The 133756-nt window shown below is 48.9% G+C and overlaps 5 protein-coding genes and 1 pseudogene across 6 annotated transcripts; all 6 read left to right on the top strand.

Moving 5' to 3' along the window:
- The first annotated feature begins 17312 nt into the window (after positions 1 to 17312).
- On the top strand, positions 17313 to 27933 carry LOC148659619 (E3 ubiquitin-protein ligase TRIM39-like). The gene is made up of 6 exons (XM_088633858.1): positions 17313 to 18160; positions 20871 to 20966; positions 21112 to 21345; positions 21470 to 21629; positions 21951 to 22010; positions 27107 to 27933. Exons 1-6 carry the CDS (start codon positions 17570 to 17572, stop codon positions 27646 to 27648), a joined length of 1683 nt encoding a protein of 560 aa, XP_088489984.1. The 5' UTR covers positions 17313 to 17569; the 3' UTR covers positions 27649 to 27933.
- A 656-nt stretch (positions 27934 to 28589) lies between these two features.
- LOC148659618 (uncharacterized) lies at positions 28590 to 33631 on the top strand (annotated as a pseudogene). The gene is made up of 2 exons (XR_015939304.1): positions 28590 to 30782; positions 32202 to 33631. The product of XR_015939304.1 is annotated as an uncharacterized LOC148659618 (transcript).
- Positions 33632 to 43927: 10296 nt separating this feature from the next.
- On the top strand, positions 43928 to 60670 carry LOC148659617 (E3 ubiquitin-protein ligase TRIM39-like). The gene is made up of 8 exons (XM_088633849.1): positions 43928 to 44602; positions 47186 to 47281; positions 47426 to 47659; positions 47781 to 47940; positions 48262 to 48321; positions 54373 to 54405; positions 56184 to 56210; positions 59827 to 60670. Exons 1-8 carry the CDS (start codon positions 44012 to 44014, stop codon positions 60372 to 60374), a joined length of 1749 nt encoding a protein of 582 aa, XP_088489975.1. The 5' UTR covers positions 43928 to 44011; the 3' UTR covers positions 60375 to 60670.
- Positions 60671 to 61209: 539 nt separating this feature from the next.
- Positions 61210 to 102472, top strand: LOC148659615 (uncharacterized). The gene is made up of 3 exons (XM_088633846.1): positions 61210 to 61313; positions 99242 to 99330; positions 99957 to 102472. The coding sequence occupies exon 3, from the start codon at positions 101257 to 101259 to the stop codon at positions 102448 to 102450; it is 1194 nt and encodes a 397-aa protein (XP_088489972.1). The 5' UTR covers positions 61210 to 61313; positions 99242 to 99330; positions 99957 to 101256; the 3' UTR covers positions 102451 to 102472.
- On the top strand, positions 81417 to 96406 carry LOC148659616 (E3 ubiquitin-protein ligase TRIM39-like). The gene is made up of 8 exons (XM_088633852.1): positions 81417 to 82119; positions 85095 to 85190; positions 85336 to 85569; positions 85696 to 85855; positions 86176 to 86235; positions 90746 to 90778; positions 91473 to 91499; positions 95567 to 96406. Exons 1-8 carry the CDS (start codon positions 81529 to 81531, stop codon positions 96109 to 96111), a joined length of 1746 nt encoding a protein of 581 aa, XP_088489978.1. The 5' UTR covers positions 81417 to 81528; the 3' UTR covers positions 96112 to 96406.
- A 7471-nt stretch (positions 102473 to 109943) lies between the features above and the next one.
- Positions 109944 to 120234, top strand: LOC148659614 (E3 ubiquitin-protein ligase TRIM39-like). Its single transcript, XM_088633865.1, has 9 exons — positions 109944 to 110693; positions 113698 to 113793; positions 113939 to 114172; positions 114299 to 114458; positions 114780 to 114839; positions 115060 to 115070; positions 116220 to 116242; positions 116617 to 116639; positions 119388 to 120234. Exons 1-9 carry the CDS (start codon positions 110103 to 110105, stop codon positions 119936 to 119938), a joined length of 1749 nt encoding a protein of 582 aa, XP_088489991.1. The 5' UTR covers positions 109944 to 110102; the 3' UTR covers positions 119939 to 120234.
- The last annotated feature ends 13522 nt before the right edge of the window (positions 120235 to 133756 follow it).

The following is a 133756-nucleotide window of genomic DNA, read 5'->3' as shown; positions in this document are numbered from 1 at the left end:
TGTTCACTCACAACTGCACAGCAAGACACAGCAACAACCACATCATTAAGTTTGCTGATGACACCACTATAATAGGACTGATCAGTGATGATGACGAGTCCACTTACAGGGATGAAGTCGTACAGCTGCTTAGGTGGTGTCATAGCAATAACCTGGACTTGAACGTAAAGAAAACAAAAGAGCTAATAGTGGACTTTCGGAGACACAGGCCACACACTCACAGCCCACTCAGTATTGATGGAACGGAAGTGGAAACAGTCACCAGCTTTAGGTTTTTGGGAATTCACATCTCTAAAGATCTAACCTGGACTGTGCACACTGACTCTATCATGAAGAAGGCTCAGCAGCGCCTTTATTTCTTGAGGTGCCTCAAGCGCTGGGGGATGCCAGTACATGTGTTGGTGAATTTCTACCGCTGCACTATCGAGAGCGTCCTCACCAAGAAGATCACCGTGTGGTATGGCAACACCTCTTCTCCAGAGAGAAAGGCACTGCAGAGAATGGTCAATATGGCCCAGAAGATCATCGGCTGCGGTCTCACCGAGATTAAACAGCTCTATGAGGACCGCTGCCGTGGCAGAATTCTGGCCATCACAGAGGACAGTCACCACCCCGGGCATGAGCTCTTCACCCCACTGCCCTCAGGCAAGAGATATAAGAGCATACGGACACTGACCACCAGATTCTTCAATAGCTTCTATCCACAAGCAGTGAGACTGGCGAAAACATTGAGCCATCCCCCTCGGACCACACCTACACCATCACCATCTACCTCTTTATGATTCCTTATCTGTCGCACATCTCCAGTCACTGTTTACACGTCTGTATTGTTTACATTCAAACTGTCTACATGTTTACTTGCACATTGTCTATTGTTTGTTTGTATATTGTCTTGATGCACTGTTTGCACTTTGTCTTGTTTTTTACACCTGTTTTGCAATCGAGAGACTTCCTGTCAGTAAGAATTCCATTGGACCAGTACCGGTTACACATGGCAGTAAAGTTCAAGTTCAAGTTCAAGGTTCTGCTGCAGCACCCCTGACCATCACATCACCTCCTTCCTGCCCCCACATTCTCTGATTCTGCCCCTCAGCAAAAAATGCTTTCGCAAGTTCAAGTCTTGTACTGACGTGCGGACGCTTGGCGTTAGTCGGGGGTCGGTCTTTTCACCACTTCTGAGACCGCGTGTTCAGTCACTTACAGCCACAAAACACCACTGCCGGGTCGCGGAGTCCTGACTTTAGAGCTGTCTCCTCTGTAGAAGTTATGTCCAAAGGGGTGGGTTTGGGTGGAAGGGGATGTACCTCTGCAAAAACAGCTTTTAGGCGCTCCGAATCTCTTCATTGCTCAGCGTAGCTACTGAGCTATGTAGCTCTCAAGATGTGCTGTATTACCTCAATCGACAAGTCTCCAATTGCATTATTAGTTCTTTCCAAAGGTTTGGCACGTTTTGATCTGGACAGCAGCCAGGTCACTCTGCAGCTCACAACTGGCAGCCCACTGGAGCCCAGCAGGGGGCGCTCTCACCCAGCTCCCAGCCCACTGGAGCCCAGCAGGGGGAGCCTGGCCAGTACCTGGAGGGGAGACTCCTGGGAGAGGTGTGAGTGGGGCCAGCAGGGGGCGCTCTCACCCAGCTCCCAGCCCACTGGAGCCCAGCAGGGGGAGCCTGGCCAGTACCTGGAGGGGAGACTCCTGGGAGAGGGGTGAGTGGGGCCAGCAGGGGGCGCTCTCACCCAGCTCCCAGCCCACTGGAGCCCAGCAGGGGGAGCCTGGCCAGTACCTGGAGGGGAGACTCCTGGGAGAGGGGTGAGTGGGGCCAGCAGGGGGCGCTCTCTCCCAGCTCCCAGCCCACTGGAGCCCAGCAGGGGGAGCCTGGCCAGTACCTGGAGGGGAGACTCCTGGGAGAGCTGTGAGTGGGGCCAGCAGGGGGCCCTCTCTCCCTGCGCTCTGTGTGGGTCCTGATGCCCCAGTATAGTGATGGGGACACTATAGTGTAAAACAGGCACCGTCCTTCGGATGAGATGTAAAAACGAGGTCCTGACTCTCTGTGGTCATTAAAAATCCCAGGGTGCTTCTCGAAAAGAGTAGGGGTGTCCTGGCCAAATTTTCCATTGGCCCTTACCAATCATGGCCTCCTAATAACCCCCCTCTCTGAACTGGCTTCCCTCTGCTCTCCTCCCCACTGAGAGCTGGTGTGTGGTGAGTGTACTGGTGCATCATCCAGGTGGGGCTGCACACTGGTGGGTGTTGAGGGGATCCCCATGACCTGTAAAGAGCTTTGAGTGGAGTGTCCAGAAAAGCGCTATATAACTGTCAGCAATTATTATTATTATTATTATTATTATTATTATTATTATTATTATTTTATCTTTGTTCTTCCAAATATAATATGCATGTGGTGCAAAGCTGTGCCAACATCATAAGATCTGATTGGGATGTGTTCTCTGAGCACTTTGACGTTGTGGAGTTTGTCTTCTGCACCACTTTGGAGGGCTTTGTAAAAGAGTCCTTCACACCAAATCGAGTCAAATGAATTTTCGAAATCGACAAAGCAGCCAAAAATGTTTCCTTTGTGTTTCTGGTGGACGTGTTTGTCTATCAGTGTGTGTAGGGTGTAAATGTGATCAGATGTGCGGTGATCTGGCAAGAAGCCAATCTGACTCTTGCTCAGGACACTGTGTTCAGTAAGGAAGGCCAGTATTCATGTGTTCAGGATACTGCAGAATACCTTCCCCAGGTTACTGTTCACACAGATGCCCCGGTAGTTGTTGGGATGGAGTCTGTCTTCACTCTTACAGAGGGGCGTGATCAGTCCTTGGTTCCAGGCCTCGGGGAAACAGCCGGCTGTCATGATGAGATTGAGGAGTTTGAGCAGGGCTGGTTTCGTTGTTTTTTTTTAAATGATTCAGTGTTTAAAGAATTTACAGATTCAACTACAACTAGAGGAGCAGAGACCAGTACAAGAGGAAAAAGACACAATCAGAAAAAAAACAATTAACCGCCAGAGATGATGAAGGAAATTATATAAGAAGATTATTTTTGACATAGAACAAATGTTCACTTTCTTTTGCACTTTTCAGATTCCTAGAGAATGAAAATAAATGTTTCAAACTTACTGAAACAGGAGCCGGGGGTCCATCCGAGACAGACGGGTTCCGATCCGGAAGGGGATCCGGGGCAGGGACAGGGACTCGAACCAGGCGCTGCGAGCCCCGGGTCAGGGGTCAGGGTGAAGTCGGGGTGAAGCCGTGCCGTCGGGGCTCTCCTGGAGCTGCTGGCAGGCGGGTCTTCCCAGTGCTGAGCCCGGAACAGCGGGAGGGGCAGGACTGGGGGCAGGGGCCCGTCACCAGGGGACATCGGAGAGGACCGGAGCGCCCCCTAGAGGAGGGATGGGGATGGTTACACGTCCCAGACTCCTCGACTTCCTCTCGGCTCGTTTCGTCACGCGTGGCCTCTTACTGTCAGACTCACCTCCAGCCTCACTATGAAGCTGCTCCATTGAAGAAACACAAGCTGGTTGAGGCCACAGGACAACTGCCTCGTCCTGTTTCACTGTGGCGGAGCTGAGCTGCACGTCTGCGGTTCTTCTGTGCTCTCGGTGCGCTGCTGCCCAGACAGGGGGCTGCCATCAGGTGTGCCACCGCAGTGAGACACGCCTCTCTCTCCTGTTAATCATTACCACCCGCCACCCACACCAGAAACACGCGCAGGATCATAACCAGAGAAATAAAGGTTCTCTCTCACTCCATCTATATTAACCCCTCTCTCTCTCTCAGTGCAGTGTTAATGTACTGGAGTGTCCAGTCAGTGTGTCTGTATTAACCCCTCTCTCTCTCTCAGGTCAGTGTTAATGTACTGGAGTGTCCAGTCACTGTGTCTGTCTTAACCCCTCTCTCTCTCAGTGCAGTGTTAATGTACTGGAGGGTCCAGTCAGTGTGTCTGTATTAACCCCTCTCTCTCTCTCAGTGCAGTGTTAATGTACTGGAGTGTCCAGTCAGTGTGTCTGTATGAACCCCTCTCTCTCTCAGTGCAGTGTTCATGTACTGGAGTGTCCAGTCAGTGTGTCTGTATTAACCCCTCTCTCTCTCAGTGCAGTGTTAATGTACTGCAGTGTCCAGTCAGTGTGTGTGTACTAACCCCTCTCTCTCTCAGTGCAGTGTTAATGTACTGGAGTGTCCAGTCAGTGTGTCTGTATGAACCCCTCTCTCTCTCAGTGCAGTGTTAATGTACTGGAGTGTCCAGTCAGTGTGTGTGTATTAACCCCCCTCTCTCTCAGTGCAGTGTTAATGTACTGGAGTGTCCAGTCAGTGTGTGTGTATGAACCCCTCTCTCTCTCTCTGTGTGTTTCTCGCGAGACTGAGGGAGTGAGTGGGCGGAGTTTCGGTGGGTTTGATCATGTGGCGGTGTTTCTTCACTGGTTTTGTGTTTTTCTGTCTTTTTTTTGGGAAAAGCGAGGTTTATTTTCTCATCATGGCTGGTTCTGGAGGCTCTGATCCTCCAGACCTCTCCTTTGAGAAACTAACTCGACGCCATGGTGTGAAAATCTCCCCTGCGGAGTTCTGTCCGCTGGAGAGGTGTGTTCTTGCGGTCGGGGAGGTCGTGGGCTGCAGGAACATCAGGTCCGCTTCCCGCATGAGTGGAGGGATAGTCATTTTCCTGCAGTCTACCGATTTGGCAAACACCCTGGTGGAGAAGGGAGTCGTCCTGGACGGCACCTTCACCCCGGTACTGCCTCTCGCGGCCCGGCTCGAAAGATTACCCTCTCCAACGTGCCTCCGTTCTTGAGGAACGAGCTGCTGGAGAGGGAGCTGTCCCGGTACGGACAGGTGGTCTCTCCGATCAGGAGGGCCCCTCTGGGCTGCAGGGCACCGCAGCTGAAGCACGTCGTCTCTTTCCGGAGACAAGTCTACGTCATCCTAAAAAACCCCACGGAAGAGATCAATGTGGCCCTTAAATTTCGGATTGACAGCTGTGACTACGTTGTATTCGTGACTTCGGAATCTATGAAGTGCTTCAGGTGTGGGAGCGAAGGGCATGTGGTGAAGAACTGCCCGGAGGTGGAGGACGAGACGGGCAGAGAGCCTCAGCCCCAGGGCGCACAGGAGCCCAGCCGACAGCGTCAGGCAGCGGGGAGCGGAGCAGCGCAGGGAGGCAGCGGGGAGACAGAGCCCACGGCCAGGGTGCAGGAGAGGAGATCACTGGAGGGAGCAGGTGAGCCCGAGCCGGTGGCGTCCCAAGCAGGAGAGCAGACAGTAAAGAGTGGACCTCCGCAGCCCTCAGAAGAGCAGGGAGCCCCCCACACCGGAGAACAAGAGACGAGCGCTGGCGGAGAGATGAGCGCTGCTCAGGAGAGTCAGGGAGAGAGAGAGCAGGTAGTGACACCGACAGAAAACGCTTCTCAAGCGCCACCAAAAACTGTTGACACGGTGTGGGGAGGAAATGAATTATCATCTGGAAAAATAGACGATGGTTTTAAGACACCACGGAGAAAGTGCACGAAAAAATCTGTGCAGAGTGCAGTGCAGAAGAAGCGCAGCACAGAGACCTCGGTGGAGCCCGGGGGCCGCGAGTGACTCCGACACCGGAAGAGTGAGGACGTGCTGGAGTGTCCACTCGTAGTCCGGGAGCGACGACGAGGGCGGCTTCACCGACTCCTCTCTCGCCTCGGGCTCCTCGGCCCGGCAGAGCTGCAGAGGAGGCTGCAGTTTCCAGAGCAGCAGGGAGTTCTTGGAGAAGACGAAAGGTAAGAGGGGAACTGTGGTCGAGGACTTTTTTCCCGACACCGAGCTCTTTGTCCTCTCCGCGACGCGCCATCTGAAGAGGGGCTCGGGTGCGAATGACTTCAGCGATCAGGAGAGATGGCGTCTGAAGAGCCTATTAGGTAAGATCAGGGCAGGACCGCGGAACGCACCTCAGCACGAATGAGTCCTGTCCCTCACGTCACATCACTATCCGTCTGCGTGCTTCATGTCTGTTCGTGTTTTATGTTTTTTCTTTTTTTCTTTTCCGCAAATATGGGCGACATTAGAATAGGGAGTTTGAACACCGATGGGTGCCGGAGGGCTTTGAAGCGAGCTGCGGTGTTGGAGATTATCAAAGAAAGGAGCCTGCAGGTGACTTTCCTGCAGGAGACCCACACCGACAGCTCCAACATCGTCGCCTGGCAGCGGAGTGGCAGGGGGACATCGTGTACAGTCACGGGTCCCCTGTGAGCGCGGGGGTCGCGGTGCTGTTCTCTGTGGGGTTCAAGCCCCTCTCTATCGCCGTCCAGGAGGTGGTGAAGGGTCGCCTGCTACTCGTGCGAGTAGTTATCGGAAAGAAAACCTTTGTTTTTATTAACGTTTACGCACCCACCGACGGCGGGGAGAGGGTCACCCTCTTCAGGGAGCTTGAGACTGCACTGGCGACCTGCCAGCCTGAAGAGCTGGTCTTCCTGGGGAGGGATTTCAACTGCACAGAGAGCAGCACACTGGACAGGAATCACGCAGAGCCACATGGCCCGTCGGCCAGGGAGCTGCGCAGGATCCTCATCAAGTCTGATCTCACTGACATCAGGAGGAGATGTCATGGGGACACGAGGCAGTACACCTGGGCCCAGGTCAGGGGGAATACCCTCTCTCTGGCCAGGCTAGACCGATTCTACTGCCGTAAACATCATTACAGCATCGTCAAGCAGTGCTCCATCTGTCCAGTGGGCCTGTCGGACCACTGTCTCACTGTCTGCACAGTCATTGTGCCATCAGTGAGGTCCCGGAGTGCCTACTGGCACTTTAATACCCAGCTGCTTGACGATACTCACTTCTGTGACTGCCTCGTGTTCTTCTGGCAGCAGTGGAGGAGTCAGAAAGCCCACTTTGTCTCCCTGAGGCAGTGGTGGGATATTGGCAAGGTGCAGATTCGCCAGTTCTGCCAGCAGTTCAGGAAGTGTCAAGAGAGGGAACCGTGAGTCCATGAAGGCTCTGGAGAGAGACATTCTGGAGCTCCACCAGGCTCTGGAGTGTCGTGCAGACAGGAGGCTAATTGATGACCTCCACACCCAAAAAGAATCACTCATTGGCCTTCTGGACACAAAAGTACAAGGAGCTCTAATAAATTCTAGGGTTCAGAGTGCATCACAGGTAGACGCCCCAACTCGCTACTTCTTCGGCCTAGAGAAGAAACCGGGCCAGAGCCGGCAAATCCACTGCCTGTGCTCGGAGACAGGGCAGGAGCTGCACGAGGCCGGGCAGATCCAGGAGAGGACCGTGCAGTTCTACAAAGCGCTCTTCTCCAGCGAGGCTAGTGAGGACTCGGTCCGCACACGCAGGTTCCTTGAAGACCTTCCACAGGTCCCCGAAGAGGGGAGGGCAGGGCTGGAGAGGCCTCTCTCCCTGGAGGAGCTCTCCACTGCACTCAGTGGCTTGAGCAATGGCAAGACCCCTGGCCTCGATGGCCTGCCGGCCGAATTCTGTCGTGCCTTCTGGGCTGTGCTGGGACCTGACCTGCTGGATGTATATTTGGAAAGTCTGGAGCAGGGGGACCTGCCACTGAGCTGCAGGAGAGCTGTTGTCACCCTGCTGCCTAAGAAAGGGGACCTGTGTGACATTAAGAACTGGAGACCTGTTGCCCTGCTGTGTGTGGATTATAAAATCCTGTCCAAGGCTCTGGCCAACAGGCTGAGGGTGGTGCTGGGGTCCGTGGTGTACTCCGACCAATCGTACTGCATGCCCGGAAGGTCAATCTTTGATAACATATTTCTGATTCGAGATGTTTTGGTCACCTCCAGACTATTGGGTTTAGATACTGGTCTCATTTCGTCAGACCAGGAAAAGGCCTTTGGTAGGGTTGAACATCAGTATTTGTGGAGGACCATGAGGTCCTTCGGGTTCAGCCCCGTCTTTGTCGCCATGATTCAGGTGCTGTACAGTGACATCTTCAGTGTGCTAAAGGTCAAGGGAGGGCTGAGTGCTCCGTTTCCAGTGCGGAGGGGAGTCGACAGGGCTGTGCACTCTCAGGAATGCTCTACTCCCTTGCCATTGAGCCTCTGCTACATCAGCTGCGCCGGGTCATCAGGGGCCTGTTCATATCGGGCTGCCCCGATTCCACTGTCAAGATCTCGGCGTACGCTGATGACATCATGGTCGTGGTCGGAGGAGAACAGGATGTCAGGGTGCTACAGACAACTTTGAGTGATTTCCAGTGGCTATCATCAGCCAAAGTAAACTGGGCCAAGAGTAGCGCCCTACTCCTGGGGGAGTGGAGCGAGATGGGTCCCCCAGTCTTGCCAGAGAGGCTCAGCTGGACCAGAGGGGGACTCAAATACCTGTGGGTGCACCTTTGGGACGAGGCCAGCTTGAAAAAGAACTGGGAGGGGCTCCTCGAAAAAGTGAAAGGTCGTCTGGACCGCTGGCGTGGCTGCTCCCCCAGATCTCCTACAGAGGCCGGGTTCTGATTGTCAACACCCTGGTGGCTTCGATGTTGTGGCATCGCCTGGTGTGCCTGGAGCCACCAGTCCGACTGGTCGAGGAGCTGCAGGCCACGCTCCTCGACTTCTTCTGGGACGGACTGCACTGGCTGCGGAGGGGCGTCCTCTATCTGCCCAGAGAGGACGGAGGGCAAGGAGTCATCGACATCCGGAGCCGGGTGGACGTCTTTCGCTTGCAGGCAGTGCAGAAGCTGCTGATCAGCCCGGCCTCGCTGTCCTGGAGGGAGCTGACCTTCACCCTGCTGCGTCGAGCAGGACACCTCGGGCTCGACTGTGTGCTCTTCCTGATGGATCCAAATTTCCACCTCTGCTGCCCCCTCGTGTCTGAAATATGTGCACACAAGTGCGTATTTGCGTCAGAGGGTAGGCGATCGTGTCCGCCGTGGGTTTTAGCGCGCTGTATTATACCCCTAGGGGGTCTGGTGATCCCGGGGTGTGAGCCTGGGTCAGACTGGCTGTCCCATCGGCCGGCTTAGCCGAGCTCCGCAGAGAGCCAGGACGCCGGTGCCCGATATGGACGGGCAGGGGCAGGCCGACGTGGTGGACAGGGGAGAGAGACTACTCCGAGTTCAACGGCGGTCTCCAGGACATCTCCACATGGATAGTCACGTCGTCTAAATCCGCCGGGGCTGAGCCTCTGGAGGGGCTGAGCCTCTGGAAGGCTTCTCCCCCCGAAGTGTACTCCCCAAGAGGGGTGCTCCTCCTACACAACGCCACAAGCGGCCGAGTGGAGAGGATTTTCTTAAGCTTGACCTCCCAAGGTGCTCTCACACGCGAGAAGACCGAACATGTCACTAACGCAGACACGCACGCACGCACGCACACACGCACGGGGACGGGTTAGAGTGCTACACACACACACAGGGTTAGAGAGAGAGGGTGGTACGGAGAGAGAGAGACCGTCATGCTTTCAGATGAAATGACACCTGCTCGTTTCGATCCGTCTTTATTTCGAGAGCGAGAGCGATGGTGTTTTAAACTGATCGATGCTGACCAGCACGCAGTGGGGCTTGTCATGCAAGACCGTGACGAATTCGCCATCCACGCCTTTGAAAGGCACGCAACGCAGAAGCGGCACATAGACGTCGCCTATGAACTGGTGTTCTAGGATTTCTGTGTATAGACACGCCTGGTGATAAACCCGCCCGTCATATTGACAGGATGGGGCGATTTTACACTTCCGCCACCTGATCTGAGACCCATGACCCTCGCCAGAAAAAAGTGAAATATCGAGGGAACGATTTACACTGCGTGCGCACGAAAAGGCTAAATCGTTCCCTCGTTTTCTCTCAAAATAACGTTTTCTAACTCTGCCCTTCGCAAGGACAGGTGCGGCACTAGCAGTGAAAGAGAGCTGCAGTCCTCACTAGGAAGTTCAAGAGTACAGGAGCTACAGTGCCCTAATAACTCCTCCCCAAACCAGAATAAAACTTCATCAGTTCATCTCTCTCCATTCTCCCAATCTACAGCAGTGTCAGACAGTCGGCTTTATTGCACTGATACAAAGACACAGTAACGCGTTTGATAGTTTTTGATAGCGTTGTTGTTAGGAGCCGGGGATCATGCTGGCCTGTTAGACACTTTCTGTGTGCGTGCGACTTCAGTCACACAAAGAAAACAAAGGAGAAGAGGAAACATTATTTTGTGCGGCCGAATTGTAAATCGTTCCCTCGATATCACACACCCCCCCGATGGCCCCTCCCCGGGCTCCGTCATGTCTAAAACCTACGCCAGTGAGCTTGGTTTTCTCCACAGCGCGCTTCGTTTCAAGCGCGAGCTGCTCGATGCCGCCGGCGTACCCTTGGGGGGGGGGGGGGCGGTGCCGGTCCCTGCAGCCTCCGGCCTCTTCGCCGACGCGCAGAAGACTCTTCGTCTCGGTCTACCATGTGTAGGGTGTGCGGGTAGTGTAGTTTTCCCAGGCCCACTGCCCAATAAAAGGGGGTCACGGGGCCAGACGTCCCCTCATCCCGGACCCAGAAGATCAGGACACCGTGATGAAGCCTGTGCCGCTGAGTCGCTCCTGGACTCGCGAGTAGACGGGCTTCCGGGTGTCCATCTTCCACAGCTGAGCCTAGAAGGTAATTGTCTTTTTGTCTTTCTCACACCTGAAGATGCTCCACAGCTGAAACGTTCTGTTTTCTCTCTTCTCCTTTCAGCCTGGAACAAGTCTCTTACTTGTTCCTCTGCAGCCCACGCCTGCTGACGCATCTCCCCACCTGAGCTACTAGTCTTTTCTGCGAGCTCACCAGGGAGGGTGAACATCACACAATTAAAGTGACATCATAACAGATAACAGCGCGACAGAGATTGAACAGAATAAACCCAGACAGAGCTCAGTGTGAACAGAGTCCGTTACAGTACATTAACAGTACATTCACAGAGCTGCGATGTGTCCAGGGTGTCCCAGGAGTGCGGTGTGCCGAATACAGTGACAGCTGTGTGTCTGGGGAGCAGGTACAGGTGATCAGCCGAAGAAAACATTTACACGCAAAATCCACAAAACACGCTTCGCCACAACACTCCCAGCCTCGTTTGTCGTGAGCGTGAGGGGTGAGTAAGAGTGTGAACATCCACCTCTTTTCAGCCTGTACTACAGTGACTGTTCACTCATCTGCCTGCCCTGCTCAGCAGCAGTGTCAACGGACAATTCAATCGCGTTACTGGACTTTGACATTAGTGCCACAATCGCAGAGAATCTACCTCATTTCACACTTCCTGTTTACTCCCTTATCTCTGTCAACAAGGTAAAATCGCTTCTGAAGAAGAACGTGGCCAGTTACAGCGAAGTGTTGTGTAGAGAGAGAGAAACACAACTCCGAATGTGGAGATCTGTGTGAAACCCAGCGCCTTTCCCATCACGGGGGAGAGGTTACCCACAGATCCTCGCCCTCGCCCTCGTTTCAGAGCCCGGCTGCTCCTCTCGTTCTTGGCCCCACACTGTTCTGGGACCCAGTCGATCTCCCGCCCAGACTCCACCGGGGTGAGCCCCGCACCGGGTCCCGCCTCCTGACCCCACCTCCCCCGATCGAGAGACGAGTTTTCTTCGACGCGGGCGGGAGCGTCGTCCGGGGTGCGCGTCCCCGTTTCCTGCGCGTCCGTGTGTGAGATTGTGGGGGTCTCCACAGGCGGCCTGTCGCACAGGTGCGTGTCAGGGGTGTCGATGAGGGCGTTACACCGCCGGCACAGCTTCTCTTCACGACGTGTGATGATTTGCGAGGTTATAAACCCCCCATTTCTCACAGCGACCGACACCCGCGGCCGCCTTCTGAACGCGTCTCGACCCGAGACCTCGCGCACAGGGCGGTTCTGAACGTCTGCCTCCGTGCCGCAACACGCGGGACCGACACACGTTTGACGGGCGGCGCTGCCGTGGCGATCCGCGGCGTGACCGTGACTGCGAAAATCCGCGGATCGATGACAACAGCTCGACTGTTTAAAAAGATGAGCCATGACCTTCCCGCAGTAGAACAAACAGCGGTTTAGATTCTGACGGCGGGGGACCCGGCGTGAAATATTTCCACTCGCCCCGCTTCACGGCACAGAATTTGAACGAGCGCCTCTGGGGGCTTTTTGTTAAAGAAAAAAGCTTCAGCGTCTGACAAGCTCGTCTCCCGATCCTCTGAGCGACCCGAGTCGCTGCGTGTCGGCTCAGCCCCCTGTCGCCACAGCCAGTGTCCACCAGGCCGCGCACACGACCTGGCGAAACACAGAGGACCGTCGACAAGGTGCGCTTTTCCCCCGCTCAGTGACCCTCCTGTACAACAGGGATCGAGACCTCCTGCCGTCACCGTTCCGGACCGCCCGTCAGAGATCCGGCCAACGAACCCACTCGCGGGAGCCGGAGGAGTGACCCTGCAGGAGATCTGCACCGCCAAACAAGCCCACGTCCACAGGGGAAGCCAGTGACCCCCCAAACCAGGGAGAGAGGAACCGAAGCCAAGCCGTGATCCTGAAGCCGTGGTCGAAGGAGAGAACCAAGTCCGTAACCACAAAGCAGCAGAGAGGAATAAGGCATTTTTTTATTAATATACAAAAATAACAAGTCACAACAAAAAAATCAATCACGTTGCAGAGCGCAGTCCATCCTTATCCTCAACCAAAAAGGGTTTTCCCCCGCTCCTCGGCAGCACGGTAGCCCTGCTGGCTGTACTCGTATGTACTCATGGAGCTGGTGGCTGAGAGGAGAATGCTGACCAAGCTCACAGCCATCATGAACGACGCCTCTCCTCCGCTTCATGGGACTGTTACTGGGCAGCGGAGCACCTTTAGCACCAGACTGCTCCAGCTGCGGTGTTCAAGGGAACGTTTCCGCAGGTCTCTCCTCCCGGCGGCTGTCAGGGTGTATAACGCTGCCCTGGGCGAGGACTGTCAGCCCTTCATCTGCTCGTCTATGGACAGCATAGTGCTCCATTGGACTTTTTGGACAATCAGTCTGTATAAACCTATGCACATTTTGCACATATGTTATTGTTTTTACAGTGACTATGATCAGCACATTTTGCACACACCTATGTATTTATTCATTTTTATTTAATTTGTTGTCTTGTTTTATAACTATTCCGATGTCTGTTTTTGCTTGTCTTGGGCTGGCCTGCTGTAACACATCAATGTCCCTACGGGATCAATAAAGTCTCCTCTATCTATCTATCTATCTATCCATCTATCTCGGCCGCCTGCGCGATTCACCCCTCCCACGGCCGCTGGGACGAGGAACTAGGCGTAGCGCGACAGAGCGGCTCACATCGAGGAGCGGCACTGAGCGGGGAGGGAGGGGGAACCGTGCTGGAGGACCAGGCGGGCCAGGGGTGTGTATGGGAGACGCGCTCTGAGACGCGGTCTCTCTGGACTCGGGCTTCTGCCTCTTCCGCTGCCGTGCCTGCCCGTCGGGGGGTGATCTCGGCGGATGATCTCCGGGCGGCCACATGCGCAGCGTCCATCGCCTGTACCTGCGGGTCAATCTGTCCTCAGATCCAGACTGAAGACCCATGACTGCAGCCTAGTCTACACACAGCTGACATCATAGCCTGTACCTGCGGGTCAATCTGTCCTCAGATCCAGACTGAAGACCTACTACTGCAGCCTAGTCTACTCACAGCTGACATCATAGCCTGTACCCGCGAGTCAATCTGTCCTCAGATCCAGGCTGAAAACCTACTACTGCAGCCTAGTCTACTCACAGCTGACATCATAGCCTGTACCTGCGAGTCAATCTGTCCTCAGATCCAGACTGAAGACCCATGACTGCAGCCTAGTCTACTCACAGCTGACATCATAGCCTGTACCTACGAGTCAATCTCAGTCCTCAGAACCAGACTGAAGACCTACTACTGCAGCCTAGTCTACTCACAGCTGACATCATAGCCTGTACCTGCGAGTCAATCTGTCCTCAGATCCAGACTGAAGACCCATGACTGCAGCCTAGTCTACTCACAGCTGACATCATAGCCTGTACCTACGAGTCAATCTCAGTCCTCAGATCCAGACTGAAGACCTACTACTGCAGCCTAGTCTACTCACAGCTGACATCATAGCCTGTACCTGCGGGTCAATCTGTCCACAGATCCAGACTGAAGACCTACTACTGCAGCCTAGTCTACTCACAGCTTACATCATAGCCTGTACCTGCGGGTCAATCTGTCCTCAGATCCAGACTGAAGACTCATGACTGCAGCCTAGTCTACTCACAGCTTACATCATAGCCTGTACCTGAGAGTCAATCTGTCCTCAGATCCAGACTGAAGACCCATGACTGCAGCCTAGTCTACTCACAGCTGACATCATAGCCTGTACCTACGAGTCAATCTCAGTCCTCAGATCCAGACTGAAGACCTACTACTGCAGCCTAGTCTACTCACAGCTGACATCATAGCCTGTACCTGCGAGTCAATCTGTCCTCAGATCCAGACTGAAGACCCATGACTGCAGCCTAGTCTACTCACAGCTGACATCATAGCCTGTACCTACGAGTCAATCTCAGTCCTCAGATCCAGACTGAAGACCTACTACTGCAGCCTAGTCTACTCACAGCTGACATCATAGCCTGTACCTGCGGGTCAATCTGTCCACAGATCCAGACTGAAGACCTACTACTGCAGCCTAGTCTACTCACAGCTTACATCATAGCCTGTACCTGCGGGTCAATCTGTCCTCAGATCCAGACTGAAGACCCATGACTGCAGCCTAGTCTACTCACAGCTGACATCATCGCCTGTACCTGCGGGTCAATCTGTCCTCAGATCCAGACTGAAGACTCATGACTGCAGCCTAGTCTACTCACAGCTTACATCATAGCCTGTACCTGAGAGTCAATCTGTCCTCAGATCCAGACTGAAGACCCATGACTGCAGCCTAGTCTACTCACAGCTGACATCATAGCCTGTACCTACGAGTCAATCTCAGTCCTCAGATCCAGACTGAAGACCTACTACTGCAGCCTAGTCTACTCACAGCTGACATCATAGCCTGTACCTGCGGGTCAATCTGTCCACAGATCCAGACTGAAGACCTACTACTGCAGCCTAGTCTACTCACAGCTGACATCATAGCCTGTACCTGCGGGTCAATCTGTCCACAGATCCAGACTGAAGACCTACTACTGCAGCCTAGTCTACTCACAGCTGACATCATAGCCTGTACCTGCGAGTCAATCTGTCCTCAGATCCAGACTGAAGACCCATGACTGCAGCCTAGTCTACTCACAGCTGACATCATAGCCTGTACCTACGAGTCAATCTGTCCTCAGATCCAGACTGAAGATCCATGACTGCAGCCTAGTCTACTCACAGCTGACATCATAGCCTGCTGCAGCCATGGCTGCTGGTGCTGCTGTACAGGCCATTGTGTGTCTCTGTGTTGGCCCACCAGGCAGATACATCTTTTCTGACCAGACTATCCTATTCTCCTCCCCACGTCTGGATGGCACCCAGGCTGGGCACCATCTGAGCTGGATGCTGCATCACTGCCATGGATCCAAGAGGGACATCGTGGATATAGCTGTCGTTTAGGAGGATTTAGTGGTCCACAGAGATCTGCATGGAGTACTGACACACAGAAGACATGATGGCTGGATTAATACCCTCATTCATTTCTTTCTTTTTTAATTCTATAATGTTAGCATGCCCAGAGGGGTTGGGCAGCCAGTTGACCTTGGACCCCCAGAGGATTTTTTCTCTCCTTACTGAGGGGTTTGTGGTTCCTCTCCTCCATTGTCTCCTGGTCTTTTCTGTCCTGTGTTCACAACTTGAGGGTCACTTGCTATGTTAAGCACCTGGGGGCAACCTTGTTGTGAAAGGCACTGTATAAAAATACCTTGAAATGAATGGAATATTCTGTCAAGATGAACAACACGAGTGCTTGTGCCTAGTGCTCTGCTGCTCTAAAATGATAGATTATACGGTCGCATCGCCTCCGCCGCCGCCGCCAACCTGATTCTCTCAAAGTTATCGCTCTCAGGCTCTACTGCAGCACCCCTGAGCATTACATGATTAAGCGGTGCGGACGTCATCTCTATTTAATTTCGTTTAAACCTGCGCCTCCTTCAGGTGTGAAGTTCACAGCTGATAAAAGAAAGAGGAGCTGTTACCTGTAGAAATTCCTTAACTTCCTTCATGTTGTCCTCAAAGACAAACTCCAGGCAGCAAAGATAAAAAAACCATTACCTTTGCTGACTGCCCTGTCTTTCTCACACCTGAAGATGCTCCACAGCCGGGGCTGGAGGGAAACAGGGGTGTTCGGAGGCAGGTGCAGGAGATCAACACTAAACTAGGAAGGGCTGGAGCCTCCTTAAGAGGAGGGGCTTACGAGCGTGACAGGTGTTTGTATTAAGGATTCCATTTGCTTGTGGTTCTCTTCCTAAAAGAGGGAACTTGCTTGTGTTTTAGGATGCCTTTGTTGTAAAAGACTTGAGGACAAAATCCTGGCTTTTCTCAGGAGTACAGCCCTGAGATTCCAGTTGGTTGTGACCAGACGACCTCTGAAAACGTCACACTGAACACCAGTGAATCTCAGCTGCAGGAGATACAGGAGGGACTTACTGTATCCAGACTGATTAACGTCTCAGAGGTGTTGACAAGAAAGTGTGTTTCCATCACAGCACAGGAGTACTGCTTTACACAAACAGTGGTGGGGGTGTGAAACAGGTTCCACAACCCCTTAGAGTAACATGAGATGAGATGGTCAGACTAATGAGTTTCTAGTAATTATCAGACACGCGGGGTGTTGTCAGTCCCTGTGGATGGAAGGAGAGCTGCTGCACACAGAGATCAGGCGCTCGCTGTTGCGCTGGGTGGATGGAGATCACAATCACACCCACATGACACTGCCCTGTCCATCTGCTCCTCTAGCGTCTCTCGGGGGAGAGATGGGCTCGTGACTCTCTGCAGCGCTCCGCAGGTCTGTGTGGCTCACAGGGGGGTCACTGCGCAGGTGAAGCACGAAGCCCTGGACGTACCCTGCTGGCCCACACGCTGCAGGGCAGAGCCAGACAGCAGGCTGGGCTCACTGGCCTGGAGAGAGAGACACAGCAGGCTGGACTGCTCGCAGTAAGAGCTCACACCCGGACAGTGAAATCCTCTGCACCATGTGGAGCTGTGACACCCCTCTGTCACAACACAGCTGGAGGAGATCCTGGAGCCAAATAACTCCCAACGATTAAACAGCTGGATGGGCCAGCTGGCCTCCTCTTGTCTGTCACCATCATGCTCTGATCTTCTCATGCTGTGTGAGCGAGTTAGTATTTTATTGTTTTGATTATTGGGAACACAAACAACTGGATTGACTTCACCTGAGCAGCTACTGACATCGACGTTTATTAAAAAAACTTCTTTCTGTCAGTCCGAAATGACACAGTAAGTCACATCTCTTACAACACCACACCTTCCCCAAACAACAACCACCAAAGCCGTTTCATAACTGCAGTTCTAAACCACACCCCCTGACAACCCTAATCACACCCCTAACAACCACACCCCCTAATAATCACACCCCTGCAGCTCTGTGCAGATCCAGGAAGTGAAACTCAGAGATCAGTTTCGTTTCACTAGAAACAGCCTCACTGCAGCTCCGTCTCTACTGCTCCTCTCTGTGCAGTTTTTACTTCTCAGAAAAATGGCAGAAGGCACTTTTCCATTTTCTCAGGACCAGTTCAGCTGCTCAGTGTGTCTGGATTTGCTGAAGGATCCAGTGACTCTGCTCTGTGGACACAGTTACTGTAAGGGCTGTATTAAGAACTGCTGGGATCAGGAAGATCAGACTGGGATCTACAGCTGCCCCCAGTGCAGACAGACCTTCACCCCAAGACCTGATCTTCACAGAAACACCATCCTGACTGAAGTGGTGGAGAAACTGAAGGAGACAGGGCTCAGTGGTCCTCCTCCTGCTCACAGTCCTGCTGGCCCTGGAGATGTGCTGTGTGATGTCTGCACTGGGAGACAGAGGGGAGCTGTGAAATCCTGTCTGGTGTGTCTGGCCTCTTACTGTCAGACTCACCTCAATCTACACAATGAGCTCCACCCTGGACACAGACAGGAGCTGGCTGATGCCACAGGACAACTGCAGGAGAAGGTCTGCTCCACTCATGACAAACTGCTGGAGGTCTATTGCCGTACTGACCAGAAGTGTGTTTGTTATCTCTGTCTACTGGATGAACACAGAGGCCATGATACTGTCTCAGCTGCAGCAGGAAGGACAGAGAAACAGGTACAAAATGTTTAGTGTCTAGTACAAAATGTAAAAAGGATATTTAGGATATTTGGGGGCTTTAAGTGATCTCTGGACTGTATTTACTGTATCTGTAATGCTGGATCTCCACTGTTGAGTCCTGCTCATGTACTCAGCTGTGATCCACACTGTTGTGTCTCTGAAGTGTCTCCTGTTCTTCTGTCTGTTGTTCATTATCTCCTCCTCCTCTCCTTCACTGTTTCCCTCTTTACTGTCCTCATGTAGCACCGTACAACTTCACAGCACACTCAACACCTCTAGAACAGACTGCACCCTCATTAATGATGTCCTGCTTTTTTTTTTCAGCACAATAGTATTATTATTTATAATAATAAACTCTATTTTTATATGATAGATTTAAAATGGCTTCTCAAAGCACTTTACAGAACACAAAAGGTAGAAGGTAGAAGGGGGTTTTGGAAAACAGTATAAAAGCAAAGAAGCAGAAACAGACCCAGTTAAATTAAAACCCTTCTGAAACAGAAGATTGTGAGTCTGGATTTGAAAGAGCTCAGGGAAGGTGACTCTATGATATCCATAGGGATACAATTCCAGAGCTCTGGGCTGCAGCAGGAGAAGCCCTGTCACCCAGAGTGCTGGCTTGGGGGACAGACAGGAGACCAGAATTAGAAGAGTGAAGGTTGTGAGGTGGGGAGTAGGATGATAGTAACTCTGACAGGTACTGAGGTGTCGAGCCATGCAGAGACTTTTAGGGGATCATGAGGACTTTGAAGTCAACTTGAAACCTGAAAGGAAGCCAGTGCAGGGACTCCAGGACAGGAGTAATGTGATCACTTGCACTAGACCTGGTCAGAATTCTGGCTGTCATATTCTGGACATACTGAAGTTTGTTCAGTGTGGGTTTAGATACCCCAGCGAGTGGAGCGTTACTGTAGTCAATATGAGTAAAGATGAAAGAGTTGACCAGCTTTTCAGCAACAATTAGATATAACATAGGACGCAGCTTGGCAGTATTTCTGAGGTGGAAGAATGATGTTTTGATAATTTGTTGAATATGTCATCCTGGATCAGATATCGCCCCCAAGTTGTTCAATTTTGACTGTGACTCCAGTACAGTGTCATCCACAGATAAGGATACTGCATTGGTGTGCCAAGAAACATGACTTCTGTCTTGTCGCAGTTTAAATGAAGGAAATTGTGAGTCATCCATGTGTTTATGTCAGAGAAGCAATTAGAGCAGAGACATGTCAGTGTCGGTTTAGTATGGACAGACTGTACTGCAGATTTGAGTATCATCAGAACTCATACATGCTGAAGGGTAGGGGCCCAGTGTCAACCCCTGAGGAAGACCAGACTTAATGAGTCCAATTTCAGAGCTACAATCACCAAGATAGACAAAGTGAAAGTGATCAGTGAAGTAAGACTGGAACCATTGAAGAGCAGTGTCAGAAACTCCAAACACAGTCTCAAGACAAGAAAGTGAGAGGTCATGGCTGACAGTGTCGAAAGCAGCACTGAGCTCAGTAAGAATGAGGACAGAAAGAGAACGAGAATCAGAAGCCGTTAGAAGATCGTTAGTGACTTTGACCAGGGCACTTTCTGTGCTGTGAGGTTGTCTGAAACCATATTGGAGTTCAAAGAGGATTTTATACCTGAAATCTAACAGCACACTGTAAACTTTCTGCATGAAAAGGTAATGAAAGGGTATGAAAGTTGGAGAGAGGGTGAAAGTTGTTCAGGCTGTCCAGAGCCATGATTCTCTTTCTCACACAGGGGTAACAGCAGCAGTTGTGAAGCCACTGGTACCACATCAGTGCTCAAGGATTCATTTATTATACTGAGGACTATGCGGCAGAAAGCAGAGAAACAGGATTGAAATAAAGTGCTGGGAAGGGGATCTAATAGGCAGGTGGTGGATCTCAGACATATAAACCAGTGAACTGTGGTATAATACCTTCACCTGCTTTATTAAATATAAGGCTCACGCTGGGCTCTGCTGGAGTCAATCTGACACAGAACATGTTTCCTTTTGTCCTCTGAAATGATCTGAATTTTCCCAGAAGCAGACAGGATGTGAGATGTGGTCGGACACAGGGTCTGCCTGGTCCAGAACCTCATCCAGCGGTCAAGCATGTCAGCCACAGGGTCTCCTCTGACCACTCAGAGAAACTAGTGGCAACAAGGCTCATCAGCACTGCTGTAGTCCTCTGTTTTGAGATGCCGAGAGCAGTCAGGACACTAGTGTATATTGAGATGAATGAAATCTGAAATCTCTAGATCATGAAGGAACAAGTAATAGGTTTATTCTTCTTCAGGTGTGAGAAGGCTCCACGGCCGAAACGTTGTGTTCTCTTTCTTCTTTTTTTCAGTATGGAATAAACCTATTGCTTGTTCCTTTGCAGCCTACGCATGCTGACGCAGCTCCCCACCTGAACTATCTCTAGATGATGTTTTATATATCATTTGAAACACAATTATCTTCTTTTTACATTTCACCTCACATACAGATGTGCAGACCCAGGTGTCAGGTGTCTGCTGCGCTGCACACGCTGCCGGTGTAGATTAGACATGAAACAGGAGCATGTCAGACAGGACCAGGAAACACATCTCGTGTGGATAAGACATCAGGGATACAGAGTGTGGATTTCCCAGGGTGACTCTAAGGGGTGTCTCTGTGATGTGATTCTCTTACAGCAGAAATGTCCTGAGTGTCTCTGTTTCTCCACAGAAGCAGCTGGGGGAGACACAGACACAAACCCAGCAGAGACTCCAGGAGAGAGAGAAGAAGCTGCAGGAGCTGAGACAGGCTGTGGAGTCACTCAGAGTGGGTATTCATCAGAGGAGTGGACACACAGACACACATTTCCACAGCTGGACACTGGACAGTACCCTTTGGAAACAGAGCATACAGCATAATGTAGTTTGAGTGTTTTCCTGTGTAATAATCCAGTGTGTGTCTCCTCCCTCAGAGCTCTGCACGCACAGCAGTACAGGACACTGACAGGATCTTTACTGAGCTGATCCGCTCCATTGAGAGAACACGCTCTGAGGTCACAGAGCTGATCAGAGCTCAAGAGAGGGCTACAGTGAGTCAGGCTGAAGGACTTCTAGAGCAACTGGAGAAGGAAATCGCTGAGCTGAAAAGGAGAGACTCTGAGCTGAACCAGCTCTCACACACAGAGGATCACATCCATTTCCTCCAGGTAACATCACTGCTCTGTGACTCTGCAGTACAGAAGGGTGTCTCTCACACAGAGCTGCTCCTGGCTTCTCCCCAGGAATGTGTGCTGTGTTTGATTGGAAACTCCTCTTTCTTCCCTGCTGCAGAATTTCCAGTCTGTATGTGTCCCCCCTGGAGCTGGAGACTCACCCAGTGTCCCTGTCCGTTCACACTTCTCTCCTGAGGCAGTGAGGAGAGCTGTCTCTGGCCTGAAAGAGCGACTGGAGGATCTCTGCAAGAAGGAATCAAGAAAGATTTCCACAACAGGTTAGTAGGGAAACACACTGATGTCTTTCTGGACAGCTTATATATTTCCTGTTTCTCTCTTATATTGTCAATGGATTTTTTGTGCAGTGACTGTATTTATCAGAGCAGCTTATCAGTCAATGATTCAAATTCTAGGTGAAATATCTTAAAATCTCCAGTCTCACAAATCTTTATGACAGTAAGTGTGTTGTTATATTGTGCTGTATATAGTTTAACAGGAATGTTTTAATAGGGGCTACAGTCCCAGTCCAGTAGAACATGTTATTCCTGATACTCTGTTACTGAAGCCCTGATGAGACATTTCTCTGTGTGTCTCCCCAGTGATTGAAGTCTACAGTCTGCTGACTCCAGAGCCCGGGTCCATAGCACAGCTTTTCCACTGTGAGTCTGTTTTCACAACAGATCCCCTCTGAAATATACCTGGAGCTCAAACACACAGCAGGAACAGTGATACAGAAACTGATACACACTCTGACACACACACTGATTCACACTCTGATACATGCTGATACACGTCTGAATTCAGAAAGTCAAGCTTGCAGACAGTCACTCTGTGTGGATCAGAGACACACTGTGTCAAACACACAGATGGACACAGAAGTTCCAGTGGGTGTAGTTTATTTAAGAAAATGCACTTTATTACATCAATGTGCAGTGCACAGTGCTTACAGAGAATACTATTCTGACAACAACTCTTCTACAGAATTTAAATCGTCTCAAAAAGAGTGATTGTCCATTATCAATCATTCTATTTTGCAAGTGGTCAGTGAGGCTGGTTCACACAATAAGAGCCCCTCCAAGCCTCCTGGGTGTAACCACTGGCTGCTGTCCTGGCTTTGAAACTGTGATTGTCCATTTCTCAAAAGGAGCACTAAAGAACAGGTTTTTCTGGGTTTTCTTCAGCTCTCAGTCCTGTCCAGTGCTCTGATGAAACAGTTCAGCAGTTCAGGAGACATATAGAAACCAAAGCTCTCAGGCAGCGGACGTGGGGCGACCTGGTGCTAGGCGGGTCTCAGGACATCCGAACGTCAATGGTGAGCGAAGGGGAATGAGAGACCCGGAAATATATATTCCCAGAGAGAGAGACACTAGAATGATAGCAAAGCACAGGAAACTAGGGACAGGACAGAGTAGGAGCTCCCTCTGGCTGCAGAGGCCATGACAGTACCCCCTCCCCTTCATGGGCGGCTCCTGACGCCCATACAAATAAGCGAGCTGCACAGCACTGGGGGGAGGGAAAACCTCATTTAACTGAAAGGAAACCTCTGGGAGTCCACGGCTGAGAGCTACCCCCTCCTCCAGGGTAGAAACCTTTATTGGGTAGCGGAAGGGGGGGCCGGGGTAGTGCTCCGGAGACATAAAACAAACAAAGACAAGTAAACAAGCACAAACAACGACAGAAATAAACCTGGGAGACCAGGGTAACAAACCACAATAAACAGATAGGAACCAAGAGTTCTACAACACAGGGGACAGGGGGACCAGAGAGAAGGGGAAACCAGGAAGTGAAAAAAGCAAAACACCAGGCAGAAACAAACAAAAGGACAAAAACCCGGGTAAAATACCACAGACTGGGCAATAGGCACATTCAACATTCTATCACTGATATCGGAGTGGACAACCCGAGGAAAGCCAGGCACACGGCCTGCTCACAGGCACAGGAGTCGGAAAAAGAATCTCGCGATTAGAATAGGAGAGCTGAGGGAAAAAAAAAGCCCAGAGGAAAAAAAACTGCGGAAAAACAAAAAAGCGCCGCTCGCAGGGTCAGTAGGAGGCTCAGCATTCTGTCATGGATGTCGGAAGGGACAAATCGTGGAGAGGCAGGAGAGTGAAAAAGACCCTATGCGTAGTGGTGGAACAGGGGTTAGCCTGGGCTCAGCTGTTCAGGAGTCGTATAGAAACCAATGTCCTCAGGCAGCGGACGTGGGGCGACCTGGTGCTGGGCGGGTCTCAGGACATCCGAACTTCAATGATGAGCGAAGGGGAATGAGATACCTGGACATATATATCCCCAGAGACAGAGACACTGGAAGGACAGCAAAGCACAATGAACTGGGGACAGGACAGAGTAGGAGCGCCCTTTGGCTGCAGAGGGCATGACACCGGATCAGATGCTTCATTCACGACCAGGTCAGCTAAAGCCAGCAGGGTGTCTGCCTTCAGCACCCTCACTTTCCCCATGAGAGTCAGCGTGCGAGTCTTCCACAGGCCCAGTTACACGTTGACCTTGACGGTCCTCTCTGTCCAGTTTATGTTCTTGTTGTCCCGGCTCTGGAATGAAACCACCAGTATCATTAGGGGCTCCATGCAAAGCTTGAGACCTTCTGGCGGCATGTTCCTGTCCCTCCAGGGTCCAAAGAGTGGGCTGCTCCCTAACCTGCAGCCCACTCTGCAATCCCCTGTCTGTAATCAGGAACAGCGTTATGTGTACTGGGAGATCTTGAGGACTTCCCCTGTGCCTCTGCCTACAGCTCTGTAATGAGAACATAGAGAAGAGGTGAATGAGGACACCCTTGTCCTACTCCAGATTCCTGGGGGATGAAATCCCAAAGATGTCTGTTCATGTTGACCCTACTGCCCACTTCAGAGTACAGTATCTCTGTCCAGCAACTGAAACTTTCTCAGAATCTGAAGTGCTCCAGCCCTCTGAACAGATAGCTGTGGTTTACTGTGTCGAAGGCTTTCTCCTGGTCCAGGCTCACCACCATCATGGGCACGTTCTGGTCCTCGGCCCAGGTGATGGCATCTCTGGTGAGCTGGAAGTTCCAGCTGACTTATCACCCTCCCACCCCACATGTCTGGTCACTGTTGATGAAGTGGGGCAGGGCGGTCCTCAGTCTAATGGCCAGTAGCTTGGACACGATCTTGATGTCCATGCAGAGCATCTTTTGAACCCCTCCTGAAGTGCTGAGAGATGACACCTTCCCTCATCCTGTGTCCAAGCTTTTTGCTGATGGAACAGCTCTTGTTCCACCTCCACCAGGTCTGCCACTGGGGTGTCCCAGAAGCAGGTGTAGAATTCCTTGGGAAGTCCGTCTTGCCACAGCCCTTTGCCATTCTCCATCTGTCAGAATGTGTCAGAGTCTGAGACCCTGGATTTGTGAATAACTGGAATATTCAGGAGCACAGCCAGTCTCAGAATAATGATGGTATGATGACAGTGCTCTTCCCCTGCAGCTTCACAGACACACAGCCTCTTGTGAGAGGCAGCAGTGTGACTCTGGTACAGGGGCTCCTCTGGGGCCTGTAGGCCTCTCTCTTGTCTGAGAAATGGCTGCTTCTCTTCACATGTCAACCAGGCTGATGGGTCAGCAGGAAGAAACAGTCAGGACTTGATCTGTCTGAACAAACAGAGCGATAGGAAAACCCAACATCATTTGTTCTTGATATCCTGCCAAAATAAAAATGTCTTTATTGTTGGTCAGGTGCTCATCAGAGTCAGGTGCTCATGGTTAGTTTAAGAGGGTTATTTACTGGGGCTGTAGGGCTCCTCTTACTGGCCAGGGGTAATAACTTCGGGGTCTTTCTCTTCAGCCCAGCTGGTGTTCTCACATGGTCCTGGTCATTAAGAGACCCAGTGGTGTGTTTCACTAAGAATGACACTGGAGTGTCAATATTATTTCACTAGTCCCACCAGAGTGAGTGTGTATTGGGGTGTTTGCCTGCGATATTGGGGACCTCGTTTCAAACAGGAGTGATCTAGAGGGTGTCTGTGTTTCCAGACTGATAGACTCTCCTGTGGAGTAAATCAGTGTTTGACACTGTGTCCTGTTCTACACAGAATAAGTGTGAAATATCAGTTTAAGATGTTGTCACGATGGCTTCAGAGTTGCAGTGTCCAGAAGAGGGCGACCTCTCTCATCACTGAAATAAAGGCGCTCTGAGCCCAGAAATGAATTCAGGTATTAATAATAATTGCTTACACTTATATAGCACTTTACAGGTAATGGGGACTCCCCTCCACCACCACCAGTGTGTAGCCCCACCTGGATGATGCGACTGCAGCCATAGTGTGCCAGAACACTCCCCACACACCAGCTCTCATTGGGAAGGAGAGCAGAGTGATGAAGCCAGTTCAGAGAGGGGGGTTATTAGGAGGCCATGATGGGTAAAAGCCAGGCAGAAGTTTGGCCAGGACACCAGGGTTACACCCCTTCTCTTTTCAAGAAACACCCTGGGATTTTTAATGACCACACAGGACCTGGGGTTTAAGTCTCATCCACAGGACAGCGCCTGTTTACAGTATCATGTCCCCATCGCTATACTGGGGAATTAGGACCCACATAGACTGCAGGGTGAGCACCCCCTGTTGGCCCCACTCACACCTCTTCCAGCAGCAGCCTTAGTTTTTTCCAGGAAGTCTCCCATCCAGGTACTGACCGGGCTCACACCTGCTGAGCTGCAGTGGGCTGCCAGTTGTGAGTTGCAGAGTGATATGGCTGCTGGTGTTTTTATAATTTCATGTAGGTGACTGTGTCAGCCTTTCTAGGCTCCAGGAGTCAGAAAACAAGAGCTGATAAGAATATCTTTGATCTTCACTAGATTGACAGGCAGACAGGCAAAGGGGAGTATTAACTCAGTATTAAATATTAAGAGTTTACACTGAAGTATTAAGTATGAGGAGAGTATTAAGTCAATATTCATTAGTCATGCGAAAAAAGCTTCTTGAATTGAATCGATGAAAACCCCCATTCGCTCTGGGCATGTATAAGCCCCGCCCCCGTCTCTCAGTGGTCAGAGCTCACTGATTGACAGCTGGTGTGCCCAATCAGAGAGGCGGACAGTGAGCGCGAGCAGTCTGAAGTCAGTATGAGCGCCTCTGTTTCTCTCGTCTTTCTCTCCGGATTTCTGGATGTGTTATTTCTGCTTTAAATTGAACACTTTGGATATTTCTTCGCATTTTCAAAGTAAGTGGGAAGGCTTTCTTATATCTGAACAAGGTTTTGCTTTTTCCATTATATTTTTTCTGTAAAAACTTGCATTACACAGTCTTTGAATTCAGCACTTTTTTATTCTGCGTCGTCAGGAAAATGGTCTCAGAGAAGATGAACGAGCTGCTGAACTGGGATTTGAAATAAACCGGTTTAACAGACAGGCTGTCCAGTTTCTTACAGTATACAGGTCGTTGTGGTGGGTTGTGAAGTGTTTGAAAGCGAGTGGTCGGGCTGTAGTTTCTCCTGCAGTCCGGTCGGTCCTGTGTTTATTAATAATGTCGTTTAAGAAAATAAAGTTTCATCGAAACAAGATGAAACATGACATGTTTGTATTTAGAGGATATTGGGGATCACTCCCATGTGTAACACTAGTGAAACAGTGAAGAAGATGTCGTTTCTCTGGAAGGGAAGAGCAGTCATTAGTAATTGACTGGTGTTTCTCTCTCGGTGTGTTTGGGGACAAAGACATTTCACAGTCTGATGGAGTTGAGTTGGACTGTGATCGGCAGGAGCCTGTTGTGATGTTTGTGTTTTATTCCCCAGCTGCTGTGACTCTGGACCCTGATACAGCTCACTGTGAGCTCAGCCTGTCTGAGGATGGGAAGAGAGTGAGACGGGGACAGAGGAAGAGTCTCTCCGACAATCCTCACAGGTTTGATCTCTATCCCTGTGTCGTGAGCAGGGAGGCCTTCACCTCAGGGAGACACTACTGGGAGGTGGAGGTGAATGACTGGTGGACAATAGGAGTGACCAGAGAGTCTGCAAAGAGGAAAGGGAGGTTCAGCTTCTCTCCCCAGTGGGGTTACTGGTGTCTGGAGTCTCACCCTTTCTCTGCTCTCACTGCCCCTGTGACCCCTCTGCCCCTCAGTAAGCGGCCCAGGAAGCTGGGGGTGTGTGTGGATATTGAGGAGAGGAAGGTCTCCTTTTACACAGTGGAGTCCAGAGCTCATGTCTACACTTTCACTGACATGGTCTTCACTCAGGGGGAGAAGATCTATCCTGTCTTCTGGACTGGGGATTCAGATAAAGACCTTGAGCTGCTGCCTGCTGTCAGTGTGGAGATTAAACCCGTCACTGACTCATGAACACAGGCTGACTCTCTCCCAGCTCTCTGTCCACTGCTCACACTGGGAGACGGGTTTACTGACGGGCAGTGAGATGAGGTCAGAAATATAGTAGTAATTGTAGATGATGTTGTGTTTAAATTGTTTTATTTACTATAATACATTTAAACGGGGGAAAATAACATGTACGAGAGAGGGCGAGATAAAGCGCTACCAGCCTGCTGTACTCCTGACTTGTAAATATCTCTGGAAACCCTGCTGTGTTTTTTTTCTAATTTTTGAGAAAATAAACTTTTAAAAATGAAATCCCGTGTGAGTCTCTCCTGCGCGCGCCGGTGACTGTGAAGCTGCCAGAACGGGGAGGGACCCGCTGACGTCACCACAGCCAGGAGGTATAGGGACTGTGACGCAGACAGGAAGTGGCTCAGGGTGGTTATGGGAGTTGTAGTTTATCACCAGCGCTGTGTCTGTGAGCAGCTCCAGCCAGTCTAATACCCGGCTCCCTTTAATACAGGGATACATGACTATATTCGGTATTTTATGTTCGTTTGGGGTTTATTTTTACTGTGGTGGTTTGTGAGAGACGTTTTATTTGATCTCTGATCGTGATCCAGGGAAAAGTGGATGCTTCTTTCTAGTCTTTTCTTTATTTTATTTCCCAATGAAGTTTGGTAATGGGCCAGTGAAAGCTCCGTTTTCCTTCATATGAAGCCCAAAAGTTTGTTGGTAGCGGCGAGTTTTTTTCTTCACGGACAGAAACTTGGGCTCCGTGTCAGTCTTGTGTTCTGTCCTGCCGTTTGGATATTTCATGTGGACGATTCTCTGTCCACAGAGGGACTGTGTCGTGAGAGGTAGTTTTAACACACTCCCTTGAGCGCTGGTTAGTGTGGTAATTGTGAGACGCTCCCTAGAGCAAGCGGGTTAGAATATGGCGACAGACCTGCTTTTCTAGTAAGAAGTGAAGTTAAACTCATTCCTGCGGTTGTGTTCAGCTGTGTTTAATATATATAAACTAACCCAAAACACGAGAGACTGCACCGGAAGATTACTGCACTGCTTTGGCAGTTTGTGTATTCAACATCATTATCTGAGGGATTATTTGTGAAACTTTGGCATGTAGAATATATAAATATATTTCATTTCGCTTATTTTAGTTCCTCTGTATTGGAACAAAACGCGCTACAATTAAAAATTGTTCGCTTCGTGACGCAGTGCTGTACCGCGGGAAAACACTGTTGACAAAATGAGTATCGAACTTAGAGCTGTTAAATATTCTCTTAGAAATACATTTTATTATGCACATAAATTAAACCGCTTGACTAAAATTTCTCTATGACTACAATGTGGTAAAAACAATGTTGGTGGTGTTTCATCACCACCATTAACATCCGTGGTGATGAAATGCCTGGAGAAGCTGGTGTTGTCACACATCAACTCCTCCATCACAGAGTCCCTGGACCCCTTGCAGTTCGCCTACCAGAACAACACATCAGTGGATGATGCCGTCTCCCTGGCTCTGCATACTATGGAAGCCCGTTTCCGCCAGGGAGTAAAAAAAAACGCGCTATGGTATCTCAGAATTGCGATTTAGCAACTCAGAATTGCGACTTCAAGTCTCACAGTTTTGACGTCACTTCTGGCGCCAGCAATGAAAGTACAGTAGGTTGCTCATCTGGCGTTGGAAATCTTCTGTTCACAATTCAATCCAGGTACAGCGCCACATTCTACTGATACCTTCATGCAATTCACAGACTTAAATAACGTCTGCGTAAATTGTACATAGACTAACGTAGCTAAGTAAAAAAAAATAATATGCAAGAGCTACTTGGGTGGTTTTGGTTGATCGATTTAACCTTTCCAAGTGCGACCTAATTAATGAGGCAAAACTAACAGTAGGCCTATACTCTTGTGGGGGTTTCGCCCGTTTGTACAAGGCAGCTCCTGCAAACACTTTACCAGCAGCTATTTCAGCACAGTAACACAGCTTTGGACACATATGAGCGAGGATGGTGCTATGAGCTTCTACGCGAGTCAATCTGGGGTCGCCTATTCACGATCAAAACATAAATTTGCTTCGATACAATTAATGAAACCCGTAACAATACAGACATACATTAAAGGGAACGTCTTTTATTATTTTGGTTTACTCTCCCCCTTTGTACGTTAAGAGATTTGATATGCTTATTTATTTTCAATATCCTTCCAATAATGTACTTGGCCAAACCCCAGTATCTCTCCGTCTAATTGCTCGGATACAATTCTGTGATTGCGTATCTCTCAGAAACATACCAGGATCACAAGCATGTTTATGTTTACTAAACATGATCAGGCGACATTTAACTGTCGCAAACGTCTTGCCATGGGAGCGGCCCGTGTGTCTCCCGAGCCGGACTTTGATAGGCACAACGGTCTCATTTTTACAAACCCTCCATCCGGTCTTTTCGGCTTCCTAAGGCTGTAAATTACCAAGTGACACGCACAAAACAGCCGTGATCATACTGAAGACATTCGTGTGCGTTTGGTAACAATTCCAAAACTTAGTTATATCAATTTTTGGTTTACAGAACATGTTTTTACAGCAGTGGTTTGATTCAGCTTTCTGTAACTTTTTGATAAGTTAGCTGCTCTTAAGATGATTACAAGGTCGAGTAGGTTAAAACTAGTCACTAGGTTAGTATTGACCAACCCTCTTTCAGGAGATATAACTTTCTGCAGAGTTTAGACTGTTTCAAATCTGTATCTTTGAGCTCAGGCTCACCGGCTGTTCTATAGACAGTGATTAGTTGAGTGAGGTGCTGCCTGTGTATGCATACTGTATGTGACAAGTCAGATTAAATTGAAAAGCCTGCTCTACATTTGTCATTCACATACCCTTGGGGTGTGACCTACTGTATGTGCACCCTGTGAATGCAAATGTGTGGCGAGTGTTGGTCATCGTTGCCTGTCCTGGACTACTTCTAAATGTACTGTAATGCATACTGTTGGAGTCTGGGCAAACAGGAGGCTAGGTAATTACACTCTGCTAACTAATCAATGCTGCACCACTGTCCCATGTGTGCTTCCTAGGCCACAATTGCAGGATGGAGGATCTTATCGATTTCCTCAGGGAGAGGGACATTCCAGAGTCCACTATCGAAAAAATGAAGGAAGAAAAGGTAGTTAACAGAATGAATGTGTTCATGTCTATTATAACTAACTCCCACTGACCTACTGTAGATATTAACAGCACTTTCAGTACTGTGAAAAGTCAGAGACCACCCTTTCGCTTATTTAATTTCCAGTCAAAACGGTCATTAAGTGCAATTGATTTATTTTTCAATGTCAGGAATTATTCCAGGAAACATATATTTAACACAAAATTACACAAAAGCATCCACAACTAAATATCATGTCAGATCTTTCATTGTTTAGCGTGTCCACCCTTTGTCTTTATTACAGCTTCCATTATTTACAGGAGACTTTCTTTGAGTTTTTCAAATAAATCCACTGGGATATTTTTTCATGCTTCCTGTAAACACCTCCAAAGTTCAGTCTTAGAAGTTGGTTGTATTTTCTGCTTCTGCTGGTTCAAATCCAAATCCACTCTGTAACTCATCGTCCATAAAACCTTACTTATCTCAAGTGTCCAGTTTTGGTGTTCTAGGGCAAATTTTCTTCTCTTTTGTCTATTTCCTTTTCAAATAGTGACTTGTTGACAGATACACATCCCTTCAGACCCATAGCATTGTGTTGTCTTCTTACAATGGAAGTATTGACAGAAACACTTGTGGATTTTTTTTCAGATCTGATGCAAGAGTGATCTAAACGTTAACTTCTGTCTATGTGATGGTGATGTTCTCAGTGGTCTACCAGGCCTTGCACGATTGTTAGGAGTCCCATTTTCTCTATATATTGTAGTAATTTTTATCTCCAGTTTTGGAAACTTGTTTTTCACTTATTTTCCTTTGGCTTATATTTTCCTAATGCAAGTGAACTATCTTTATAGCTAATCTCATCAGAAATATCGCCTCTTGCCATTTCAGATGCACATGACAAAGACATGTGCAAGGCAGCTATGGTGTGTTTGGGTAGTTGTTTGAATGTTAGTGTCACTTTTAATGGAAAGTGTTCTAATATAATGTCAGTGACAGTTTTGGGATCAACTTGTGTTGGGAGGACACAGCTGTAACTTGTTTGATTGGACGGATGGAAGACTTACAGTGCCAGAAGGGTGCACAAAAGTAAAGAGTGGGCAAATTAAATACTGATAGATTTGATATTATATTTAGTGTACTCTTCTGTCAAATATATGTTTCTTGCATTATTTTCTGACACCAAAAACTAAATAATTTGCACTGAATGGCTGTTTGAACTGGAAATTAAATAAATGCAAGGGTGGTCTCTGACTTCTGCACAGTACTGTACAGTATATTGATATTTTCACGTATTGTAGATTTTTTCACTTCATACAGTACCTCCACAATCCCGAATGGACTTTTTCCTTAAACCAGTATCAGCATATTGATCCACATAAAATGATGCTTTAAGTATGGTATTTTGAAACTGAAAATTGATAATACACTCTTCATTTTTAGATTGATGCCAGTGTCCTGATGTTAATGACAGATGAACAGATGAGGGATTATTTGCCGTCTTATGGAGGCAGATTGGCAGTGATGGGATATTGTAGGAGACACGAAAAAGAGCCCAACAGTAGGAAATCAAAGCTTTTTGATAGACTGAAGTCAAAACTGAATAAAAGAAAAAAGTGTAAGCATCCAGAAAACATCGCTCATCATCAAGAGGTGAACACACAGAGGAAAGTAAGGAAAGTGGAGTTGGGCTGGATGCTGTATGAGGAAGGAGAAGGAGGCTTTATCCAGGTGAGAACCAAAAAGGGTGGTGGAACACGAAAGTTAAGTGTTTCAAAGCACTGGAAAAAAAAGACCTCATAGCGGAGGCAATACGTTTGTTTTTCCCAGATGGAAAGAATGCACATGGAAATATTTCTGAGTTTGAGGTGGATCTGACAAATTATCAAGACGTTTCCTTAGATGAGGACAGTACAGTGGGAGCTCTATATGAAGCCTCAAAGTTAACTGTCATGAGGTTCTATCAGTCAACCAAAAAGAAACATGACAGTGGTGGTGTGGAGACACAGCAAGAATCAAACACTGCAGGTCCCTCGCAGGAAAACACACAGGATTTTCCCTCTACAGACTCACTGATTGATCCAGCATTGGAATTAGAAACATTAGATGTCATCTATGTCGGAAATACTGGAAATGATTTGAACTTAGGCAGTGATGACGTGGCACAATTTCATCCTGCAGATGTCACAGACGATTCCAGTTTAGCTCAGCAAAGTTCTACCATGTTTACTGGGGAAAATGTGGAGGATAGCAATATCATTACAATTTTCAATGGAGACCTCTCTGAGATGGGAGAACAAAGTCTAGAAGACACTTTGCCTCTGGCACAAGAACTCAGGGAACCAGACAAAAAAATCCTTGTTGTCCATCGCAGCCAGATACTATCTGAGCTTATTGAACATTTCACTGATGAACGCCTTTCATATACTCAATCAGAAATTCAAGTAAAGCTTCTACTACCAAATGGGCAGTATGAGAATGGATATGATGATGGAGGCGTTCTCAGAGATTGCCTCTCTGAATTCTGGCATGAATTCTATGAACAATGTACAACAGGCAGCACTTTCAAGATACCATTTCTCCTACATGACTATGGCAAAAAAATATAGGTAAAATTATTTCTTTTGGTTGGCAGAAAGAGAAGTATTTGCCCATCAAGCTTGCTCCTGTAATCTTGGAACAGGCAGCTCTTGGATATGTGAAGAGTGATCTTGTTGACAATTTTCTAAAGTAAAGTATGTCTCAGAATCTGACCGTTATACCTTGGAATGTTGTCGCAGAGACTTCAACAGTTCTGACCAAGATGAATTACTGGAAATCTTGGACAGCTACAGCTGCCGAAGAATGCCAAATGCACACAACATTGAACAAATTCTGCAAGAACTGGCTCACAAAACCCTTATTCAAGAGCCTGCTTATGTTATCGAACAGTGGGAAAGTGTACTCGCTCCCCTCAGCAAAGCCCTTGAGGAAATTGAAACTGTGTATGAAAACTTGCAGCCAACGGCAAGGAAAATCATACGGTCACTGAAGTTTCCCTGCACAATGAATGCACAGGAAAAGGAAATATCAAAGCATATTACAACATACAGTATCAAAAACTATCAAACGCGTTACTGTGTCTTTATATCAGTGCAATAAAGCCGAACTGTCTGACACTGCTGTAGATTGGGATAATGGAGAGAGATGAACTGATGAAGTTTTATTCTGGTTCGGGGAGGAGTTATTAGGGCACTGTAGCTCCTGTACTCTTGGACTTCCTAGTGAGGACTGCAGCTCTCTTTCACTGCTAGTGCCGCACCTGTCCTTGCGAAGGGCAGAGTTAGAAAACGTTATTTTGAGAGAAAACGAGGGAACGATTTAGCCTTTTCGTGCGCACACTGTGTAAATCGTTCCCTCGATATTTCACTTTTTTTTCCTACCGATGGTCCCCTCCCGGGCTCTGGAAAAGACCACCCCATGAGCCGGGCTGTGGGGGTTGTTGGGAGGGATACCCGGTTTCTTATGTACAAGCATGACCCTCTGACGAGGGTGCTGGGTCCCAGATCAGGTGGCGGAAGAGTAAAATCGCCCCATCCTGTCAATATGACGGGCGGGTTTATCACCAGGCGTGTCTATACACAGAAATCCTAGAACACCAGTTCATAGGCGACGTCTAGGCGCCGCTTCTGCGTTGCGTGCCTTTCAAAGGCGTGGATGGCGAATTCGTCACGGTCTTGCATGACAAGCCCCACTGCGTGCTGGTGGGCATCGAGCAGTTTAAAACGCCATCGCTCTCGAAATAAAGACAGATCGAAACGAGCAGGTGTCATTTCATCTGAAAGCATGACGGTCTCTCTCTCCGTACCCCCCTCTCTCTCTAACCCTGTGTGTGTGTGTAGCACTCTAACCTGTCCCTGTGCGTGTGTGCGTGTGTGTGTGTGTGTGTGTGTGTGTGTGTGTGTGTGTGTGTGCGCGTTTGTGTAGGTGCAGGCCAAAATGGCAGTCAGCAGGAGCGTTCCCTCAAACCCCCTTCGCCTGTGAACACGACACCGTGTGTCTTCCTGTCTCTCTCTGTTCACGGGCGGGCCAATCCCCAAGCAGCCTCTTCAGCCCGACTTCCGGAGCGGAGAGCTCTCCCCTGGCGGACACAGCCGGGAAGCGTCTGGGAGACGAGCCCCTGCCGGAGGACCGCGGGGAGCGCGCCGGGGGGGACACTGCTTGCTTTCCCCCTCAGCGCCGGACCAGGAGGGCACAGGGCATCATCCCCTGATCGAAACGGGGTCACCCGAGCGCTGGGACACGCCTCGCGCAGGCCTTACCCGCCACAGTCGACACGGTCGGGTTCGAGCGCCGGGAAGCTGCCCCCCCCACCCCCCTGCAGACAGCACAAATGAAGAAACCCCCCTCCTCCTTCGTCAGCGCTGCGCTCGTGTGCTGTTGAAGGTGGCGTCGGCGCTGCTGTCGTTCGGGGTCGTGACGTCACTCAGCCCCCCCACAACCTCATAGGGGAACCGGACCGGTCTCACTCGTCAGTGCCAGGTCAGACGTCAATCGTTAGACGTTATATCTCGGGAACGAGAGCAGCAGGGAAGTTACTTTCACCGGCACAAGCGCAGCGCTCGCGCAGGAGACCGCTGTGGCTTCCCCGCCGCGTCTTCAGCGCGTTGGCAGGTGGCGCAGGCTGCCTTTTCATCCAAACACTCGCAGGTCGACCCCTCGTCAAGGGGAGATCTGCCCTCTAGCTCAGCTGGCTGGGTCCCTGTGGAGCGCCGCCGGAGGCCCGGGTTCGAGTCCCCAGCGGTGGGGGGATCGACCTGAGGCGGCAGCGGCGACATTCACAGAGCTGCAATGTGTCCAGGGTGTCCCAGGAGTGCGGTGAGCCGAATACAGTGACAGTTTTGTGTCTGGGGAGCCAGTACAGGAGATCTGCTGAAGCCCGTGTAGCTGGTACAGGAGATCTGCTGAAGCCCGTGTAGCCGATACAGGTGATCCGCTGAAGCCCGTGTTGCCAGTACAGGAGATCTGCTGAAGAATACATTTACACGCAACATCCTCGGAACACGCTTCGCCACAACACTCCCAGCCTCGTTTGTCGTGAGCGTGAGGGGTGAGGAAGAGTGTGAACATCCACCTCTTTTCAGCCTGTACTACAGTGACTGTTCGCTCCTCTGCCTGCCCTGCTCAGCAGCAGTGTCAACGGACAATTCAAGGGCGTTACTTGACTTTGACATTAGTGCCACAATCGCAGAGCCTCTAGCTCATTTCACACTTCCTGTTTACTCCCTTGTCTCTGTAAACAAGGTAAAATCGCTTCTGAAGAGGAACGTGGTCAGTCACAGCGAAGTGTTGTGTAGAGAGAGAAACCGAAACACGTTTGATGGGCTTTAACGCTCCTTCAGGTGTGCAGTTCACAGCTGATAAAAGGAAGAAGAGCTGTTACCTGTAGAAATTCCTTAACTTCCTTGATGTGTCCTCAAAGACAAACTGCAGGCAGCAAAGATAAAAAGACCATTACCTTTTCTGACCGCCCTGTCTTTCTCACACCCGAAGATGCTCCACAGCCGAAACATTCTGTTTTCTCTCTTCTCCTTTCAGCCTGGAACAAACCTCTTAGATCTGCTGAAGCCCGTGTAGCTGGTACAGGAGATCTGCTGAAGCCCGTGTAGCCAGTAAAGGAGATCTGCTGAAGCCCGTGTTGCCGGTACAGGTGATCTGCTGAAGGAGCTGCAGCTGGGCTGTTGAGAGGTGGGAGCTGTTAGACGGCTGCTAAGAATGTGAAGAATTGCACCCCTCCCCCCCACACAGTGACGTTCCAGTTCACCCAGAGAGTGAAACACACGTCCCCTTGCACTCCTCAGCCCGTCCCACAAACCCGTCTTCCTCGCCGGGCAGCGTGTCCTTCCCACCCTCGAGATCCGGAGCGGGCGCCGGTCCTGCCTCTTCCCGCTTGTCCGCTGTGTCCCTCAGGGTTGGAAAACGCCCCCTGGCCCCTGGGAGCCCCCCGGCTGCTGGTCACGGGGGGAGAAAGTTCGGAGCATCGATCAAGCCGGTGTCCAGAGCTTGTACGGTCATGCTCATTACTGTACCACCCTGATTAGTTAGTTCCACCTCCATCTTTTCATCTACGAGCTGTGGGATTACCAGGCAGTCGTCAGGACCCCCTTGCCACTGCGCGACACGAAAGTACGGTTTCTGAAAACGCCCCTCAATGCATTTACACGCCAAATCCTCGAAACACGCTTCGCCACAACACTCCCAGCCTCGTTTGTCGTGAGCGTGAGGGGTGAGGAAGAGTGTGAACATCCACCTCTCCTGTTTACTCCACCTCTGTTTACTCCACCTCTCCTGTTTACTCCCTTGTCTCTGTCAACAAGGTAAAATCGCTTCTGAAGAAGAACGTGGTCAGTCACAGAGAAGTGTTGTGTAGAGAGAGAGAGAAACACAACTCCGAATGTGGAGATCTGTGTGAAACCCAGCGCCTTTCCCACCGCGGGGGAGAGGTTACCCACAGATCTGTGCGAGAGGCTGCTCTCCGATCTGCCTGGTGGCGTCTTCCCCGCGCGCACGGATCAAGGACTCGAGTGCCCCCCCCCCCCGTCACGACCCGCCCACGAGCACGCAAGCGCCCCGCCATGCCCACGAGCTCCAGTCACGCTGAACGACCCCCGCACCCTGTTCACACCCCCCTCTCTCTCTCCCTGAGCTCTGAAACCAGTTACTCGTCTCTGAAACCAGTTACTCTTCTCTTCTATCGGCTGGATTACCTTTCGGCTGCCGACTCCTCGCCCTCGTTTCAGAGCCCGGCTGCTCCTCTCGCTCTTGGCCCCACACTGTTCTGGGACCCAGTCGATCTCCCGCCCAGACTCCACCGGGGTGAGCCCCGCACCGGGTCCCGCCTCCTGACCCCACCTCCCCCGATCGAGAGACGAGTTTTCTTCGACACGGGCGGGAGCGTCGTCCGGGGTGCGCGTCCCCGTTTCCTGCGCGTCCGTGTGTGAGATTGTGGGGGTCTCCACAGGCGGCCTGTCGCTCAGGTGCGCGTCAGGGGTGTCGATGAGGGCGTTACACCGCCGGCACAGCTTCTCTTCACTACGTGTGATGATTTGCGAGGTTATAAACCCCCCATTTCTCACAGCGACCGACACCCGCCGCCACCTTCTGAACGAGACCCGACCCGAGACCTCTCGCACAGGGCGGTTCTGAACGTCTGCCTCCGCGCCGCAACACGCGGGACCGACACACGTTTGACGGGCTTTAACGCCGGCGTGCGCGGCGCTGCCGTGGCGATCCGCGGCGTGGCCGTGACTGCGAAGATCCGCGGATCGATGACAACAGCTCGACTGTTTAAAAAGATGAGCCATGACCTTCCCGCAGTAGAACAAACAGTGGTTTAGATTCTGACGGCGGGGGACCTGGCGTGAAATATTTCCACTCGCCCCGCTTCACGGCACAGAATTTGAACGAGCGCCTCTGAGGGCTTTTTATTAAAGAAAAAAGCTGCAGCGTCTGACAAGCTCGTCTCCCGATCCTCTGAGCGACCCGACTCGCTGCGTGTCGGCTCAGCCCCCTGTCGCCACAGCCAGTGTCCAAAAGGCTACGCACACGACCTGGCGAAACACAGAGGACCGTCGACAAGGTGCGCTTTTTCCCCGCTCAGTGACCCTGCTGTACAACAGGGATCAAGACCTCCTGCCGTCACCGTTCCGGACCGCCCGTCAGAGATCCGGCCAACGAACCCACTCGCGGGAGCCGGAGGAGTGACCCTGCAGGAGATCTGCACCGCCAAACAAGCCCACGTCCGCAGGGGAAGCCAGTGACCCCCCAAACCAGGGAGAGAGGAACCGAAGCCAAGCTGTGATCCTGAAGCCGTGGTCGAAGGAGAGAACCAAGAGTCCGTAACCACAAAGCAGCAGAGAGGAATAAGGCATTTTTTATTAATATACAAAAATAACAAGTCACAACAAAAAAATCAATCCCGTTGCAGAGCGCAGTCCATCCTTATCCTAAACCAAAAAGGGTTTTCCCCCGCTCCTCAGCAGCACGGTAGCCCCACTTGCTGTACTCGTATGTACTGTAGCGCAACGGGGTTCAGGCGGGTGCCCTTGCCGCATCGGGTCGGCCCTTGTTGGTGAGGCGGTGCAGCGGGGCAGCGATGCTGGCAAAGTCCCGGACGAACCTCCGGTAGGAACCCCAGAGAGCTGCCAGCCCCTCACTGCAGCGACCTTACCTGGGTCTGTAGCCATCCCTCGCGGTCCAACGACATGACCCAGGAAGGTCACCTCCCGCCGCAGGAGCTCGCACTTGCGGGGGTTGAGCCTCAGGCCAGCACGGCGGATGCAGGCCAGCACCGCCTGGAGGTTCGTCAAGGCCTGGTCGAAACTCCGTGCATGAACCAGCAGATCGTCCTGATACAGCACACACTGGTTCCGCGGGACCGATGCCAGCACCCTCTCCATCAGCCTCTCGAACGTCGCCGGGGCATTGCACGGGTCAAAGGGCATGACAGTAAACTGCCAGAGGCCCTGGCCGATGGAAAAGGCCGTCTTCAGGCGAGCATCGGGAGCGAGCGGTACCTGCCAGTAGCCGCAGCGGGGGTCCAGGGAGCTGAACCAGGTCGACCCGGTGATGTAGTCCAGGGCGTCATCTATCCTCGGCAGGGGGTAGGAATCTTTCCGGGTGACCTCGTTCAGCTTGCGGTAGTTGACGCAGAACCTCCACGAGCCGTCTTTTTTTTTTGACTAGTACAGCTGGCGCCCGCCTGAGCCCCTGTTGCATTACATTGGTGTCAGCAGTGGGATGGGATAGCCCTTCGCCGGGGACGGCGAGTTAAGTGGGGGAGAGTGTAACGCATACGGCCATCAGGGTGTGTAAGAGCCGGCTTACCAGAGCGGTGACGTCGCCGCCCTTCCCTGTGATAGCAGGACTACAGCTACTGGGCTGTAAAAAGATCTCTCTTTGGCTCACCGGGCTGGGTCCTTGTTGAGTGATGCGGGAGTCCCGGGTTTGAGCCCCTGATGGTGGGGGGCCGACCTGATGCGACAGGGGCGCCCGCCTGACCCCCGAAGTGTTACAGTACTCATGGAGGTGGTGGCCGAGAGGAGAATGCTGACCAAGCTCACAGCCATCATGAACGACGCCTCTCCTCCGCTTCATGGGACTGTTACTGGGCAGCGGAGCACCTTTAGCACCAGACTGCTCCAGCTGCGGTGTTCAAGGGAACGTTTCCGCAGGTCTCTCCTCCCGGCGGCTGTCAGGGTGTATAACGCTGCCCCAGGCGAGGACTGTCAGCCCTTCATCTGCTCGTCTATGGACAGCATGGTGCTCCATTGGACTTTTTGGACACTCAGTCTGTATAAAGCTATGCACATTGCACATATGTTATTGTTTTTATAGCGACTATGATCAGCACATTTTGCACACACCTATGTATTTATTCATTTTTATTTATTTAGTGTTCTTTTGTTTTATAACTACTCCGATGTCTGTTTTTGCTTGTCTTGGGCTGGCCTGCTGTAACACATCAATGTCCCTACGGGATCAATAAAGTCTCCTCTATCTATCTATCTATCTCGGCCGCCTGCGCGATTCACCCCTCCCACGGCCGCTGGGACGAGGAACTAGGCGTAGCGCGACACAGCGGCTCACACCGAGGACCGGCACTGAGCGGGGAGGGAGGGGGAACCGTGCTGGAGGACCAGGCGGGCCGGGGGTGTGGTGGGGGAGACGCGCTCTGAGACGCGGTCTCGCTGGACTCGGGCTTCTGCCTCTTCCGCTGCCGTGCCTGCCCGTCGGGGGGGTGTCGTCTGTGAGGACCCCTGTGCGGCTCTGTAAGAGGGCCGAGGTGTGGCTGGAAGTATCGGCGGCGTTTCAATTCCCCGGGTCGCCGTCTGGGCGAGAACAGCGGGTTATTAAACCGGCCGGAAGACAAACGCAGCTGAACGAAATCGCTCGGCGACAGCTCGGCGGATGATCTCCGGGCGGCCCCATGCGCAGCGTCCATCGCCTGTACCTGCGGGTCAATCTGTCCTCAGATCCAGACTGAAGACCCATGACTGCAGCCTAGTCTACTCACAGCTGACATCATAGCCTGTACCTACGAGTCAATCTGTCCTCAGATTCAGACTGAAGACCTACTACTGCAGCCTAGTCTACTCACAGCTGACATCATAGCCTGTACCTGCGGGTCAATCTGTCCTCAGATCCAGACTGAAGACCCATGACTGCAGCCTAGTCTACTCACAGCTGACATCATAGCCTGTACCTGCGAGTCAATCTGTCCTCAGATCCAGACTGAAGACCCATGACTGCAGCCTAGTCTACTCTCAGCTGACATCATAGCCTGTACCTGCGAGTCAATCTGTCCTCAGATCCAGACTGAAGACCCATGACTGCAGCCTAGTCTACTCACAGCTGACATCATAGCCTGTACCTGCGAGTCAATCTGTCCTCAGATCCAGACTGAAGACCCATGACTGCAGCTTCGCCTCCTCACACCTGACATCATAGCCTGCTGCAGCCATGGCTGCTGGTGCTGCTGTACAGGCCATTGTATGTCTCTGTGTTGGCCCACCAGGCAGATACATCTGTTCTGACCAGACTATCCTATTCTCCTCCCCACGTCTGGATGGCACCCAGGCTGGGCACCATCTGAGCTGGATGCTGCATCACTGCCATGGATCCAAGAGGGACATCGTGGATATAGCTGTCGTTTAGGAGGATTTACTGGTCCACAGAGATCTGCATGGAGTACTGACACACAGAAGACATGATGGCTGGATTAATACCCTCATTCATTTCTTTCTTTTTTAATTCTATAATGTTAGCATGCCCAGAGGGTTTGGGCAGCCAGTTGACCTTGGACCCCCAGAGGATTTTTTCTCTCCTTACTGAGGGGTTTGTGGTTCCTCTCCTCCGTTGTCTCCTGGTCTTTTCTGTTCTGTGTTCACGCATGTAGGGTCACTTGCTATGTTAAGCACCTGGGGGCAACCTTGTTGTGAAAGGCACTGTATAAAAATACCTTGAAATGAATGGAATATTCTGTCAAGATGAACAACACGAGTGCTTGTGCCTAGTGCTCTGCTGCTCTAAAATGATAGATTATACGGTTGCATCGCCACCGCTGCCGCCGCCAACCTGATTCTCTCAAAGTTATTGCTCTCAGGCTCTACTGCAGCACCCCTGAGCGTCACACGATGAAGCAGTGCGGACGTCATCTCTGTTTAATTTCGTTTAAACTCGTCTGGATCATTCTGAATTGATTTCGTCATGTGTACCTGTTCTTTCTATCTCGATATGTTAGATGTACTCTGGTTTGGATTGTATTTCTTTTGTTACCGTTTATGCAGAAAGTTTAGAAAAAGAACATTAACGGTGGTGGTGGCGAGGGCGCAGACCCCCCTGAACCCCGAAAGCGCTATGTTATTATATGGCTCTGCGGCTCAGGACCTGCTCCTCCTTCAGGTGTGAAGTTCACAGCTGATAAAAGGAAGAGGAGCTGTTACCTGTAGAAATTCCTTAACTTCCTTCATGTTGTCCTCAAAGACAAACTGCGGGCAGCACAGATAAAAAGACCATTACCTTTGCTGACTGCCCTGTCTTTCTCACACCTGAAGATGCTCCACAGCCGGGGCTGGAGGGAAACAGGGGTGTTCGGGGGAGGTGTGTCCGAGGCAAACTGTCCAAGGGAGTCCGAGGTGAATCCATGAGTGTAGCAATAGTCCAAGACCGGGTGATCCATCCTGACAGACGAACAGAGTTACAAGCCGGAGCGGGATCTGGCGGAGGGTCGGGGGAATAAAAGGGGGTCACGGGGCCAGACGCTCCCTCATCCCGGACCCAGAAGATCAGGACACCGTGATGAAGCCTGTGCCGCTGAGTCGCTCCTGGACTTCCGGGTGTCCATCTTCCACAGCTGAGCCCAGACTGGCAGGAACGCCTGGCTTGTATAGCAGGGGGGGCAGGAACCGGAGGCAGGTGCAGGAGATCAACACTAAACTAGGAAGGGCTGGAGCCTCCTTAAGAGGAGGGGCTTACGAGCGTGACAGGTGTTTGTATTAAAGATTCCATTGCTTGTAGTTCTCTTCCTAAAAGAGGGAACTTGCTTGTGTTTTAGGATGCCTTTGTTGTAAAAGACTTGAGGACAAAATTCTGGCTTTTCTCAGGAGTACAGCCCTGAGAATCTCAGCTGCAGGAGGGACTTACTGTATCCAGACTTCTCAGAGGTGTTGACAAGAAAGTGGGTTTCCATCACAGCACTGGAGTACTGCTTTACACAAACAGTGGTGGGAGTGTGAAACAGGTTCCACAACCCCTTAGAGTAACATGAGATGAGATGGTCAGACTAATGAGTTTCTAGTAATTATCAGACACGCGGGGTGTTGTCAGTCCCTGTGGACGGAAGGAGAGCTGCTGCACACAGAGATCAGGGGCTCGCTGTTGCTCTGGGTGGATGGAGATCACAATCACACTCACATCACACTGCCCTGTCCATCTGCTCCTCTAGCGTCTCTCGGGGGAGAGCTGGGCTCGTGACTCTCTGCAGCGCTCCGCAGGTCTGTGCGGTTCACAGGGGGGTCACTGCGCAGGTGAAGCACGAAGCCCTGGACGTACCCTGCTGGCCCACACGCTGCAGGGCAGAGCCAGACAGCAGGCTGGGCTCACTGGCCTGGAGAGAGAGACACAGCAGGCTGGACTGCTCGCAGTAAGAGCTCACACCCGGACAGTGAAATCCTCTGCACCATGTGGAGCTGTGACAACCCTCTGTCACAACACAGCTGGAGGAGATCCTGGAGCCAAATAACTCCCAACGATTAAACAGCTGGATGGGCCAGCTGGCCTCCTCTTGTCTGTCACCATCATGCTCTGATCTTCTCATGCTGTGTGAGCGAGTTAGTATTTTATTGTTTTGATTATTGGGAACACAAACAATTGGATTGACTTCACCTGAGCAGCTACTGACATCGATGTTTATTAAAAAAGCTTCTTTCTGTCTGGCTGAGTCCAAAATGACACAGAAAGTCACTTCTCTTACAACCCCAGACCTTCCCCAAACAACAACCACCAAAGCCGTTTCATAACTGCAGTTCTAAACCACTCCCCCTGACAACCCTAATCACACCCCTAACAACCACATCCCCTAATAATCACACCCCTGCAGCTCTGTGCAGATCCAGGAAGTGAAACTCAGAGATCAATTCTGTTTCACTAGAAACAGCCTCACTGCAGCTCCTTCTCTACTGCTCCTCTCTGTGCAGTTTCTACTTGTCAGAAAAATGGCAGAAGGCAGTATTTCAGTTTCTCAGGACCAGTTCAGCTGCTCAGTGTGTCTGGATTTGCTGAAGGATCCAGTGGCTCTGCTCTGTGGACACAGTTACTGTATGGGCTGTATTAAGAACTGCTGGGATCAGGAAGATCAGACTGGGATCTACAGCTGCCCCCAGTGCAGACAGACCTTCACCCCAAGACCTGATCTTCACAGAAACACCATCCTGGCTGAAGTGGTGGAGAAACTGAAGGAGACAGGGCTCAGTGGTCCTCCTCCTGCTCACAGTCCTGCTGGCCCTGGAGATGTGCTGTGTAATGTCTGCACTGGGAGACAGAGGGGAGCTGTGAAATCCTGTCTGGTGTGTCTGGCCTCTTACTGTCAGACTCACCTCAATCTACACAATGAGCTCCACCCTGGACACAGACAGGAGCTGGCTGATGCCACAGGACAACTGCAGGAGAAGATCTGCTCCACTCATGACAAACTGCTGGAGTTCTATTGCCGTACTGATGAGAAGTGTGTTTGTTATCTTTGTGTAATGGATGAACACAGAGGCCATGATACTGTCTCAGCTGCAGCAGGAAGGACTAAGAAACAGGTGAGGACTTTGTGTCTGTTCATAAAGTGTCTAGTACATATGTAAAAAGGATATTTAGGATATTTGGGGGCTTTAAGTGATCTCTGGACTGTATTTACTGTATCTGTAATGCTGGATCTCCACTGTTGAGTCCTGCTCATGTACTCAGCTGTGATCCACACTGGTTGTGTCTCTGAAGTGTCTCCTGTTCTTCTGTCTGTTGCTCATTATCTCCTCCTCCTCTCCTTCACTGTTTCCCTCTTTACTGTCCTCATGTAGCACCGTACAACTTCACAGCATACTCAACACCTCTAGAACAGACTGCACCCTCATTAATGCACAGCATACTCAACACCTCTAGAACAGACTGCACCCTCATTAATGCACAGCATACTCAACACCTCTAGAACAGACTGCACCCTCATTAATGCACAACACACTCAACACCTCTAGAACAGATTGCACACTCATTAATGCACAACACACTCAACACCTCTAGAACAGATTGCACCCTCATTAATGCACAACACACTCAACCCCTCTAGAGGAGTCTGCACCCTCATTAATGAGGTTTTGCTTTAATTTCAGCACAATAGTATTATTATTTATAATAATAAACTCTATTTTTATATGATAGACTTAAAATGGCTTCTGAAAGCACTTTACCGAACACAAAAGGTAGAAGGTAGAAGGGGGTTTTGGAAAACAGTATAAAAGCCAAGAAGCAGAAACAGACCCAGTTAAATTAAAACCCTTCTGAAACAGAAGATTGTGAGTCTGGATTTGAAAGAGCTCAGGGAAGGTGACTCTATGATACCCATAAAGATGAAAGAGTTGACCAGCTTTTCAGCAACAATTAGATATAACATAGGACGCAGCCTGGCAGTATTTCTGAGGTGGAAGAATGATGTTTTGATAATTTATTGAATATGTCATCCTGGATCAGATATCACCCCCAAGTTCTTCAATTGTGACTGTGACTCCAGTACAGTGTCATCCACAGATAAGGATACTGCACTGGTGTGCCAAGAAGCATGACTTCTGTCTTGTCGCAGTTTAAATGAAGGAAATTGAGAGTCGTCCATGTGTTTATGTCAGAGAAGCAATTAGAGCAGAGACATGTCAGTGTCAGTTTAGTATGGATATACTGTACTGTAGATTTGAGTATCATCAGAACTCATACATGCTGAAGGGTAGGGCGCAGTGTCAACCCCTGAGGAAGACCAGACTTAATGAGTCCAATTTCAGAGCTACAATCACCAAGATAGACAAAGTGAAAGTGATCAGTGAGGTAAGACTGGAACCATTGAAGAGCAGTGTCAGAAACTCCAAACACAGTCTCAAGACAAGAAAGTGAGAGGTCATGGCTGACAGTGTCGAAAGCAGCACTGATAATGAGGACAGAATGAGGACAGAAAGAGAACGAGAATCAGAAGCTGTTAGAAGATCGTTAGTGACTTTGACCAGGGCACTTTCTGTGCTGTGAGGTTGTCTGAAACCATATTGGAGTTCAAAGAGGATTATATACCTGAAATCTAACAGCACACTGTAAACTTTCTGCATGAAAAGGTAATGAAAGGGTATTAAAGTTGGAGAGAGGGTGAAAGTTGTTCAGGCTGTCCAGAGCCATGATTCTCTTTCTCACACAGGGGTAACAGCAGCAGTTGTGAAGCCACTGGTACCACATCAGTGCTCAAGGATTCATTTCTTATACTGAGGACTATGGGGCAGAAAGCAGAGAAACAGGATTGAAATAAAGTGCTGGGAAGGGGATCTAATAGGCAGGTGGTGGATCTCAGACACATAAACCACTTAACTGTGGTATAATACCTTCACCTGCTTTATTAAATACAAGACTCACGCTGGGCTCTGCTGGAGTCAATCTGACACAGAACATGTTTCCTTTTCTCCTCTGAAATGATCTGAATTTTCCCAGAAGCAGACAGGATGTGAGATGTGGTCGGACACAGGGTCTGCCTGGTCCAGAACCTCATCCAGCGGTCAAGCACGTCAGCCACAGGGTCTCCTCTGACCACTCAGAGAAACTAGTGGCAACAAGGCTCATCAGCACTGCTGTAGTCCTCTGTTTTGAGATGCCGAGAGCAGTCAGGACACTAGTGTATATTGAGATGAATGAAATCTGAAATCTCTAGATTATGAAGGAACAAGTAATAGGTTTATTCTTCTTCAGGTGTGAGAAGGCTCCAGGGCCGAAACGTTGTGTTTTCTTTCTTTTTTTTTTCAGTATGGAATAAACCTATTGCTTGTTCCTTTGCAGCCTACGCATGCTGACGCAGCTCCCCACCTGAACTATCTCTAGATGGTGTTTTATATATCATTTGAAACACAATTATCTTCTTTTTACATTTCACCTCACATACAGATGTGCAGACCCAGGTGTCAGGTGTCTGCTGCGCTGCACACGCTGCCGGTGTAGATTAGACATGAAACAGGAGCATGTCAGACAGGACCAGGAAACACATCTCGTGTGGATAAGACATCAGGGATACAGAGTGTGGATTTCCCAGGGTGACTCTAAGGGGTGTCTCTGTGATGTGATTCTCTTACAGCAGAAATGTCCTGAGTGTCTCTGTTTCTCCACAGAAGCAGCTGGGGGAGACACAGACACAAACCCAGCAGAGACTCCAGGAGAGAGAGAAGGAGCTGCAGGAGCTGAGACAGGCTGTGGATTCACTCAGAGTGGGTATTCACCAAATGAGTGGACACACAGACACACATTGCACAGCTGGACACTGGACAGTACCCTTTGGAAACAGAGCATACAGCATAATGTAGTTTGAGTGTTTTCCTGTGTTATAATCCACTGTGTGTCTCCTCCCTCAGAGCTCTGCAGGCACAGCAGTACAGGACACTGACAGGATCTTTATTGAGCTGATCCGCTCCATTGAGAGAACACGCTCTGAGGTCACACAGCTGATCAGAGCTCAAGAGAGGGCTGCAGTGAGTCAGGCTGAAGGACTTCTAGAGCAACTGGAGAAGGAAATCGCTGAGCTGAAAAGGAGAGACTCTGAGCTGAACCAGCTCTCACACACAGAGGATCACATCCATTTCCTCCAGGTAACATCACTGCTCTGTGACTCTGCAGTACAGAAGGGTGTCTCTCACACAGAGCTGCTCCTGGCTTCTCCCCAGGAATGTGTGCTGTGTTTGATTGGAAACTCTCAATTTTCTGCTGCAGAATTTCCAGTCTGTATGTGTCCCCCCTGGAGCTGGAGACTCACCCAGTGTCCCTGTCAGTCCACACTTCTCTCCTGAGGCAGTGAGGAGAGCTGTCTCTGGACTGAAAGAGCGACTGGAGGATCTCTGCAAGAAGGAATCAATAAAGATTTCCATAACAGGTTAGTAGAGAAACACACTCATGTCTTTCTGGACAGCTTATATATTTTCTGTTTTTCTCTTATATTGTCAATGGATTTTTTGTGCAGTGACTGTATTTATCAGAGCAGCTTATCAGTCAATGATTCAAATTCTAGGTGAAATGTCTTAAAATCTCCAGTCTCACAAATCTTTATGACAGTAAGTGTGTTGTTATATTGTGCTGTATATAGTTTAACAGGAACGTTTTAATAGGGGCTACAGTCCCAGTCCAGTAGAACATGTTATTCCTGTTACTCTGTTACTGCAGCCCTGATGAGACATTTCTCTGTGTGTCTCCCCAGTGACTGAAGTCTACAGTCTGCTGACTCCAGAGCCCGGGTCCAGAGCAGAGCTTTTACACTGTGAGTCTGTTTTCACAACAGTTCCCCTCTGAAATATACCTGGAGCTCAAACACACAGCAGGAACAGTGATACAGAAACTGATACACACTCTGACACACACACTGATTCACACTCTGATACATGCTGATACACGTCTGAATTCAGAAAATCAAGCTTGCAGACAGTCACTCTGTGTGGATCAGAGACACACTGTGTCAAACACACAGATGGACACAGAAGTTCCAGTGGGTGTAGTTTATTTAAGAAAATGCACTTTATTACAACAATGTGCAGTCCACAGTGCTTACAGAGAATACAATTCTGACAACAACTCTTCTACAGAATTTAAATCGTCTCAAAAAGAGTGATTGTCCATTATCAATCATTCTATTTTGCAAGTCGTCAGTGAGGCTGGTTCACACAATAAGAGCCCCTCCAAGCCTCCTGGGTGTTATCACTGGCTACAGTCCTGGCTCTGAAACTGTGATTGTCCATTTTTCAACAGGAGTACCAAGGAACAGTTTTTCTGGGATTTCTTCAGCCCTCAGTACTGTCCAGTGCTCTTTTGCTCTGATGAAACAGTTCAGCAGTTCAGGAGTTGTATAGAAACCAATGCTCTCAGGCAGCGGACGTGGGGCGACCTGGTGCTAGGCGGGTCTCAGGACATCCGAACATCAATCCTGAGCCAAGGGGAATAAGAGACCCGGAAATATATATCCCCAGAGAGAGAGACACCGGAAGGACAGCAAAGCACAGGAAACTAGGGACAGGACAGAGTAGGAGCTCCCTCTGGCTGCAGAGGCCATGACAGTACCCCCTCCCCTTCATGGGCGGCTCCTGACGCCCATACAAATAAGCGAGCTGCACAGCACTGGGGGGAGGTAAAACCTCATTTAACTGAAAGGAAACCTCCGGGAGTCCACGGCTGAGAGCTACCCCCTCCTCCAGGGTAGAAACCTTTATTGGGTAGCGGAAGGGGGGGCTGGGGTAGTGCTCCAGAGACATAAAACTAAAAAAAGACAAGTAAACAAGCACAAACAACGACAGAAATAAACCTGGGAGACCAGGGTAACAAACCACAATAAACAGATAGGAACCAAGAGTTCTACAACACAGGGGACAGGGGGACCAGAGAGAAGGGGAAACCAGGAAGTGAAAAAAGCAAAACACCAGGCAGAAACAAACAAAAGGACAAAAACCCAGGAAAATTACAGCAGACTGGGCAATAGGCACATTCAACATTCTATCACTGATATCGGAGTGGACAACCTGAGGAAAGCCAGGCACACGGCCTGCTCACAGGCACAGGAGTCGGAAAAAGAACCTCGCGATTAGAATAGGAGAGCTGAGAGAAAAAAAAAGCCCAGAGGAAAAAAACTGTGGAAAAACAAAAAAGCGCCGCTCTCAGGGTCAGTAGGAGGCTCAGCATTCTGTCACAGATGTCGGAAGGGACAAATCGTGGAGAGGCAGGAGAGTGAAAAAGACCCTATGCGTAGTGGTGGAACAGGGGTTAGCCTGGGCTCAGCTGTTCAGGAGTCGTATAGAAACCAATGTCCTCAGGCAGCAGACGTGGGGCGACCTGGTGCTGGGCGGGTCTCAGGACATCCGAACGTCAATGATGAGCGAAGGGGAATGAGAGACCTGGACATATACTGTATATCCCCAGAGACAGAGACACCGGAAGGACAGCAAAGCACAAGGAACTGGGGACAGGACAGAGTAGGAGCACCCTTTGGCTGCAGAGGGCATGACACCTCTCTGGTCACCAGCTCTGGTGCACAGTCATCCAGCTGAGGGCCTTCAGCTTGGTGTCTAGTCCTCTGGGTTGAGTCTTTACCCAGGTCTCCCATGGGATCGTCAGCCCCTCCCCGGTGACCTGTAGGATCATCTGTCTCTCCCTGGTGACTAGTTCCTCCTTTCTCTTCCTTGTATAGTGACTTTTGTTGGTACAGAGCTCTGGCTGTCTCATGGCCTCATACCTCCTAGTAGGTCTTCGGTCAGTTTTCTGCTTTAGGACTAGTGTTTGACACCAGATCAGATGCTTCATTGGGAGGGAGAACCACAGCCTGACAAAGTACTGAGAATTGTGACTGATGGGGTCCAGCCCCTAGTGACAGAGGTTGCAGAAGAAGATGCAGTGGAGTTTCAGAGGGAAATTCGGCACATCTCTCCCCCTTCCTCACTGTCTGGCACATCTGGTTCCTTGTGATGTACTCGTACCTGTTCCACCATCCCTTGCAGCGCTTGTCTGAGTCTGGCTGACAGAGGGTACACCACGACCAGGTCAGCTAAAGCCAGCAGGGTGTCTGCCTTCAGCACCCTCACTTTCCCCATGAGAGTCAGCGTGCGAGTCTTCCACAGGCCCAGTTACACGTTGACCTTGACGGTCCTCTCTGTCCAGTTTATGTTCTTGTTGTCCTGGCTCTGGAATGAAACCACCAGTATCATTAGGGGCTCCATGCAAAGCTTGAGACCTTCTGGCGGCATGTTCCTGTCCCTCCAGGGTCCAAAGAGCTTGCCCTTGCTCCTTCAGTTTTTTAGCCTCAAGTCTGAGGCTCTGCAGTTCTTCTCCCTAACCTGCAGCCCACTCTGCAACCCCCTGTCTGAAATCAGGAACAGCGTCATGTGTACTGGGAGATCTTGAGGACTTCCCCTGTGCCTCTGCCTACAGCTCTGTAATGAGAACATAGAGAAGAGGTGAAAGAGGACACCCTTGTCCTACTCCAGATTCCTGGGGGATTAAATCCCAAAGATGTCTGTTCATGTTGACCCTACTGCTTACTTCAGAGTACAGTATCTCTGTCCAGCAGCTGAAACCTTCTCAGAATCTGAAGTGCTCCAGCCCTCTGAACAGATAGCTGTGGTTTACAGTGTCGAAGGCTTTCTCCTGGTCCAGGATCACCACCATCTTGGGCACGTTCTGGTCCTCGGCCCAGGTGATGGCATCTCTGGTGAGCTGGAGGTTCCAGCTGACTTATCACCCTCCCACCCCACATATCTGGTCGCTGTTGGTGATGTGGGGCAGGGCGGTCCTCAGTCTAATGGCCAGTAGCTTGGACACGATCTTGATGTCCATGCAGAGCATCTTTTGACCCCCTCCTGAAGTGCTGAGAGATGACACCTTCCCTCATCCTGTGTCCAAGCTTTTTGCTGATGGAACAGCTCTTGTTCCACCTCCACCAGGTCTGCCACTGGGGTGTCCCAGAAGCAGGTGTAGAATTCCTTGGGAAGTCCGTCTTGCCACAGCCCTTTGCCGTTCTCCATCTGTCAGAATGTGTCAGAGTCTGAGACCCTGGATTTGTGAATAACTGGAATATTCAGGAGCAGAGTGTAACGAACAGTTCTTTCCGGACCCTATGCGGACGACACAGTCCGACGGAGTGGGGGAACACTAGGGAAACGTCATGCAGGAATACGGGGCAGAAGACAGGGGGGCGTGTCCAAGGTGCGCTGGGAGGTGTGGCCGAGGCGAACAATCCGAGAGAGTAGTCCTTTGGGAATATCCAAAACACAAGGGTAAATCCAAAACCAGAAGATCCATCAGAAGAAGGGATTAAAAACCACGAAGGCCGGGTCGGAACCGGCGGACGGGGAACAGGAACGGGAACGGGAACGGGAACAGAGGTTAAAACCTTAACGGGACCAGGCGCTTCCTGATCCCGGACTCGCACGATATGGAAATCAGATGCAGAGCCCGGAAGAGCGTCAGCGCCTGGCTTTTAAGGTGGGCAGGGAATGGGAAACAGGTGCAGAGAATGAAGTCTTACGTGAAAGGGCTGGAGCACCCTTAAGGAGGGGGAACTAATATCATGACAAGAGCCAGTCTCACAATAATGATGGTATGATGACAGTGCTCTTCCCCTGCAGCTTCACAGACACACAGCCTCTTGTGAGAGGCAGCAGTGGGACTCTGGTACAGGGGCTCCTCTGGGGCCTGTAGGCCTCTCTCTTGTCTGAGAAATGGCTGCTTCTCTTCACATGTCAACCAGGCTGATGGGTCAGCAGGAAGAAAGAGTCAAGACTTGATCTGTCTGAACAAACAGAGCGATAGGAAAACCCAACATCATTTGTTCTTGATATCCTGCCAAAATAAGAATGTCTTAGGTTATTGTTGGTCAGTCACTAAATCTTTAAGCACAAAAACCTCAAACGCTTTTAGACTACAGTCTGCAGAAATCAAATACACTTGAATTGGGAATTACACAGTAAAATGCAGGAGAGGTATAAGTTGAAGGGGGAAGAAACAGTATTTCTGTGTATTTTGCGCAGATGAATGTGAAGAGATAGGGGAATGACAGACAAAAAGAAAAAGAATTCAGGACGACACACAACCCGTTACACAGTTTGTTCATTGCTGGCTTGCTGTTTACTGGGACCAACAGTAACAGGAAGCCAACAGCAGGTATAAGTCATCGTAAATGTATTCTGTTCAGTGTTGAAAGAGTGAGCAAACACTCTGTACAGGACATGTTTCTGCAGTTTCACATCAAGAAGAACAGATGTTTGGAAAGCTGTGTCAATTCTACTTGTCACAGAAATGGTAAAAATGACACACGTTTAAGATCAAGATCTCTTTATTTGCCATATACAATCTCTTGCATTAGGAATTCATCTTTTCACATACAGGACCCCAGCTTGCTCTCCATGAGACACAGACACACAGACAGAGAGAAGCTTGGGGTCACAGTACAGCCTGTTTTCCTCAGAGCAGCTCAGACATGTCAGAGTCAGGTGCTCATGGTTAGTTTAAGAGGGGTATTTACTGGGACTGTAGGGCTCCTCTTACTGGCCAGGGGTAATAAGTTTGGCGTCTTTCTCTTCAGCCCAGCTGGTGTTCTCACATGGTCCTGGTCATTAAGAGACCAAGTGGTGTGTTTCACTAAGAATGACACTGGAGTGTCAATATTATTTCACTAGTCCCACCAGAGTGAGTGTGAGAGAGGTTTAAAAAGAAAGGGGAGCAAAAACCTGTTTAAAAACACAATGGAAGAGATTCTATTAAAAAATGAACAAGGAAACGGAATACTGGAAGTAACAAATGAGGTTTAATTCTACTGCATGAAGACTTCAAAGGAGAAATGTTGCATATTTTTCTGTCTTACATTACTTTGCAGCATAGAATTAGCTTCTTCTTTTTCTTTTGCAACCTGCAACAGCTTATACAGCTCTCCCACTCTACACAAATAAGTAGAAGATTATGTTTGAAATATTTGACATATTTCCCACACCATAAACCTATTCACTTTCCTTAAAGGACATTTTTCTCTTCATAAATAATAGCTTGCATCTTGTTTTACATTCAGGTTTTTCTGAAATATTCTGTGTTTGGGATAGCAGATATTTTAATGTATTAAAATTAGGTACAATTACCATTTTTTGTAAGATACTATATATCATTTATTTATATTCTACACATGTGTACGATGGATGAGGTTGTCTGAGATGTCTTGAAGAATGCATGAGCCATACACAAAAACACAGGAGCGCACTGTCTGTGTGTCAGTCTTCCTGGATCAGGCCTGGTGTGGAGATGTGCTCACCATCGAGTGTAACTGGTCATCTCTCACTGTCCAGCTGATGTCCAGAGATCAGGCAGTGTGACCAGTGAGCAGGACATCACTGTATCTCAGGCAGTGATACTGGTCACTGTGGGGACTGGTCACTCAGGCTGTGTGAGAATTGCCAACACTTTCACTCATCTGACTGAACAAGGAACAGTTTTCAGTATCAATGATTGGTCTTTAAATTTGAAATATTCCTCACTGTTGTTAACAGCAGACTGTGTTTATTTCTTATGTCTCTCAATGGCTCAAGCACTAGACTCCAGGGTGTCCTGTGATGTGTCTGTGTGTCTTATTGCCTTGTGCTGCTCAGTCTTATTGAGTGAGACTCCAGTCTTACAGCCACTGCTGCTCACACTCACTGACACTCTGATCCACACTGCAGTGGAGACTGGGGATCCTGAAATGAACTGAACTGACTGAAGACTGTAGGATAAACTCTGCTATAATAACAGGTAAGAAGCAATAAAGGTCTTTAATACAATAAAGATCTACTCTCTCTTTCTGTAGATGCTGTGAAGCGAGCTCCTATCCCTAAATCACGTATGTACACTGTGTAAAACTCTGCTATCTGACAGCACTGACTGTACTGACATCTTATTACCAGTGTGTGTCTGTGATTAACAGTGTCTGTATCTCTGTGGTCCAGTGTGTGTCTGTGATTAACAGTGTCTGTCTCTGTGGTCCAGTGTGTGACTGTGATTCACAGTGTCTGTATCTCTGTGCTCCAGTGTGTGTCTGTGATTAACAGTGTCTGTATCTCTGTGCTCCAGTGTGTCTGTGATTAACAGTGTCTGTATCTCTGTGTTCCAGTGTGTGTCTGTGATTAACAGTGTCTGTATCTCTGTGTTCCAGTGTGTGAATGTGCTTAACAGTGTCTGTATCTCTGTGTTCCAGTGTGTGTCTGTGATTAACAGTGTCTGTATCTCTGTACTACAGTGTGTGACTGTGATTAACAGTGTCTGTATCTCTGTGTTCCTCTGTGTGACTGTGATTAACTGTTTCTGTATCTCTGTGTTCCAGTGTGTGGCTGTGATTAACAGTGTCTGTATCTCTGTGTTCCAGTGTGTGTCTGTGATTAACAGTGTCTGTATCTCTGTGTTCCAGTGTGTGAATGTGCTTAACAGTGTCTGTATCTCTGTGTTCCAGTGTGTGTCTGTGATTAACAGTGTCTGTATCTCTGTACTACAGTGTGTGACTGTGATTAACAGTGTCTGTATCTCTGTGTTCCTCTGTGTGACTGTGATTAACTGTTTCTGTATCTCTGTGTTCCAGTGTGTGGCTGTGATTAACAGTGTCTGTATCTCTGTGTTCCAGTGTGTGACTGTGATTAACAGTGTCTGTATCTCTGTGTTCCAGTGTGTGTCTGTGATTAACAGTGTCTGTATCTCTGTGTTCCAGTGTGAGACTGTGATTCACAGTGTCTGTATCTCTGTGGTCCAGTGTGTGACTGTGATTCACAGTGTCTGTATCTCTGTGTTCCTCTGTGTGACTGTGATTAACTGTTTCTGTATCTCTGTGTTCCAGTGTGTGGCTGTGATTAACAGTGTCTGTATCTCTGTGTTCCAGTGTGTGACTGTGATTAACAGTGTCTGTATCTCTGTGTTCCAGTGTGTGACTGTGATTAACAGTGTCTGTATCTCTGTGTTCCAGTGTGTGTCTGTGATTAACAGTGTCTGTATCTCTGTGTTCCAGTGTGAGACTGTGATTCACAGTGTCTGTATCTCTGTGGTCCAGTGTGTGACTGTGATTCACAGTGTCTGTATCTCTGTGCTCCAGTGTGTGACTGTGATTAACAGTGTCTGTATCTCTGTGTTCCAGTGTGTGGCTGATTAACAGTGTCTGTATCTCTCTGTTGAAGTGTGTGACTGTGAATAACAGTGTCTGTATCTCTGTGCTCCAGTGTGTGTCTGTGATTAACAGTGTCTGTATCTCTGTGTTCCAGTGTGTGGCTGTGATTAACAGTGTCTGTATCTCTGTGTTCCAGTGTGTGTCTGTGATTAACAGTGTCTGTATCTCTGTACTCCAGTGTGTGACTGTGATTAACAGTGTCTGTATCTCTGTGTTCCAGTGTGTGGCTGATTAACAGTGTCTGTATCTCTCTGTTGAAGTGTGTGACTGTGAATAACAGTGTCTGTATCTCTGTGCTCCAGTGTGTGTCTGTGATTAACAGTGTCTGTATCTCTGTGTTCCAGTGTGTGACTGTGATTAACAGTGTCTGTATCTCTGTGTTCCAGTGTGTGACTGTGATTAACAGTGTCTGTATCTCTGTGCTCCAGTGTGTGTCTGTGATTAACAGTGTCTGTATCTCTGTGTTTCAGAATGGCAGTGGATCTGCAGTGCTGCAGGTAGGTCTGTCTCCTCTTGATGACACAGGGGCTGTTTTAAGCCCTCATGTCAGAGGTTATTGAATACACTCTCAGACGATCTCTTTAGTGTTAATTGGTTGTTCCTGTTAGGTAAATAGAAGATGTATTTCAGTGTCATGTCTGTAATGTAGTACATGAAATCCTATTGGGATCCTTAAGAGATCTTCATCTAGTGGCCAGCAGAAAGTTCTTCCAGAGGGGCTGAAGGTGTTCCAAAACTCGTTCTACCCAAAGGCCATGTCCTGTGAGCTCTGCTCACTCCTTTGTCAGTGTCACTCCTTCGTGAGGGTCTTCAGGCTGAATTTTGCAGAGCCTGTGACCCTGGATTTTGAGAATAAATGTGAAATATCAGTGTAAGATAGGGCTGCTTGGGCAATAGGATCCTATGCAGGACTCAAGACAAGAGAATGACACTAAGCAGATATGCTAGGCAAAAACGAAAACCAGGAGGCAGGTGAGTAGGTCGGCACACAGAGAGACAAGCAGGAAGCAACAATCCAAAAAACACTAGGCAAAATCGAATCCAGGAAGCAGGCGAGAAGATCAAAAACGAGGAAGCAGCAATCCAGATCACAAGGCGAAACCGAAAACGAGAGGCAGACTAGGAGATCGAAAACCGGAGAGAAGCAAAAGGTAACCGCGCACTAGGGAGCTCGAAGAGAATCCACAATAGTGAGCGGGGAAGTGAGGAAAAAGGAGAACTAAAATAGAGACGGGAGAGAAAGGTGATTGGCGTTACTTGCGGCGTGAGCTTGTTTTACAGGGTGTGCGCGTGGGAATGTGAGAAGGAAGAGCGGCGCGAGTGGAATCAGCGTAACAATCAGGAGGAATCAGGAGCAGAGCCAGGAACAGTCAGCTGTCCAAATCCTAGGGTACATGACCGTGCAGTGTATAAAAGGGGAGTGAAGGCAGGTCTGGTCAGGCTTGTCTGAAGGCACAAGAGAAGCACTATTTCTCTTAAAGGGCTTTAAAGCTGTTGCTAAATCCTTGGAAGTAGGGTGAGGTTTTTTTTTGCAATATAAGGATTATTTTTGTGTTTTTCTCCATGGTAAGGATTGTTTTTCTTTTTGTACAGTTTGTGGCCTTTTTCATCTTGTTTGGTGTTTCTTCCCTCTTTTGCATCGCTTTTCCAGGAAAACTGTAGCTACACTTTGTCTTTTTCCCACTGTGCTGCGCTAGGAAATCAGACCCTTCCCACTGCGCTCCCTGAGGCTGTGATTGATCTGGAGAATAAACCTGAGAGCTGTGAGCTCTACTGAGACAGGCTGCAGTGATGGGGGTTCAGTAAGAGACTCAGTGGAGTGTTTGTCTCAGAATAGATCAGTCATTTCAACATCAGATCATTAATCTCTACTGTCAGTAGAGATTGGGGGTTTTACCTCAGATTTGGGTGTTTCTTTACAGGGCAGGGGGAGTAAATTTAGCTTCTGTGTTTCCATATCAGACAGGTCTTTATCTCCTTAGTGTGACACAGTGACTGTGTGTCTAAGAATCTATGTGTGAAAAAAACTACTATAACAGATGGGGATATGTAATTTGAATTGAGGGACTATTCCTAGGCCAAGAGTAATACAATAAATAATGTATTTCCTGCCAAAATAAGAAGTTCAGTTACTCATGCCAGCACTGTGAAAGGAAGGAGCAGTAGAGTTTTGAGTTGAGAATTGCCCTCCTCTCAGGACAGGGGGTAATTAATTCCCCAGTGGTGTGTTTCACTAAAAATGACACTGGAGTGTCAATATTATTTCACTAGTCCCACCAGAGTGAGTGTGTACTGGGGTGTTTGCCTGCGATATTGGGGACCTTGTTGCAAACAGGAGTGATCTAGAGGGTGTCTGTGTTTCCAGACTGATAGACTCTCCTGTGGAGTAAGTCAGTGTTTGACACTGTCCTGTTCTACACAGAATAAGTGTGAAATATCAGTGGAAGATGTTGTCATGATGGCTTCAGAGTTGCAGTGTCCAGAAGAGGGCGACCTCTCTCATCACTGAAATAAAGGCGCTCTGAGCCCAGAAATGAATTCAGGTATTAACAATAATTGCTTACACTTATATAGCGCTTTACAGGTAATGGGGACTCCCCTCCACCACCACCAGTGTGTAGCCCCACCTGGATGATGCGACTGCAGCCATAGTGCGCCAGAACACTCCCCACAAATGAGCTCTCAGTGGGGAGGAGAGCAGAGTGATGAGGCCAGTTCAGAGAGGGGGGTTATTAGGAGGCCATGATGGGTATAAGCCAGGGGGAAATTTGGCCAGGACACCAGGGTTACACCTCTACTCTTTTCAAGAAACACCCTGGGATTTTTAATGACCACACAGGACCTAGGTTTTACGTCTCATCCACAGGACAGCGCCTGTTTACAGTATCATGTCCCCATCGCTATACTGGGGAATTAGGACCCACTTAGACTGCAGGGTGAGCACCCCCTGTTGGCCCCACTCACACCTCTTCCAGCAGCAGCCTTAGTTTTTTCCAGGAGGTCTCCCATCCAGGTACTGACCAGGCTCACACCTGCTGAGCTGCAGTGGGCTGCCAGTTGTGAGTTGCAGAGTGATATGGCTGCTGGTGTTTTTATAAATTCATGTAGGTGACTGTGTCAGCCTTTCTAGGCTCCAGGAGTCAAAAAATAAGAGCTGATAAGAATATCTTTGATCTTCACTAGATTGACAGGCAGACAGGTAAAGGGGAGTATTTACTTAGTATTAAGTATTAAGAGTTTACCCTGAAGTATTAAGTATGAGGAGAGTATTAAGTCAGTATTCATTAGTCATGCGAATAAAGCTTCTTGAATCGATTAAAACCCCCATTCGCTCTGGGCATGTATTAGCCCCGCCCCCGTCTGTCAGTGGTCAGAGCTCACTGATTGACAGCTGGTTTGCCCTATCAGAGAGGCGGACAGTGAGTGTGAGCAGTCTGAAGTCAGTATGAGCGCCTCTGTTTCTCTCGTCTTTCTCTCTGGGTTTCTGGATGTGTTATTTCTGCTTTAAATTGAACACTTTTGATATTTCTTCGCATTTTCAAAGTAAGTGGGAAGGCTTTATTATATTTCAGTAAGACTTTTCTTTTGCCATTATATTTTTTTCTGTAAAAACGAGCATTACGCAGTCTTTGAATTCAGCACTTTTTTATTCTGCGTCGTCAGGAAAATGGTCTCAGAGAAGATGAACGAGCTGCTGAACTGGGATTTGAAATAAACCGGTTTAACAGACAGGCTGTCCAGTTTCTTACAGTATACAGGTCGTTGTGGTGGGTTGTGAAGTGTTTGAAAGCGAGTGGTCGGGCTGTAGTTTCTCCTGCAGTCCGGTCGGTCCTGTGTTTATTAATAATGTCGTTTAAAAAAATAAAGTTTCATCGCTGTGAAAACAAGTGTTTGATGTTTGTATTTAGAGGATATTGGGATCACTCCCATGTGTAACACTAGTGAAACAGTGAAGAAGATGTCGTTTCTCTGGAAGGGAAGAGCAGTCATTAGTAATTGACTGGTGTTTCTCTCTCGGTGTGTTTGGGGACAAAGACATTTCACAGTCTGATGGAGTTGAGTTGGACTGTGATCGGCAGGAGCCTGTTGTGATGTTTGTGTTTTATTCCCCAGCTGCTGTGACTCTGGACCCTGATACAGCTCACTGTGGGCTCAGCCTGTCTGAGGATGGGAAGAGAGTGAGACTGGGACAGAGGAAGAGTCTCTCTGACAATCCTCACAGGTTTGATCTCTGGCCCTGTGTCGTGAGCAGGGAGGCCTTCACCTCAGGGAGACACAACTGGGAGGTGGAGGTGAACAACAGCTGGAGAATAGGAGTGACCAGAGAGTCTGCAGAGAGGAAAGGGGGGTTCAGCTTCTCTCCCCAGCAGGGTTACTGGTGTCTGTACTCTTACCAGTCTGATTTCTTTGCTCTCACTGCCCCTCTGACCCCTCTCCCCCTCAGTCTGCAGCCCAGGAAGCTGGGGGTGTGTGTGGATATTGAGGAGAGGAAGGTCTCCTTTTACACAGTGGAGTCCAGAGCTCATGTCTACACTTTCACTGACATGGTCTTCCCTCAGGGTGAGAAGATCTATCCTGTCTTCTATACTGGGGATTCAGATAAAGACCTTGAGCTGCTGCCTGCTGTCAGTGTGGAGATTAAACCCGTCACTGACTCATGAACACAGGCAGACTCTCTCCCAGCTCTCTGTCCACTGCTCACACTGGGAGACTGGTTTACTGACGGGCAGTGAGGTGAGGTCAGAAATATAGTAGTAATTGTAGAAATGATGATGTTGTGTCGTGTTTAATTTTTTTTTATTTACTATAACACATTTAAACGGGGAAAAATAGCATGTACGAGAGAGGGCGAGATAACTCACTACCAGCCAGCTGTACTCCTGACTTGTAAATATCTCTGGAAACCCTGCTGTGTTTTTCTTCTAATTTTTGAGAAAATAAACTTTTAAAAATGAAATCCCGTGTGAGTCTCTCCTGCGCGCGCCGGTGCCTGTGAAGCTGCCAGATCGGGGAGGGACCCGGTGACGTCACCACAGCCTGGAGGAATAGGGACTGTGACGCAGACAGGAAGTGGCTCAGGGTGGTTGTGGGAGTTGTAGTTTATCACCAGCGCTGTGTCTGTGAGCAGCTCCAGCCAGTCTAATACCCGGCTCCCTTTAATACAGGGATACATGACTATATTCGGTATTTTATGTTCGTTTGGGGTTTATTTTTACTGTTGTGGTTTGTGAGAGACGTTTTATTTGATCTCTGATCGTGATCCAGGGAAAAGTGGATGCTTCTTTCTAGTCTTTTCTTTATTTTATTTCCCAATGAAGTTTGGTAATGGGCCAGTGAAAGCTCCGCTTTCCTTCATATGATGCCCAAAAGTTTGTTGGCAGCGGCGAGTTTTTTCCTTCACGGACAGAAACTTGGGCTCCGTGTCAGTCTTGTGTTCTGTCCTGCCGTTTGGACATTTCGTGTGGACGATTCTCTGTCCACAGAGGGACTGTCATGAGAGGTAGTTTTAACACACTCCCTTGTGCGCTGGTTAGTGTGGTAATTGTGAGACGCTCCCTAGAGCAAGCGGGTTAGAAGATGGCGACAGACCTGCTGTTCTAGTAAGAAGTGAAGTTAAACTCATTCCTGCTGTTGTGTTCAGCTGTGTTTAATATATATAAACTAACCTGAAACACGAGAGACTGCACTGCTTCGGCAGTTTGTGTATTCAACATCATTATCTGAGGGATTCTTTTTGAAACTTTGGCATGTACAGAAAAATAAATATATTTCATTTCGCTTATTTTAGTTCCTCTGTATTGGAACAAAACGCGCTACAATTCGTTACTTGTTCAACTTTTGTTTTAATCCTAGCCGTGTCCAGACTCTCAGAACAACCTGAGAAACGTCCAGTTCAGGACTCTCAGTACCGCCCTCTCCGACCGCATCTGAAATATTTCACTTTGTTCGCTTCGTGACGCAGCGCTGTACCGCGGGAAAACACTGTTGACAAAATGAGAATCGAACTTAGAGTTGTTACATATTTTCTTAGAAATACATTTTATTATGCACATAAATTAAACCGCTTGACTAAAATTTCTCTATGACTACAATGTGGTAAAAACAATGTTGGTGGTGTTTCATCACCACCATTAACATCTGTGGTGATGAAATGTCTGGAGAAGCTGGTGTTGTCACACATCAACTCCTCCATCACGGAGTCCCTGGACCCCTTGCAGTTCGCCTACCAGAACAACACATCAGTGGATGATGCTGTCTCCCTGGCTCTGCATACAGCCTTGGAACACCTGGACACTAAGAACTCGTATGTGAGAATGCTGTTTGTGGACTACAGTTCAGCATTCAATTCCATCATACCCAGTCAACTGGTGACAAAGCTCAGGGGATTAGGTCTGTGCACCTCTGTCTGCAACTGGCTGCTGGACTTTCTTATCGAGAGACCACAGGTGGTGCGGATAGGCAATAAAACATCAACACCACTCACCCTGAGCACTGGAACCCCACAAGGCTGCTGTCTGAGTCCAAGGTTGTACTCCCTATTTACTCACGACTGCACAGCAAGACACAGCAACAACCGCATCATTAAGTTTGCTGATGACACCACTATAATAGGACTGATCAGTGATGATGACGAGTCCACTTACAGGGATGAAGTCGTACAGCTGCTTAGGTGGTGTCATAGCAATAACCTGGACTTGGACGTAAAGAAAACGAAAGAGCTAATAGTGGACTTTCGGAGACACAGGCCACACACTCACAGCCCACTCAGTATTGATGGAACGGAAGTGGAAACAGTCGCCAGCTTTAGGTTTTTGGGAATTCACACCTCTAAAGATCTAACCTGGACTGTGAACACTGACTCTATCATGAAGAAGGCTCAGCAGCGCCTCTATTTCTTGAGGTGCCTCAAGCGATGGGGGATGCCAGTACATGTGTTGGTGAACTTCTACCGCTGCACCATCGAGAGCGTCCTCACCAACGGGATCACCGTGTGATATGGCAACACCTCTTCGCGAGAAAGAAAGGCACTGCAGAGAATGGTCAATATGGCCCAGAAGATCATCGGCTGCGGTCTCACCGAGATTAAACAGCTCTATGAGGACCGCTGCCGTGGTAGAATTCTGGCCATCACAGAGGACAGTCACCACCCCGGGCATGAGCTCTTCACCCCACTGCCCTCAGGCAAGAGATACAAGAGCATACGGACACTGACCACCAGATTCTTCAATAGCTTCTATCCACAAGCAGTGAGACTGGCGAACACATTTAGCCATCCCCCTCGGGCCACACCTACACCATCACCATCTACCTCATTGTGATTCCTTACCTATCGCACATCTCCAGTCATTGTTTACACGTCTGTATTGTTTACATTCAAACTGTCTACATGTTTACTTGCACATTGTCTGTTGTTTGTTTGTATATTGTCTTGATGCACTGTCTGCACTTTGTTTTGTTTTTTACACTTGTTTTACAATCGAGAGACTTCCTGTCAGTAAGAATTCCATTGGACCAGTACCGGTTACATATGGCAGTAAAGTTCAAGTTCAAGTTCAAGGTTCTGCTGCAGCACCCCTGACCATCACATCACCTCCTTCCTGCCCCCACATTCTCTGATTCTGTCCCTCAGCAAAAAATGCTTTCGCAAGTCCAAGTCTTGTACTGACGTGCGGACGCTTGGCGTTAGTCGGGGGTCGGTCTTTTCACCACTTCTGAGACCGCGTGTTCAGTCACTTACAGCCACAAAACACCACTGCCGGGTCGCGGAGTCCTGACTTTAGAGCTGTCTCCTCTGTAGAAGTTATGTCCAAACGGGTGGGTTTGGGTGGAAGGGGATGTACCTCTGCAAAAACAGCTTTTAGGTGCTCCGAATCTCTTCATTGCTCGCCGTAGCTACTGAGCTATGTAGCTCTCAAGATGTGCCGTATTACCTCAATCGACAAGTCTCCAATTGCATTATTAGTTCTTTCCAAAGGTTTGGCACGTTTTGATCTGGACAGCAGCCAGGTTACTCTGCAGCTCACAACTGGCAGCCCACTGGAGCCCAGCAGGGGGCGCTCTCTCCCAGCTCCCAGCCCACTGGAGCCCAGCAGGGGGAGCCTGGCCAGTACCTGGAGGGGAGACTCCTGGGAGAGGTGTGAGTGGGGCCAGCAGGGGGCGCTCTCTCCCTGCGCTCTGTGCGGGTCCTGATGCCCCAGTATAGTGATGGAGACACTATAGTGTAAAACAGGCGCCGTCCTTCGGATGTGACGTAAAAACGAGGTCCTGACTCTCTGTGGTCATTAAAAATCCCAGGGTGTTTCTCGAAAAGAGTAGGGGTGTCCTGGCAAAATTTCCTATTGGCCCTTACCAATCATGGCCTCCTAATAACCAACCTCTCTGAACTGGCTTCCCTCTGCTCTCCTCCCCACTGAGAGCTGGTGTGTGGTGAGTGTACTGGTGCATCATCCAGGTGGGGCTGCACACTGGTGGTGGTGGAGGGGATCCCCATGACCTGTAAAGAGCTTTGAGTGGAGTGTCCAGAAAAGCGCTATATAAGTGTCAGCAATTACTATTATTATTTTATCTTTTTTCTTCCAAATATAATATGCATGTGGTGCAAAGCTGTGCCAACATCATAAGATCTGATTGGGATTTGTTCTCTGAGCACATTGACGTTGTGGAGTTTGTCTTCTACACCACTTTGGAGGGCTTTGTAAAAGAGTCCTTCACACCAAATCGAGTCAAATGCTTTTTCGAAATCGACAAAGCAGCCAAAATGTTTCCTTTGTGTTTCTGGTGGACGTGTTTGTCTATCAGTGTGTGTAGGGTGTAAATGTGATCAGATGTGCGGTGATCTGGCAAGAAGCCAATCTGACTCTTGCTCAGGACACTGTGTTCAGTAAGGAAGGCCAGTATTCATGTGTTCAGGATACTGCAGAATACCTTCCCCAGGTTACTGTTCACACAGATGCCCCGGTAGTTGTTGGGATGGAGTCTGTCTCCACTCTTACAGATGGGCGTGATCAGTCCTTGGTTCCAGGCCACAGGGAAACATCCAGCTGTCATGATGAGGTTGAGGAGTTTGAGCAGGGCTGGTTTCGTTGTTTTTTTTTAAATGATTCAGTGTTTAAAGAATTTACAGATACAACTAATACTAGAGGAGCAGAGACCAGTACAAGAGGAAAAAGACACAATCAGAAAAAAAACAATTAACCGCCAGAGGTGATGAAGGAAATTATATTAGAAAATTATTTTTTACATAGAACAAACGTTCACTTGCTTTTGCACTTTTCAGATTCCTAGAGAATGAAAATAAATGTTTCAAACTTATTGAAACAGGAGCCGGGGGTCCATCCGAGACAGACGGGTTCCGATCCGGAAGGGGATCCGGGGCAGGGACAGGGACTCGAACCAGGCGCTGCGAGCCCCGGGTCAGGGGTCAGGGTGAAGTCGGGGTGAAGCCGTGCCGTCGGGGCTCTCCTGGAGCTGCTGGCAGGCGGGTCTTCCCAGTGCTGAGCCCGGAACAGCGGGAGGGGCAGGACTGGGGGCAGGGGCCCGTCACCAGGGGACATCGGAGAGGACCGGAGCGCCCCCTAGAGGAGGGGTGGGGATGGTGACACGTCCCAGACTCCTCGACTTCCTCTCGGCTCGTTTCGTCACGCGTGTCCCTCGCTGCTGTTTGAGCGCGTGTGCCGCGTCCTGTTTCACCACACCCCCTGACAACCCTAATCACACCCCTAGCAACCACACCCCCTAATAATCACACCCCTGCAGCTCTGTGCAGATCCAGGAAGTGAAACTCAGAGATCAGTTTCGTTTCACTAGAAACAGCCTCACTGCAGCTCCGTCTCTACTGCTCCTCTCTGTGCAGTTTCTACTTGTCAGACAAATGGCAGAAGGCAGTATTTCAGTTTCTCAGGACCAGTTCAGCTGCTCAGTGTGTCTGGATTTGCTGAAGGATCCAGTGACTCTGCTCTGTGGACACAGTTACTGTAAGGGCTGTATTAAGAACTGCTGGGATCAGGAAGATCAGACTGGGATCTACAGCTGCCCCCAGTGCAGACAGACCTTCACCCCAAGACCTGATCTTCACAGAAACACCATCCTGGCTGAAGTGGTGGAGAAACTGAAGGAGACAGGGCTCAGTGGCCCTCCTCCTGCTCACAGTCCTGCTGGCACTGGAGATGTGCTGTGTGATGTCTGCACTGGGAGAAAGAGGGGAGCTGTGAAATCCTGTCTGGTGTGTCTGGCCTCTTACTGTCAGACTCACCTCCAGCCTCACTATGAATCTCCTGCTTTCAAGAGACACAAGCTGGTTGAGGCCACAGGACAACTGCCTCGTCCTGTTTCACTGTGGCGGAGCTGAGCTGCACGTCTGCGGTTCGTCTGTACTCTCGGCGCGCTGCTGCCCAGACAGGGGGCTGCCATCAGGTGTGCCACCGCAGTGAGACACGCCTCTCTCTACTGTTAGTCATTACCACCCGCCACCCACACCAGAAACACGCGCAGGATCATAACCAGAGAAATAAAGGTTCTCTCTCACTCCATCTATATTAACCCCTCTCTCTCTCTCAGGTCAGTGTTAATGTACTGGAGTGTCCAGTCACTGTGTCTGTCTTAACCCCTCTCTCTCTCAGTGCAGTGTTAATGTACTGGAGTGTCCAGTCAGTGTGTCTGTATGAACCCCTCTCTCTCTCAGTGCAGTGTTCATGTACAGATGCAGCCATTCAAAGTGCGCGGTAAAGACACCGCAGTACAGATACCGCAGGTAAGATGACACGCGGTACCGCGGTACGTGATTGGTTGACCGACAGGGGCACTCGTGGTCCGTTGGTCTGTCGTAGAAAGACTTACTGTACTGTAAACGTCTTTACTGTGCCCGTTGTAGATATTGAATTTTACCACTGAAGGGAAATCTTAGTAGCTGAGCATAAAAAGAATAGGAGCATACTGTAACGCGTGTGAAGGCCATAAACGATATTAATTTTGGAACGTAAACATACAGTATATGGCTGGTCTTGGTACTTTAAAGAAAAAAATACGCACCAGTATTCCATTTCTCCCTAAACATTGTAAGCTTCGAAGTCTTTAACTAACGTGATACCGGAGTCAACAAGCATACTTTTAGAATTTGATTAAAAGGGAATATAATATGGAATCGCGTATCTAAAGAATTTAATAACGGTATGATTATATCCGTGTACTGCGGCAGGGCTGTGTAAGGCTGTTTCGCCTGCCTGATCATGCGAGCTGTCTTGTAGCCTACTGGTCTAGGTGCGTGACTACCAGCTGGCAGGTTGTGTGTTCGAATCCAGCTGGTGCTGGACTTTTCATTTTTATTTATTTATTTTTTAATCGCGTAACATAAACATATTACCGTATGCAAACTGTACTGTATACAGTATGTATATGTATATTTAATGTCTTAACTGTGCCCGTTTAATTGAATTTAAAAAAAATATTTAACACGAACATTAAGCTGTTTACATGTTCCGCCTGAGAACAGTCACCCGTTGCTACCCAACGCAGAATGGTGATTGGCTGACACCATCTGACACCCCTCTGATTGGAGAAAAAAGACGTGCTGGTGTGCTATACCAGGAAGAGGATTTCTTTCAATTCTAAACGTGTATTTTAAAAGTTTAAGAAGTAAAAACCTTACAGCGTACACAGATTTCTAAACTGATCAGGATCGTTATCTTTGTCTCATGCATAATAATGTTCACCGCTCTGTCCAGCAAATTAATAATAAACTTTATTTTATATAGCTTTTTAAACGAATAAGTAATTAGATTGCTCATAAACCTAATCACTTGCTTTTTCTTTTTATTTATGCTCAGATTTCAACTATAGATCGTATTATTAATAACCATAATAACAACCAACCAACAAAAACAACCATATAAACATAATACCAACCAAAAACATAGATAACAACCACAATACAAAATCAAATAATCAAACCATTTTACACTCGCAAAGTCCTCCAATTATCATAATCCCGCCCCTTATGCAAAACCAAACCTTCCTCCCATCCCAGTTTATCCTGTTTATTATAAACAAAATCCACCTCAATTTTCAACATAAAGCATTACACAAAATCAATACCTCAACACTCCATACTCAACAACGATAATTCACAAACAGCCAGAACATGTAACTACACATTCCCAAACATACCTACTTTCCATAGCCCCGCCCCTTATGCAAAACCAACATCCCTCCCCTGTTCTCTCTCTCCCCTGGCGGTTGTAATTGTTTTTATTTTCAAATAAATTTTAGCAAAGTCATGTATTTTAAAAATCTTAAGATTTTTCTATTTATGTCTTTATTTAGTGGTTTCATTAGTGACAAAGGCTAAACTTTCTTGGAAAAATGTCTTTTATGTAAACCATGTTTGCTATTAATTCATTCAGGGCTAAAATATGTTCATTGTCTTCTAATGAAAGAAGGGTTCCTTTCGCCGTAGTCGGGAGCCTAGCCTTTAACTAGTAAGTACTGTATTTACTGGGTTTTTGAGGGGGGGTGTCTTTCGCTGGAAATCTCGCCTCCTACTTTGAAAATACCCGTGAAACCGGTTCAATTCGTCACAGCCAGCACTCCTGCAGAGAGTTGGGTTGTACTTGCAGTGTATACAGTACACGCGTTATGCTCTTCGTTAATGTCTGTGAAGTTTTATTTAATCTCTGAGCCATACTGATTCTTCTGGAAGCACACCAGTATTCCACTTTCTCCCTAAACATTTTTAGGATCAGAGTCTTACATGTGGTTATTTCGAAAACGTTTGTACGTGCTCCTTCTTACCATGTTACTGTTTACCGTTACTGACCATATTAAGTTTAAGTGCCTGTGGGCACTTTTCCTGTCCGTGGGGGGTGGAGAAGGTTAGTCTGTTCTACTCTGAGAATGTAGGGGGGTGGGAAGTGCCCGCGGTCATTTAATTAGTATTAAAATCTTAGTTATCTTTCTAGTTCACAGGTTTGCATGCATAATTTAATTTTGAAAGCCACTGAGACATCAGGTACTACTGTTGTATTTATGAAAAAGAAACAAAACAAAAAACATACTAACAACTGTGCCATCCTACTCCTTAGTTAATACATTTTATTATTCATAAACAGTTAACATTGTTAGCAAAATATTTTGAATTATATTTAACCCTATTTTTTCTTTAGTTTTGTATTTAACTTATTATATGATAGTCAGACTTAATGTATATTAATGTATATTTGAACAATGAAAATATATTTTTACAAGATTTTACATTAAGCACTTAAAATTAATATGGTTAATAATAGTAAACTGTAACATGCTGTAACAAGATCGGTTAAACTTCGAAGAAAATCCTTTCAGAGAAAATGTTTCAGGTGTGAAGAACAAACCTGTTCCCACACACCCTGCCCCCACTACCATTAGAATATACACAAACATTTTAGCGTTTCATTCTGAGCAGAAGACCCTCACACCTGAAGAGTGCTGGCTGTGACGAATTAAACCGGTTTTACAGGTTTCAATCACAGATTGGGACTCAGTAAAGTAACACACAGCGCCACTGGATTTGATAATACTGTACCTAACCAAAATCCGCAATATGGAAACAGAACCTGTGTAATTGTTGATAGATGATGTACTCGTAACATTTTTTCAAGACGAACTACAACATTTAAAAAATGACTTGTATGTACTTGATATCTCTAATCAATCCACGGGTTCCAGCACAAAACGAAACTAAAACGCATACCGTTTGGCGCTTCTTATTAGTTGTTCAAAAGTAATTTGACCGTATGAAATGCATAATATAAACCTAGACACATATACGTGAGCAGTACTTAAGCACTGTAGTATCGGTGTTAAGACATACCTCTCAAATACTGTAAATCAAGTTAAAAATATCTCAAGACCGATTCTGGTCGTAATGAAACCATGTTTCGTGTATGTTTTCTTTTTCATCTTGAAATAACTCATTTCTAAATACCTTTTTCACTGTTAACATCTTGTAGCAACTTTGCGACAAAATATACACTCTGACAGTTCATCCTGCTACCAACATTAAATAAAACAAATCTTAAGATTTCTATATTTATGTCTTTATTTAGTGGTTTCATTCGAAGCTTACAATGTTTAGGGAGAAATGGAATACTGGTGCGTATTTTTTTCTTTAAAGTACCGAGACCAGCCATATACTGTATGTTTATGTTAAGATTTCCCTTCAGTGGTAAAATTAGATATGAATATTCAATACTTAAACGGGCACAGTAAAGACATTAAATATACATATACATATTGTATACAGTACAGTTTGCATACGGTAATATGTTTATGTTACGCGATTAAAAAATAAATAAATAAAACTGGAAGGTCCAGCACCACCATTATGTTTATATGGTTGTTTTTGTTGGTTGGTTGTTATTATGGTTATTAATAATACGATCTATAGTTGAAATCTGAGCATAAATAAAAAGAAAAAGCAAGTGATTAGGTTTATGAGCAATCTAATTACTTATTCGTTTAAAAAGCTATATAAAATAAAGTTTATTATTAATTTGCTGGACAGAGCGGTGAACATTATTATGCATGAGACAAAGATAACGATCCTGATCAGTTTAGAAATCTGTGTACGCTGTAAGGTTTTTACTTCTTAAACTTTTAAAATACACGTTTAGAATTGAAAGAAATCCTCTTCCTGGTATAGCACACCAGCACGTCTTTTTTCTCCAATCAGAGGGGTGTCAGATGGTGTCAGCCAATCACCATTCTGCGTTGGGTAGCAACGGGTGACTGTTCTCAGGCGGAAGATGTAAACAGCTTAATGTTCGTGTTAAATAATTTTTTTAAATTCAATTAAACGGGCACAGTTAAGACATTAAATATACATATACATACTGTATACAGTACAGTTTGCATACGGTAATATGTTTATGTTACGCGATTAAAAAATAAATAAATAAAAATGAAAATGAAAAGTCCAGCACCAGCTGGATTCGAACACACAACCTGCCAGCTGGTAGTCACGCACCTAGACCAGTAGGCTACAAGACAGCTCGCATGATCAGGCAGGCGAAACAGCCTTACACAGCCCTGCCGCAGTACACGGATATAATCATACCGTTATTAAATTCTTTAGATACGCGATTCCATATTATATTCCCTTTTAATCAAATTCTAAAAGTATGCTGGTTGACTCCGGTATCACGTTAGTTAAAGACTTCGAAGCTTACAATGTTTAGGGAGAAATGGAATACCGGTGTGTATTTTTCCTTGTGATATTTTAAGCTCTAGTTGAATGATAGGTGTCGCATTTTAAATCATTTTCGTAGCTAGAAATTATGAAACGCCCTGTTAAAAGCAAGGAAGTTTTTATGCCCCGTTGAAGTAAAACAAAATGCCTGACAAAGTATGGCTTGGACAGATTCCAAGTGCTTGTACAAATGTGCTAAAGAAATTATACTTTGAGTATACAGCTTGTCCAAAGTCATCCATTATCAATACTATTAGTAATATCTTCAGTAAAGGCTTTGATGCATAAATATTTCTGATGAAGGTAGGTTGTGTACTTTTGTCCAACTGAGCAATCTTGCTTTCATAATATATACCAACATTTTAATGACTGATGATTAACATGCTGTAATACACAGTTCAAAATTAAAGGCTCAAATGCTGTACATGAGAGGTTAAGCTCCCCCTGGCGGTTTTACAAGGCGACGCCGGATAGTTAGTCACGTGACACAGGTGACACACGTGATACCGCGTGATACTGCGTGATAGTTTGACACGCCCACCGCGGTATGCCGCGAAATACCTCACCCATTTTGAATGGCTGCATCTGTACTGGAGTGTCCAGTCAGTGTGTCTGTATTAACCCCTCTCTCTCTCAGTGCAGTGTTAATGTACTGCAGTGTCCAGTCAGTGTCTGTATGAACCCCCCTCTCTCTCTGTGTGTTTCTCGCGAGACTGAGGGAGTGAGTGGGCGGAGTTTCGGTGGGTTTGATCATGTGGCGGTGTTTCTTCACTGGTTTTGTGTTTTTCTGTCTTTTTTTTGGGAAAAGCGAGGTTTATTTTCTCATCATGGCTGGTTCTGGAGGCTCTGATCCTCCAGACCTCTCCTTTGAGAAACTAACTCGACGCCATGATGTGAAAATCTCCCCTGCGGAGTTCTGTCCGCTTGAGAGGTGCGTTCTTGCGGTCGGGGAGGTCGTGGGCTGCAGGAACATCAGGTCCGCTTCCCGCATGAGTGGAGGGATAGTCATTTTCCTGCAGTCTACCGATTTGGCAAACACCCTGGTGGAGAAGGGAGTCGTCCTGGACGGCACCTTCACCCCGGTACTGCCTCTCGCGGCCCGGCTCGAAAGATTACCCTGTCCAACGTGCCTCCGTTCTTGAGGAACGAGCTGCTGGAGAGGGAGCTGTCCCGGTACGGACAGGTGGTCTCTCCGATCAGGAGGGCCCCTCTGGGCTGCAGGGCACCGCAGCTGAAGCACGTCGTCTCTTTCCGGAGACAAGTCTACGTCATCCTAAAAAACCCCACGGAAGAGATCAATGTGGCCCTTAAATTTCGGATTGACAGCTGTGACTACGTTGTATTCGTGACTTCGGAATCTATGAAGTGCTTCAGGTGTGGGAGCGAAGGGCATGTGGTGAAGAACTGCCCGGAGGTGGAGGACGAGAAGGGCAGAGAGCCTCAGCCCCAGGGCGCACAGGAGCCCAGCCGACAGCGTCAGGCAGCGGGGAGCGGAGCAGCGCAGGGAGGCAGCGGGGAGACAGAGCCCACGGCCGGGGTGCAGGAGAGGAGATCGCTGGAGGGAGCAGGTGAGCCCGAGCCGGTGGCGTCCCAAGCAGGAGAGCAGACAGTAAAGAGTGGACCACCGCAGCCCTCAGAAGAGCAGGGAGCCCCCCACACCGGAGAACAAGAGACGAGCGCTGGCGGAGAGATGAGCGCTGCTCAGGAGAGTCAGGGAGAGAGAGAGCAGGTAGTGACACCGACAGAAAACGCTTCTCAAGCGCCACCAAAAACTGTTGACACGGTGTGGGGAGGAAATGAATTATCATCTGGAAAAATAGACGATGGTTTTAAGACACCACGGAGAAAGTGCACGAAAAAATCTGTGCAGAGTGCAGTGCAGAAGAAGCGCAGCACAGAGACCTCGGTGGAGCCCGGGGGCCGCGAGTGACTCCGACACCGGAAGAGTGAGGACGTGCTGGAGTGTCCACTCGTAGTCCGGGAGCGACGACGAGGGCGGCTTCACCGACTCCTCTCTCGCCTCGGGCTCCTCGGCCCGGCAGAGCTGCAGAGGAGGCTGCAGTTTCCAGAGCAGCAGGGAGTTCTTGGAGAAGACGAAAGGTAAGAGGGGAACAAAAGCTCTTTGTCCTCTCCGCGACGCGCCATCTGAAAGAGGGGCTCGGGTGCGAATGACTTCAGTGATCAGGAGAGATGGCGTCTGAAGAGCCTATTAGGTAAGATCAGGGCAGGACCGCGGAACGCACCTCAGCACGAATGAGTCCTGTCCCTCACGTCACATCACTATCCGTCTGTGTGCTTCATGTCTGTTCGTGTTTTATGTTTTTTCTTTTTTTCTTTTCCGCAAATATGGGCGACATTAGAATAGGGAGTTTGAACACCGATGGGTGCCGGAGGGCTTTGAAGCGAGCTGCGGTGTTGGAGATTATCAAAGAAAAGAACCTGCAGGTGACTTTCCTGCAGGAGACCCACACCGACAGCTCCAACATCGTCGCCTGGCAGCGGAGTGGCAGGGGGACATCGTGTACAGTCACGGGTCCCCTGTGAGCGCGGGGGTCGCGGCGCTGTTCTCTGTGGGGTTCAAGCCCCTCTCTATCGCCATCCAGGAGGTGGTGAAGGGTCGTCTGCTATATGTGCGAGTAGTTATCGGAAAGAAAACCTTTGTTTTTATTAACGTTTACGCACCCACCGACGGCGGGGAGAGGGTCACCCTCTTCAGGGAGCTTGAGACTGCACTGGCGACCTGCCAGCCTGAAGAGCTGGTCTTCCTGGGGGGGGATTTCAACTGCACAGAGAGCAGCACACTGGACAGGAATCACGCAGAGCCACATGGCCCGTCGGCCAGGGAGCTGCGCAGGATCCTCGTCAAGTCTGACCTCACTGACATCTGGAGGAGATGTCATGGGGACACGAGGCAGTACACCTGGGCCCAGGTCAGGGGGGAATACCCTCTCTCTGGCCAGGCTAGACCGATTCTACTGCCGTAAACATCATTACAGCATCGTCAAGCAGTGCTCCATCTGTCCAGTGGGCCTGTCGGACCACTGTCTCACTGTCTGCACAGTCGCTGTGCCATCAGTGAGGTCCCGCAGTGCCTACTGGCACTTTAATACCCAGCTGCTTGACGATGCTCACTTCTGCGACTGCCTCGTGTTCTTCTGGCAGCAGTGGAGGAGTCAGAAAGCCCACTTTGTCTCCCTGAGGCAGTGGTGGGATATTGGCAAGGTGCAGATTCGCCAGTTCTGCCAGCAGTACACTGGAAGTGTCACGAGAGGTATCCGTGAGTCCATGAAGGCTCTGGAGAGAGACATTCTGGAGCTCCACCAGGCTCTGGAGTGTCGTGCAGACAGGAGGCTAATTGATGACCTCCAAACCCAAAAAGAATCACTCATTGGCCTTCTGGACACAAAAGTACAAGGAGCTCTAATAAATTCTAGGGTTCAGAGTGCATCACAGGTAGACGCCCCGACTCGCTATTTCTTCGGCCTAGAGAAGAAACCGGGCCAGAGCCAGCAGATCCACTGCCTGCGCTCGGAGACAGGGCAGGAGCTGCACGAGGCCGGGCAGATCCAGGAGAGGACCGTGCAGTTCTATAAAGCGCTCTTCTCCAGCGAGGCTAGTGAGGACTCGGTCCGCACACGCAGGTTCCTTGAAGACCTTCCACAGGTCCCCGAAGAGGAAAGGGCAGGGCTGGAGAGGCCTCTCTCCCTGGAGGAGCTCTCCACCGCACTCAGTGGCTTGAGCAATGGCAAGACCCCTGGTCTCGATGGCCTGCCAGCCGAATTCTATCGTGCCTTCTGGGCTGTGCTGGGTCCTGACCTGCTCGATGTATATTTGGAAAGTCTGGAGCAGGGGGATCTGCCACTGAGTTGCAGGAGAGCTGTTGTCACCCTGCTGCCCAAGAAAGGGGACCTGTGTGACATTAAGAACTGGAGACCTGTTGCCCTGCTGTGTGTGGATTATAAAATCCTGTCCAAGGCTCTGGCCAACAGGCTGAAGGTGGTGCTGGGGTCTGTGGTGCACTCCGACCAATCGTACTGCGTGCCCGGAAGGTCAATCTTTGATAACATATTTCTGATTCGAGATGTTTTGGCCACCTCCAGACTATTGGGTTTAGACACTGGTCTCATTTCGTTAGACCAGGAAAAGGCCTTCGATAGGGTTGAACATCAATATTTGTGGAGGACCATGAGGTCCTTCGGGTTCAGCCCTGTCTTTGTTGCCATGATTCAGGTGCTGTACAGTGACATCTTCAGTGTGCTAAAGGTCAACGGAGGGCTGAGTGCTCCGTTTCCAGTGCGGAGGGGAGGCGACAGGGCTGTGCACTCTCAGGAATGCTCTACTCCCTTGCCATCGAGCCTCTGCTACATCAGCTGCGCCGGGTCATCAGGGGCCTGTCCATCCCAGGCTGCCCCGACTCCACTGTCAAGATCTCGGCGTACGCTGATGACATCATGGTCGTGGTCGGAGGAGAACAGGATGTCAGGGCGCTACAGACAACTTTAAGTGATTTCCAGCGGCTATCATCAGCCAAAGTAAACTGGGCCAAGAGTAGCGCCCTACTCCTGGGGGAGTAGAGCGAGATGGGTCCCCCAGTCTTGCCAGAGAGGCTCAGCTGGATCAGAGGGGGACTCAAATACCTGGGGGTGCACCTGGGGGATGAGGCCAGCGTGAAAAAGAACTGGGAGGGGCTTCCTGAAAAAGTGAAAGGTCGTCTGGACCGCTGGCGCTGGCTGCTCCCCCAGATCTCCTACAGAGGCCGGGTTCTGATTGTCAACACCCTGGTGGCTTCGATGTTGTGGCATCGCTTGGTGTGTCTGGAGCCACCAGCCGGACTGGTCGAGGAGCTGCAGGCCACGCTCCTCGACTTCTTCTGGGACGGACTGCACTGGCTGCGGAGGGGCGTCCTCTATCTGCCCAGAGAGGACGGAGGGCAAGGACTCATCGACATCTGGAGCCGGGTGGACACCTTTCGCTTGCAGACAGTGCAGAAGCTGCTGATCAGCCCGGCCTCGCTGTCCTGGAGGGAGCTGACCTTCACCCTGCTGCGTCGAGCAGGACACCTCGGGCTCGACTGTGTGCTCTTCCTGATGGACACCAGCAGGGTTGACCTGTCTCCACTGCTGCCTTTCCAGCGCAGTCTCCTGGAGGCCTGGCAGCATCTGCGCGTGCAGAGAGAAGAGGAGTGGCCCAGTCTATACTGGACACTCAGAGAACCATTAATACACAATCCACGAATGGACATAGAACCGGACCGCTCCTTGGACTTTACCAGCAGACTGGTCCGCGCCAACGTCACACAGCTTCACCACCTGCTGGACGTGGATCAGGGCTGCTGGCGCAGCGTGGAGTGGGCGTGTGACGCGCTGGGACTACACTCGCGGCGGTGTGTAGACATGTTTCTCAGTCAGCTTCGCTCTGCTCTGCCTCTCGAGGAGATGCTGCTGATCCAGGGTCTGTTTGAGGACCATCGCCTTCCAACCACACAGCCTCCTTTCCATGGTCTGCTAGTGTCTCCTCCGCTCAGTCCTGGACCGACGGGATCTCTCCTTGAGCTCTTTCACACTGTATTATTATTATTATTGAGAGACAGACTCACTGTCTGTTCCTCAGGCTGGGACAGGAGATCACACACTGTATTATTATTATTATTATTGAGAGACAGTCTCACTGTCTGTTCCTCAGGCTGGGACAGGAGATCACACACTGTATTATTATTATTGAGAGACAGGCTCACTGTCTGTTCCTCAGGCTGGGACAGGAGATCACACACTGTATTATTATTATTGAGAGACGGGCTCACTGTCTGTTCCTCAGGCTGGGACAGGAGATCACACACTGTATTATTATTATTGAGAGACAGGCTCACTGTCTGTTCCTCAGGCTGGGACATGAGGTCACACACTGTATTATAATTATTGAGAGACAGGCTCACTGTTCCTCAGGCTGTGACAGGAGATCACACACTGTATTATTTTTGAGAGACGGGCTCACTGTCTGTTCCTCAGGCTGGGTCAGGAGATCACACACTGTATTATTATTATTGAGAGACGGGCTCACTGTCTGTTCCTCAGGCTGGGACAGGAGATCACACACTGTAGTAGGGAGAAGCAACACCTTCCATCAAACTTTTTGACAGGTGCCACGCCCCCCTTTTTCAACCAATGGGCGCCCGTTATGTGTTGGATGTCCCGCCCCCTTCTGTGCCAATGGTCTGTCGTTCTGAGTTGCGATGTTCCGCCCCCGCCTTCCCGAGTGGTCCGGCGTCTCTGGGTCCAAATTTCCGCCTCCGCGGCCCCCTCATGTCTGAAATATGTGCACACAAGTGCGTATTTGCGTCAGAGGGTAGGCGATTGTGGCCACCGCGGGTTTGAGCGCGCTGTGTTATACCCCTGGTATGGTCTGGTGATCCCGGGGTGTGAGCCTGGGTCAGACTGGCTGTCCCATCGGCCGGCTTAGCCGAGCTCCGCAGAGAGCCAGGACGCCGGTGCCCGATATGGACGGGCAGGGGCAGGCTGACGTGGTGGACAGGGGAGAGAGACTACTCCGAGTTCAACGGCGGTCTCCGGGACATCTCCACATGGATAGTCGCGTTGTCTAAATCCGCCGGGGCTGAGCCTCTGGAGGGGCTGAGCCTCTGGAGGGGCTTCTCCCCCCGAAGTGTACTCCCCAAGAGGGGCGCTCCTCCTACACAACGCCACAAGCGGCCGAGGGGAGAGGAATTTCTTAAGCGGGACCTCCCAAGGTGCTCTCAAACGCGAGAAGACCGGACATCTCGTGCCGGCCAGCGACGTGGGGGCTGGGGCGGTAGAGAGGTTCAGCGGAACTATCAACACAAGAACGTGGAGGCGCCGCCCCACAGAAACACCTCCCGCTCCACTGGGGTCCTAACTGATCTCGTTTGCTCTTCTAACCCCAGTTCTCCCACACGGCTAGTGAGCGATCTCCGGCCTCCGTCCCACCAGACGACTCCCTTAGGGGCTGGAGAACAGTCTAGGGTGATCTCTGAACTGGCTTCATCACTCTGCTCTCCTCCCCACTGAGAGCTGGTGTGTGGGGAGCGTTCTGGCGCACTATGGCTGCCGTCGCATCATCCAGGTGGGGCTGCACACTGGTGGGGGTGGAGGGGATCATAATTACCTCTGAAGCTCTTCGAGTGGAGTGTCCAGAAAAGCGCTATGTTAGTGTGAGGAATTATGATTATTAAACCGTCCCAAGTTTTCACTCCAATGTGGGTGACCAGGTGCGGGTGTCCAGAATCAAGGGAGTGTTGGAGAAGGGGTATGAGCAGACCCTCACGGATGAAACCGTCACCGTCCAAGAGCGGACCCCCGGCTCCGAGACCCTCTTACAAACTGCAGGGCCACGCCGCTGACGACACGCAGGGCCCCTTTGACGCAGAAGAGCCACAGCAGGGAAACCGGCCGGCCGAGCGCGTCTCTTTCCGGACCCTGGGCAGACGCCACAATCCGGGGAGGAGTGAGGAAAACAGGGGGAAAGAGGCAGGCAGGGGGCTGGAGGGAAACAGGGGCGTGTCCACGGTGCGCTGGTGTTCGGGGGAGGTGTGTCCAAGGCAAACTGTCCAAGGGAGTCCGAGGTGAATCCATGAGTGTAGCAATAGTCCAAGACCGGGTGATCCATCCTGACAGACGAACAGAGTTACAAGCCGGAGCGGGATCTGGCGGAGGGTCGGGGGAATAAAAGGGGGTCACGGGGCCAGACGCTCCCTCATCCCGGACCCAGAAGATCAGGACACCGTGATGAAGCCTGTGCCGCTGAGTCGCTCCTGGACTTCCGGGTGTCCATCTTCCACAGCTGAGCCCAGACTGGCAGGAACGCCTGGCTTGTACAGCACGGGGGGCAGGAACCGGAGGCAGGTGCAGGAGATCAACACTAAACTAGGAAGGGCTGGAGCCTCCTTAAGAGGAGGGGCTTACGAGCGTGACAGGTGTTTGTATTAAGGATTCCATTTGCTTGTGGTTCTCTTCCTAAAAGAGGGAACTTGCTTGTGTTTTAGGATGCCTTTGTTGTAAAAGACTTGAGGACAAAATCCTGGCTTTTCTCAGGAGTACAGCCCTGAGATTCCAATTGGTTGTGACCAGACGACCCTGAAAACGTCACACTGAACACCAGTGAATCTCAGCTGCAGGAGATACAGGAGGGACTTACTGTATCCAGACTGATTAACTTCTCAGAGGTGTTGACAAGAAAGTGGGTTTCCATATCAGCACAGGAGTACTGCTTTACACAAACAGTGGTGGGAGTGTGAAACAGGTTCCACAACCCCTTAGAGCAGTGGTTCTCAAACTGTGGTACGCGTACTGGCAGTGGTACGCGGAGTGCTGCTAGGTGGTACGCCAAATGACCCTGGAACTGTGTTGTGTGCGCTGAAAAATCGGGACGGGTTTTCATATTTTGTATTTTAATACGTGTCGAATACGCAGCTTATGTACTAAGATACGGTGTGCGCTAATACTTCAGTGGACACAACAGATACTCTGTAATTCTATACCACTCTATAGGAATGCGTGCTACGGATGCAAGTGACCAATTGTATTTTTAAAAACCTACTGTATCTCCAGCAACTAGGGAGGAAGGAGAATGTGCGTGATTGTGGAACAATACCAACGTTGTAATAACAGGAATGCATAGAAATACGTGCTACGAACGCAGGTAATCTTGTGAGCACAGGAAAGCGTGATAGATAACAGAAAAATATTTAAGAACTGTTCTAAGTTAATTTGAGAAAAATACACCGAGCGTCTCTGTGTTTCGCTCCCATGCACTTTAAATAAATACGGAAATAAAAACGGAAACGCGGAGAAATGGAAGCTTGCGGATTGCTAAATCAGGTAAGCCCTACACTATTTCTGAAGAACCTTATTTACCATTGGCAAAAGAGCTGACACGTATTATGTGTGGAGAAAAAGCTGCTAAACAGCTCGACCTGCTGCCCCCCCGAAAGACACTTATTGAAATGGCGGATTATATCAAAAGTACACTGATAGAGCGCGTTAAGATGAGCAGATGTTTTTCACTGCAATTAGATGAGTCTGTAGTCGATTTGGCCAATTTGCTCGTTTACGTTAGATACGAGTTTGAGGGTACGTCCCATGAGGACTGGATAAAATGCGTCGGAGTTTGTACAGATGGTGCTAGAGCAAAGACAAGCAGACATAACGGTGTAGTTGCACGAGTTAGAGAGGTTGCTCCAGAAATTAATGGAGCATTGCAACATGCAATGATGCATTGCAACATCCACCGCGAGATCTTTGCCGTCAAGAAAATGCCTGAAAGAAAGACTCTGTTGTGAATTGTATCAAGGCTCAAAAAATTAATTCACATCTGCTTTGCTCGACTAAATAGGCTCACCCCTCTCTTTTGTACTTTTGTATTAGTTGTTGTTACTGTTTTTTTTCTGTAAAACACTTTGAGAAGCCACCTTTAAAGGCGCTATATCAAATAAAGTTTATTATTATAATATTTATTATATGTATGTGTGAGTGTGTGTGCACGCGCGCTCATGTTGGTCATTGAGAATTTCTGGGGTTCCTATGAAATGATGATGTAGGTGGTACTTGGATGCTTTGGTTGGATTAGGGGTGGTACTTGGTCCAAAAAGTTTGAGAATCACTGCCTTAGAGTAACATGAGATGAGATGGACAGACTAATTAGTTTCTAGTAATTATCAGACACGCGGGGTGTTGTCAGTCCCTGTGGATGGAAGGAGAGCTGCTGCACACAGAGATCAGGGGCTCGCTGTTGCGCTGGGTGGATGGAGATCACAATCACACCCACATGACACTGCCCTGTCCATCTGCTCCTCCAGCGTCTCTCGGGGGAGAGATGGGCTCGTGACTCTCTGCAGCGCTCCGCAGGTCTGTGTGGCTCACAGGGGGGTCACTGCGCAGGTGAAGCACGAAGCCCTGGACGTACTCTGCTGGCCCACACGCTGCAGGGCAGAGCCAGACAGCAGGCTGGGCTCACTGGCCTGGAGAGAGAGACACAGCAGGCTGGACTGCTCGCAGTAAGAGCTCACACCCGGACAGTGAAATCCTCTGCACCATGTGGAGCTGTGACACCCCTCTGTCAAAACACAGCTGGAGGAGATCCTGGAGCCAAATAACTCCCAACGATTAAACAGCTGGATGGGCCAGCTGGCCTCCTCTTGTCTGTCACCATCATGCTCTGATCTTCTCATGCTGTGTGAGCGAGTTAGTATTTTATTGTTTTGATTATTGGGAACACAAACAACTGGATTGACTTCACCTGAGCAGCTACTGACATCAATGTTTATTAAAAAAACGTCTTTCTGTCAGGCTGAGTCCAAAATGACACAGTAAGTCACATCTCTTACAACACCACACCTTCCCCAAACAACAACCACCAAAGCCGTTTCATAACTGCAGCTCTAAACCACTCCCCCTGACAACCCTAATCACACCCCTAACAACCACACCCCCTAATATTCACACCCCTGCAGCTCTGTGCAGATCCAGGAAGTGAAACTCAGAGATCAGTTTCGTTTTACTAGAAACAGCCTCACTGCAGCTCCGTCTCTACTGCTCCTCTCTGTGCAGTTTTTACTTCTCAGAAAAATGGCAGAAGGCACTTTTCCATTTTCTCAGGACCAGTTCTGCTGCTCAGTGTGTCTGGATTTGCTGAAGGATCCAGTGACTCTGCTCTGTGGACACAGTTACTGTATGGGCTGTATTAAGAACTGCTGGGATCAGGATGATCAGACTGGGATCTACAGCTGCCCCCAGTGCAGACAGACCTTCACTCCAAGACCTGATCTTCACAGAAACACCATCCTGGCTGAAGTGATGGAGAAACTGAAGGAGACAGGGCTCAGTGGTCCTCCTCCTGCTCACAGTCCTGCTGGCCCTGGAGATGTGCTGTGTGATGTCTGCACTGGGAGACAGAGGGGAGCTGTGAAATCCTGTCTGGTGTGTCTGGCCTCTTACTGTCAGACTCACCTCAATCTACACAATGAGCTCCACCCTGGACACAGACAGGAGCTGGTTGATGCCACAGGACAACTGCAGGAGAAGATCTGCTCCACTCATGATAAACTGCTGGAGTTCTATTGCCGTACTGATGAGAAGTGTGTTTGTTATCTTTGTGCAATGGATGAACACAGAGGCCATGATACTGTCTCAGCTGCAGCAGGAAGGACTGAGAAACAGGTGAGGACTTTGTGTCTGTTCATAAAGTGTCTAGTACAACATGTAAAAAGGATATTTAGGATATTTGGGGGCTTTAAGTGATCTCTGGACTGTATTTACTGTATCTGTAATGCTGGATCTCCACTGCTGAGTCCTGCTCATGTACTCAGCTGTGATCCACACTGGTTGTGTCTCTGAAGTGTCTCCTGTTCTTCTGTCTGTTGTTCATTATCTCCTCCTCCTCTCCTTCACTGTTTCCCTCTTTACTGTCCTCATGTAGCACCGTACAACTTCACAGCACACTCAACACCTCTAGAAAAGACTGCACCCTCATTAATGCACAGCATACTCAACACCTCTAGAACAGACTGCACCCTCATTAATGCACAACACACTCAACACCTCTAGAACAGATTGCACCCTCATTAATGCACAACACACTCAACCCCTCTAGAGGAGTCTGCACCCTCATTAATGCACAACACACTCAACACCTCTAGAACAGACTGCACCCTCATTAATGCACAACACACTCAACACCTCTAAAATAGATTGCACCCTCATTAATGCACAGCACACTCAACACCTCTAGAACAGACTGCACCCACATTAATGAAGTCCTGCTTTAATTTCAGCACAATAGTATTATTATTTATAATAATAAACTCTATTTTTATATGATAGATTTAAAATGGCTTCTCAAAGCACTTTACAGAACACAAAAGGTAGAAGGTAGAAGGGGGTTTTGGAAAACAGTATAAAAGCAAAGAAGCAGAAACAGACCCAGTTAAATTAAAACCCTTCTGAAACAGAAGATTTTGAGTCTGCATTTGAAAGAGCTCAGGGAAGGTGACTCTATGATATCCATAGGGATAGAATTCCAGAGCTGTGGGCTGCAGCAGGAGAAGCCCTGTCACCCAGAGTGCTGGCTTGGGGGACAGACAGGAGACCAGAATTAGAAGAGTGAAGGTTGTGAGGTGGGGAGTAGGATGATAGTAACTCTGACAGGTACTGAGGTGTCAAGCCATGCAGAGACTTTTAGGGGATCATGAGTCAACATGAAACCTGATAGGAAGCCAGTGCAGGGACTTCAGGACAGGAGTAATGTGATCACTTGCACTAGACCTGGTCAGAATTCTGGCTGTCATATTCTGGACATACTAAAGTTTGTTCAGTGTGGGTTTAGATACCCCAGCGTGTGGAGTGTTACAGTAGTCAATATGAGTAAAGATGAAAGAGTTGACCAGCTTTTCAGCAACAGTTAGATATAACATAAGACGCAGCCTGGCAGTATTTCTGAGGTGGAAGAATGATGTTTTGACAATTTGTTGTACATGTCAAACCTAGATCAGATATCACCCCCAAGACTGTGACTCCAGTACAGTGTCATCCACAGATAAGGATACTGCATTGGTGTGCCAAGAAGCATGCCTTCTGTCTTGTAGCAGTTTAAATGAAGGAAATTGTGAGTCATCCATGTGTTTATGTCAGAGAAGCAATTAGAGCAGAGACATGTCAGTGTCAGTTTAGTATGGACATACTGAACTGTAGATTTGAGTATCATCAGAACTCATACATGCTGAAGGGTAGGGGCCCAGTGTCAACCCCTGAGGAAGACCAGACTTAATGAGTCCAATTTCAGAGCTACAATAGCAGAGAGAGAGACAAAGTGAAAGTGATCAGTGAGGTAAGACTGGAATCATTGAAGAGCAGTGTCAGAAACTCCAAACACAGTCTCAAGACAAGAAAGTGAGAGGTCATGGCTGACAGTGTCGAAAGCAGCACTGAGTTCAGTAAGAATGAGGACAGAAAGAGAACGAGAATGAGAAGCCATTAGAAGATCGTTAGTGACTTTGACCAGGGCACTTTCTGTGCTGTGAGGTTGTCTGAAACCATATTGGAGTTCAAAGAGGATTATTTAACTGAAGTCTAACAGCACACTGTAAACTTTCTGCATGAAAAGGTAATGAAAGGGTATGAAAGTTGGATAGAGGGTGAAAGTTGTTCAGGCTGTCCAGAGCCATGATTCTCTTTCTCACACAGGGGTAACAGCAGCAGTTGTGAAGCCACTGGTACCACATCAGTGCTCAAGGATTCATTTATTATACTGAGGACTATGGGGCAGAAAGCAGAGAAACAGGATTGAAATAAAGTGCTGGGAAGGGGATCTAATTGGCAGGTGGTGGATCTTAGACACATAAACCAGTGAACTGTGGTATAATACCTTCACCTGCTTTATTAAATACAAGACTCACGCTGGGCTCTCATGGAGTCAATCTGACACAGAACATGTTTCCTTTTGTCCTCTGAAATGATCTGAATTTTCCCAGAAGCAGACAGGATGTGAGATGTGGTCGGACACAGGGTCTGCCTGGTCCAGAACCTCATCCAGCGGTCAAGCACGTCAGCCACAGGGTCTCCTCTGACCACTCAGAGAAACTAGTGGCAACAAGGCTCATCAGCACTGCTGTAGTCCTCTGTTTTGAGATGCCGAGAGCAGTCAGGACACTAGTGTATATTGAGATGAATGAAATCTGAAATCTCTAGATTATGAAGGAACAAGTAATAGGTTTATTCTTCTTCAGGTGTGAGAAGGCTCCACGGCCGAAACGTTGTGTTTCTTTCTTCTTTATTTCAGTATGGAATAAACCTATTGCTTGTTCCTTTGCAGCCTACGCATGCTGATGCAGCTCCCCACCTGAACTATCTTAGATGATGTTTTATATATCATTTGAAACACAATTATCTTGTTTTTACATTTCACCTCACATACAGATGTGCAGACCCAGGTGTCAGGTGTCTGCTGCGCTGCACACGCTGCCGGTGTAGATTAGACATGAAACAGGAGCATGTCAGACAGGACCAGGAAACACATCTCGTGTGGATAAGACATCAGGGATACAGAGTGTGGATTTCCCAGGGTGACTCTAAGGGGTGTCTCTGTGATGTGATTCTCTTACAGCAGAAATGTCCTGAGTGTCTCTGTTTCTCCACAGAAGCAGCTGGGGGAGACACAGACACAAACCCAGCAGAGACTCCAGGAGAGAGAGAAGGAGCTGCAGAAGCTGAGACAGGCTGTGGAGTCACTCAGAGTGGGTATTTACCAGAGGAGTGGACAAACAGACACACATTTCCACAGCTGGACACTGGACAGTACCCTTTGGAAACAGAGCATACAGCATAATGTAGTTTGAGTGTTTTCCTGTGCAATAATCCACTGTGTGTCTCCTCCCTCAGAGCTCTGCAGGCACAGCATTACAGGACACTGACAGGATCTTTACTGAGCTGATCCGCTCCATTGAGAGAACACGCTCTGAGGTCACAGAGCTGATCAGAGCTCAAGAGAGGGTTGCAGTGAGTCAGGCTGAAGGACTTCTAGAGCGACTGGAGAAGGAGATCACTGAGCTGAAGAGGAGAGATGCTGAGCTGGACCAGCTCTCACACACAGAGGATCACATCCATTTCCTCCAGGTAACATCACTGCTCTGTGACTCTGCAGTACAGAAGGGTGTCTCTCACACAGAGCTGCTCCTGGCTTCTCCTCAGGAATGTGTGCTGTGTTTGACTGGAAACTCCTCTTTCTCTTCCCTGCTGCAGGATTTCCAGTCTGTCTGTGTCCCTCCTGGAGCTGGAGACTCACCCAGCATCCCTGTCCGTCCACACTTCTCTCCTGAGGCAGTGAGGAGAGCTGTCTCTGGACTGAAAGAGCGACTGGAGGATCTCTGCAAGAAGGAATCAATAAAGATTTCCATAACAGGTTAGTAGAGAAACACACTGATGTCTTTCTGGATAGCTTATAAAGTTCCTTTTTCTCTCTTATATTGTCAATGTATTTTTTGTGCAGTGACTGTATTTATCAGAGCAGCTTATCAGTCAATGATTCAAATTCCAGGTGAAATATCTTGAATCTCTAGTCTCACAAATCTTTATGACAGTAACTGTATTGTTATATTGTGCTGTATATAGTTTAACAGGAACATTTTAATAGGGGCTAAAGTCCCAGTCCAGTAGGACATGTTATTTCTGTTACTCTGTTACTGCAGCCCTTATGAGATATTTCTCTGTGTGTCTCCCCAGTGACTGAAGTCTACAGTCTGCTGACTCCAGAGCCCGGGTCCAGAGCAGAGCTTTTACACTGTGAGTCTGTTTTCACAACAGTTCCCCTCTGAAATATACCTGGAGCTCAAACACACAGCAGGAACAGTGATACAGAAACTGATACACACTCTGACACACACACTGATTCACACTCTGATACATGCTGATACACGTCTGAATTCAGAAAGTCAAGCTTGCAGACAGTCACTCTGTGTGGATCAGAGACATACTGTGTCAAACACACAGATGGACACAGAAGTTCCAGTGGGTGTAGTTTATTTAAGAAAATGCACTTTATTACAACAATGTGCAGTGCACAGTGCTTACAGAGAATACAATTCTGACAACAACTCTTCTACAGAATTTAAATAGTCTCAAAAAGAGTGATTGTCCATTATCAATCATTCTATTTTGCAAGTGGTCAGTGAAGCAGGTTCACACAATAAGAGCCCCTCCAAGCCTCCTGGGTGTTACCACTGGCTGCAGTCCTGGCTTTGAAACTGCGATTGTCCATTTCTCAACAGGAGCACCAAGGAACAGTTTTTCTGGGTTTTCTTCAGCCCTCAGTACTGTCCAGTGCACTTTTGCTCTGATGAAACAGTTCAGCAGTTCAGGAGTCGTTTAGAAACCAATGTCCTCAGGCAGCGGACTTGGGGCGACCTGGTGCTGGGCGGGTCTCAGGACATCCGAACATCAATGATGAGCGAAGGGGAATGAGAGACCTGGACATATATATCCCCAGAGACAGAGACACCGGAAGGACAGCAAAGCACAAGGAACTGGGGACAGGACAGAGTAGGAGCGCCCTTTGGCTGCAGAGGGCATGACACCTCTCTGGTCACCAGCTCTGGTGCACAGTCATCCAGCTGAGGGCCTTCAGCTTGTTGTCTAGTCCTCTGGGTTGAGTCTTTACCCAGGTCTCCCATGGGATCGTCAGCCCCTCCCCGGTGACCTGTAGGATCATCTGTCTCTCCCTGGTGACTAGTTCCTCCTTCCTCTTCCTTGTATAGTGCCTTTTGTTGGTGCAGAGCTCTGGCTGTCTCATGGCCTCATACCTTCTAGTAGGTCTTCGGTCAGTTTTCTGCTTCAGGACTAGTGTTTGACACTGGATCAGATGCTTCACTGGGAGGGAGAACCACAGCCTGACAAAGTACTGAGAATTGTGACTGATGGGGTCCAGCCCCTAGTGACAGAGGTTGCAGAAGAAGATGCAGTGGAGTTTCAGGGGGAAATTCGGCACATCTCTCCCCCTTCCTCACTGTCTGGCACATCTGGTTCCTTGTGATGTACTCGTACCTGTTCCACCATCCCTTGCAGCACTTGTCTGAGTCTGGCTGACAGAGGGTACACCACGACCAGGTCAGCTAAAGCCAGCAGGGTGTCTGCCTTCAGCACCCTCACTTTCCCCATGAGAGTCAGCGTGCGAGTCTTCCACAGGCCCAGTTACACGTTGACCTTGACGGTCCTCTCTGTCCAGTTTATGTTCTTGTTGTCCTGGCTCTGGAATGAAACCACCAGTATCATTAGGGGCTCCATGCAAAGCTTGAGACCTGCTGGCGGCATGTTCCTGTCCCTCCAGGGTCCAAAGAGCTTGCCCTTGCTCTTTCTGTTTAATAGCCTCAATTCTGAGGCCCTGCAGTACTGCTCCCTGACCTGCAGCCCACTCTGCAACCCCCTGTCTGAAATCAGGAACAGCGTCATGTGTACTGGGAGATCTTGAGGACTTCCCCTGTGCCTCTGCCTACAGCTCTGTAATGAGAACATAGAGAAGAGGTGAATGAGGACACCCTTGTCCTACTCCAGATTCCTGGGGGATTAAATCCCAAAGATGTCTGTTCATGTTGACCCTACTGTTCACTTCAGAGTACAGTATCTCTGTCCAGCAGCTGAAACTTTCCAGCTGACTTATCACCCTCTCACCACACATATCTGGACGCTGCTGATAAAGTGGGGCAGGGTGGTCCTCAATCTAATGGCCAGTAGCTTGGACACGATCTTGATATCCATGCAGAGCATCTTTTGAACCCCTCCTGAAGTGCTGAGAGATGACACCTTCCCTCATCCTGTGTCCAAGCTTTTTGCTGATGGAAGAGCTCTTGTTCCACCTTCACCAGGTCTGCCACTGGGGTGTCCCAGAAGCAGGTGTAGAATTCCTTGGGAAGTCCGTCTTGCCACAGCCCTTTGCCATTCTCCATCTGTCAGAATGTGTCAGAGTCTGAGACCCTGGATTTGTGAATAACTGGAATATTCAGGAGCAGAGCCAGTCTCACAATAATGATGGTATGATGACAGTGCTCTTCCCCTGCAGCTTCACAGACACACAGCCTCTTGTGAGCGGCAGCAGTGGGACCCTGGTACAGGGGCTCCTCTGGGGCCTGTAGGCCTCTCTCTTGTCTGAGAAATGGCTGCTTCTCTTCACACATCAACCAGGCTGATGGGTCAGCAGGAAGAAACAGTCAGGACTTGATCTGTCTGAACAAACAGAGCAATAGGAAAACCCAACATCATTTGTTCTTGATATCCTGCCAAAATCAGAATGTCTTAGGTTATTGTTGGTCAGTCACTAAATCTTTAAGCACAAAAACCTCAAACGCTTTTAGACTACAGTCTGCAGACATCAAATACACTTGAATTGGGAATTACACAGTAAAATGCAGGAGAGGTATAAGTTGAAGGGGGAAGAAACAGTATTTCTGTGTGTTTTGCGCAGATGAATGTGAAGAGATAGGGGAATGACAGACAAAAAGAAAAAGAATTCAGGACGACACACAACCCGTTACACAGTTTGTTCATTTCTGGCTTGCTGTTTACTGGGACCAACAGTAACTGGAAGCCAACAGCAGGTATAAGTCATCGTAAATGTATTCTGTTCAGTGTTGAAAGAGTGAGCAAACACTCTGTACAGGACATGTTTCTGCAGTTTCACATCAAGAAGAACAGATGTTTGGAATGCTGTGTCAATTCTACTTGTCACAGAAATGGTAAAAATGACACACGTTTAAGATCAAGATCTCTTTATTTGCCATATACAATCTCTTGCATTAGAAATTCATCTTTTCACATACAGGACCCCATCTTGCTCTCCATGAGACACAGACACACAGACAGAGAGAAGCTTGGGGTCACAGTTCAGCCTGTTTTCCTCAGAGCAGCTCAGACATGTCAGAGTCAGGTGCTCATGGTTCGTTTAAGAGGGGTATTTACTGGAGCTGTAGGGCTCCTCTTACTGGCCAGGGGTAATAACTTTGGGGTCTTTCTCTTCAGCCCAGCTGGTGTTCTCACATGGTCCTGGTCATTAAGAGACCCAGTGGTGTGTTTCACTAAGAATGACACTGGAGTGTCAATATTATTTCACTAGTCCCACCAGAGTGAGTGTGAGAGAGGTTTAAAAAGAAAGGGGAGCAAAAACCTGTTTAAAAACATAATGGAAGAGATTCTATTAAAAAAATAAACAAGGAAATGGAATACTTGAAGTAACAAATGAGGTTTAATTCTATGAAATGCATGAAGACTTCAAAGGTGAAATGTTGCATATTTTGCTGTCTTACATTACTTTGCAGCATAGAATTAGCTTCTTCTTTTTCTTTTGCAACCTGCAACAGCTTATACAGCTCTCCCACTCTATACAAATAAGTAGAAGATTATGTTTGAAATATTTGACATATTTCCCACTCCATAAACCTATTCACTTTCCTTAAACTCTATGATTTAGACCATTGTGAACTAGAAATATAACCCGAGGACATTTTTCTCATCATAAATAATAGGTTGCATCTTGTTTTACATTCAGGTTTTTCTGAAAAATTCTGTGTTTGGGACAGCAGATATTTTAATGTATTAAAATTAGGTACAATTACCATTTTTTGTAAGATACTATATATTATTTATTTATATTCTACACATGTGTACGATGGATGAGGTTGTCTGAGATGTCTTGATGAATGCATGAGCCATACACAAAAACACAGGAGCGCACTGTCTGTGTGTCAGTCTTCCTGGATCAGGCCTGGTGTGGAGATGTGCTCACCATCGAGTGTAACTGGTCATCTCTCACTGTCCAGCTGATGTCCAGAGATCAGGCAGTGTGACCAGTGAGCAGGACATCACTGTATCTCAGGCAGTGATACTGGTCACTGTGGGGACGGGTCACTCAGGCTGTGTGAGAATTGCCAACACTTTCGCTCATCTGACTGAACAAGGAACAGTTTTCAGTATCAATGATTGGTCTTTAAATTTGAAATATTCCTCACTGTTGTTAACAGCAGACTGTTAATTTCTCATCTCTCAATGGCTCAAGCACCAGACTCCAGGGTGTCCTGTGATGTGTCTGTGTGTCTTATTGCCTTGTGCTGCTCAGTCTTATTGAGTGAGACTCCAGTCTTACAGCCACTGCTGCTCACACTCACTGACACTCTGATCCACACTGCAGTGGAGACTGGGGATCCTGAAATGGACTGACTGCAGACTGTAGGATAAACTCTGCTATAATAACAGGTAAGAAGCAATAAAGGTCTTTAATACAATAAAGATCTACTCTCTCTTTCTGTAGATGCTGTGAAGCGAGCTCCTATCCCTAAATCACGTATGTACACTGTGTGAAACTCTGCTGACTGACAGCACTGACTGTACTGACATCTTATTACCAGAGTGTGACTGTGATTCACAGTGTCTGTGTCTCTGTGTTCCAGTGTGAGACTGTGATTAACAGTGTCTGTATCTCTGTGTTACAGTGTGTGACTGTGATTAACAGTGTCTGTGTCTCTGTGTTCCAGTGTGTGACTGTGATTCACAGTGTCTGTATCTCTGTGTTCCAGTGGGTGACTGTAATTAACAGTGTCTGTATCTCTGTGTTCCAGTGTGTGTCTGTGATTAACAGTGTCTGTATCTCTGTGTTCCAGTGTGTGGCTGTGAATAACAGTGTCTGTATCTCTGTGCTCCAGTGTGTGTCTGTGATTAACAGTGTCTGTATCTCTGTGTTCCAGTGTGTGTCTGTGATTAACAGTGTCTGTGTCTCTGTGTTCCAGTGTGTGACTGTGATTAACAGTGTCTGTATCTCTGTGTTCCAGTGTGTGACTGTGATTAACAGTGTCTGTATCTCTGTGTTCCAGTGTGTGACTGTGATTAACAGTGTCTGTATCTCTGTGTTCCAGTGTGTGTCTGTGATTAACAGTGTCTGTGTCTCTGTGTTCCAGTGTGTGTCTGTGATTAACAGTGTCTGTATCTCTGTGTTCCACTGTGTGACTGTGATTAACAGTGTCTGTATCTCTGTGTTTCAGAATGGCAGTGGATCTGCAGTGCTGCAGGTAGGTCTGTTTCCTCTTGATGACACAGGGGCTGTTTTAAGCCCTCGTGTCAGAGGTTATTGAATACACTCTCAGACGATCTCTTTAGTGTTAATTGGTTGTTCCTGTTAGGTAAATAGAAGATGTATTTCATTGTCACGTCTGTAATATAGTACATGAAATCCTATTGGGATCCTTAAGAGATCTTCACCTAGTGGCCAGCAGAAAGTTCTTCCAGAGGGGCTGAAGGTGTTCCAAAACTCGTTCTACTCAAAGGCCATGTCCTGTGAGCTCTGCTCACTCCTTTGTCAGTGTCACTCCTTCGTGAGGGTCTTCAGGCTGAATTTTGCAGAGCCTGTGACCCTGGATTTTGAGAATAAATGTGAAATATCAGGAGGAATCAGGAGCAGAGCCAGTAACAATCAGCTGTCCAAATCCTAGGGTACATGACCGTTATACATGAAAAAAATGACAGCAACATCTTCACCTTTTGCAGTACAGAAAATATAAAAAAAACAGTCTCTGCTCATTTCTCAGCTGCTGTAATCTTTCTGTTAGTGTCGGTCATTGTCCTCTGTCTCTCTCTCTTACTCTGGGCTCTCCTGCAGCTTGCTGTCCTCTGTCTCTCTCTCTCTCTTACTCTGGGCTCTCCTGCAGCTTGCTGTCCTCTGTCTCTCTCTCTCTTACTCTGGGCTCTCCTGCAGCTTGTTGTCCTCTGTGTCTCTCTCTTACTCTGGGCTCTCCTGCAGCTTGTTGTCCTCTGTCTCTCTCTCTCTTACTCTGGGCTCTCCTGCAGCTTGCTGTCCTCTCTTACTCTGGATTTTAAAAAAATATCTTCCCATTCCATGTTTAAAAACCAGTTTCCTCTCTGAAAATGACATAAACTAGATTTGAATCCCTGTAAACACATCCTTGTACCTGGGGACAATTTTTGCTGCCTGTACTTCTTTAACTACCGTATGTCTCCTAACAGCAGTGCCCTTTTTCAGATTACCGTACGTCTTGTAAGACTGGGCCAAAACACAGAACACAACAATCCCCATTTTTCTCTGTTTTTATATATCCTGATTTACAGGAGGATGTATCAAGTAAGAAAAGTTTATTTTCAACTGGGCATGAATGTTTTTCCCCATATGCTCCCCAGTCTCAGTGTGTGTTTCAGTCTATACAGCCCTGCAGTGTATAAAAGGGGAGTGAAGGCAGGTCTGGTCAGGCTTGTCTGAAGGCACAAGAGAAGCACTATTTCTCTTAAAGGGCTTTAAAGCTGTTGCTAAATCCTTGGAAGTAGGGTGAGGTTTTTTCTGCAATATAAGGATTATTTTTGTGTTTTTCTCCATGGTAAGGATTGTTTTTCTTTTTGTACAGTTTGTGGCCTTATTCATGTTGTTTGGTGTTTCTTCCCTCTTTTGCATTGCTTTTCCAGGGAAACTGTAGCTACACTTTGTCTTTTTCCCACTGTGCTGCGCTAGGAAATCAGACCCTTCCCACTGCGCTCCCTGAGGCTGTGATTGATCTGGAGAATAAACCTGCAGGCTGCAGTGATGGGGGTTCAGTAAGAGACTCAGTGGGGTTTTTGTCTCAGAATAGATCAGTCATTTCAACATCAGCTCATTAATCACTACTGTCAGTAGAGATTGGGGTTTTTACCTCAGATTTGGGTGTTTCTTTACAGGGCAGGGGGAGTAAATTTAGCTTCTGTGTTCCCATATCAGACAGGTCTTTATCTCCTTAGTGTGACACAGTGACTGTGTGTCTAAGAATCTATGTGTGAAAAAAACTACTATAACAGTTGGGGATATGTAATTTGAATTGAGGGACTATTCCTAGGCCAAGAGTAATATAATAAATAATGTATTTCCTGCCAAAATAAGAAGTTCAGTTACTCATGCCAGCACTGTGAAAGGAAGAAGCAGTAGAGTATTGAGCTGAGAATTGCCCTCCTCTCAGGACAGGGGGTAATTAATTCTGATCTCTCTTTACTGACAGTGTTTCAGTGACATGAAGTCAGTCAGTGTCTCTGTGGCCTGTTTTCCTCAGAGCAGCTCAGACATGTCAGGGTCAGGTGCTCATGGTTAGTTTAAGAGGGGTATTTACTGGGGCTGTAGGGCTCCTCTTACTGGCCAGGGGTAATAACTTTGGGGTCTTTCTCGTCAGCCCAGCTGGTGTTCTCACATGGTCCTGGTCATTAAGAGACCCAGTGGTGTGTTTCACTAAGAATGACACTGGAGTGTCAATATTATTTCACTAGTCCCACCAGAGTGAGTGTGTATTGGGGTGTTTGCCTGCGATATTGGGGACCTCGTTTTAAACAGGAGTGATCTAGAGGGTGTCTGTGTTTCCAGACTGATAGACTCTCCTGTGGAGTAAGTCAGTGTTTGACACTGTGTCCTGTTCTACACAGAACAAGTGTGAAATTTCAGTGGAAGATGTTGTCATGATGGCTTCAGAGTTGCAGTGTCCAGAAGAGGGCGACCTCTCTCATAACTGAAATAAAGGCGCTCTGAGCCCAGAAATGAATTCAGGTATTAATAATAATTGCTTACACTTATATAGCGCTTTACAGGTAATGGGGACTCCCCTCCACCACCACCAGTGTGTAGCCCCACCTGGATGATGCAACTGCAGCCATAGTGTGCCAGAACACTCCCCACACACCAGCTCTCAGTGGGGAGGAGAGCAGAGTGATGAAGCCAGTTCAGAGAGGGGGTTATTAGGAGGCCATGATGGGTAAAAGCCAGGTGGAAATTTGGTCAGGACACCAGGGTTACACCCCTACTCTTTTCAAGAAACACCCTGGGATTTTCAATGACCACACAGGACCTTGGTTTTAAGTCTCATCCACAGGACAGCGCCTGTTTACAGTATCATGTCCCCATCGCTATACTGGGGAATTAGGACCCACATAGACTGCAGGGTGAGCACCCCCTGTTGGCCCCACTCACACCTTCTCCAGCAGCAGCCTTAGTTTTTTCCAGGAGGTCTCCCATACAGGTACTGACCAGGCTCACACCTGCTGAGCTGCAGTGGGCTGCCAGTTGTGAGTTGCAGAGTGATATGGCTGCTGGTGTTTTTATAAATTCATGTAGGTGACTGTGTCAGCCTTTCTAGGCTCCAGGAGTCAAAAAATAAGAGCTGATAAGAATATCTTTGATCTTCACTAGATTGACAGGCAGACAGGCAAAGGGGAGTATTTACTCAGTATTAAGTATTAATAGTTTACACTGAAGTATTAAGTATGAGGAGAGTATTAAGTCAGTATTCATTAGTCATGCGAATAAAGCTTCTTGAATCGATTAAAACCCCCATTCGCTCTGGGCATGTATAAGCCCCGCCCCCGTCTGTCAGTGGTCAGAGCTCACTGATTGACAGCTGGTGTCTCCTATCAGAGAGACGGACAGTGAGCGCGAGCAGTCTGAAGTCAGTATGAGCGCCTCTGTTTCTCTCGTCTTTCTCTCCGGGTTTCTGGATGTGTTATTTCTGCTTTAAATTGAACACTTTGGATATTTCTTCGCATTTTCAAAGTAAGTGTTAAGGCTTTATTATATTTCAGTAAGACTTTTCTTTTGCCATTATATTTTTTTCTGTAAAAACTTGCATTACACAGTCTTTGAATTCAGCACTTTTTTATTCTGCGTCGTCAGGAAAATGGTCTCAGAGAAGATGAACGAGCTGCTGAACTGGGATTTGAAATAAACCGGTTTAACAGACAGGCTGTCCAGTTTCTTACAGTATACAGGTCGTTGTGGTGGGTTGTGAAGTGTTTGAAAGCGAGTGGTCGGGCTGTAGTTTCTCCTGCAGTCCGGTCGGTCCTGTGTTTATTAATAATGTCGTTTAAAAAAATAAAGTTTCATCGCTGTGAAAACAAGTGTTTAATGTTTGGATTTAGAGGATATTGGGATCACTCCCATGTGTAACACTAGTGAAACAGTGAAGATGTCGTTTCTCTGGAAGGGAAGAGCAGTCATTAGTAATTGACTGGTGTTTCTCTCTCGGTGTGTTTGGGGACAAAGACATTTCACAGTCTGATGGAGTTGAGTTGGACTGTGATCGGCAGGAGCCTGTTGTGATGTTTGTGTTTTATTCCCCAGCTGCTGTGACTCTGGACCCTGATACAGCTCACTGTCGGCTCAGCCTGTCTGAGGATGGGAAGAGAGTGAGATGGGGACAGAGGAAGAGTCTCTCTGACAATCCTCACAGGTTTGATGAAGAGCCCTGTGTCGTGAGCAGGGAGGCCTTCACCTCAGGGAGACACTACTGGGAGGTGGAGGTGAATGACTGGTGGAGAATAGGAGTGACCAGAGAGTCTGCAGAGAGGAAAGGGGGGATCAGCTTCTCTCCCCAGCAGGGTTACTGGTGTCTGGAGTACTGGTCTGTTTTCTCTGCTCTCACTGCCCCTGTGACCCGTCTCCCCCTCAGTCTGCAGCCCAGGAAGCTGGGGGTGTGTGTGGATATTGAGGAGAGGAAGGTCTCCTTTTACACAGTGGAGTCCAGAGCTCATGTCTACACTTTCACTGACATGGTCTTCCCTCAGGGGGAGAAGATCTATCCTGTCTTCTATACTGGGGATTCAGATAAAGACCTTGAGCTGCTGCCTGCTGTCAGTGTGGAGATTAAACCCGTCACTGACTCATGAACACAGGCTGACTCTCTCCCAGCTCTCTGTCCACTGCTCACACTGGGAGACGGGTTTACTGACGGGCAGTGAGGTGAGGTCAGAAATACAGTAGTAATTTTAGAAATTATGATGTTGTGTTGTGTTTAAATGCGTTATATTAATTTTTTTTAAATTAAACGGGGAAAAATAACATGTACGAGAGAGGGAGATATACCTCGCTACCAGCCTGCTGTACTCCTGACTTGTAAATATCTCTGGAAACCCTGCTGTGTTTTTTTCTAATTTTTGAGAAAATAAACTTTTAAAAATGAAATCCCGTGTGAGTCTCTCCTGCGCGCGCCGGTGACCGTGAAGCTGCCAGAACGGGGAGGGACCCGCTGACGTCACCACAGCCAGGAGGAATAGGGACTGTGACGCAGACAGGAAGTGGCTCAGGGTGGTTGTGGGAGTTGTAGTTTATCACCAGCGCTGTGTCTGTGAGCAGCTCCAGTCAGTCTAATACCCGGCTCCCTTTAATACAGGGATACATGACTATATTCGGTATTTTATGTTCATTTGGGGTTTATTTTTACTGTGGTGGTTTGTGAGAGACGTTTTATTTGATCTCTGATCGTGATCCAGGGAAAAGTGGATGCTTCTTTCTAGTCTTTTCTTTATTTCCCAATGAAGTTTGGTAATGGGCCAGTGAAAGCTCCGCTTTCCTTCATATGAAGCCCAAAAGTTTGTTGGTAGCGGCGAGTTTTTTTCTTCACGGACAGAAACTTGGGCTCCGTGTCAGTCTTGTGTTCTGTCCTGCCGTTTGGATATTTCATGTGGACGATTCTCTGTCCACAGAGGGACTGTGTCGTGAGAGGTAGTTTTAACACACTCCCTTGTGCGCTGGTTAGTGTGGTAATTGTGAGACGCTCCCTAGAGCAAGCGGGTTAGAAGATGGCGACAGACCTGCTGTTCAAGTGAAAAGTGAAGTTAAACTCATTCCTGCTGTTGTGTTCAGCTGTGTTTAATATATATAAACTAACCCGAAACACGAGAGACTGCACTGCTTCGGCAGTTTGTGTATTCAACATCATCATCTGTGGGATTATTTGTGAAACTTTGGGATGTACAGTATATAAATATATTTCATTTCGCTTATTTTAGTTCCTCTGTATTGGAACAAAACGCGCTACAATTCGTTACTTGTTCAACTTTTGTTTTAATCTCAGCCGTGTCCAGAGTCTCAGAACAACCTGAGAAACGTCCAGTTCAGGACTCTCAGTACCGCCCTCTCCGACCGCATCTGAAATATTTCACTTTGTTCGCTTCGTGACGCAGTGCTGTACCGCGGGAAAACACTGTTGACAAAATGAGTATCGAACTTCGAGCTGTTCAGTTATTCTCTTAGAAATACATCTTATTATACAAATAAATTAAACCGCTTGACTAAAATGTCTCTATGACTACAATGTGGTAAAAACAATGTTGGTGGTGTTTCATCACCACCATTAACATCTGTGGTGATGAAATGCCTGGAGAAGCTGGTGTTGTCACACATCAACTCCTCCATCACAGAGTCCCTGGACCCCTTGCAGTTCGCCCACCAGAACAACACATCAGTGGATGATGCTGTCTCCCTGGCTCTGCATACCTATGGAAGCCCGTTTCCGCCAGGGAGTAAAAAAAAACGCACTATGGTATCTCAGAATTGCGACTTCAAGTCTCACAGTTTTGACGTCACTTCTGGCGCCAGCAATGAAAGTACAGTAGGTTGCTCATCTGGCATAGGAAATCCACTGTTCACAATCCAGTCCAGGTACAGCGCCACATTCTACTGATGCCTTCATACAATTCACAGACTTAAATACCGTCTGCGTAAACTGTACAGAGACTAACGTAGCTAAGTAAAAAAAATCATATGCAAGAGCTACTTGGATGGTTTTGGTTGATCGATTTAACCTTTCCAAGTGCGACCTAATTAATGAGGCAAAACTAACAGTAGGCCTGTACTCTTGTGGGGGTTTCGTCCGTTTGTACAAGGCAGCTCCTGCAAACACTTTACCAGCAGCTGTTTCAGCACAGTCACATAGCTGTGGACCCATATGAGCGAGGATGGTGCTATGAGCTTCTAGGCAAGTCAATCTGGGGTCGCCTATTCACGATCAAAACATAAATTTGCTTCGATACAATTAATGAAAACCGTAACAATACAGACACACATTAAAGGGAACGTCTTTTATTATTTTGGTTTACTCTCCCCCTTTGTACGTTAAGAGATTTGATATGCTTATTTATTTTCAATATCCTTCCAATAATGTACTTGGCCAAACCCCAGTATCTCTCCGTCTAATTGCTCAGATACAATTCTGTGATCGCGTATCTCTCAGAAACATACCAGGATCACAAGCATGTTTATGTTTACTAAACATGATCAGGCGACATTAAAGTGTCGCAAACGTCTTGCCATGGGAGCGGCCCGTGTGTCTCCCGAGCCGGACTTTGATAGGCACAACGGTCTCATTTTTACAAACCCTCCATCCGGTCCTTTCGGCTTCCTAAGGCTGTAAATTACCAAGTGACACGCACAAAACAGCCGTTATCATAATGAAGACATTCGTGTGTGTTTGGTAACAATTCCAAAACTTAGTTATATCAATTTTTGGTTTACAGAACATGTTTTTACAGCTGTGGTTTGATTCAGCTTTCTGTAACTTTTTGATAAGTTAGCTGCTCTTAAGATGATTACAAGGTAGAGTAGGTTAAAACTAGTCACTAGGTTAGTATTGACCAACCCTCTTTCAGGAGATATAACTTTCTGCAGAGTTTAGACTGTTTCAAATCTGTATCTTTGAGCTCAGGCTAACCGGGTGTTCTATAGACAGTGATTAGTTGAGTGAGGTGCTGCCTGTGTATGCATACTGTGTGTGACAAGTCAGATTAAATTGAAAAGCCTACTCTACATTTGTCATTCACATACCCTTGGGGTGTGACCTACTGTATGTGCACCCTGTGAATGCAAATGTGTGGCGAGTGTTGGTCATCGTTGCCTGTCCTGGACTACTTCTAAATGTACTATAATGCATACTGTTGGAGTCTGGGCAAACAGGAGGCTAGGTAATTACACTATGCTAACTAATCAATGCTGCACCGCTGTCCCATGTGTGCTTCCTAGGCCACAATTGCAGGATGGAGGATCTTATCGATTTCCTCAGGGAGAGGGACATTCCAGAGTCCACTATCGGAAAAATGAAGGAAGAAGAGGTAGTTAACAGAATGAGTGTGTTCATGTCTATTATAACTAACTCCCACTGACCTACTGTAGATATTGACAGCACTTTCAGTACTGTGAAAAGTCAGAGACCACCCTTTCGCTTATTTAATTTCCAGTCAAAACGGTCATTAAGTGCAATTGATTTATTTTTCAATGTCAGGAATTATTCCAGGAAACATATATTTAACACAAAATTACACAAAAGCATCCACAACTAAATATCATGTCAAATCTTTCATTGTTTAGCGTGTCCACCCTTTGCTTTTATTACAGCTTCCATTATTTACAGGAGACTTTCTTTGAGTTTTTCAAATAAATCCACTGGGATATTTTTTCATGCTTCCTGTAAACACCTCCAAAGTTCAGTCTTAGAAGTTGGTTGTATTTTCTGCTTCTGCTGGTTCAAATCCAAATCCACTCTGTAACTCATCGTCCATAAAACCTCACTTATCTCAAGTGTCCAGTTTTGGTGTTCTAGGGCAAATTTTCTTCTCTTTTGTCTATTTCCTTTTCAAATAGTGACTTTTTGACAGATACACACCCCTTCAGACCCATAGCATTGTGTTGTCTTCTTACAATGGAAGTATTGACAGAAACACTTGTGGATTTTTTTCAGATCCGATGCAAGAGTGATCAAAACGTTAACTTCTGTCTATGTGATGGTGATGCTCTCAGTGGTCTACCAGGCCTTGCACGATTGTGAGGAGTCCCATTTTCTCTATATATTGTAGTAATTTTTGTCTCCAGTTTTGGAAACTTGTTTTTCACTTAATTTCCTTTGGCTTATATTTTCCTAATGCAAGTGAACTATCTTTACAGCTAATCTCATCAGAAATATCGCCTCTTGCCATTTCAGATGCACATGACAAAGACATGTGCAAGGCAGCTATGGTGTGTTTGGGTAGTTGTTTGAATGTTAGTGTCACTTTTAATGGAAAGTGTTCTAATATAATGTCAGTGACAGTTTTGGGATCAACTTGTGTTGGGAGGACACAGCTGTAACTTGTTTGATTGGACGGATGGAAGACTTAAAGTGCCAGAAGGGTGCACAACAGTAAAGAGTGGGCAAATTAAATACTGATAGATTTGATATTATATTTAGTGTACTCTTCTGTCAAATATATGTTTCTTGCATTATTTTCTGACACCAAAAACTAAATAATTTGCACTGAATGGCTGTTTGAACTGGAAATTAAATAAATGCAAGGGTGGTCTCTGACTTCTGCACAGTACTGTACAGTATACTGATATTTTCACGTATTGTAGATTTTTTCACTTCATACAGTACCTCCACAATCCCGAATGGACTTTTTCCTTAAACCAGTATCAGCATATTGATCCACATAAAATGATGCTTTAAGTATGGTATTTTGAAACTGAAAATTGATAATACACTCTTCATTTTTAGATTGATGCCAGTGTCCTGATGTTAATGACAGATGAACAGATGAGGGATTATTTGCCGTCTTATGGAGACAGATTGGCAGTGATGGGATATTGTAGGAGACATGAAAAGAGCCCAAAAGTAGGAAATCAAAGCTTTTTGATAGACTGAAGTCAAAACTGAATAAAAGAAAAAAGTGTAAGCATCCAGAAAATATCACTCCTCATCAAGAGGTGAACACACAGAGGAAAGTAAGGAAAGTGGAGTTGGGCTGGATGCTGTATGAGGAAGGAGAAGGAGGCTTGATCCAGGTGAGAACCAAAAAGGGTGGTGGAACACGAAAGTTAAGTGTTTCAAAGCACTGGGAAAAAAAGACCTCATAGCGGAGGCAATACGTTTGTTTTTCCCAGATGGAAAGAATGCACATGGAAATATTTCTGGGTTTGAGGTGGATCTGACAAATTATCAAGACGTTTCCTTAGATGAGGACAGTACAGTGGGAGCTCTATATGAAGCCTCAAAGTTAACTGTCATGAGGTTCTATCTGTCAACCAAAAAGAAACATGACAGTGGTGGTGTGGAGACAAAGCAAGAATCAAACACTGCAGGTCCCTCACAGGAAAACACACAGGAGTTTCCCTCTACAGACTCACTGATTGATCCAGCATTGGAATTAGAAACATTAGATGTCATCTATGTTGGAAATACTGGAAATGATTTGAACTTAGGCAGTGATGACGTGGCACAATTTCATCCTGCAGATGTCACAGACGATTCCAGTTTAGCTCAGCAAAGTTCTACCATGTTTACTGGGGAAAATGTGGAGGATAGCAATATCATTACAATTTTCAATGGAGACCTCTCTGAGATGGGAGAACAAAGTCTAGAAGACACTTTGCCTCTGGCACAAGAACTCAGGGAACCAGACAAAAAAATCCTTGTTGTCCATCGCAGCCAGATACTATCTGAGCTTATTGAACATTTCACTGATGAACGCCTTTCATATACTCAATCAGAAATTCAAGTAAAGCTTCTACTACCAAATGGGCAGTATGAGAATGGATATGATGAGGGAGGCGTTCTCAGAGATGGCCTCTCTGAATTCTGGCATGAATTCTATGAACAATGTACAACAGGCAGCACTTTCAAGATACTATTTCTCCGACATGACTATGGCAAGAAAAAGTGGCAGAGTATAGGTAAAATTATTTCTTTTGGTTGGCAGAAAGAGAAGTATTTGCCCATCAAGCTTGCTCCTGTAATCTTGGAACAGGCAGCTCTTGGATATGTGAAGAGTGATCTTGTTGACAATTTTCTAAAGTATGTCTCAGAATCTGACCGTTATACCTTGGAATGTTGTCGCAGAGACTTCAACAGTTCTGACCAAGATGAATTACTGGAAATCTTGGACAACTACAGCTGCCGAAGAATGCCAAATGCACACAACATTGAACAAATTCTGCAAGAACTGGCTCACAAAACCCTTATTCAAGAGCCTGCTTATGTTATCGAACAGTGGGAAAGTGTACTCGCTCCCCTCAGCAAAGCCCTTGAGGAAATTGAAACTGTGTATGAAAACTTGCAGCCAACGGCAAGGAAAATCATACGGTCACTGAAGTTTCCCTGCACAATGAATGCACAGGAAAAGGAAATATCAAAGCATATTACAACATACAGTATCAAAAACTATCAAACGCGTTACTGTGTCTTTGTATCAGTGCAATAAAGCCGAACTGTCTGACACTGCTATAGATTGGGATAATGGAGAGAGATGAACTGATGAAGTTTTATTCTGGTTTGGGGAGGAGTTATTAGGGCACTGTAGCTCCTGTACTCTTGAACTTCCTAGTGAGGACTGCAGCTCTCTTTCACTGCTAGTGCCGCACCTGTCCTTGCGAAGGGCAGAGTTAGAAAACGATATTTTGAGAGAAAACGAGGGGAACGATTTAGCCTTTTCATGCGCACGCAGTGTAAATCGTTCCCTCGATATTTAACTTTTTTTTCCTACCAATGGTCCCCTCCCGGGCTCTGGAAAAGACCACCCCATGAGCCGGGCTGTGGGGGTTGTTGGGAGGGATACCCGGTTTCTAATGTACAAGCATGACCCTCTGGCGAGGGTCATGGGTCTCAGATCAGGTGGCGGAAGTGTAAAATCGCCCCATCCTGTCAATATGACGGGCGGGTTTATCACCAGGCGTGTCTATACACAGAAATCATAGAACACCAGTTCATAGGCGACGTCTAGGCGCCGCTTCTGCGTTGCGTGCCTTTCAAAGGCGTGGATGGCGAATTCGTCACGGTCTTGCATGACAAGCCCCACTGCGTGCTGGTGAGCATCGATCAGTTTAAAACACCATCGCTCTCGAAATAAAGACGGATCGAAACGAGCAGGTGTCATTTCATCTGAAAGCATGACGGTCTCTCTCTCCGTACCCCCCTCTCTCTCTAACCCTGTGTGTGTGTGTAGCACTCTAACCCGTCCCTGTGTGTGTGTGTGTGTGTGTGTGCGTTAGTGTAGGTGCAGGCCAAAATGGCAGTCAGCAGGAGCGTTCCCTCAAACCCCCTTCGCCTGTGAACACGACACCGTGTGTCTTCCTGTCTCTCTCTGTTCACGGGCGGGCCAATCCCCAAGCAGCCTCTTCAGCCCAACTTCCGGAGCGGAGAGCTCTCCCCTGGCGGACACAGCCGGGAAGCGTCTGGGAGACGAGCCCCTGCCGGAGCACCGCGGGGAGCACGCCGGGGGGGGGGACACTGCTCGCTTTCCCCCTCAGCGCCGGACCAGGAGGGCACAGGGCATCATCCCCTGATCGAAACGGGGTCACCCGAGCGCTGGGACGCCGCAGGCCTCGCGCAGGCCTTACACGCCACAGTCGGGTTCGAGCGCCGGGAAGCTGCCCCCCCACCCCCCTGCAGACAGCACAAACGAAGAAACCCCCCCCCTCCTTCGTCAGCGCTGCGCTCGTGTGCCGTTGAAGGTGGCGTCGGCGCTGCTGTCGTTCCCCAGATGTAGCGCCTTGTCGTTTCGGGGTCGTGACGTCACTCAGCCCCCCCACAACCTCATAGGGGAACCGGACCGGTCTCACTCGTCAGTGCCAGGTCAGACGTCAATCGTTAGACGTTATATCTCGGGAAAGAGAGCAGCAGGGAAGTTACTTTCACCGGCACAAGCGCAGCGCTCGCGCACGAGACCGCTGTGGCTTCCCCGCCGCGTCTTCAGCGCGTTGGCAGGTGGCGCAGGCTGCCTTTTCATCCACACACTCGCAGGTCGACCCCTCGTCAAGGGGAGATCTGCCCTCTAGCTCAGCTGGCTGGGTCCCTGTGGAGCGACGCCGGAGGTCCGGGTTCGAGTCCGCAGCGGTGGGGGGACCGACAGAGATTGAACAGAATAAACCCAGACAGAGCTCAGTGTGAACAGAGTCCGTTACAGTACATTAACAGTACATTCACAGAGCTGCGATGTGTCCAGGGTGTCCCAGGAGTGCGGTGTGCCGAATACAGTGACAGCTGTGTGTCTGGGGAGCCAGGACAGGTGATCTGCTGAAGCCCGTGTAGCCGGTACAGGTGATCTGCTGAAGCCCGTGTAGCCGGTTCAGGAGATCTGCTGAAGAATACGTTTACACGCCAAATCCTCGAAACACGCTTCGCCACAACACTCCCAGCCTCGTTTGTCGTGAGCGTGAGGGGTGAGGAAGAGTGTGACCATCCACCTCTTTTCAGCCTGTACTACAGTGACTGTTCGCTCATCTGCCTGCCCTGCTCAGCAGCAGTGTCAACGGACAATTCAAGCGCGTTACTGGACTTTGACATTAGTGCCACAATCGCAGAGCCTCTAGCTCATTTCACACTTCCTGTTTACTCCCTTGTCTCTGTCAACAAGGTAAAATCACTTCAGAAGAAGAACGTGGTCAGTCACAGCGAAGTGTTGTGTAGAGAGAGAGAAACACAACTCCGAATGTGGAGATCTCTGTGAAACCCAGCGCCTTTCCCACCGCGGGGTAGAGGTAACCCACAGATCTGTGCGAGAGGCTGCTCTCCGATCCGCCTGGTGGCGTCTTCCCCGCGCGCACGGATCAAGGACTCGAGTGGCCCCCCGTCACGACCCGCCCGCGAGCACGCAAGCGCTCCGCCATGCCCACGAGCTCCAGTCACGCTGAACGGCCCCCGCACCCTGTTCACCCCCCCTCTCTCTCCCTGAGCTCTGAAACCAGTTACTCGTCTCTTCTATCGGCTGGATTACCTTTCAGCTGCCGACTCCTCGCCCTCGTTTCAGAGCCCGGCTGCTCCTCTCGTTCTTGGCCCCACACTGTTCTGGGACCCAGTCGGTCTCCCGCCCAGACTCCACCGGGGTGAGCCCCGCACCGGGTCCCGCCTCCTGACCCCACCTCCCCCGATCGAGAGACGAGTTTTCTTCGACACGGGCGGGAGCGTCGTCCGGGGTGCGCGTCCCCGTTTCCTGCGCGTCCGTGTGTGAGATTGTGGGGGTCTCCACAGGCGGCCTGTCGCACAGGTGCGTGTCAGGGGTGTCGATGAGGGCGTTACACCGCTGGCACAGCTTCTCTTCACGGCGTGTGATGATTTGCGAGGTTATAAACCCCCCATTTCTCACAGCGACCGACACCCGCCGCCGCCTTCTGAACGAGACCCGAGACCTCGCGCACAGGGCGGTTCTGAACGTCTGCCTCCGTGCCGCAACATGCGGGACCGAAAACACGTTTGACGGGCTTTAACGCCGGCGCGCTGCCGTGGCGATCCGCGGCGTGGCCGTGACTGCGAAGATCCGCGGATCGATGACAACAGCTCGACTGTTTAAAAAGATGAGCCATGACCTTCCCGCAGTAGAACAAACAGCGGTTTAGATTCTGACGGCGGGGGACCCGGCGTGAAATATTTCCACTCGCCCCGCTTCACGGGACAGAATTTGAACGAGCTCCTCTAAGGGCTTTTTATTAAAGAAAAAAGCTGCAGCGTCTGACAAGCTCGTCTCCCGATCCTCTGAGCGACCCGACTCGCTGCGTGTCGGCTCAGCCCCCTGTCGCCACAGCCAGTGTCCACCAGGCCGCGCACACGACCTGGCGAAACACAGAGGACCGTCGACAAGGTGCGCTTTTCCCCCGCTCAGTGACCCTCCTGTACAACAGGGATCGAGACCTCCTGCCGTCACCGTTCCGGACCGCCCGTCAGAGATCCGGCCAACGAACCCACTCGCGGGAGCCGGAGGAGTGACCCTGTAGGAGATCTGCACCGCCAAACAAGCCCACGTCCACAGGGGAAGCCAGTGACCCCCCAAACCAGGGAGAGAGGAACCGAAGCCAAGCCGTGATCCTGAAGCCGTGGTCGAGGGAGAGAACCAAGAGTCCGTAACCACAAAGCAGCAGAGAGGAATAAGGCATTTTTTTTATTAATATACAAGAATAACAAGTCACGACAAAAAAATCAATCACGTTGCAGAGCGCAGTCCATCCTTATCCTAAACCAAAAAGGGTTTTCCCCCGCTCCTCGGCAGCACGGTAGCCCTGCTGGCTGTACTCGTATGTACTCATGGAGCTGGTGGCTGAGAGGAGAATGCTGACCAAGCTCACAGCCATCATGAACGACGCCTCTCCTCCGCTTCATGGGACTGTTACTGGGCAGCGGAGCACCTTTAGCACCAGACTGCTCCAGCTGCGGTGTTCAAGGGAACGTTTCCGGAGGTCTCTCCTCCCGGCGGCTGTCAGGGTGTAGAACGCTGCCCCAGGCGAGGACTGTCAGCCCTTCATCTGCTTGTCTATGGACAGCATGGTGCTCCATTGGACTTTTTGGACACTCAATCTGTATAAACCTATGCACATTTCTCACATATGTTATTGTTTTTACAGTGATTATGATCATCACATTTTGCACACACCTATGTATTTATTCATTTTTATTTATTTTGTTGTCTTTTGTTTTATAACTATTCCGATGTCTGTTTTTGCTTGTCTTGGGCTGGCCTGCTGTAACGCATCAATGTCCCTACGGGATCAATAAAGTCTCCTCTATCTATCTATCTCGGCCGCCTGCGCGATTCACCCCTCCCACGGCCGCTGGGACGAGGAACTAGGCGTAGCGCGACAGAGCGGCTCACACCGAGGACCGGCACTGAGCGGGGAGGGAGGGGGAACCGTGCTGGAGGACCAGGCGGGCCGGGGGTGTGGTGGGGGAGACGCGCTCTGAGACGCGGTCTCGCTGGACTCGGGCTTCTGCCTCTTCCGCTGCCGTGCCTGCCCGTCGGGGGGGTGTCGTCTGTGAGGACCCCTGTGCGGCTCTGTAAGGGGGCCGAGGTGTGGCTGAAAGTATCGGCGGTGTTTCAATTCCCCGGGTCGCCGTCTGGGCGAGAACAGCGGGTTATTAAACCGGCCGGAAGACAAACGCAGCTGAACGAAATCGCTCGGCGACAGCTCGGCGGATGATCTCCGGGCGGCCCCATGCGCAGCGTCCATCGCCTGTACCTGCGGGTCAATCTGTCCTCAGATCCAGACTGAAGACCCATGACCACAGCCTCGCCTCCTCACACCTGACATCATAGCCTGCTGCAGCCATGGCTGCTGGTGCTGCTGTACAGGCCATTGTGTGTCTCTGTGTTGGCCCACCAGGCAGATACATCTGTTCTGACCAGACTATCCTATTCTCCTCCCCACGTCTGGATGTCACCCAGGCTGGGCACCATCTGAGCTGGATGCTGCATCACTGCCATGGATCCAAGAGGGACATCGTGGATATAGCTGTCGTTTAGGAGGATTTACTGGGCCACAGAGATCTGCATGGAGTACTGACACACAGAAGACATGATGGCTGGATTAATACCCTCATTCATTTTTTCTTTTTTAATTCTATAATGTTAACATGCCCAAAGGGGTTGGGCAGCCAGTTGACCTTGGACCCCCAGAGGATTTTTTTTCTCCATACTGAGGGGTTTGTGGTTCCTCTCTTCCGTTGTCTCCTGGTCTTTTCTGTCCTGTGTTCACAACTTGAGGGTCACTTGCTATGTTAAGCACCTGGGGGCAACCTTGTTGTGAAAGGCACTATATAAAAATACCTTGAAATGAATGGACTATTCTGTCAAGATGAACAACACGAGTGCTTGTGCCTAGTGCTCTGCTGCTCTAAAATGATAGATTATACGGTCGCATCGCCACCGCCGCCGCCGCCAACCTGATTCTCTCAAAGTTATCGCTCTCAGGCTCTACTGCAGCACCCCTGAGCATTACATGATTAAGCGGTGCGGACGTCATCTCTATTTAATTTCGTTTAAACTCGTTTGAATCATTCTGAATTGATTTCGTCATGTGTACCTGTTCTTTTTATCTCGAAATGTTAGATGTACTCTGGTTTGGATTGTATTTCTTTTGTTATCGTTTATGCAGAAAGTTAAGAAAAAGAACGTTAGTGGTGGTGGTGGTGGCGAGGGCGCAGACCCCCCTGAACCCCGAAAACGCTACATCATTATATGGCTCTGCGGCTCAGGACCTACGCCTCCTTCAGGTGTGAAGTTCACAGCTGATAAAAGGAAGAGGAGATGTTACCTGTGGAAATTCCTTAACTTCCTTCATGTTGTCCTCAAAGACAAACTGCAGGCAGCACAGATAAAAAGACCATTACCTTTGCTGACCACCCTGTCTTTCTCACACCTGAAGATGCTCCACAACCGGGGCTGGAGGAAAACAGGGGTGTTTGGGGGAGGTGTGTCCAAGGCAAACTGTCCAAGGGAGTCCGAGGTGAATCCATGAGTGTAGCAATAGTCCAAGACCGGGTGATCCATCCTGACAGACGAGCAGAGTTACAAGCCGGAGCGGGATCTGGCGGAGGGTCGGGGGAATAAAAGGGGGTCACGGGGCCAGACGCTCCCTCATCCCGGACCCAGAAGATCAGGACACCGTGATGAAGCCTGTGCCGCTGAGTCGCTCCTGGGCTTCCGGGTGTCCATCTTCCACAGCTGAGCCCAGATTGGCAGGAACGCCTGGCTTGTATAGCAGGGGGGGCAGGAACCGGAGGCAGGTGCAGGAGATCAACACTAAACTAGGAAGGGCTGGAGCCTCCTTAAGAGGAGGGGTTTACGAGCGTGACAGGTGTTTGTATTAAGGATTCCATTTGCTTGGGGTTCTCTTCCTAAAAGAGGGAACTTGCTTGTGTTTTAGGATGCCTTTGTTGTAAAAGACTTGAGGAAAAAATCCTGGCTTTTCTCAGGAGTACAGCCTTGAGATTCCAGTTGGTTGTGACCAGACGACCTCTGAAAACGTCACACTGAACACCAGTGAATCTCAGCTGCAGGAGATACAGGAGAGACTTACTGTATCCAGGCTGATTAACTTCTCAGGGGTGTTGACAAGAAAGTGGGTTTCCATCACAGCACAGGAGTACTGCTTTACACAAACAGTGGTGGGAGTGTGAAACAGGTTCCACAACCCCTTAGAGTAACATGAGATGAGATGGTCAGACTAATGAGTTTCTAGTAATTATCAGACACGCGGGGTGTTGTCAGTCCCTGTGGAAGGAAGAAGAGCTGCTGCACACAGAGATCAGGGGCTCGCTGTTGCGCTGGGTGGATGGAGATCACAATCACACCCACATGACACTGCCCTGTCCATCTGCTCCTCCAGCGTCTCTCGGGGGAGAGATGGGCTCGTGACTCTCTGCAGCGCTCCGCAGGTCTGTGTGGCTCACAGGGGGGTCACTGCGCAGGTGAAGCACGAAGCCCTGGACGTACCCTGCTGGCCCACACGCTGCAGGGCAGAGCCAGAGAGCAGGCTGGGCTCACTGGCCTGGAGAGAGAGACACAGCAGGCTGGACTGCTCGCAGTAAGAGCTCACACCCGGACAGTGAAATCCTCTGCACCATGTGGAGCTGTGACACCCCTCTGTCAAAACACAGCTGGAGGAGATCCTGGAGCCAAATAACTCCCAACGATTAAACAGCTGGATGGGCCAGCTGGCCTCCTCTTGTCTGTCACCATCATGCTCTGATCTTCTCATGCTGTGTGAGCGAGTTAGTATTTTATTGTTTTGATTATTGGGAACACAAACAACTGGATTGACTTCACCTGAGCAGCTACTGACATCAATGTTTATTAAAAAAACTTCTTTCTGTCAGTCCGAAATGTCACAGTAAGTAACATCTCTTACAACCCCACACCTTCCCCAAACAACAACCACCAAAGCCGTTTCATAACTGCAGTTCTCAACCACTCCCCCTGACAACCCTAATCACACCCCTAACAACCACACCCCCTAATAATCACACCCCTGCAGCTCTGTGCAGATCCAGGAAGTGAAACTCAGAGATCAGTTTCGTTTCACTAGAAACAGCCTCACTGCAGCTACGTCTCTACTGCTCCTCTCTGTGCAGCTTTTACTTCTCAGAAAAATGGCAGAAGGCACTTTTCCATTTTCTCAGGACCAGTTCAGCTGCTCAGTGTGTCTGGATTTGCTGAAGGATCCAGTGACTCTGCTCTGTGGACACAGTTACTGTAAAGGCTCTATTAAGAACTGCTGGGATCAGGAAGATCAGACTGGGATCTACAGCTGCTCCCAGTGCAGACAGACCTTCACCCCAAGACCTGATCTTCACAGAAACACCATCCTGGCTGAAGTGGTGGAGAAACTTAAGAAGACAGGGCTCAGTGATCCTCCTCCTGCTCACAGTCCTGCTGGCCCTGGAGATGTGCTGTGTGATGTCTGCACTGGGAGACAGAGGGGAGCTGTGAAATCCTGTCTGGTGTGTCTGGCCTCTTACTGTCAGACTCACCTCAATCTACACAATGAGCTTCACCCTGGACACAGACAGGAGCTGGCTGATGCCACAGGACAACTGCAGGAGAAGATCTGCTCCACTCATGACAAACTGCTGGAGTTCTATTGCCGTACTGATGAGAAGTGTGTTTGTTATCTTTGTGTAATGGATGAACACAGAGGCCATGATACTGTCTCAGCTGCAGCAGGATGGACTGAGAAACAGGTGAAGACTTTGTGTCTGTTCATAAAGTGTCTAGTACAAAATGTAAAAAGGATATTTAGGATATTTGGTGCTCTAAGTGATCTCTGGACTGTATTTACTGTATCTGTAATGCTGGATTTCCACTGCTGAGTCCTGCTCATGTACTCAGCTGTGATCCACACTTTTTGTGTCTCGGACGTGTCTCCTGTTCTTCTATCTGTTGTTCATTATCTCCTCCTCCTCACCTTCACTGTTTCTCTCTTTACTGTCCTCATGAAGCACCAGTGAAGCTGTACAACTGCACACAGCACACTCAACACCTCTAGAACAGACTGCACCCTCATTAATGCACACCACATTCAACACCTCTAGAACAGACTGCACCCTCATTAATGCACAACACACTCAACACCTCTAGAACAGACTGCACCCTCATTAATGCACAGCATACTCAACACCTCTAGAACAGACTGCACCCTCATTAATGCACAGCATACTCAACACCTCTAGAACAGACTGCACCCTCATTAATGCACAGCATACTCAACACCTCTAGAACAGATTGCACCCTCATTAATGCACAGCATACTCAACACCTCTAGATCAGACTGCACCCTCATTAATTAAGTCCTGCTTTAATTTCAGCACAATAGTATTATTATTTATAATAATAAACTCTATTTTTATATGATAGATTTAAAATGGCTTCTCAAAGCACTTTACAGAACACAAAAGGTAGAAGGTAGAAGGGGGTTTTGGAAAACAGTATAAAAGCAAAGAAGCAGAAACAGACCCAGTTAAATTAAAACCCTTCTGAAACAGAAGATTGTGAGTCTGGATTTGAAAGAGCTCAGGGAAGGTGGCTCTATGACATCCACAGGGATAGAATTCCAGAGCTCTGGGCTGCAGCAGGAGAAGCCCTTTCACCCAGAGTGCTGGCTTGGGGGACAGACAGGAGACCAGAATTAGAAGAGTGAAGGTTGTGAGGTGGGGAGTAGGATGATAGTAACTCTGACAGGTACTGAGGTGTCGAGCCATGCAGAGACTTTTAGGGGATCATGAGGACTTTGAAGTCAACATGAAACCTGATAGGAAGCCAGTGCAGGGACTTCAGGACAGGAGTTATGTGATCACTTGCACTAGACCTGGTCAGAATTCTGGCTGTCATATTCTGGACATACTGAAGTTTGTTCAGTGTGGGTTTAGATACCCCAGCGAGTGGAGCGTTACTGTAGTCAATATGAGTAAAGATGAAAGAGTTCACCAGCTTTTCAGCAACAATTAGATATAACATAGGATGCAGCCTGGCAGTATTTCTGAGGTGGAAGAATGATGTTTTGATAATTTGTTGAATATGTCATCCAGGATCAAATATCACCCCCAAGTTCAATTTTGACTGTGACTCCAGTACAGTGTCATCCACAGATAAGGATACTGCATTGGTGTGCCAAGAAGCATGACTTCTGTCTTGTAGCAGTTTAAATGAAGGAAATTGTGAGTCATCCATGTGTTTATGTCAGAGAAGCAATTAGAGCAGAGACATGTCAGTGTCAATTTAGTATGGACATACTGTACTGCAGATTTGAGTATCATCAGAACTCATACATGCTGAAGGGTAGGGGCCCAGTGTCAACCCCTGAGGAAGACCAGACTTAATGAGTCCAATTTCAGAGCTACAATCGCCGAGAGAGACAGAGTGAAAGTGATCAGTGAGGTAAGACTGGAACCATTGAAGAGCAGTGTCAGAAACTCCAAACACAGTCTCAAGACAAGAAAGTGAGAGGTCATGGCTGACAGTGTCGAAAGCAGCACTGAGTTCAGTAAGAATGAGGACAGAAAGAGAACAAGAATCAGAAGCCGTTAGAAGATCGTTTGTGACTTTGACCAGGGCACTTTCTGTGCTGTGAGGTTGTCTGAAACCATATTGGAGTTCAAAGAGGATTATTTAACTGAAATCTAACAGCACACTGTAAACTTTCTGCATGAAAAGGTAATGAAAGGGTATGAAAGTTGGATAGAGGGTGAAAGTTGTTCAGGCTGTCCAGAGCCATGATTCTCTTTCTCACACAGGGGTAACAGCAGCAGCTGTGAAGCCACTGGTACCACATCAGTGCTCAAGGATTCATTTATTATACTGAGGACTATGGGGCAGAAAGCAGAGAAACAGGATTGAAATAAAGTGCTGGGAAGGGGATCTAATAGGCAGGTGGTGGATCTCAGACACATAAACCAGTGAACTGTGGTATAATACCTTCACCTGCTTTATTAAATACAAGACTCACGCTGGGCTCTGCTGGAGTCAATCTGACACAGAACATGTTTCATTTTCTCCTCTGAAATGATCTGAATTTTCCCAGAAGCAGACAGGATGTGAGATGTGGTCGGACACAGGGTCTGCCTGGTCCAGAACCTCATCCAGCGGTCAAGCACGTCAGCCTCAAGGTCTCCTCTGACCACTCAGAGAAACTAGTGGCAACAAGGCTCATCAGCACTGCTGTAGTCCTCTGTTTTGAGATGCCGAGAGCAGTCAGGACACTAGTGTATATTGAGATGAATGAAATCTGAAATCTCTAGATTATGAAGGAACAAGTAATAGGTTTATTCTTCTTCATGTGTGAGAAGGCTTCACAGCCGAAACGTTGTGTTTTCTTTCTTCTTTTTTTCAGTATGGAATAAACCTATTGCTTGTTCCTTTGCAGCCTACGCATGCTGACGCAGCTCCCCACCTGAACTATCTCTAGATGATGTTTTATATATCATTTGAAACACAATTATCTTCTTTTTACATTTCACCTCACATACAGATGTGCAGACCCAGGTGTCAGGTGTCTGCTGCGCTGCACACGCTGCCGGTGTAGATTAGACATGAAACAGGAGCATGTCAGACAGGACCAGGAAACACATCTCGTGTGGACAAGACATCAGGGATACAGAGTGTGGATTTCCCAGGGTGACTCTAAGGGGTGTCTCTGTGATGTGATTCTCTTACAGCAGAAATGTCCTGAGTGTCTCTGTTTCTCCACAGAAGCAGCTGGGGGAGACACAGACACAAACCCAGCAGAGACTCAAGGAGAGAGAGAAGAAGCTGCAGGAGCTGAGACAGGCTGTGGAGTCACTCAGAGTGGGTATTCAGCAGATGAGTGGACACACAGACACACATTTCCACAGCTGGACACTGGACAGTACCCTTTGGAAACAGAGCATACAGCATAATGTAGTTTGAGTGTTTTCCTGTGTAATAATCCAGTGTGTGTCTCCTCCCTCAGAGCTCTGCACGCACAGCAGTACAGGACACTGACAGGATCTTTACTGAGCTGATCCGCTCCATTGAGAGAACACGCTCTGAGGTCACAGAGCTGATCAGAGCTCAAGAGAGGGCTGCAGTGAGTCAGGCTGAAGGACTTCTAGAGCAACTGGAGAAGGAGATCACTGAGCTGAAGGGGAGAGACTCTGAGCTGAACCAGCTCTCACACACAGAGGATCACATCCATTTCCTCCAGGTAACATCACTGCTCTGTGACTCTGCAGTACAGAAGGGTGTCTCTCACACAGAGCTGCTCCTGGCTTCTCCCCAGGAATGTGTGCTGTGTTTGACTGGAAACTCCTCTTTCTCTTCCCTGCTGCAGGGTTTCCAGTCTGTCTGTGTCCCTCCTGGAGCTGGAGACTCACCCAGCATCCCTGTCCATCCACACTTCTCTCCTGAGGCAGTGAGGAGAGCCGTCTCTGGACTGAAAGAGCGACTGGAGGATCTCTGCAAGAAGGAATCAATAAAGATTTCCACAACAGGTTAGTAGAGAAACACACTGATGTCTTTCTGGATAGCTTATATATTTCCTGTTTCTCTCTTATATTGTTAATGGATTTTTTGTGCAGTGACTGTATTTATCAGAGCAGCTTATCAGTCAATGATTCAAATTCTAGGTGAAATGTCTTAAAATCTCCAGTCTCACAAATCTTTATGACAGTAAGTGTGTTGTTATATTGTGCTGTATATAGTTTAACAGGAACGTTTTAATAGGGGCTACAGTCCCAGTACAGTAGAACATGTTATTCCTGATACTCTGTTACTGCAGCCCTGATGAGACATTTCTCTGTGTGTCTCCCCAGTGACTGAAGTCTACAGTCTGCTGACTCCAGAGCCCGGGTCCAGAGCAGAGATTTTACACTGTGAGTCTGTTTTCACAACAGTTCCCCTCTGAAATATACCTGGAGCTCAAACACACAGCAGGAACAGTGATACAGAAACTGATACACACTCTGACACACACACTGATTCACACTCTGATACATGCTGATACACGTCTGAATTCAGAAAGTCAAGCTTGCAGACAGTCGCTCTGTGTGGATCAGAGACACACTGTGTCAAACACACAGATGGACACAGAAGTTCCAGTGGGTGTAGTTTATTTAAGAAAATGCACTTTATTACAACAATGTGCAGTGCACAGTGCTTACAGAGAATACAATTCTGACAACAACTCTTCTACAGAATTTAAATAGTCTCAAAAAGAGTGATTGTCCATTCTCAATCATTCTATTTTGCAAGTGGTCAGTGAGGCTGGTTCACACAATAAGAGCCCCTCCAAGCCTCCTGGGTGTTACCACTGGCTGCAGTCCTGGCTCTGAACCTGCGATTGTCCATTTCTCAAAAGGAGCACTAAAGAACAGGTTTTCTGGGTTTTCTTCAGCCCTCAGTACTGTCCAGTGCTCTTTTGCTCTGATGAAACAGTTCAGCAGTTCAGGAGTCGTATAGAAACCAATGTCCTCAGGCAGCGGACGTGGGGCGACCTGGTGCTGGGCGGGTCTCAGGACATCCGAACGTCAATGCTGAGCCAAGGGGAATGAAAGACCTGGACATATATATCCCCAGAGACAGAGACACCGGAAGGATAGCAAAGCACAAGGAACTGGGGACAGGACAGAGTAGGAGCGCCCTTTGGCTGCAGAGGGCATGACACCTCTCTGGTCACCAGCTCTGGTGCACAGTCATCCAGCTGAGGGCCTTCAGCTTGTTGTCTAGTCCTCTGGGTTGAGTCTTTACCCAGGTCTCCCATGGGATCGTCAGCCCCTTCCCGGTGACCTGTAGGATCATCTGTCTCTCCCTGGTGACTAGTTCCTCCTTCCTCTTCCTTGTATAGTGCCTTTTGTTGGTGCAGAGCTCTGGATGTCTCACGGCCTCATACCTCTTAGTAGGTCTTCGGTCAGTTTTATGCTTTAGGACTAAATTTGACACCGGATCAGATGCTTCACTGGGAGGGAGAACCACAGCCTGACAAAGTACTGAGAATTGTGACTGATGGGGTCCAGCCCCTAGTGACAGAGGTTGCAGAAGAAGATGCAGTGGAGTTTCAGGGGGAAATTCGGCACATCTCTCCCCCTTCCTCACTGTCTGGCACATCTGGTTACTTGTGATGTACTCGTACCTGTTCCACCCTCCCTTGCAGAGCTTGTCTGAGTCTGGCTGACAGAGGGTACACCACGACCAAGGTCAGCTTAAGCCAGCAGGATGTTTGCCTTCAGCACCCTCACTTTCCCCATGAGAGTCAGCGTGCAAGTCTTCCACAGGCCCAGTTACACGTTGACCTTGACGGTCCTCTCTGTCCAGTTTATGTTCTTGTTGTCCTGGCTCTGGAATGAAACCACCAGTATCATTAGGGGCTCCATGCAAAGCTTGAGACCTTCTGGCGGCATGTTCCTTTCCCTCCAGTGTCCAAAGAGTGGGCTGCTCCCTGACCTGCAGCCCACTCTGCAACCCCCAGTCTGAAATCAGGAACAGCGTCATGTGTACTGGGAGATCTTGAGGACTTCCCCTGTGCCTCTGCCTACAGCTCTGTAATGAGAACATAGAGAAGAGGTGAATGAGGACACCCTTGTCCTACTCCAGATTCCTGGGGGATGAAATCCCAAAGATGTCTGTTCATGTTGACCCTACTACCCACTTCAGAGTACAGTATCTCTGTCCAGCAGCTGAAACTTTCCAGCTGACTTATCACCCTCCCACCCCACATATCTGGTGGCTGTTGATGAAGTGGTGCAGGGTGGTCCTCAATCTAATGGCCAGTAGCTTGGACACGATCTTGATGTCCATGCAGAGCATCTTTTGAACCCCTCCTGAAGTGCTGAGAGATGACACCTTCCCTCATCCTGTGTCCAAGCTTTTTGCTGATGGAAGAGCTCTTGTTCCACCTCCACCAGGTCTGCCACTGGGGTGTCCCAGAAGCAGGTGTAGAATTCCTTGGGAAGTCCGTCTTGCCACAGCCCTTTGCCATTCTCCATCTGTCAGAATGTGTCAGAGTCTGAGACCCTGGATTTGTGAATAACTGGAATATTCAGGAGCAGAGCCAGTCTCACAATAATGATGGTATGATGACAGTGCTCTTCCCCTGCAGCTTCACAGACACACAGCCTCTTGTGAGCGGCAGCAGTGGGACTCTGGTACAGGGGCTCCTCTGGGGCCTGTAGGCCTCTCTCTTGTCTGAGAAATGGCTTCTTCTCTTCACACATCAACCAGGCTGATGGGTCAGCAGGAAGAAACAGTCAGGACTTGATCTGTCTGAACAAACAGAGCGATAGGAAAACCCAACATCATTTGTTCTTGATATCCTGCCAAAATAAGAATGTCTTAGGTTATTGTTGGTCAGTCACTAAATCTTTAAGCACAAAAACCTCAAACGCTTTTAGACTACAGTCTGCAGACATCAAATACACTTGAACTGGGAATTACACAGTACAATGCAGGAGAGGTATAAGTTGAAGGGGGAAGAAACAGTATTTCTGTGTATTTTGCGCAGATGACTGTGAAGAGATAGGGGAATGACAGACAAAAAGAAAAAGAATTCAGGACGACACACAACCCGTTACACAGTTTGTTCATTGCTGGCTTGCTGTTTACTGGGACCAACAGTAACAACCTAACCCTAACCCTAACCCTAACCCCAACCCCAACAGCAGGTATAAGTCATCGTAAATGTATTCTGTTCAGTGTTGAAAGAGTGAGCAAACACTCTGTACAGGACATGTTTCTGCAGTTTCACATCAAGAAGAACAGATGTTTGGAAAGCTGTGTCAATTCTACTTGTCACAGAAATGGTAAAAATGACACATGTTTAAGATCAAGATCTCTTTATTTGCCATATACAATCTCTTGCATTAGGAATTCATCTTTTCACATACAGTACCCCAGCTTGCTCTCCATGAGACACAGACACACAGACAGAGAGAAGCTTGGGGTCACAGTACAGCCTGTTTTCCTCAGAGCAGCTCAGACATGTCAGGGTCAGGTGCTCATGGTTAGCTTAAGAGGGGTATTTACTGGGGCTGTAGGGCTCCTCTTACTGGCCAGGGGTAATAACTTTGGGGTCTTTCTCTTCAGCCCAGCTGGTGTTCTCACATGGTCCTGGTCATTAAGAGACCCAGTGGTGTGTTTCACTAAGAATGACACTGGAGTGTCAATATTATTTCACTAGTCCCACCAGAGTGAGTGTGTATTGGGGTGTTTGCCTGCGATATTGGGGACCTCGTTTCAAACAGGAGTGATCTAGAGGGTGTCTGTGTTTCCAGACTGATAGACTCTCCTTTGGAGTAAGTCAGTGTTTGACACTGTGTCCTGTTCTACACAGAATAAGTGTGAAATTTCAGTGGAAGATGTTGTCATGATGGCTTCAGAGTTGCAGTGTCCAGAAGAGGGCGACCTCTCTCATCACTGAAATAAAGGCGCTTTGAGCCCAGAAATGAATTCAGGTATTAATAATAATTGCTTACACTTATATAGCGCTTTACAGGTAATGGGGACTCCCCTCCACCACCACCAGTGTGTAGCCCCACCTGGTTGATGCGACTGCAGCCATAGTGTGCCAGAACACTCCCCACACACCAGCTCTCAGTGGGGAGGAGAGCAGAGTGATGAAGCCAGTTCAGAGAGGGGGGTTATTAGGAGGGCATGATGGGTAAAAGCGAGGGGGAAATGTGGCCAGGACACCAGGGTTACACCCCTACTCCTACTCCTACTCCTACTGTGCGGACAGTGAGCGCGAGCAGTCTGAAGTCAGTATGAGCGCCTCTGTTTCTCTCGTCTTTCTCTCCGGGTTTCTGGATGTGTTATTTCTGCTTTAAATTGAATACTTTGGATATTTCTTCGCATTTTCAAAGTAAGTGTTAAGGCTTTATTATATTTCAGTAAGACTTTGCTTTTTCCATTATATTTTATTTCTGTAAAAACGAGCATTATGCAGTCTTTGAATTCAGCACTTTTTTATTCTGCGTCGTCAGGAAAATGGTCTCAGAGAAGATGAACGAGCTGATGAACTGGGATTTGAAATAAACCGGTTTAACAGACAGGCTGTCCAGTTTCTTACAGTATACAGGTCGTTGTGGTGGGTTGTGAAGTGTTTGAAAGCGAGTGGTCGGGCTGTAGTTTCTCCTGCAGTCCGGTCGGTCCTGTGTTTATTAATAATGTCGTTTAAAAAAATAAAGTTTAATCGCTGTGAAAACAAGTGTTTAATGTTTGTATTTAGAGGATATTGGGATCACTCCCATGTGTAATACTAGTGAAACAGTGAAGAAGATGTCGTTTCTCTGGAAGGGAAGAGCAGTCATTAGTAATTGACTGGTGTTTCTCTCTCGGTGTGTTTGGGGACAAAGACATTTCACAGTCTGATGGAGTTGAGTTGGACTGTGATCGGCAGGAGCCTGTTGTGATGTTTGTGTTTTATTCCCCAGCTGCTGTGACTCTGGACCCTGATACAGCTCACTGTGGGCTCAGCCTGTCTGAGGATGGGAAGAGAGTGAGACGGGGAGAGGAGGAACAGGATCTCTCTGACAATCCTCACAGATTTGATTACTGGTCCTGTGTCGTGAGCAGGGAGGCCTTCACCTCAGGGAGACACTACTGGGAGGTGGAGGTGAATGACAGCTGGAGAATAGGAGTGACCAGAGAGTCTGCAGAGAGGAAAGGGGGGTTCAGCTTCTCTCCCCAGCAGGGTTACTGGTGTCTGGACTACTACCCTGGTTTCTCTGCTCTCACTGCCCCTGTGACCCGTCTCCCCCTCAGTCTGCGGCCCAGGAAGCTGGGGGTGTGTGTGGATATTGAGGAGAAGAAGGTCTCCTTTTACACAGTGGGGTCCAGAGCTCATGTCTACACTTTCACTGACATGGTCTTCCCTCAGGGGGAGAAGATCTATCCTGTCTTCTGTACTGGGGATTCAGATAAAGACCTTGAGCTGCTGCCTGCTGTCAGTGTGGAGATTAAACCCGTCACTGACTCATGAACACAGGCTGACTCTCTCCCAGCTCTCTGTCCACTGCTCACACTGGGAGACGGGTTTACTGACGGGCAGTGAGGTGAGGTCAGAAATACAGTAGTAATTTTAGAAATTATGATGTTGTGTTGTGTTTAAATGCGTTATATTAATTTTTTTTAAATTAAACGGGGAAAAATAACATGTACGAGAGAGGGAGATATACCTCGCTACCAGCCTGCTGTACTCCTGACTTGTAAATATCTCTGGAAACCCTGCTGTGTTTTTCTTCTAATTTTTGAGAAAATAAACTTTTAAAAATGAAATCCCGTGTGAGTCTCTCCTGCGCGCGCCGGTGATCGTGAAGCTGCCAGATCGGGGAGGGACCCGGTGACGTCACCACAGCCAGGAGGAATAGGGACTGTGACGCAGACAGGAAGTGGATCAGGGTGGTTATGGGAGTTGTAGTTTATCACCAGCGCTGTGTCTGTGAGCAGCTCTAGCCAGTCTAATACCCGGCTCCCTTTAATACAGGGATACATGACTATATTCGGTATTTTATGTTCGTTTGGGGTTTATTTTTACTGTGGTGGTTTATGAGAGACGTTTTATTTGATCTCTGATCGTGATCCAGGGAAAAGTGGATGCTTCTTTCTAGTCTTTTTTTTATTTTATTTCCCAATAAAGTTTGGTATTGGGCCAGTGAAAGCTCCGCTTTCCTTCATATGAAGCCCAAAAGTTTGTTGGTAGCGGCGAGTTTTTTTCTTCACGGACAGAACCTTGGGCTCCGTGTCAGTCTTGTGTTCTGTCCTGCCGTTTGGACATTTCATGTGGACGATTCTCTTTCCAGAGAGGGACTGTGTCGTGAGAGGTAGTTTTAACACACTCCCTTGTGCGCTGGTTAGTGTGGTAATTGTGAGACGCTCCCTAGAGCAAGCGGGTTAGAAGATGGCGACAGACCTGCTGTTCTAGTAAGAAGTGAAGTTAAACTCATTCCTGGTGTTGTGTTCAGCTGTGTTTAATATATATAAACTAACCTGAAACACGAGAGACTGCACCGGGAGATTACTGCACTGCTTCGGCAGTTTGTGTATTCAACATCATTATCTGAGGGATTATTTGTGAAACTTTGGCATGTAGAATATATAAATATATTTCATTTCGATTATTTTAGTTCCTCTGTATTGGAACAAAACGCGCTACAATTCGTTACTTGTTCAACTTTTGTTTTAATCCCAGCCGTGTCCAGACTCTCAGAACAACCTGAGAAACGTCCAGTTCAGGACTCTCAGTACCGCCCTCTCCGACCGCATCTGAAATATTTCACTTTGTTCGCTTCGTGACGCAGCGCTGTACCGCGGGAAAACACTGTTGACAAAATGAGTATCGAACTTCGAGCTGTTCAGTTATTCTCTTAGAAATACATTTTATTATGCACATAAATTAAACCGCTTGACTAAAATGTCTCTATGACTACAATGTGGTAAAAACAATGTTGGTGGTGTTTCATCACCACCATTAACATCTGTGGTGATGAAATGCCTGGAGAAGCTGGTGTTGTCACACATCAACTCCTCCATCACAGAGTCCCTGGACCCCTTGCAGTTCGCCTACCAGAACAACAGATCAGTGGATGATGCTGTCTCCCTGGCTCTGCATACAGCCTCGGAACACCTGGACACTAAGAACTCGTATGTGAGAATGCTGTTTGTGGACTACAGTTCAGCATTCAATTCCATCATACCCAGTCAACTGGTGACAAAGCTCAGGGGATTAGGTCTGTGCACCTCTGTCTGCAACTGGCTGCTGGACTTTCTTATCGAGAGACCACAGGTGGTGCGGATAGGCAATAAAACATCAACACCACTCACCCTGAGCACTGGAACCCCACAAGGCTGCTGTCTGAGTCCAAGGTTGTACTCCCTGTTCACTCACGACTGCACAGCAAGACACAGCAACAACCGCATCATTAAGTTTGCTGATGACACCACTATAATAGGACTGATCAGTGATGATGACGAGTCCACTTACAGGGATGAAGTCGTACAGCTGCTTAGGTGGTGTCATAGCAATAACCTGGACTTGAACGTAAAGAAAACGAAAGAGCTAATAGTGGACTTTCGGAGACACAGGCCACACACTCACAGCCCACTCAGTATTGATGGAACGGAAGTGGAAACAGTCACCAGCTTTAGGTTTTTGGGAATTCACATCTCTAAAGATCTAACCTGGACTGTGAACACTGACTCTATCATGAAGAAGGCTCAGCAGCGCCTTTATTTCTTGAGGTGCCTCAAGCGCTGGGGGATGCCAATACATGTGTTGGTGAACTTCTACCGCTGCACCATCGAGAGCGTCCTCACCAACAGGATCACCGTGTGGTATGGCAACACCTCTTCGCTAGAAAGAAAGGCACTGCAGAGAATGGTCAATATGGCCCAGAAGATCATCGGCTGCGGTCTCACCGAGATTAAACAGCTCTATGAGGACTGCTGCCGTGGTAGAATTCTGGCCATCACAGAGGACAGTCACCACCCCGGGCATGAGCTCTTCACCCCACTGCCCTCAGGCAAGAGATATAAGAGCATACGGACACTGACCACCAGATTCTTCAATAGCTTCTATCCACAAGCAGTGAGACTGGCGAACACAATTAGCCATCCCCCTCGGACCACACCTACACCATCACCATCTACCTCTTTATGATTTCTTATCTGTTGCACATCTCCAGTCACTGTTTACACGTCTGTATTGTTTACATTCAAACTGTCTACATGTTTACTTGCACATTGTCTATTGTTTGTTTGTATATTGTCTTGATGCACTGTTTGCACTTTGTTTTGTTTTTTACACCTGTTTTACAATCGAGAGACTTCCTGTCAGTAAGAATTCCATTGGACCAGTACCGGTTACATATGGCAGTAAAGTTCAAGTTCAAGTTCAAGGTTCTGCTGCAGCACCCCTGACCATCACATCACCTCCTTCCTGCCCCCACATTCTCTTATTCTGCCCCTCAGCAAAAAATGCTTTCGCAAGTTCAAGTCTTGTACTGACGTGCGGACGCTTGGCGTTAGTCGGGGGTCGGTCTTTTCACCACTTCTGAGACCGCGTGTTCAGTCACTTACAGCCACAAAACACCATTGTCGGGTCGCGGAGTCCTGACTTTAGAGCTGTCTCCTCTGTAGAAGTTATGTCCAAACGGGTGGGTTTGGGTGGAAGGGGATGAACCTCTGCAAAAACAGCTTTTAGGCGCTCCGAATCTCTTCATTGCTCGCCGTAGCTACTGAGCTATGTAGCTCTCAAGATGTGCCGTATTACCTCAATCGACAAGTCTCCAATTGCATTATTAGTTCTTTCCAAAGGTTTGGCACGTTTTGATCTGGACAGCAGTTAGGTCACTCTGCAGCTCACAACTGGCAGCCCACTGGAGCCCAGCAGGGGGCGCTCTCACCCAGCTCCCAGCCCACTGGAGCCCAGCAGGGGGAGCCTGGCCAGTACCTGGAGGGGAGACTCCTGGGAGAGGTGTTAGTGGGGCCAGCAGGGGGCGCTCTCTCCCTGCACTCTGTGTGGGTACTAATGCCCCAGTGTAGTGACGGGGACACTACAGTGTAAAACAGGCGCCGTCCTTCGGATGAGACGTAAAAACAAGGTCCTGACTCTCTGTGGTCATTAAAAATCCCAGGGTGTTTCTCGAAAAGAGTAGGGGTGTCCTGGCCAAATTTCCCATTGGCCCTTACCAATCATGGCCTCCTAATAACCCCTCTCTCTGAACTGGCTTCCCTCTGCTCTCCTCCCCACTGAGAGCTGGTGTGTGGTGAGTGTACTGGTGAATCATCCAGGTGGGGCTGCACACTGGTGGGTGTTGAGGGGATCCCCATGACCTGTAAAGAGCTTTGAGTGGAGTGTCCAGAAAAGCGCTATATAAGTGTCAGCAATTATTATTATTATTATTATTATTATTATTATTATTATTATTATTATTATTTTATCTTTGTTCTTCCAAATATAATATGCATGTGGTGCAAAGCTGTGCCAACATCATAAGATCTGATTGGGATGTGTTCTCTGAGCACATTGACGTTGTGGAGTTTGTCTTCTACACCACTTTGGAGGGCTTTGTAAAAGAGTCCTTCACTCCAAATCGAGTCAAATGCTTTTTCGAAATCGACAAAGCAGCCAAAAATGTTTCCTTTGTGTTTCTGGTGGACGTGTTTGTCTATCAGTGTGTGTAGGGTGTAAATGTGATCAGATGTGCGGTGATCTGGCAAGAAGCCAATCTGACTCTTGCTCAGGACACTGTGTTCAGTAAGGAAGGCCAGTATTCGTGTGTTCAGGATACTGCAGAATACCTTCCCCAGGTTACTGTTCACACAGATGCCCGGTAGTTGTTGGGATGGAGTCTGTCTCCACTCTTACAGATGGGCGTGATCAGTCCTTGGTTCCAGGCCTCGGGGAAACAGCCGGCTGTCATGATGAGATTGAGGAGTTTGAGCAGGGCTGGTTTCGTTGTTTTTTTTTAAATGATTCAGTGTTTAAAGAATTTACAGATACAACTACAACTAGAGGAGCAGAGACCAGTACAAGAGGAAAAAGACACAATCAGAAAAAAAAACAATTAACCGCCAGAGGTGATGAAGGAAATTATATAAGAAGATTATTTTTGACATAGAACAAACGTTCACTTGCTTTTGCACTTTTCAGATTCCTAGAGAATGGAAATAAATGTTTCAAACGTATTGAAACAGGAGCCGGGGGGTCCATCCGAGACAGACGGGTTCCGATCCGGAACGGGATCCGGGGCAGGGACAGGGACTCGAACCAGGCGCTGCGAGCCCCGGGTCAGGGGTCAGGGTGAAGTCGGGGTGAAGCCCGTGCCGTCGGGGCTCTCCTGGAGCTGCTGGCAGGCGGGTCTTCCCAGTGCTGAGCCCGGAACAGCGGGAGGGGCAGGACTGGGGGCAGGGGCCCGTCACCAGGGGACATCGGAAAGGACCGGAGCGCCCCCTAGAGGAGGGGTGGGGATGGTGACACGTCCCAGACTCCTCGACTTCCTCTCGGCTCGTTTCGTCACGTGTGTCCCTCGCTGCTGTTTGAGCGCGTGTGCCGCGTCCTGTTTCACCACACCCCCTGACAACCCTAATCACACCCCTAGCAACCACACCCCCTAATAATCACACCCCCGCAGCTCTGTGCAGATCCAGGAAGTGAAACTCAGAGATCAGTTTTGTTTCACTAGAAACAGCCTCACTGCAGCTCCGTCTCTACTGCTCCTCTCTGTGCAGTTTCTACTTGTCAGAAAAATGGCTGAAGGCAGTATTTCAGTTTCTCAGGACCAGTTCAGCTGCTCAGTGTGTCTGGATTTGCTGAAGGATCCAGTGGCTCTGCTCTGTGGACACAGTTACTGTAAGGGCTGTATTAAGAAATGCTGGGATCAGGAAGATCAGACTGGGATCTACAGCTGCCCCCAGTGCAGACAGACCTTCACCCCAAGACCTGATCTTCACAGAAACACCATCCTGGCTGAAGTGGTGGAGAAACTGAAGGAGACAGGGCTCAGTGGCCCTCCTCCTGCTCACAGTCCTGCTGGCCCTGGAGATGTGCTGTGTGATGTCTGCACTGGGAGACAGAGGGGAGCTGTGAAATCCTGTCTGGTGTGTCTGGCCTCTTACTGTCAGACTCACCTCCAGCCTCACTATGAATCTCCTGCTTTCAAGAAACACAAGCTGGTTGAGGCCACAGGACAACTGCCTCGTCCTGTTTCACTGTGGCGGAGCTGAGCTGCACGTCTGCGGGTCGTCTGTGCTCTCGGCGCGCTGCTGCCCAGACAGGGGGCTGCCATCAGGTGTGCCACCGCAGTGAGACACGCCTCTCTCTCCTGTTAATCATTACCACCCGCCACCCACACCAGAAACACGCGCAGGATCATAACCAGAGAAATAAAGGTTCTCTCTCACTCCATCTATATTAACCCCTCTGTCTCTCTCAGGTCAGTGTTAATGTACTGGAGTGTCCAGTCACTGTGTCTGTCTTAACCCCTCTCTCTCTCAGTGCAGTGTTCATGTACTGGAGTGTCCAGTCAGTGTGTCTGTATTAACCCCTCTCTCTCTCAGTGCAGTGTTCAAGTACTGGAGTGTCCAGTCAGTGTGTCTGTATTAACCCCTCTCTCTCTCAGAGCAGTGTTAATGTACTGGAGTGTCCAGTCAGTGTGTCTGTATTAACCGCTCTCTCTCTCAGTGCAGTGTTAATGTACTGCAGTGTCCAGTCAGTGTCTGTATGAACCCCCCTCTCTCTCTGTGTGTTTCTCGCGAGACTGAGGGAGTGAGTGGGCGGAGTTTCGGTGGGTTTGATCATGTGGCGGTGTTTCTTCACTGGTTTTGTGTTTTTCTGTCTTTTTTGGGGAAAAGCGGGGTTTATTTTCTCATCATGGCTGGTTCTGGAGGCTCTGATCCTCCAGACCTCTCCTTTGAGAAACTAACTCGACGCCATGGTGTGAAAATCTCCCCTGCGGAGTTCTGTCCGCTGGAGAGGTGCGTTCTTGCAGTCGGAGAGGTCGTGGACTGCAGGAACATCAGGTCCGCTTCCCGCATGAGTGGAGGGATAGTCATTTTCCTGCAGTCTACCGATCTGGCCGATCTGTTCGTGTTTTATGTTCTTTCTTTTTTTCTTTTCCGCAAACATGGGCGACATTAGAAGAGGGAGTTTGAACACCGATGGGTGCAGGAGGGCTTTGAAGCGAGCTGCGGTGTTGGAGATTATCAAAGAAAAGAGCCTGCAGGTGACTTTCCTGCAGGAGACCCACACCGACAGCTCCAACATCGTCGACTGGCAGCGCAGTGGCAGGGGGACATCGTGTACAGTCACGGGTCCCCTGTGAGCGCGGGGGTCGTGGTGCTGTTCTCTGTGGGGTTCAAGCCCCTCTCTATCGCCGTCCAGGAGGTGGTGAAGGGTCGCCTGCTACTCGTGCGAGTAGTTCTTGGGAAGAAATCCATTGTTTTTATTAACGTTTACGCACCCACCAACGGCGGGGAGAGGGTCACCCTCTTCAGGGAGCTTGAGACTGCACTGGCGACCTGCCAGCCTGAAGAGCTGGTCTTCCTGGGGGGGATTTCAACTGCACAGAGAGCAGCACACTGGACAGGAATCACGCAGAGCCACATGGCCCGTTGGCCAGGGAGCTGCGCAGGATCCTCGTCAAGTCTGACCTCACTGACATCTGGAGGAGATGTCATGGGGACACGAGGCAGTACACCTGGGCCCAGGTCAGGGGGAATACCCTCTCTCTGGCCAGGCTAGACCGATTCTACTGCCGTAAACATCATTACAGCATCGTCAAGCAGTGCTCCATCTGTCCAGTGGGCCTGTCGGACCACTGTCTCACTGTCTGCACAGTCGCTGTGCCATCAGTGAGGTCCCACAGTGCCTACTGGCACTTTAATACCCAGCTGCTTGACGATGCTCACTTCTGTGACTGCCTGGTGTTCTTCTGGCAGCAGTGGAGGAGTCAGAAAGCCCACTTTGTCTCCCTGAGGCAGTGGTGGGATATTGGCAAGGTGCAGATTTGCCAGTTCTGCCAGCAGTACACTGGAAGTGTCATGAGAGTTATCCGTGAGTCCATGAAGGCTCTGGAGAGAGACATTCTGGAGCTCCACCAGGCTCTAGAGTGTCGTGCAGACAGGAGGCTAATTGATGACCTCCACACCCAAAAAGCATCACTCATTGGCCTTCTGGACACAAAAGTACAAGGAGCTCTAATAAATTCTAGGGTTCAGAGTGCATCACAGGTAGACGCCCCGACTCGCTACTTCTTCGGCCTAGAGAAGAAACCGGGCCAGAGCCGGCAAATCCACTGCCTGCGCTCGGAGACAGGGCAGGAGCTGCACGAGGCCGGGCAGATCCAGGAGAGGACCGTGCAGTTCTACAAAGCGCTCTTCTCCAGCGAGGCTAGTGAGGACTCGGTCCGCACACGCAGGTTCCTTGAAGACCTTCCACAGGTCCCCGAAGAGGAGAGGGCAGGGCTGGAGAGGCCTCTCTCCCTGGAGGAGCTCTCCACTGCACTCAGTGGCTTGAGCAATGGCAAGACCCCTGGTCTCGATGGCCTGCCAGCCGAATTCTATCGTGCCTTCTGGGCTGTGCTGGGTCCTGACCTGCTCGATGTATATTTGGAAAGTCTGGAGCAGGGGGACCTGCCACTGAGTTGCAGGAGAGCTGTTGTCACCCTGCTGCCCAAGAAAGGGGACCTGTATAACATTCAGAACTGGAGACCTGTTGCCCTGCTGTGTGTGGATTATAAAATCCTGTCCAAGGCTCTGGCCAACAGGCTGAAGGTGGTGCTAGGGTCCGTGGTGCACTCCGACCAATTGTACTGCGTGCCCGGAAGGTCAATCTTTGATAACATATTTCTGATTCAAGATGTTTTGGCCACCTCCAGACTATTGGGCTAAGATACTGGTCTCATTTCGTTAGACCAGGAAAAGGCCTTTGATAGGGTTGAACATCAGTATTTGTGGAGGACCATGAGGTCGTTCGGGTTCAGCCCCATCTTTGTTGCCATGATTCAGGTGCTGTTTAGTGACATCTTCAGTGTGCTAAAGGTCAACGGAGGGCTGAGTGCTCCGTTTCCAGTGTGGAGGGGAATCAGGCAGGGCTGTGCACTCTCAGGAATGCTCTACTCCCTTGCCATTGAGCCTCTGCTACATCAGCTGCGCCGGGTCATCAGGGGCCTGTCCATCCCGGGCTGCCCCGATTCCACTGTCAAGATCTCGGCGTACGCTGATGACATCATGGTCGTGGTCAGTGGAGAACAGGATGTCAGGGCGCTACAGACAACTTTGAGTGATTTCCAGCGGCTATCATCAGCCAAAGTAAACTGGGCCAAGAGTAGCGCCCTACTCCTGGGGGAGTAGAGCGAGATGGGTCCCCCAGTCTTGCCAGAGAGGCTCAGCTGGACCAGAGGGGGACTCAAATACCTGGGGGTGCACCTGGGGGACGAGGCCAGCGTGAAAAAGAACTGGGAGGGGCTCCTGGAAAAAGTGAAAGGTCGTCTGGACCGCTGGCGCTGGCTGCTCCCCCAGATCTCCTACAGAGGCCGGGTTCTGATTGTCAACACCCTGGTGGCTTCGATGTTGTGGCATCGCTTGGTGTGCCTGGAGCCACCAGCCCGACTGGTCGAGGAGCTGCAGGCCACGCTCCTCGACTTCTTCTGGGACGGACTGCACTGGCTGTGGAGGGGCGTCCTCTATCTGCCCAGAGAGGACGGAGGGCAAGGACTTATCGACATCCGTAGCCGGGTGGACACCTATCGCCTGAAGGCAGTGCAGAAACTGCTGTTCGGCCCGGCCTCGCTGTCCTGGAGGGAGCTGACCTTCACCCTGCTGCGTCGAGCAGGACACCTCGGGCTCGACTGTGTGCTCTTCCTGATAGACACCAGCCTCCTCTCTACCGTCTCTATCTTCTCGCCCCTCTCTCTCCTCTCTCCTCTCTCTCCTCTCTATCTTCTCGCCCCTCTCTCTCCTCTCTCCCCTCTCATCTTCTCACCCCTCTCTCTCCTCTCTCCCCTCTCTATCTTCTCTCCCTTCTCTCCTCTCGCCCCTCTCTATCTTCTCGCCCCTCTCTCTCCTCTCTTCACTCTCTATCTTCTCACCCCTCTCTCTCCTCTCGCCCCTCTCTATCTTCTCACCCCTCTCTCTCCTCTCACCAGCTCTCTATCTTCTCTCCCCTCTCTCCCCTCTCTCTCCTCTCCCCTCTCTCCTCTCGCCCGTCTCTATCTTCTCGCCCCTCTCTCTCCTCTCTCCATCTCTATCTTCTCTCCCCTATCTACTCGCCCCTCTCATCTTCTCACCCCTCTCAATCTTCTCTCCACTCTCTCTCCTCTGTACCCTCTCTCTCCTCTCTACACTCTCTCTCCTCTCGCCCCTCTCTCTCTTTTCGCCCATCTCTATCTTTTCGTCCCTCTCTCTCTTCTCTCCTCTCTCCCCTCTCTATCTTCTCGCCCCTCTCTATCTTTTCGCCCCACTCTATCTTGTCGTCCCTCATCCCTCTCTCCTCTCTCCTCTCTCTCTCCTCTCGCCCCTCTCTCTTTTCACCCCTCTCTCTCCTCTCGCCTGTCTCTATCTTCTCTCCCTTCTCTCTCCTCTCTCTCCTCTCTATCTTCTCACCCCTCTCTCTCCTCTTGCACCTCTCTCTCCTCTCTCCGCTCTCTATCTTCTCTCCCCTCTCTCCTCTCGCTCTTCTCTCTCCTCTCGCTCCTCTCTATCTTCTCTCCACTCTCTCTCCTCTCAACCCTCTCTCTCCTCTCTCCCCTCTCTCTCCTCTCGCCCCTCTCTATCTTTTTGTCCATCTCTATCTTCTCACCCCTCTCTCTCCTCTTTCTCCTCTCTATCTTCTCTCCCCTCTCTCCCCTCTCTCTCCTTTCTCCCCTCTCTATCTTCTCACCCCTCTCTCTCCTCTCACCCCTCTCTATCTTCTCGCCCCTCTCTATATTCTCGTCCCTCTCTCTCATCTCTCCCCTCAATCACCTCTCTCTCCTCTCTCCCCTCTCTATCTTCTTGCCCATCTCAGTCTTCTCACCCCTTTCTCTCCTCTTTCTCCTCTCTATCTTCTCTCCCCTCTGTCCCCTCTCTCTCCTCTCTCCCCTCTCTATCTTCTTGCCCTTCTCTCTCTTCTCACCCCTCTCTCTCCTCTCTCATCTCTCTATCTTCTCACCCCTCTCTCTCCTCTCACCCCTCTCTATCTTCTCGCCCCTCTCTATATTCTCGTCCCTCTCTCTCATCTCTCCCCTCAATCACCTCTCTCCTCTCTCCCCTCTCTATCTTCTTGCCCTTCTCTATCATCTCACCCCTCTCTCTCTCAGTGCAGTGTTAATGTACTGGAGTGTCCAGTCAGTGTGTCTGTATGAACCCCTCTCTCTCTCTCTGTGTGTTTCTCGCGAGACTGAGTGAGTGAGTGGGCGGAGCTTCGGTGGGTTTGATCGTGTGGCGGTGTTTTCTTCACTGGGTTTGTGTTTTTCTGTCTTTTTTGGGGAAAAGCGGGGTTTATTTTCTCATCATGGCCGGTTCTGGAGGCTCTGATCCTCCAGACCTCTCCTTTGAGAAACTAACTCGTCGCCATGGTGTGAAAATCTCCCCTGCGGAGTTCTGTCCGCTTGAGAGGTGCGTTCTTGCGGTCGGGGAGGTCGTGGGCTGCAGGAACATCAGGTCCGCTTCCCGCATGAGTGGAGGTATAGTCATTTTCTTGCAGTCTACCGATTTGGCAAACACCCTGGTGGAGAAGGGAGTTGTCCTGGACGGCACCTTCACCCCGGTACTGCCTCTCGCGGCCCCGGCTCGAAAGATCACCCTCTCCAACGTGCCTCCGTTCATGAGGAACGAGCTGCTGGAGAGGGAACTGTCCCGATACGGACAGGTGGTCTCTCCGATCAGGAGGGTCCCTCTGGGCTGCAGGGCTCCGCAGCTGAAGCACGTCGTCTCTTTCCGGAGACAGGTCTACGTCATCCTAAAAAACCCCACGGAAGAGATCAATGTGGCCCTTAAATTTCGTATTGACAGCTGCGACTATGTTGTATTCGTGACTTCGGAATCGATGAAGTGCTTCAGGTGCGGGAGCGAGGGGCATGTGGTGAAGAACTGCCCGGAGGTGGAGGAAGAGACAGGCAGGGAGCCTCAGCCCCAGGGCGCACAGGAGGCTAGCCGACAGCGTCAGGCAGCGGGGAGCGGAGCAGCGCAGGGAGGCAGCGGGGAGTCAGAGCCCACGGCCGGGGTGCAGGAGAGGAGATCGCTGGAGGGAGCAGGTGAGCCCGAGCCGGTGGCGTCCCAATCAGGAGAGCAGATAGTAAAGAGTGGACCACCGCAGCCCTCAGAAGAGCAGGGAGCCCCCCACACCGGAGAGCAAGAGATGAGCGCTGGCGGAGAGATGAGCGCTGCTCAGGAGAGTCAGGGAGAGAGAGAGCAGGTAGTGACACCGACAGGGGAAAACGCGTCTCAAGCGCCAGCGAAAATTGTAGACACGGTGTGGGGAGGAAATGAGTTATCATCTGAAAAAATAGATGATGGTTTTAAGACGCCGCGGAGAAAGCGCACGAAAAAATCTGTGCAGAGTGCGGTGCAGAAGAAGCGCAGCACAGAGAGCTCGGTGGAGGGCGGCTCTGTCGCCGGCCCGGGGGCCGCGAGTGACTCCGACACCGGGAGAGTGAGGACGCGCTGGAGTGTCCTCGCCGCCACCGCCGCCGCCGCCCGGAGCTCCTCGGAGTCCGGGAGCGACGACGAGGGCGGCTTCACCGACTCCTCTCTCGCCTCGGGCTCCTCGGCCCGGCGGAGCTGCAGAGGAGGCTACAGTTTCCAGAGCATTAGGGAGTTCTTAGAGAAGACTAAAGGTAAGAGGGGAACTGTGGTCGAGGACTTTTTTCCCGACACCGAGCTCTTTGTCCTCTCCGCGACGCGCCATCTGAAGAGGGGCTCGGGTGCGAATGACTTCAGCGATCAGGAGAGATGGCGCCTGAAGAGCCTTTTAGGTAAGATCAAGGCAGGACCGCGGAACGCACCTCAGCACGAATGAGTCCTGTCTCTCACGTCACATCACTATCCGTCTGCGTGCTACATGTCTGTTCGTGTTTTATGTTTTTTCTTTTTTTCTTTTCCGCAAACATGGGCGACATTAGGATAGGGAGTTTGAACACCAATGGGTGCAGGAGGGCTTTGAAGCGAGCTGCGGTGTTGGAGATTATCAAAGAAAAGAACCTGCAGGTGACTTTCCTGCAGGAGACCCACACCGACAGCTCCAACATCGTCGCCTGGCAGCAGGAGTGGCAGGGGGACATCGTGTACAGTCACGGGTCCCCTGTGAGCGTGGGGGTCGCGGTGCTGTTCTCTGTGGGGTTCAAGCCCCTCTCTATCGCCGTCCAGGAGGTGGTGAAGGGTCGTCTGCTACTCGTGCGAGTAGTTATCGGAAAGAAAACCTTTGTTTTTATTAACGTTTACGCACCCACCGACGGCAGGGAGAGGGTCACCCTCTTCAGGGAGCTTGAGACTGCACTGGCGACCTGCCAGCCTGAAGAGCTGGTCTTCCTGGGGGGGGATTTCAACTGCACAGAGAGCAGCACACTGGACAGGAATCACGCAGAGCCACATGGCCCGTCGGCCAGGGAGCTGCGCAGGATCCTCGTCAAGTCTGACCTCACTGACATCTGGAGGAGATGTCATGGGGACACGAGGCAGTACACCTGGGCCCAGGTCAGGGGGAATACCCTCTCTCTGGCCAGGCTAGACCGACTTTACTGCCGTAAACATCATTACAGCATCGTCAAGCAGTGCTCCATCTGTCCAGTGGGCCTGTCGGACCACTGTCTCACTGTCTGCACAGTCGCTGTGCCATCAGTGAGGTCCCGCAGTGCCTACTGGCACTTTAATACCCAGCTGCTTGACGATGCTCACTTCTGCGACTGCCTCGTGTTCTTCTGGCAGCAGTGGAGGAGTCAGAAAGCCCACTTTGTCTCCCTGAGGCAGTGGTGGGATATTGGCAAGGTGCAGATTCGCCAGTTCTGCCAGCAGTACACTGGAAGTGTCACGAGAGGTATCCGTGAGTCCATGAAGGCTCTGGAGAGAGACATTCTGGAGCTCCACCAGGCTCTGAAGTGTCGTGCAGACAGGAGGCTAATTGATGACCTCCACACCCAAAAAGAATCACTCATTGGCCTTCTGGACACAAAAGTACAAGGAGCTCTAATAAATTCTAGGGTTCAGAGTGCATCACAGGTAGACGCCCCGACTCGCTATTTCTTCGGCCTAGAGAAGAAACCGGGCCAGAGCCGGCAGATCCACTGCCTGCGCTCGGAGACAGGGCAGGAGCTGCACGAGGCCG

Source organism: Lepisosteus platostomus, chromosome 6, assembly GCF_059453375.1.
Source record: "Lepisosteus platostomus isolate fLepPlt1 chromosome 6, fLepPlt1.hap1, whole genome shotgun sequence".
NCBI classification, from domain to species: domain Eukaryota; kingdom Metazoa; phylum Chordata; class Actinopteri; order Semionotiformes; family Lepisosteidae; genus Lepisosteus; species Lepisosteus platostomus.
This window is presented reverse-complemented; position numbering and strand designations above follow the sequence as displayed.

Coding starts and splice junctions, on each gene's coding strand:
- LOC148659619 (XM_088633858.1), top strand. CDS start 17,570: ATGGCAGAAGGCACTTTTCCATTTTCTCAGGACCAGTTCAGCTGCTCA. Junction 18,161..20,870: donor CAGGAAGGACAGAGAAACAG/GTACAAAATGTT, acceptor GTTTCTCCACAG/AAGCAGCTGGGGGAGACACA. Junction 21,346..21,469: donor ATCACATCCATTTCCTCCAG/GTAACATCACTG, acceptor TCCCTGCTGCAG/AATTTCCAGTCTGTATGTGT.
- LOC148659617 (XM_088633849.1), top strand. CDS start 44,012: ATGGCAGAAGGCAGTATTTCAGTTTCTCAGGACCAGTTCAGCTGCTCA. Junction 48,322..54,372: donor CAGAGCAGAGCTTTTACACT/GTGAGTCTGTTT, acceptor CTCTTTCTGTAG/ATGCTGTGAAGCGAGCTCCT. Junction 54,406..56,183: donor AGCTCCTATCCCTAAATCAC/GTATGTACACTG, acceptor TCTGTGTTTCAG/AATGGCAGTGGATCTGCAGT.
- LOC148659616 (XM_088633852.1), top strand. CDS start 81,529: ATGGCAGAAGGCACTTTTCCATTTTCTCAGGACCAGTTCTGCTGCTCA. Junction 85,856..86,175: donor AATAAAGATTTCCATAACAG/GTTAGTAGAGAA, acceptor GTGTCTCCCCAG/TGACTGAAGTCTACAGTCTG. Junction 91,500..95,566: donor GTGGATCTGCAGTGCTGCAG/GTAGGTCTGTTT, acceptor TTTATTCCCCAG/CTGCTGTGACTCTGGACCCT.
- LOC148659615 (XM_088633846.1), top strand. CDS start 101,257: ATGAGGTTCTATCTGTCAACCAAAAAGAAACATGACAGTGGTGGTGTG.
- LOC148659614 (XM_088633865.1), top strand. CDS start 110,103: ATGGCAGAAGGCACTTTTCCATTTTCTCAGGACCAGTTCAGCTGCTCA. Junction 110,694..113,697: donor CAGGATGGACTGAGAAACAG/GTGAAGACTTTG, acceptor GTTTCTCCACAG/AAGCAGCTGGGGGAGACACA. Junction 116,640..119,387: donor ACAGTATCTCTGTCCAGCAG/CTGAAACTTTCC, acceptor TGTTTTATTCCC/CAGCTGCTGTGACTCTGGAC.